General features: G+C 53.0%; 1 protein-coding gene and 20 non-coding genes across 22 annotated transcripts; 10 read left to right on the top strand and 11 right to left on the bottom strand.

The window, feature by feature from the left end:
* Nucleotides 1-2842: 2842 nt before the first annotated feature.
* On the bottom strand, nucleotides 2843-2924 carry TRNAS-GCU (transfer RNA serine (anticodon GCU)). Its single transcript has one exon. It is a non-coding gene; the product is annotated as a tRNA-Ser (tRNA).
* A 13875-nt stretch (nucleotides 2925-16799) lies between these two features.
* Nucleotides 16800-16872, bottom strand: TRNAF-GAA (transfer RNA phenylalanine (anticodon GAA)). The gene has a single exon. It is a non-coding gene; the product is annotated as a tRNA-Phe (tRNA).
* A 3040-nt stretch (nucleotides 16873-19912) lies between these two features.
* Nucleotides 19913-19994, top strand: TRNAL-UAG (transfer RNA leucine (anticodon UAG)). The gene has a single exon. It is a non-coding gene; the product is annotated as a tRNA-Leu (tRNA).
* A 6885-nt stretch (nucleotides 19995-26879) lies between these two features.
* LOC142005129 (C-signal-like) lies at nucleotides 26880-32709 on the top strand. Of its 2 annotated transcripts, XM_074982819.1 has the most exons (6): nucleotides 26880-27026; nucleotides 27873-27924; nucleotides 28626-28813; nucleotides 30651-30809; nucleotides 31621-31740; nucleotides 32572-32709. In XM_074982819.1, the coding sequence occupies exons 1-6, from the start codon at nucleotides 26880-26882 to the stop codon at nucleotides 32683-32685; spliced, it is 780 nt and encodes a 259-aa protein (XP_074838920.1). In that variant the 3' UTR covers nucleotides 32686-32709. The 2 variants fall into 2 exon arrangements, 1 of the variants encoding a protein (XP_074838920.1); XR_012643079.1 differs by lacking the exons at nucleotides 26880-27026; nucleotides 27873-27924; nucleotides 28626-28813; nucleotides 30651-30809 and having other exon boundaries at nucleotides 31622-31740; nucleotides 32569-32624.
* A 7829-nt stretch (nucleotides 32710-40538) lies between these two features.
* TRNAP-AGG (transfer RNA proline (anticodon AGG)) lies at nucleotides 40539-40610 on the top strand. The gene has a single exon. It is a non-coding gene; the product is annotated as a tRNA-Pro (tRNA).
* An 8230-nt stretch (nucleotides 40611-48840) lies between these two features.
* Nucleotides 48841-48933, bottom strand: TRNAI-UAU (transfer RNA isoleucine (anticodon UAU)). The gene is given in 2 exon segments: nucleotides 48841-48876; nucleotides 48896-48933. It is a non-coding gene; the product is annotated as a tRNA-Ile (tRNA).
* A 10370-nt stretch (nucleotides 48934-59303) lies between these two features.
* TRNAV-AAC (transfer RNA valine (anticodon AAC)) lies at nucleotides 59304-59376 on the top strand. The gene has a single exon. It is a non-coding gene; the product is annotated as a tRNA-Val (tRNA).
* A 555-nt stretch (nucleotides 59377-59931) lies between these two features.
* TRNAP-AGG (transfer RNA proline (anticodon AGG)) lies at nucleotides 59932-60003 on the bottom strand. Its single transcript has one exon. It is a non-coding gene; the product is annotated as a tRNA-Pro (tRNA).
* Nucleotides 60004-62764: 2761 nt separating this feature from the next.
* TRNAI-AAU (transfer RNA isoleucine (anticodon AAU)) lies at nucleotides 62765-62838 on the top strand. Its single transcript has one exon. It is a non-coding gene; the product is annotated as a tRNA-Ile (tRNA).
* Nucleotides 62839-67270: 4432 nt separating this feature from the next.
* TRNAS-CGA (transfer RNA serine (anticodon CGA)) lies at nucleotides 67271-67352 on the bottom strand. Its single transcript has one exon. It is a non-coding gene; the product is annotated as a tRNA-Ser (tRNA).
* A 13435-nt stretch (nucleotides 67353-80787) lies between these two features.
* On the top strand, nucleotides 80788-80861 carry TRNAI-AAU (transfer RNA isoleucine (anticodon AAU)). Its single transcript has one exon. It is a non-coding gene; the product is annotated as a tRNA-Ile (tRNA).
* Nucleotides 80862-84901: 4040 nt separating this feature from the next.
* TRNAR-UCU (transfer RNA arginine (anticodon UCU)) lies at nucleotides 84902-84974 on the top strand. Its single transcript has one exon. It is a non-coding gene; the product is annotated as a tRNA-Arg (tRNA).
* An 11075-nt stretch (nucleotides 84975-96049) lies between these two features.
* Nucleotides 96050-96122, bottom strand: TRNAF-GAA (transfer RNA phenylalanine (anticodon GAA)). The gene has a single exon. It is a non-coding gene; the product is annotated as a tRNA-Phe (tRNA).
* A 4006-nt stretch (nucleotides 96123-100128) lies between these two features.
* TRNAI-UAU (transfer RNA isoleucine (anticodon UAU)) lies at nucleotides 100129-100221 on the top strand. The gene is given in 2 exon segments: nucleotides 100129-100166; nucleotides 100186-100221. It is a non-coding gene; the product is annotated as a tRNA-Ile (tRNA).
* A 4576-nt stretch (nucleotides 100222-104797) lies between these two features.
* Nucleotides 104798-104870, bottom strand: TRNAR-UCU (transfer RNA arginine (anticodon UCU)). The gene has a single exon. It is a non-coding gene; the product is annotated as a tRNA-Arg (tRNA).
* A 4195-nt stretch (nucleotides 104871-109065) lies between these two features.
* TRNAL-UAG (transfer RNA leucine (anticodon UAG)) lies at nucleotides 109066-109147 on the bottom strand. Its single transcript has one exon. It is a non-coding gene; the product is annotated as a tRNA-Leu (tRNA).
* Nucleotides 109148-118642: 9495 nt separating this feature from the next.
* TRNAT-UGU (transfer RNA threonine (anticodon UGU)) lies at nucleotides 118643-118716 on the top strand. Its single transcript has one exon. It is a non-coding gene; the product is annotated as a tRNA-Thr (tRNA).
* Nucleotides 118717-122220: 3504 nt separating this feature from the next.
* Nucleotides 122221-122313, bottom strand: TRNAI-UAU (transfer RNA isoleucine (anticodon UAU)). Its single transcript is given in 2 exon segments — nucleotides 122221-122256; nucleotides 122276-122313. It is a non-coding gene; the product is annotated as a tRNA-Ile (tRNA).
* Nucleotides 122314-127195: 4882 nt separating this feature from the next.
* Nucleotides 127196-127267, bottom strand: TRNAQ-CUG (transfer RNA glutamine (anticodon CUG)). The gene has a single exon. It is a non-coding gene; the product is annotated as a tRNA-Gln (tRNA).
* A 3049-nt stretch (nucleotides 127268-130316) lies between these two features.
* On the bottom strand, nucleotides 130317-130398 carry TRNAS-GCU (transfer RNA serine (anticodon GCU)). Its single transcript has one exon. It is a non-coding gene; the product is annotated as a tRNA-Ser (tRNA).
* Nucleotides 130399-137457: 7059 nt separating this feature from the next.
* On the top strand, nucleotides 137458-137530 carry TRNAA-CGC (transfer RNA alanine (anticodon CGC)). Its single transcript has one exon. It is a non-coding gene; the product is annotated as a tRNA-Ala (tRNA).
* The last annotated feature ends 1213 nt before the right edge of the window (nucleotides 137531-138743 follow it).

Genomic DNA, 138743 nt, shown 5'->3' on the forward strand with positions numbered 1-138743 from the left:
TGGAGAGAAGTAAGGGAGAAGCAGAGACAAGAAAGGCTGGTGGTGATTGTCGAGGAATATCTGGGTGAGGGAGGGTACAATAACCCTGGCTCTGAATTCACACACATTTAAAAGTGCGCAGATAGATGTGGCTGAATGGGATACATTTTATAGACTCTCAGTGAGCACCTCTCTGCTCATATCACTCTCTCTTGTCAGCTAAGGGAAGGGTTTCCTAGGGTTATATGCATTGGCGGTAGCAAATGTTGAGGGTTCATGTCCATATGAGAAATACACGTAGAATAGAAATCCAGAATGTGATGGGAAAAGGGAGGTCTTTAGATCTGACCAAAAAATCTCTAAAACTGTATTTAGACAGTCTACCACTGAACTGTACCACCACACAAAGAGTGCCCCTTGGATTCATTCACCTTCACCCTCCTTCAGGACAAACACAGTTTCCCCCAGCTTCTGTCCCTTCCCCAGCTCACAGTGGTTTTACAAATGAGGTTTGATTAAACTTTGTTTCTCGATGCACATATTACAGCTCATCCCCTGCTTCTCTGGCTTCTCCCACGAACAGAGCTACAGCCACTTAGGAAGACAGATTTCCACCATGTGTGGGGCACCTCTCTCTCATCTGCTTGGAGCATCATCTATCATTACAAAAAGAACCTGCTGAAGGACACCCACCAATCAATCAGATGCTGCTGAGTGCAGTCAGTGGCAGTAACTTCTTTATCTCGCACTTTTGATGATCCTGCAGCTTGCTTCCTGGGGATGGTTAGACTGCAGCTGCTATTTAGAGACACAGAGGTACAGACATTTCAGTGCTCTGTTCTGGTTCTGCTCCCCCTCCTGCAGAGAGGGCAAATGGAACCTTTGCAATTGGCCCACATTTCAAATAAGGTATTTCCAGATGAACCATGCAATTGGCAATGCACAAATTGCGCCAGTTATTTTGAGATACACCTGCAGTCTAACCATAGGTGCTCAGTGTCTTTCCTCTTCCTTTTTGGCTGCCACCCCCAAAAAAGCCATGCAGCGGTGAGGGTCTCTGAGCTGTTGATCCAGCCTTGGCAGTGATTGAGCTGAGCTCTGAGGTGTACATATCGGTGAGCTGCTCGTCTTTCAGTAGTGCAATGGCTTGGGGCAAATATTGCAAAGAAACGTTCTGAGTTCAAGTTTCTTCACCTGTACCAGATGCTGTTTGGGAAGAAGGGGCTTTTGAAATCCAGGGGAGTGTTTCGAAGGGTCCCCTATTACACTCACAGTGTGTATTCTGAAAGCAGCACTTTCAAAGCAAGAGTGGCTGCCATTATGTTAATGAGGTGCTGCACATTCACGGCAGTGCCTCGTTAGCATCAGGCGACGTGGCTCATTACCACAGCCCCTCTCAAACAAGAGGCTAGTGTGGCCAGAGCCTCTGTGAACTCCCAACCAAGGCTGTTGTGGCCTCCCTCAGCTAGATATTCCCTACCAATCACCACGGAGCTTGCCAATCTTTGCATCTCCATGACTTCTTTCCAGACTGGTAACTGGAAAAGCAAAGAAAAGAAAAATGAGCTCTGGGGGCTTCAGAGAAATGTTCCCCTCTGGCCAGTTGCCGCGAGTAGCAACAAGGGTTGGGAGCGATGTCTGGGAGTAGGCAGGGGGAGATGGGGCAGGAAGGAGCACTCAAGGTAAGTGACTCCCCTGGCATTTTACAGCCTTGCAGCACAACACAACCCCAGCTGCCCCAGCTCTGAGAGCAGTACCTGGATGTGCTGGTGGCTGAGTGCCCTGGGCTGGGGCTGGGAAGTAGCCGTGTCAGCGTCTCACTCAGGTCAATGCTGGAAGGGAGTTTAGCCCATGAAAACAGCCCAGGGGCAGGGAAGTGTTTCCGTGGACTCTCCGGCATTTCAGTGGGTCTGGCTGCTTTGGAGCCAGGACACTGACCAGTCCTGCTGCAATCGTTACCCCAAAGGGGCTTGGGGGTTCCAGTCTCAGACACAGCACACAAAGGTGGGCTCAGCAGCACTGCAAGAGCCACCCCACAGTGTGGCAGCCGCCATGTGCGGTTTGACCTGAAAGCCCAGAGCTGCTCCTTTCCCACAAGGACAGGAGTGTCCCAGGGGGCCTGGAGTACTGGCCTGTCACCAGCATGTGAATCTTCAGAACATCCATTGTGGGTTAGAACAAAGGTCCCTCCAGTCCCATGTCCTGTCAGGGCCAACACCTGGTGCTGCAGAAGGTAGCAGCCCGGCACCCCTGGGAGCTGAACCCAGCAGCTCCTGTGTGCTCGTTTCAGCTGTGGAGCAGGAGGTATGTCCCAAAGAGGCTTTTCCCCAGCTGCTGAGAAGCACAGAAGAATTCAGGGCTTGCTCAGGGTGAGACAGTTGAATGGAGACCTGCCCCAGGCCCTGTGGCTGGATCTATTGCTGTCAGGGGCAGAGAAACATTCCTTCCCCCTGGGCAATATCTGCTCTTTTCCCAGATGTGCACTGCCCAGCCCAGGAGCTGGGAGAGACTAGAGCACTGCATCAAGCCTTGGGGAACCAGCCCTTCACTCAGAGGCAGCTGCACCTGTGCCTGACCTCAGCTGAGTCAGGGCTGCCCCCTCCTTGCCAGGGAACTACACCCCTGGCTGTGTTTGGGGCCCTGCTTAACTCCAGGCAGCAGCACTGCAGGGGGCAGAGGTGAGTGGAGCTGACACTGGAGTCAGGCTTGGCACTTTCAGGGTAAATGAAATCATCCCACCCCCACCTCTGGCAGCCAGAGCTCAGCTCAGCCTCACAGAGGTGTCCTGTGCTTGGAGGCAGCAGGCTCAGCTGTGGTGGAAGTAGCATCCCAATATAAGGCTGGAAATCAACAAAGAAAGTTGTGATGAGGATGGGATTTGAACCCATGCGTGCAGAGCACAATGGAGTAGCAGTCCATCGCCTTAACCACTCAGCCACCTCACCTTCTCCTGTTGCATGTTTTTCATAAGTCCCAAAATCAACCCTACCAGGAACCTTTCTACAACTCACTAGTTGGCCAGGGACACAGGATGGGCAGATTTGGCCCGGCAGTGCTACTCTCACTCCTGTTCCCTGCAGTGTGGATTCCTGGTGTGAGCAGGGCCCCAAATACAGCCGGGGTGCAGCACCCCAGCCAGACATGGGGACAAAGTTGGGGGCAGCCCTGGCTCAGCTGCAGCCACTGACATGGGCAGCTACCTCTGAGAGAAGGGCCTGTCCCTCAGGCTGGCTCAGGGGCTCTGGTCTCTCCCAGCAGCTGGGATGAGCTGGGCTGTGCACAGCTGGGAAAGGGGCAGACACTTGCCTGTGGGGTTGAATGTCACACTCCCCTCTCTCTGACACTGAGAGCAATAGACCAGTCTACAGCACCAGCCACAGGGCCTGAAGCAGATGTCCATGTGGCTGTCCCACCCTGGAGCCCCTGGGGTCCCTGCTCAGCAGTGCCCTCATAAAGGCTGTTTAGAAATAGCATAAGAACATAGCTGCCCTTACCCAGTCTATAAGGTGAACATAAGAACGGCCATACTGGGTCAGAGCAAAGGTCCATCTCGCCCACTATCCTGTCTGCTGACAGTAGCCAGTGCCGGGTGCCCCAGAGGAGGTGAACCGAAGACAACGGTCAAGCGATTTGTCTCCTGCCATCCGTCTCCCGCCTTCAACAAAAGGCTCAGCACCATCCCTTACCCCTTGCTAACAGCCACCTATGGACCTAACCTCCAAATATTTATCGAGCTCTTTTTTAAACTCTGTTCGAGTCCTGGCATTCACAGCCTCCTCTGGAAAGGAGTTCCACAGGTTGACTGTGCCCTGTGTGAAGAAAAACTTTCTTTTTTTAGTTTTGAACCTGCTACCCATTAATTTCATTTGGTGTCCTCTACTTCTTTTAGTATGGGAACAAGTAAATAACTTTTCTGTATCCACTTTCTCCACTCCATTCATGATTGCATCTTCCTCTATCATATCGCCCCTCACTCTCCTCTTTTCTAGACTGAAAAGTCCCAGTCTCTGTTGCCTCTCCTCATGTGGGACCCCTTCCAAACCCTTTATCATTTTAGTTGCCCTTTTCTGAACCTTTTCTAATGCCAATATATCTTTTCTGAGGTGAGGAGACCACATCTGCACACAGTACTCAAGAAGTGGGGATACCATAGCTTTATAAAGGGGAAGTATGATAGTCTTATTTCACCCACTGCCATTTTCTCCCTCCCCTGCGTACAACACCACTTACAGCTGTGGAAGCTCACAGCTTTAGATCAGAGTTCCCATCCGGTGAGGAACTTTCTCTTGTGCCTGTCTCCCGCCAGAGAAATCCCCATGCAGTGATGGGCCGGGTGCAGCTCAGCGCCAGTCGAGCCAGTGTTAGCTCAGGGAAGGGTCACTGAGGAGCTGTTAATTCTACCCCTTTCTAAGGGTGGGCATACCCCATTTACAGACCATCCCCAGTTCAACTGAAGGGGCGCCAGATCCTCACTGCATCTGGAAAACTTATGGGAAAACCAAAAGGAGCATCAATGTCACATTTCCACTTTTCCCTAACCAACCAGACCCTGCATAACCGAGAGCAGCCTCAGCACGGCTCTCAGGTGTGCTCACCTGTCATAGCTCACTGGAGGCCTCAGCATCAGTGGCTTATCAAAGGGCAGCTATACTCGCATCTCTGTGGGTTGCTGTCATCATTGAGAGCATGAGAGAGTGCAGCCCACAGGAGTGTTTTGTTCTTACGAGTGCTTCCCAGAAGCTGAGTGCTGGAGTGGCCATCCAGGAGAAATTCAAATGCTGCCCAGCTGATTAGAAGAGCACCCACAGCCGGCAGCATGTGTTTTTATTGGCGGTGCCCCTCCACACATGTCTCAGTGGACATAACATTTGTTCTGCACATGGAAAGACAAAATTAAAATTAATGCCGCCTCACTTCCTTGTCAGCCTTTCCCGTCCCTCCCCTCGGAAGGGCAAGTCATTTCCTACAGGGCTCATTCCCTCCCCCACACTCTGCTGTCTCTGCTCATGGCATCTCGCCCACAGGCTGCTCTGAACATGCTCACCAAGTGCCAGGCCTTGGGGTACAGCGGAGACGGGATCCTGATTGTCGCTGTCCGCCCTGGTGCTGTGCAGACACACATGGGGAATTCCGGCTCTGACCAGTTAGCGATCTCGCTGGGAGAGGCCAGTGGTAGCCACATGTTGGGGCAGATGTTCATTGTAGGGGTAATGGTTACGCTGGAACCCACCCTGCCCTCCACCTCTGCCCTACATGGAGGGATCGCGTCCCACTCAGATGCCCTCAGGGATTCAGTGCTGTGCCCTGGGCTTCCAACCTCCTGCTGCCACTTGCTTGGATCCTCAAGCTGCTGGCATCCCAGAGTGAAGGTGAGCGGAGCTGCTGCTGTGAGGATCTGGAGAGGGGGAGCTGGACGTCATGCGCACCAGCTCACAGGTACTTCCATGGGGGTGATATCTGTGATCTCCACCCAGTATCCTCATGTACCCAAAAGCCCAACTCCCAGCCATGACCCTGGACCCCTTCTACACCCCACTCCCAACCCGGAGCCTAAACCCACTCCAGCACCCCAGCTCAGAGCCTGGACCCCCATCCTCACACCCACCCCAGTCCTGAGCATCTTCCACACTCAGAGCTCCCCTCCGGCAGCCCAAATCCCTAATTTCTGGAAACTCCCTAAAGCCCAAACTCCCAGCCAGAGCCCTCACACTTCTGTACCCCAACCCTCTGTCCCAGCCCGGAGCCCCTCCCCCACTCAGACCCCTTGGCCGCACTCCCACCACATGAATTGTGTTATGTGCACCAGGGTGAAGGGGAGGAGTCACACGTCAGCTGCGTGTTGCACCCCCTCACCTCGACACACATGAGAAAATTCATGCCACTCAGGTGTGGGACAATTCAAGGGAATGCCAGCTGGACCCTGCCTGTGGGCCCCTGGTGTCCTGAGTCAGTCCCAGGGCAGGCTCCCCCCTAACTCTGCTTCCCCCCGCAGGCTCTACTGACGGCGGAGGCGAGTGTCCGAGGGATGCTGCACGTGCTCTCCACGCTCTGCGAGAAGGACAATGGGGCCTTTGGGAACTGGGAAGGGGAAGTTCTTCCCTGGTGAGACGCTCCCAGCCCTGCACCAGGAGCTCTGGGCCAGGCTGTTCCAGTGACCCTGCTGTCAGCTGTGCCTGTGTCCTCAATAAACCCACTGAGCTAACGCAGCAGCACTGCCTGAGCCGGGCCTGCTCTGTCCTGTCCTGGGAGACACTGGCTGCGCCCGGGTGGAGCTGCCATGTGACCATTGGTTCCTCCCCGCACAGCCAAAGCACAGAGCTGGCCTGTGAACGAGGAGCTTTGGGTGGGTGGCTGTCTGGGAGGGGGTGGCTGAGGGTGGCAGCCGGGGTGAGGAGGACACCCAGGACCTCACTGTTGCAGAGAAGAGGGCCCAGGGAGAGCCCACGTGCAATGATACCACCTTTCCTGGACTCATGCAGTGTGTTGAATTAGCTACGCCGAGATATCCCAGCCGACACTCCCTAACCTGGGCCGAGAAGCACCTGTCCCCAAGGCAGGCAGGGGTCACTGGGATAGGGGGGCCAGGAACCTCTCCATACACTGGATCTCTCTCTCTCTTCATGTGTCTGGAAGACAGGAGGATACTCTGGGCACAGCTGAGAGAGCCAAACCAGGGCAAATTGCTTCAAACTGGGTGTAGAGGTTGGGTCAGGCATGTGCGCCCCCTCTGGGGTGGAGCAGGCCACAAGACCTCTCCAAATCAAGGCACTGCCTGGTTCTGGGCAGACAACAGTCTCCATGGGCCCCAGTCCCATTTAACAGGGCTGCAGGTGGGCAGTCAAGATAGAAGCCCTAGCACTAGGGCAGTCCCTTAGTCAGACTCAGCCTCTACACACTCAGTGTGTGGAGAAGCCCTGGGCCTGGGGCAGGGCTGGGCGGCGTTTAATCAGCCTCAGCAGCTTGTTCGCAGGGCGGGGCAGTCCAAACAATATAAGAGCCCTGGGCCAGGGGCAGGGCGGAGCTGTTCAAACAGTTTGCCAGTGGGTTTTCCCTGAAGCAGGGTACAGCCCCAAGCACACCACCAAGGCACTCTGGGTTGGGAGAGGTAAAGGAGATGGGGAGGGGGCACAGGCACACCAGCTCTGGTCAGTGGGGATCCCCCAAAACACATCGACATGGGCTCTGATGGGGCGTTCCCCCGGCTGCTTCCGACCTCCACCTCCCTTGTCTCAAGGTCCCACGCCGTGTTATCTGGGAGGTTGGGCAGTTCTTTGTCGTCTGGGTAAGTCGCCGCCATCAGGTCTGGAAAGTCGGGCATGCCTACGTCAGTGGGCTAGTGCAGTGACTAGAGCTGTCGGCTCAGGCCGGTCCTGGAGCCCTGGGTAGGTCTGGGATGCACAGGTAGCTGGCAGCCAGCAGATCAGGACCTTCCCTGGAGTGACTTCATAGAGGGGCACAGAGCTCAGGTCAGTCCAGGACCTCTGAGTAGCAGGTAAGCAGGAGGGTCATCTACACCTCTGGGGTCATGTCAAAGCAGCAGGTGGGCCCTTCTGGCCAATCAGCCACCTGGGTGTATGGTCTTTGTCTCCTGATTCCAGGACCTCAGCCAGACTCCTCTGCTTGGCGTAGAGGCCACCCTTTTAGTGAGCCCTGGGTCCTGTCATGAGCATGTCCTGTCTCCTGTGTCAGTCTCTGTGGGGCTGGGCACAGGTGTTCTGGGCTCACCCACTGAGGCCTCCAGCAGGCGTCCCCTTCTTCTGGGGATGGGGGTGCAACACCCCTTTGCTACACAGGGCTACTTCCATCCCAGCACTGGGTGTTCTCCCCACATGGCACCAAATCAGTCACAAAGAGCACATCTGTTGCCAGCGTGACCAGCAAGAAGTCAAACAAGCAGTTTTCTTGCACACCCAGCTTCCCCTGTGCCACAGTCCGTATCCTCCTCACACAGACGTAAACCAATCTCACCAAATCCACCCAGGTTCTTCCAGTTCCAAAAGACCTGCCACAGCCCCAGGTCAAGGTACCCAGAAGGTCTTACCCAAAAGAGCCCACTGGGCCAATCCTTTTGTGTTTATTAATAAGAAGAAAGACGAGGTGGAGGGTAAAATTGCCGAAACAATCAAATTGTAGACCCCAGTCACAAAGTTTTTGATGCAGACTTGCAGCAGAAGTGGGTCAGGCTGCTGTCTTCAAAGTCTCTACAGCTGGCAGAGAACTATTTTCATCCCTTGACCACTGGGTTCTGGGCACAGCACACTTCTGCTACGCCACACCACTCAGCTGTGAAGGCTTTACCCAGCATGCAGTCTGGTGAGTATCCTGCACTGACGCTGGCAGAGGGCGAGTATTCTGCTGGCGAGTGGCTTTGCAGCTCATGTGGTGGTCCTGTGGCTGTTAACTGGAAAGACGGTGATTCAAGCGCACCCAGGAATGGTGCTGTTAAGAGTCTGCTACTGACTACCTTTGTGTGAGTTTCTTAATTACTGGAAGCAGCCTTCCCTCTCAGCTTCTTTCCCAAAAGAGCAGACTGTGCCAATACCGCACAATCTAAATTCAAAAGCTTTCTTCAGAAATAAGAAAGGGAGAAAATGTTGACAGTCAAATGGTGAGAGCCACCAAATTACCGACCCCAATTGCAAAAAATTTGTTGCAGGCTTTTAGAGCAGCAGAGTAAACTGCCAGCTGGCTGAAACAAGACTCTTACCGCCACCTCCTCCTCTCTGAGCGTGGCTCAGAAGGCCTTTTGGGCTCACTTCTTAGTACATAGGTTCCACAAGAGAGGAGTTGGAATGAAGACCAAAGTGGAGGCGCCCACCTGCACTCTGGGGGCTCTTGTTCCCACAGGGGAGTGCACTAGGCTGAATAAATAAGTTTCCCAACCTTGGCCAGAAAAATCACATGAATATCTGAGAGGTGTCAGGCAAAAGGAGTAGCATTGTCCCCTCAGTGGTGTAACATGGAAGATTCCTCACCTTCCTCCTCCCATTCAATTCCAGGGTACGGAGAAAAGGTTTCTGCAGAACTATCTAGAATAACAGCTTCTGTACTGCATCCGTCCAGTGGTCTGGCCATTGTGGGAGGGCAGCAGCCAATGAGCCTCAACCTCTGCAGCCCTCATCCCTTCCTTTGTCAGCCACCAGAGAACCAAGGCCACATCCGTGTTCCCTCAGACATTGCCCATCCTTGGGCTGGAGGAATTTCCTTTTGGGCGGAATGAATTTTTCATAGGTGACACCAATGCTGGTGTCGTGTAGATTTGCCTCATGGGTACAAATAAATATCTTTGTTGTAAATACATATTTGGAACAGCTCATAGGTAGGGAAGACAATCAGATTTAAGCAGCTGATAACTGACAAGGAGCAATGAGTCTGATGATTATTTCATATGACGTCATTCTAAAAAGAATATTAACTCCCCATTTCAGAACCTCTATTTGATCACCCATTCTAACAGCTCCAGCTGTTAAACACACCCAGATGGGACACTCTGAAAATGGCTTGAGAAATAAATCACAGACATGGCTATCCAGTAAAAGCTTAAAAATATGCCCCAGTGGAAATCCCTCCTCCCACAGACCACTCACTCTCCACTGCAGCTGCTCTCAGAAATGAAGCATCTGCCAAAGCACCGCATGCTACAGACCTCTGCAGTTCACAGAGTCACCCGTTACATGTACCTCACCTGCCCACGGAGCTTAATCAAGCTGAGTCCAGGGAGGGGACACAGCCCCCAGAACATGTGCAGAGGACACCAGGCACTACAAAGCCACAGGAACCTCCCTGTCCAGAGCAGCCAGGCCACTAAGTCAAGATGCCCCAAGGGCTCACCTAGAGCTGGAAACCGTCATTTTGGCATTATAAGCAGCACTGTCTGAACAGCTCAGCCAGCCAGCTGGTAGGAACGGGTCTTACAAGTGGCGTCTTAGGAAAGGAGCCGGGGACCTGCAGGGACGTGTGGACTCAACAGTGAGGTGGCTGGGGCACAAACTTTGCCCACAGCCAGGGGAATTAGCTCAAATGGTAGAGTGCTTGCTTCGCATGCAAGAGGTAGCGGGATCGATACCCACTTTCTCCAATGACTACTCCATTTTCCACACTTTTCTTCCAAGGCAATGTGAGAGCAGTGCCTCCTTTCTCCTCCTTCTCGGTGACCCCCCAGAAAGCTCTCAATGTACAGGGGGGGATCTGTAGCTGGCTGAGCTGAGCTGTGTGCAAGGGCTCAAGAGAGCACTTTGAGCATCTTCTCTCCCACCTGGTGGGAACAGACACACGTTTGATGTGGAGGCTGGATATGAAAGAGGAGGCCGTGGCCATGGACTGCCTCTGCTGAGAGAAAGTGGTGATGCACACGTGAGCCATTTACCTCATAGGGAGATACCCCTGCAGCAGGTAGGAACGAGTTGCGGGTGTGTCATTTGGTGGGCAGGCTTAGTGCTGCATACGCAGAGGTTCTGGAGTTGGGGTGACAGCTGTGGGCTCTGTGTCTGTGGTAGGAGAGCAGACAGGGCAGCTGCTGGTCTAAGGCCCTGTGCTCTGGGTGAGCTGGGAGCAGCTGAGCTCAGCAGCAGGCAGCAGGCTGGGGTACCTCCGTTGGAAGCACGTTGCAGCAGGTGGTGATGCTGTGACCCCTCTTGCAGGGAACATGGGCCTTGTTAGTGTTGTTCTCATGGCAGTGGGGGTAGGGGATAGGCAGGGTCTGAGGAAACACCCGGCAGGGGCCTAGGACAGCGGGTGAGGGGCAGCAGGGTCTGAGGGAATTCCTAGCCAGGGCTCAGGGCAGTGGGGAATGGGAGACACAGACTGGGGCGGGGGCGGGGCGGGGGAGCCAGGTTGGGGCTCAGGATGGTGGGGGGAGGGGGTTTGGGAATGCGCAGGTGGGATGCTGAGCTGGGGGGGAGGGACAGCGATCTCACTGCAGGGGTAATACTGTCCTTGCAACTGCCAGTTGCTCCTTTCTGAAAGCACCTCGGAGAACCCTGGTCCTCTGTGGGTTGGCTGGCTTGTTTGGTTAACACTGAGCCCTTTGCTACCTCGGAGACAGCTTCAGGGTGCTGGTCTGTTCCCCTTTGCTTAACTGCTAGAGACAGCAAGGGCCAAAGATCAAGGAAAGGCGTTGAGTGGCTTGTAGGGAGCAGGCCAGAGTCCTGCTGAGAGGAGGTGGCAGGATGCCGATGCTTTGCTGGGTGTGGGGGAGGCTCTGCCTCTATTCCCCTCACTCAGTTACCATTCCAAATCCCCTGTCCCTGGGATGCTGGTGAGTGACAACCTGACTTGCAGTGCTGGGTGTCTTCTGAGCAGCTGCTGCTCTGCCTGTCACAGCCCTGGGTTCATAAGGGGGTTCTACACAGCAAAGCTATTTCAAAATAACTCTCCCAGCGTCTACACAAGGCAACCGCTGCTTTGAAATAATTCAGAAATAAATCACGGTTGGCTTATTTTGAAAGACGTAAACCTCCTTGTACGAGAAAGAGCAGCTCTTGGGAAGAGGGGCTGCTAAGACAGGGACTGGAGCCCATTTTGAAATCAACCATAGCGTGTCCAATGGCTGCATCTGAAATAGGCTTCCTGTGTGTAGACGCTGTATTTGGAAATCTTGATCTTGCCACTCACTGGTGCTGCAGCTCTCCCAAACACTTCCTACACCTCCCGCAATATCGACACAACAAATTAAGGCTGACAAAATTGACCTCAGCGCGGAGCCAGTGCAGTCGGTAGAACAGGTCTCTTTTTCATGTACAGCTGCACTGCACATTACAAGAGACTTTTCTGTGGCAGATGGCCTGGCAGCCCTGCTCCAGAGAAAAAGGCATTAGTGGCTCCCAGACTGTTGCGCTTTCCAGCTCTGAGCCAAGGGAGCTGGAAGGAGAATCCTGATTCATTTACTGTGCGGTTCCATTGGGGATTGCAGAACCTTAAGCTGTTGTTTTCCTCCCTTCGATTTGCCCAGCACCAGCCGGATCAGACTCGACCTTCCCCACAGGGACGTCTGCCATCCAGCGCAGTTAGTGGTGGGGAAGGAGAACACGCCAAAGAGGCTTCTCCTCACGCTCATCTTCCTCACCCTGAATTCTCTCCCCAGACTCCAGGGCAGAGCTCTCAAGAAAAAGACTCCCTGCAGCAAAGCCCTGGGGGGGACTCTGAGATGGCCCCTGTCCTGCAGCCTGTCCCACCTGGCCATTGTTCTGCACTGTCTGTGAGGTCACCACTTCCCACCTCCTTGAACCAATCAGTGACTGCTCTGCAAAAAGCCCTTGTGATGTCACTGCCACACCCACCCCTTGAATTCTGGGGCCCAGAGGTGTGTCACTGTGGAGTGAAGGGCACAACTCTGTCCCAGTACATAAAGGGAGAGGGACATGGATGGTTCTTAGCCAGGAGAGTTAGAGAGGGGAGCTCATATGCTGGGTGCCCCTAGTCTCTGTGTGCCAGAGGTGTGTGGTGCAATGGAAAACGTTCTGGCCTTCTAAGCTGTCGTGATCACCTTGAGCTGAAGCTCATTACCAAAGAGATTGTCTTGTTAGTCTTTAAAGTGCTGCATTTGTGCGGTTTTGTGCTGTGTGGTTACCTTGAGTTAAGGCCAATCATCCAAAGCGTGTGAGTTCAAATGCTGCCAGACTCACTTTGGTGTGCATTACCCGTTGGGAGGGCTGGTGAAGGTGGCAGAGCAGGGACTTCAGACAGCCGGGACCTACACTTCAGAGACCTCAGATCTGTTTTCTCTTGTCTTATGCCACAACTGAGTGAGGCAGCTTCTGCTGCAGGGAATCTCCTCCATGGGACAGCTGCCCCTTTCCCCAGCATGGCAGCCCCACTGCCAGGAACCCCTGCTGCATTTCCTGACCCCCCGCCCCCGGTGAGAGCTTTCACAGTCCCTTTTCTCAGCACACACCCCCACCAGGAGATTCTGGGGCTCCCTCTCCTTTGCTGCCCCTCATCTCTGCTGTTGCACCTCCACCTGTGGTGTCTCTCCATGGGGCACAGCCCCCCATCACCATGGAGCCCTGACACAGGAGAGCAGCTCCCCTATATCTGGAGATGGGTGTCCAGTATTTGCCACAGAGCATTTGACGAAGGCTTTTGACTTGGTCAGCAGGGATGGTCTGTTCAAACTGCTGCACAAGACAGGCTGTCCTCCACGGTTACTCCAGATGATCCAGTCGTTCCACGAAAACATGAGAGGAACCATCCAATATGACGGCGCATTATCGGATGCTTTCAGAATCAGGAGCGGTGTCAAACAAGGATGCGTGCTTGCTCTGACATTGTTCGGGATCTTCTTCACACTCCTTCTGAAGCATGCCTTTGGATCTTCAACAGAGGGCATCTTGCTGCACACAGGATCTGATGGGAAACTGTTTAACCTTGCAAGGCTGAGAGCTAAGACTAAGGTGCGAGAAGTCCTCATCAGAGACATGCTGTTCGCAGACGATGCTGCTGTAGTGTCTCACACAGAAGACCAGCTTCAAAAACTGCTGGATCGGTTTTCCAAAGCGTGCAAGGACTTTGGGCTTACCATCAGCCTAAAGAAGACAAATGTACTTGGTCAAGATGTTGCTGAATCCCCATCAATCAGCATTGACAAGTATACGTTAGAGGTTGTCCACGAGTACGTTTACCTCGGGTCCACCATCACTAACACCCTGTCGTTGGACACTGAGCTGAACAGGAGGATCGGAAAAGCGGCCACAACTCTGTCCAGACTCAGCAAGAGAGTGTGGAATAACAACAAGCTGTACACTCACACCAAAATGCAAGTCTACAGAGCCTGCATCCTCATCACCCTCCTTTATGGCAGCAAGACTTGGACCCTGTATGACCGCCAGGAAAAGAGGCTGAACTTCTTCCACTTGCGCTGCCTCAGGCGCATCCTTGGAATATCATGGAAGGACAGAGTGACCAACACTGCCGTCCTCGAGCAAGCTGGAATCCCAACCATGCACACCCCCCTCAAGCAGCGTCGGCTCCGCTGGCTTGGCCACGTCCACAGGATGAACGATGGAAGGATTCCAAAAGACATGCTGTATGGTGAGCTAGCCTCTGGCAAAAGAGCCCCCGGACGCCCCCAGTTGTGCTACAAAGATGTCTGCAAGAGAGACCTCAAAGAGGTAGACATCGAGCTGGACAACTGGGAAGAACTAGCAGATGACCGCGGCAGATGGAGGCAGGGGTTACACAAGGGCCTTCAGAAGGGCGAGTTGAAGATCAGACAGCTAGCGAAGGAGAAGCGAGCACACAGAAAGCACAATAAGGACTTGCCAGACACCCACTACATCTGCAAGAGATGCAGCAAGGACTGTCACTCTCGTGTGGGTCTTTATAGTCACAATAGATGCTGTAAATGAAGTCTTACATTGAAACTTTAAAGGGCGCGATCCATAGTCTGTGCAGACTGAAGGATGCCTACTGCTGCTGCTGCTTGGGCCAATGCATGGGGCTCTGCTGCTGGGAACTGTCAGTGACTTTTCTGAGATGTGTTGGTCCTTTCTGTAGCCCCCACTGTGGGAGGGCTTTGCCTGGTCCTGGGCTGGGTTCTTTTCTGGGGCTTCCAGAAGCTCTGCCCCTGCCAGTTGAATGTTTCTTGGTCACAGACACAGGCTTCGTCCTGTGCCTGGGGTGGGCCCTGACACTGCTGGACGAGTGTGATGAAGCCAAAGTGCTGTGAGCTCAGTCTGAACCAAGTGGCCTTTGTGTGTTAGATTCCTGAGCCCCCTGGCTTTGGGCCTGGTTCTCCTGCCCAGCACAGGCCACTGTGAGCAGGGCCCTGCATATCTGTGATGTACAGTACCCTTGTGTGTTCAATGGGAACAGAACCCTGAGCTTTGCAGGCTGGGAACTGATCTCCGCTGAAGGATCGGTTTGCTCAGTGCTGGTACATTGGCAGAGGAAAATGATAAGTGTTTAAATCTATTTCAAACATCCAGGGAAAACCCCAAATGGACTGGAGATGAAGATCTATTTCCCTTAAGACAACCATCTGTGAAGGAGCACCTGGGACTTTTTCAGCTGCAGTCAAATGCTCCACCACGAACCTGTACTCTATACCAGTGGAAAACGGAGAAAGTTTGGTTATGCTGTAGAGGCAAGTGTGATGGAGTGGGAGGAGTGCATGTGTGAGACTCAGGCTGGATGTGTGTGAGAGAAGCAGAGCAGCTCCCAGCAACTAAGGATGACCCTGGGGCTATAACCTAGGCTGGCAGGTAACACCTCTGCCCTGAACAAAGAGGAGGGAAGAGCTGATCTGGCTTTGAATCGGAGGGGGCAGTTAGAAGCTGGAGGGGAGAGGGAGCTTGAAGCCAGCCAGCCGGGCAAGGGGGAAGCTACACCTCAGAGAGGAACCCCTCAGGCTTCTTTCCCTAGGATGAGATGGAATGACTTTCTCTGATTGCTGCACTGACTCTTCTGTGAGAAACTGGACCTCTGTCACCTAATAAACTTCCTACTCTACCTGCTGAGTGAGAGTCACTCCTGCCTACGGCCAGGGTGCAGTGCATGGGGACCCCTGAACCCCATCACAGCAACTCTACGTTTCTCAGAAGGAATGCATGTATGCCAGTATCAATAGCCAAGGTAAGCAGGGTGCCAACCTCCAAAGAATCACAGGTGCCCAGAAATTGTTTATCTGCAGGTCCCATGGCGTAATGGCAGTGTTCAGAGCTCTGCATTCTGCAATCTGATTTCAAATCTGTGGGTTTTGCTATAAATCTCTGTCCCTCCAAGGCCTTTCTTCTCCACAGGTACACCTGAGTTGGAGCTTTTTCCTCCTAGTGGATGAGTGAGGCCCTCTGGAGCTCCATCAACAGTATTTTAACTTTAGGGGAACCTCACAGAAAATGGCCTACATTCCCTAACTGCTTCAAAGCCCTCCCTGTGGACCAAGCACAAATCTCGTGCTGCATTTTGTTGGCTGGAAAAATATGCAAGGGGTTGTGGACTTTGTTGTCACTCCACCATTTCCTGTTTGTCAGACCTCTTTCCCTTTTTCAGCCACCCACTTGCCTGGCCACTCTTTCCTCATCCAGCAGCTTAAAGCTGGAAACTAAGAAAAGCGAGTCCTTAAAGGCTTCTCGGCCCACCACCTCAAAGGGTGTCTCAAGTGGGGAGAGGCAATCTCACATCTCAGGGAAGATGAGCGAGCTCAGCAACTTCTGAGTTGGCTGCTTCTTATTGCCTCAAAGAGAAGAAATCAACAGCATACAGGCACCTAAGTGCAGCAAAGGGGACAGCTACTGTTGGTGGATGTTTTTTGTTTCACTAATTACAAAAGTGTTCCCATGTCTCATTGAAAGGTACTGCAGGCTGTCTGATTGCTGGCAGTCGCAGGGGCAGGGAATGCCCGGCTCCAGGCCAGCCATAGAAGCAGGAACACATGCCAGGACACAAATGACATACTGTGTTTTTTGCTGATTTCAGCTTGGAAAGTTCTGTGATTACCAGTGCACCAGAGAATCTCGGCTGTGTTCCTCTGAGCCTCCCCTGCAATGCCATCCACCAGTGTGGCATTTGCTGCGACACCTGGATTGGCCAACCTGGAGAAAGTGGTGGTGAGAGGGCCTCAGAGCTGCCTTTCACTCGCTCGGCGGGTTGAGCAGTGGACTTTTGGGAACACTCAGCAAGATCTGTGAAGTTGCCTGGATCATAATGGGCACAATGGGGTCTTTTTTCCTCCCCTTGTTGAGGAAGAGCAAGAGAAGAAAGGAAGAGCACGCTAGCGCCTTGGTGTCCCAGAAGGGCTGACAACATCCTTTCCAGGAGCATTTGCCAGCAGTAAGGCACCAAGCAGTCAGTAATTGCTCTCTGGCCAAAGTTCAGAAAAGCTCTGCTGAAGCTTGGGATTGAACCAAGGACCTTTAGATCTTCAGTCTAACGCTCTCCCAACTGAGCTACTTCAGCAGCTGTTCATGAGGTTTTCAGGTCATCACCTCAATATTGGAGATGTTTTTCTCAGCTATTGCTGTGATAGCAAGTGTCCTTGGGAGGCAGGAGGAACGTTGGCAGCTTCCTGAGTCAGAAGATTCTGTAGGTGTTTGTCTCTGTCGGAGGGGTTGGAGCAAATGCGGTTATATCTTAATGCTGGGCTGTAGACAATGGATTGTGTGGTGTGTCTGGGATGGAAGCTGGAGGTATGAAGGTAGGCGTATTGGAGATGTTTTTCTCCAATCACAAGGCCTTTTACAGAAGATACTTTACCTACAGCCTGAGTCTCACACATGCACCCACCCGCCCCCACACTATCACAATCTGTTTCATTTTTTCACCCCCCCATGTGTTACCTGTGGGGGCGCTGAGTGGGTGGGGGAGGGGGCAATGTGTGTGTGTGATGGGAGGCAAGGTCAGGAGCATGGACTTGAAGGCTTTGCCCTCACTGATGTCACTGGCTGGGAATCACAGAGCTATCTTTGCCCCTCAGCCAAAAGAAGCTGTGCCAGGCAAGTGCCCCTGCCCTATCCCACATGTTCAGTCCCAGCCAGACCCAGCCAAAGCCTGCTCCTGAACCTGCCTCCCATCGGTCCCTCACAGACTGACCTGGCAGAGAAGGGGCCAATCCAGCTGGAGCTGCTGTGCTAACAGAGCAGCTGGAAAGGAGCAGAGCATGACAGGAGGAGACACAAAGGCTGCAGACCCTGCCCATGGCCCTGCTCTGGACCCACCCAGCAGGGACACATGGGCTGAGCTGTGCTGCTCCCAGGGCAGGGCACCACAGTCCCCTGCTCACCCCAGGAAGCAGCTCTGCAGGGGACATGAGTGATCATAGCCCTGTTGGGCCAAACCTGCCCATCCCGTGTCCCCGGCCAGCCAGTGAGTGGCAGAAAGGTTCCTGGCAGGGTTGAAGTTGGGACATATGAAAAAGTTCCAGGCACGTTGGGTGAGGTGCCGAGTGGTGAAGGGGATGGACGGCTAATCCATTGTGCTCTGCAGGGTTTGAATTAGTGTGATGGGGTTCTGGGGTCCCCCAAGCTCTGCACCCTGTCCGCAGGCAGGAGAGTCTCTCACTTAGCAGGAGAACAGCGGGTTTATTAGCCGACAGGACACAGCATTGTACAGAGGAGTCAGTGCAGCAGGCAGAGACAGCCAGTCCCATCCATGTTGGGGAGAGGAGGCCCCGAGGGGCCCCCAGAGCCAGGGCCTTGCCCCCTCCTTTGTGTCTCTCTCCCTCAGCCCAGACTCACTGCTTCCAAGTCCCAGTTCCAATTCAAACCCCTCAGGTTCCACCTTCTCCTTTGTCTGCAGTACAAAGGTGTTACCTGGTTGTCAGGGTTACGCTCAGCAGGAGCCCCCCACACCCTCTCTGAGCCACACACACACACAGGTATCCCCCACTCCATCACAGTTGGGTGAGGTGCCGAGTGGTGAAGGTGATGGACGGCTAATCCATTGTGCTCTGCAGGGCTTGAATCCCATCCTCACTGAACCTTTATAGGCACCATCCTGCTGAGCTTTGTTGAGTTCCAGTCCTATTGTGTGATGCTATTTCTAGCACAGCTGAGCCTGCTGCCTCCCAGCGCCTGTGCTGGGCAGACTCCAAGCACAGGCCAACACTGTTGTTCACTAGTGTGGGGTGTCTCTGCAGAGGCAGGTCTGGGGCAGGAGAGGGCCAGGAGACAATACACACTGTGAATGGGATTCCCCAGTGCTCAGTGGCCCAGGCCTTAATGCTGAGCCCTTGGCTGCATAGACCTGTGGGTCCGGTCTCAGCGTCTCACTCAGGTCTATGCTGGAAGGGAGTTTAGCCCATGAAAACAGCCCAAGGGCAGGGAAGTGTTTCCCTGGACTCTCTGGCATATCAGTGGGTCTGGCTGCGTTGGAGCCCGGGGGCTCAGGAGCCTCACACAGAAATGCCCTTGGTGCAGGCTGACACACCTAGGCCGTGTCACACTCAGCCAGCAGCAACAGGGACTGACCCAGGCCCAGGAACAAGCCTGTGGCTCTGAGCAGTAAATAGTCACCAGGCAGGGGGCAGAGCTGGGCAGAGGGCCAGGCAGAGTCCTACCACAGAGGGAGGTGCAGAAAGGACCAATGCAGCAGAGAAACAAAGAAACATAACTGCCGAGTCTCACACATTGGCTCAGAGCTACCGAAGCAAGATACGAGTGAGCCAGGCTGATGCCAGCCCCACAGCCATGGGTCAGCAATTCGCCCTGAGACTGAAGGGGAGAGAGGTCCCGGGAGTGACTCCTTCCCCCAAAAGGCTCATTTGTGAGTTTACCTCTGGGCATCCAGAGGGAACAGACCCCTTGGGGCACAGCCCATGCACAGCACAGTTTAGTAAGCATGAAAGGAAGCACAAAAATCTACCCCACGAGCCCCAGTTTGAACTCTTATTGCCAGAGACAACGACATCTCCACTGCGGCTGCTCTCAGAAAATGGAGCATCCACCAAAATGCTCGCAAGTGGCAGAGTTGTGCAGTTGACGCAACCAGCCCTGTTGCATGTATCTCACCTGCATGGGGCTTTAAACCAAGTACATTGCACGTGTGAAGCAAATATAACAGCCACAAAGCTACAGAAGTTCTATGTGGGTTGGGTTCCCCTCCCATTACGTCCATCCACAAGTCACTGCTTACCCTGGCCCACGTGGGGAGCCCTTCAAAGGCTCAGCTGCCAGAGCAGAGGATGGCAGCTGCACCCAGGAACTGTGACTCCAGCTTTAAGAGTATCATGACCAGTAATCCCTATCACCTTCCTCTGTGTGTCAGTGTGATCTGGGATAAAAAGCAGCCGAGAGAGACGGCAGGGGAAGGTTAGGATGTGCTAAAAGCCATCTTTTTGGAATACTGTGTCACAGCCCCCTTTTATTGAAAACATGCTGACATTTTCACTAGGTATGACATATGAGGCTTTTTAAAACTTCCTATGTACTCTTGGTGTAAACTGTTCTGAAACTCAGGAAATGTCAAGAGAGGTTGATGCTCGCGTAAGGTGCCTTTTGTAGGTAGTGTGGCCGAGCGGTCTAAGGCGCTGGATTTAGGCTCCAGTCTCATTGGAGGTGTGGGTTCAAATCCCACCACTGTCATCTCTTTATGAACTGGAAGATGGATAGAAAGCTGCATTGATGGCCAGACCCCAACTGTTGCAACTGACATCTCTGTTTGGAGATGGGTTTCAAGTATCATGTCCTCATGATCAGTTCTCTGTCTTGCAAGGTTCAACATCTTTATTGAAAAGCTGGATGAGGGGCAGGACTACACCCTTAGCAAATTTGCAGATGACCCTAAACGAGGGGAAGAGGTAGATCTGCTGGAGGGTAGGGATAGGCTCCTGAGTGACTTGGATAAATTGCAGGGTGGGGTCAAAAGAAATGTGATGAGGATCAATAAGGACAAATGGGCTGTGGCCACATTTGGCCAAAACCTCAAAATAGCCATGCTAATGGCCAGCTACTCTGCTGATAGGAATAGGGGGATTTCAAAGTCTGCGGGGTCCTTTGGAAACCTGCCTGTGCACCAAAAGGAGATGATGCCAACACCCAACCCCATTGGATGACTTCACCGTAGTTGCCAACACAACAAGATATTGCATCAGGAACTGGATTTGAGAGAAGGTCTGCCAGATCCAAACGACCACCTGTCGAGACTAGAGACCATGTTATGTCGTATTTACAGTGTTTTCGATGTAGGATTTCTGCCAACAGTATAGTGGCTTATTCCATATTTGTTGCTGTAGTTAGATCAGTTTTATTTTAAAATGAAGAGGGCTTCTCAAGAGGGGAGGGAATGTGGTGCTTTAGGTGTAAGACTGCTTGTAACTACTAGAACTGCGAATCCAGGCTGCTGGCAGTCTGGAAACACAGAGAACATGAAGAAGAAGTTAGAAGATTCGCAGGGGCCTTACAGAGAGCTACAAAATGGTGCAGCAGCTTTGTCAAGAGGTCTCACTTTTGGAAATAAAGTGTGTGGAAGTTTGTTAGCGCCTTGCTTGTACGGTACCACAGGCTGGTGGGAGCAGGTCCCTCACAATCCTGGGTGTCCCTGAGGAGCGTCACACTCAGCTTAGAAGATTGAAAAGCTGAGTTCCCTTGTCCCTGCTCTGCCCTGTTCGTGTGCAAAAGGACACTTGCCTCCTCTGTCTGCCTCCACATCAGCTCCAGTAGCTCCGCACCACAGCAGTGGTTCACAATCCGTGACCTGTTTGCAGCTCATTCAGCACCCACTTGTGACATCCTCACAAACACACAGGTAGTATTGGACACAGCCCACATTATGCACTGTGGTTTCATATGCAGCCTACAGTAGTGAACAAGTTGAGAACCATTGTGCTCGAGATGCTCAGAAGAGCCAAGTTTGGGTTAAAATTCCCCTCTGGCTGGTTCACCACCCATTCAGCCCAGCCCAGACTCTGGGAATGGGAAAGAAAGTAACTTCTGGAGGACATGAAATACCCTCAACAAGTTCAGCAGCTCCAGATCAACCAAGAGATTATCAGAGTGAGAATCGGGTGCCAGATAGAGGGGTCTGTAACTGTACCCGCTGAGCCCCAGGGGAGGGAAACCAGCATTCGTTGCTTCTGTGAACTCCAGCACAGACAGAGAACTGCTGCCTGGTTCTTCTTTCCCCTGCAAGTTGTGTAGGGACAGAGGTCATCAATGGCCTTGGAAAGAAGCTGTAACATTTGTAAGTTCTCCTTGGTTGTTTACACAGCTTTTCATTCCTGTGCTGGCTAAAGTAGGGCCAGCCAGCCAGTCAGCTGCTCTGGGACTGTCATTAGGGCTGCAGGGAGTTGCCTCATCAGAGACCGAGGCTTCATTACTTGCTTGCCAGAGGGTGGTCTGGAGGGTTGTTACTCATTTAAACCCTGACAGTCTGACATTGGGATTTCTGAGTGCCCCAGAACACACCTTACTGTCTCCTCTTCACTAGCAAGTAGCCCCTTTTTGCTTTTTTGTCACATGGCTGGCAGTGTGAAGAGGCACAGCTAGTAGAAGTGCATGTACGGTCCCCCGCCCCGCTCATGAACTCTCTGCAGGGAGACACCAGCTAATCTCCTGCTTCTCAGAAATTTTCTTCTTCCTGTAAAGAATGTGCCAACAGGAGCTTTGTACTGCTGAAGGATTTGGGGAATGTGTCCTCAAATGTAAAGGTGCGCCCATGTAATGCCTTGAAAACAAAGCCTGATGGGAGCAAGTGAAGCAAAGCGTTTTCCTCTCTTGTAAATAGCTTGTTGTTGGAAAGTCACATTTTATGACTTTACCCAATGTAAGAACTGAGGAATCTCACCAGTGCTTGAAGTTGTTGTGGGCTACAGGGCGCTCATGACTGCTGTGTAAGATATGGATTACAGAGGGATCCCTTCATGGAAACATTATGAAGTGAGAAAGGGTAGGACTAGTGGTTGATTCAGCTTGCTGGAAGCCTTTGGGCTATACAGCGGTAAAACTGGTTTGACTATTTCTTCCTCCCGCTGTTAGAAGGTTGACCTAAAAATGGGTCAATAACTATTCTGCTAGAATTCATCCTGGTGAATACGGAGATGCTGTACCTCGATGCAGAGCTGAATGCCACTGTGAACTGAAATCCCCTATGAGCTGGTAGCTGAAGCCCTGGAGTGCTTCAAACACAGGGTTCTGTCTATTGCAAAACCCACAAGACAGGAGAGGGACATCTGGTGTGAGAAGCAGCCAGCAGGTGTGAGCGGCGGGTGGGCAGCTGGCAGGGGAAGCAGAACACCAGTCCAGCACAAAGGTTGCATTACCTCCAGTTCAGTGAGGGAATGCAGCAAGGGCCACGTCTACACTAGCCTGTTCCTTTCGGAAGGGGCATGGTAATGAGTGAGGTCGGAAGATGATAATGAGGTGATGCCATCAACGTGCAGTGCCTCATAAGCATAATGGAGCACAAGGAGATTGAAAAGTGCCACTTTCGAATCTTGTACCATTTGTTTGGGGGGGCGGGGCCTGTCGAAAGAACCACCTATTATTCAAATGTCCCTTCTTCCTGTTTCGTTTTATGAAGGGGCGAGTGTAGACAAGTCGAAAGTGATGTGTCAGGGAGTGCAGGGACTGGGAAGACTTGGAAGTGGGGCATTTGAAGTGGATAGGGAGAAAGCTTGGGTGTGTGGATTGGCTCTTTCCAGTATAGGACGGCTGAGCCTGAGAGGCAAAGGGCACGGCTCCATCTACTTGAGCTGGGATACTTACTTGAGGCTTGGTTGTGAACTCTGGGTGTGGTATTTTCCCCAGCTTATGCCATATGACTTTTCTGCCTCTTTCATTAAAAGCTTATTTTCTACACTCAGACTCTGTGCTTGTGAGTGGGGAAGCATTGCCCCTGCGAGGCACCCAGGGCTGTGCAAATTTCCCAGGCTTCTGGGTGGGGGCTCCAGCCGGTTCTATGTGAAATGGATGAAAAGGGACCCCTCAATGTTGAAACAGACCCTGGTTGCTGCCGACTCATTCTGACAAAAGGCTTACATTACACAGCTGTAGACCCTCTTATCAGACTGAGCTCCTTCATGAGTCCCTCAGTAAATCAAAGGGGTGACTATCCTCCAGTCTCTTTCATAGAGTACTAGAAGTGGAAGGGACCTCACGAGGTCAACAAGCCCAGTTCCCTGCACGTTTCCTCGCACAGAGTCCCCAAATGTCAATCAAAACTCCAGTAGCTGAGATTTATTCCCCACAAAAAGATCAGTTGCATGTGTTTCGAGGTGATATTGGTGCAGGAGTCCAGAACTGTTACAAGAGAAAGAAAAGAGAAATTCCGGTCTAATTCCTAAAAGTGCTCATGCTGAGCCAGATTGGAAGGTTTCCCTTCCTCACAACTTCTAGCAGTTTGTGCTTCCTGGGATGCTTTTCTGATTAGGCCACGTCAAAGGCTTCTTTGTCTTTCCAATATTGTTGCTGCCTTCATTGTAGGTACAGGAGGAGAGGAGAAATGATCATGACAATGTCCCTTTCTTTACACGCTCCTCTGGGTGCCAGAAAGATCCTCGGTGTGTCTCAGAGCCAAGCAGCTCATGGTGTCCAGCCCATTGAGCAGCTGCCTTTCATGGCCATTGTGAACCTGTCACCTACATGTCCCTCCCTAGTGAATGACCAGGGATGGTAACTTAACATCTAGCTGGGTGTGGGTCACTGCTTTGTTGCTACTGCAGAGTTAGTCTCTGGGCGTTTCTCAGATTCTGAACAAAGAAAGAACAAACACAAAGAAAGAGCAAATGTTTTGTCTTCCAAGGTAAGAAACATACGTTTTTGAGAGAGAAATTTATCCCTTATTGCTTCTACCTACCTGAGTGGCCTAATGGATAAGGCGTGGGCCTCTGAAGCCAAGGATTCTGCGTGCAAATCCTAGCTGGGGTAAAGCCCTTTTTCCTGACTGTCAATCTCAAGATAAATGAAAATGTGGGCTTTTAAAATCAGACAGGGTCACTTCAGCAATTGTGCATCACTGGTGCTCTTGAAGTGCCTGAGGTTGACTTCATGTGAATGAGTTGCTGTATATTCATATCACTGCCTCATTTGTATCTGTCATGGGGTTCAGGCTTCCTCAAGCTCTGCACCCCATCTGCAGGCAGGAGTGACTCTTACTCAGCAGGAGAACAGCAGGTTTATTAGCTGACAGGACACAGCATCTTACAGAAGAGTCAGTACAGCAGGCAGAGGCAGCCAGTCCAATCCATGCTGGTGAGAGGAGGCCCTGAGGGCCCCCAGAACTGGGGCCTTGCCCCCTCCTTTGTCTCTCTCCCTCCCAGCCCAGACTAACTGCTTCCCACCTCCCAGTTTCAATTTAAACTCCTTGGGCCCGACCTCCCCCTTTGTCTGCAGTACAAAGGTGTTACCTGGTTGCCAACTTACCCCCAGCAGGAGCCCCACACCCTCTGTGAGCCACTCACATAAACACACACACATACCCGCCACATCACAGCATCTTCTGAAGTGGCGCACTCCCACAGCCCCTGCAAAAGAGAGGCTAAAGTGGCCCCACATCCTGCATGTATCAGACAGAAGTTGGGCTGTGGAGAAGGAGAAAGGGGTTGCTTGAGAAGAAGCAGATCCTGAAAATAGGCCACTGTGGGAAAGGAAGAGACTCAAAGCTGTGGGTACCCAAAAGGCTCCTGTTACCACCTGCCTTCAGCCTGAGGAGACTGATGGAGTGAGCTCTCTCCTGCTGGCAGCACAAACACTCTCCTGTTCCTTCCCTGGGCTTTGCCGTTCCTCTGCATGCAAGTGACAGACACTCTCTTTTGAGTCATTGATCTTCAGACCCCTGCAGGACAAACCCGGCTTCCCCAGCTCCTTTTCCTCCCCACGTCCAGAGTGGTTTTACAAATGGAGTTTAATTAAACTTTCTCTCTCTGGAACAAAAAAAGCAGTAAAGTAGCACTTTAAAGACTAACAAAATAATTTATTAGGTGAGCTTTCGTGGGACAGACCCACTTCTTCAGACCAGAGCCATAGCAGAACTCACTCAATATTTAAGGCACAGAGAACCAAAAATAGTCATCAAGGTTGACAAATCAGAAAAAAATCATTATCAACGTCGGCAAATCAGAGAGAAGGTGGCGGAACGAGGGGGGAGTCAAGAATTAGATGAAGCCAAGTATGCAAAAGAGCCCCTAGAGTATCTCAGAAAATTTGCATCCTGAGTCAAACCACATGTTAATGTGTCGAATTTGAATATGAAAGAGTTCATCACGAGCATGGAAATTCTTTCCCAGAACAACCATTCCCATTGCATGGAGCACCAGTGCTCCACAGAGCAGCCTGGGAATGACTGGCTGAGAATCAGCACACGGGATCATTTCCAGGGCAGAAGGCAATATGCCGCCTCTGTGATAGACCCAACCTGGAAAGCAGCGTATGGAAACTGGAAACACAGAAATGATCCAGGCGCACGGACAGTACAGACAGAATGCCTGTCCACACTGGAGCTGGGGACAGGAGCTGGCTGGCTTATGTCGGTGCACAGCAGCAGCCTGGAGCTGTTTGCTGCCTTTTGACTCTGTGCAGATGAGAAAGGACAACTTGTTTCCAGCCTCAGCGGAGGGTGGGGAGAAAAGAAGAGCTCTGCAAAGACAAGGGCCAAGTTATCCCTCCCACCCACCCCATATGCTGTGGCTGGAAGCAGCTCCTGTCCCTTTCCTCCCACACACATTACAAAAATTGCTGCTGGGCACATTCTGATGGGAACCCTGACAAAAATCTGGGCTGGGCGTGTGACCCTGCAGGCTGCGTTCTGCTGGAATCCAACTGAACTTGCTCAAACTTGAGGAATTTTACAGGTGTCCCGTATTCAGCAAACGGAAACATGGTCACTCTCGGGAAAGTGCTGCCTTGGATTGTGGAAGAGACTCCTTGACAAGAACCCAACCTTGTCTCTTGCAACCGTGTAAGATCTTCTCCAGCTGTAGCGGGGCTGGGTACAGGCACCTGACCCATTGTCATTGCCTCTACAAATACACGTCTACATCCTTAGCCGTGCACAGCTTTGCCCTCCACTTTGGAGCCAAAATCAACAACCCACAGAACTCTACTGCAAAGTCCTGGCCTCCATCTACATAATCTTACAGTCCTTCACCCAGTCCCACTTTCTCCCTCTTCTGCGTACAGCACCTCAGACAGCTGTGGAAAGTGGATCATCATTGCAGTGACTCCTCGGTCAGGGCATGGTCACCACAGCGGTGTTGCCCTTCTGCACAGGAAGGCAGCCAGAACTTGATTGGCCCTGCACCAAAACATGAGGAAGTAACAAACCAAACCAAACCGACCAACCTGCTCACCAGAGAGGAGGAGTAACAAATACACAAATAAGGTCTGGCTTACTGGAGGGCTTTCTGTTTTGTCACCTGATAGCAGCAGAGTTATATCCCCGGATGCATCATTCCATAACCCCAGCTGTGAGCAGGCAGGGAACTCAGGGCTCTGACTAGTGAAGCTCTCACAGAGCAGAGGCAGGGAGGGACCATGGCTGCCTTGAATCTCTGCAGCGTTCTGGTGACTGGGGCCAATCAAGGAATTGGCCTGGAACTTGTCAAGCAGCTTCTGGGGAACTCCAACTCACCGGAGTGCGTCTTTGCCACCTGTCAGGACCCAGCAGGGGAGCGAATGCAGGTGAGATTACGGGGAGAGGGGGTGGAGTTAGCAGTAGCTGGAGGGGGAAGCAGAAGCTGCCCAAGGGGCTTCCAGTGTTGCAGCACTTGGGGCTGAGACCCACACAATGGAGCAGCCAATGACTGCAGACCCTGATCCAGCTCGAGGATGCGGAGCTGCACCCCAAACCCTCTACACCTGACAGCTCAGGTCCCAGAGCAGTGAGGATGTGGCAGCACTGGCTGAGCCTGGGGCAACTACCCAGGGGCTGTGGACCGGCTCACCCAGCATAGGTGAATAATGACTATAGCACAACTATACCCAGTCCCACCAGCCTCCAGGGAGCCCAATTCATGAGTCTGACACCTCCCTTGTCTGCCACTGCCTCAGGCCCTCTGTCTTCTCAGCTCTGCTCCCACACCCAGCCTGGGGAACTGCAGGTTCTGAGTAACTTCAGGGTCAGGGCACCTGCTCCTTCCACAGCTGACAAAATCCTTGCTCACAACCAGCTCATGAGAGCTTGTGACACTGTCAACCCCCAGCTGCTGGGAGGGGACTTCCCTTACCTCCCCTGGGGGAACTGCCCTCCAACCCCTTCCTCCCACTCCCCATTAGTGATGGGGAAGTGATTTGTGTCCCAGACTCCATCGCACTCAGTTAGACAATGGCACTGGAAATGCTCAGGGGCAATTAGAAGCCTCCTACTGCTGCAGAACCCAGGGCAGGTTGTTGCACAAGGAGGCTTGGTGGAGAAAAGCAGTTAAGACATTGACTTGGTTCCCAGGGTCAGTGGGGATCTGGATTCTGCCCAGCCTGGCACTGGACGTGGGCCCAATGTCAATAACCATTTACTTTGTTCTTTTTCAGGAATTGCGGAAGCTGGAGGCCAAACATCCGAACCTGGTGATCATTGCGCTGGGTGGGTGCCCGGCTCCAGGCCCAGAGCTGATGTTCCATTTCCCTGCAGCATGTTCTTCCTGTTCCTATCCCCCTCTGCATCCCCCCTCCCAGGTTCACCCAATCCCAGTGAGGAGAACAGGACCAGAGTCATTAATTGCTGAGAGCCCATTGACACCTTCCCCAGCCCCACAGGAGGCAGGTGTGAGTGGAAATTCTGGCAGGGTTGGTTGGCTCTGGAGAGGCTGGAAAGCCCCAGGACCACCATGTGGCAGGTTCCTCCTGTGAGAGTCACACATGGGCAGCTCTGTCTGGCATTCCCACCTCTGGGATGGAGCCCTGCAAGTCCAGCTGGGGACTTCTCTCACCTACAATGCATCACAAGCAATTCTAAATCATCCACTTCCTTTGTCTAAGTGAGATCAATGCCACACGTATGAACTAATCACTAACTCCAGCACATTTCCATTTTCTGGGCTACTCAGATTGTCCAAGGAACTGATCATAATTGTCTCTCTGAACTAGCTTTTCCTCTTGTTGCTCCAGCACAACTCCCCATGCCTGGACCCAGCAGCACTCCCCACCCCCCAACTCCCTTCCCCAACCCCCCTCCCACCTCTGAGCCCAATGGAAGAAGCCCTCTGGCCCAGGGGGCCGTGCTGTGGTGGGGGTGACATCGGAGAGGGGGAATCATGCTCTTGACCCCCTGCTCTGTCGCTGTAGATGTCACAGACCCAGCCAGCATCAAGGCGGCGGCAGCCAGAGTTGAGACACACCTGAAAGGCTCCGGGCTGAATCTGCTGATAAACAACGCTGGGATAGTGAAGTTGAACACACTGGAGTCAGAGACACCAGAGGACATGGCCCTGGTGTACGCGACCAACGTGACGGGGCCCTTGCTGGTGAGCCAGGTAAGGGCCCTGACAGAGAGCACATGGACAAATGCACCAGGGTTTGACGGCGCTTGGGCCAGGAATCCTCCCTTCCCTGGGATTGGGTCACTGGATCAATATGGGGCCTTGGCTGCGAGCACAAAGGCTGCAGCTGCATCATGGAACTTGAACCTCTCAGAAAGAAAACCTCACCCCCAGATCCCTGCATGGCCCTGGCTCTGCACCCACAGAGCTTCAGTCCCTCACTTTTCAGCACCCAGAGCGTCAGAGCAAGGACAGTGCGATGCACGAGGCCCCAGTTTCCTCATACAAGAGACTCCCTGTCCCCCTCATCCCACCATTATGTGTCGGGTTAAGTGGCCTCTCCCCACACCCCTCAGATGGGGCCCTGGCAGCAGAGAGGCACCTGTCTCCTCCAGGGCCGAGGGTGACTGCAGCCTGCAGCTGCAAGATGCTCTCTGGATGCCTGGGCTGAGGCTCGTGGACACAGGGCCAGTCAGGAACTACGGCCCTTCGAACTGTGAGGACAGAAACGTGTCCTTTCTCCTGACAGACAGTCCCCAGTGGGATGAGCAGCAGGAAGGGGCTGTCAGGGCTGTTCTCCTCCTTTACCAAAGGCACCGAGTGCTTGTGAGCATCTCTCTGAAGCCCCTGGACCCCCTGGGCAGCCCATGAGGCTCACAAATGGGGGTCTGGGTCCGAGCGCTGGCAGGTGTCTGGGTGAAGGAGGGGCCACTGGTGCCTGCTGCACCCCATGCCCTGCCCCCACTCAGCCTCTTCCCCTGATGCCCCACCCACACTGCACCCACACTCAGCCCCACCCCCACTTCATCCCCAGCCTGAGGGAATTTTTGAGTCACTCGCACCAGGAACTGGCACTAACTCGACAGCCCAGAAAATGAGCTTCCCCGTGTGTTCACTGCAAACCCATCTCAGTGCTGGGTGCTCAGCAGAGTGATGGCCCCCGGCTGGGCTCACCTCGGCTGCCTTGCGAGCAGCAGCCCTGCTGACCCTGCGTGTGGGGGAGCACAAGGGGCTGGGGGGGGCAGGACAGGCTCGGAGGGCTCCAAGCTGGGTGGGTCTGTCACTGGCCTGTGTACAGAGACCAAGTGTGGCACAGACCGGGGAGTCAGGGCTTGTGTGGCCAGAGGCCGGGGGGTTCAGGCACCTGCTCCGGAGCCAGCACAGACCAGTTAGCTTCACGCCAAGGGCAGCTGGTGGGGAGATGCCTCAGAGCAGGGGAAAGAGATTCTTCCAACCCCGGCAGGGCTGTGGGGAGGCTCTGTGCCCTCCCTGGTCCTCATCCTTCCACTCCTCTCCCCACACGCCCTGGCTCCTGGCCAAGCCACAGGCTGTAGCCAAGCTGAGCATGTTGGAACTTCTTGAACTAAAGGATAGGCAGGTGGGGAAGCAGCATCTGGCCTGAGTCACTAACCCTCGGTGCTCCTGGCGAGGACACAGTGGGGGTCCCCACAGGTGTCCACATGACTCTTCCTCTGCCCTGGCTCTGGCTCTCAGCTTTGCCTTGGCAAAGCCTCTTTGCTGAATAGCCACAGCTGAGCCACAGTGAGACCCATGTGGGCAGCTGTGGGGAACTGCAGACCCCTCATCTGCCCTGGATGGGGACTCTGAAGGCAGGGACATGAGCTGGGGATCACTGTTGGCCCCTACAGGGCATGAGTAGGATCCACAGCTCTGCACAGCTGCCTGGGTGGGGCTCCTGCTTCTGACCTGGCTGGGGGACAGTCATCAGGGGGAATAGCGGAGACACATCCCGTTCTGGAGACCTGCCTCACGAGCATGATGCTGGTTCCTTTTCTGACCCAATGGCTGCTCTGCTCTCCCCTCTGCCCAGGCCTTCCTGCCCTTGCTGAAGCAGGCTGCCCAGGGAAGCCCCCAGACAGGGCTGAGCTGCAGCAAGGCGGCCATCATCAACATCTCCAGCGAGGGTGGCTCCATCCAGAATGTCTGTGGCTGGCGTACGGTCCAAATCATCTCCTATCGCTGCAGCAAGGTACAGGGCACACCCAGCAGGGCCTGACTGCTGCCTGGGTTTGCTACTTGGACAATTCCCTGTCAGTCGGTGTCTTCCACTTGTTCCCCATCCTACTGCCACCACTCCAGCCTCCAGCGCTGTGTTGGGCAGGGCTGGCAGTTGTTTGTCTGCCTGCAATTCACTTGGGCTTTAGATCAGAGTTCCCATCCGGTGAGGAACTTTCTGTTTTGCTTGTATCCCGCCAGAGAAATCCCCACGCAGTGATGCTCAGGTTGGACATATCCCATTTAGAGACCATCCCCAGTTGAGGTCCAGGGCACCAGATCGTCACTGTGCCTGCCAGCGTTGTGGAGGAACCCAAAGGAGCATCGATGTCCCGGTCCCACTTTCCCATATCGGCCCAGGCCTTGCATAACCAAGAGCAGCTTAAGCACAGCTCTCAGGTGTGCTCACCTGTCACATTGAGATGCCACCTGTCATCATTGAGAACATGAGAGAGAGCAGCTCAGAGTAGCATTTTCTTCTCATGAGTATGTCCTGAAAGCTGAGTGCTTGGGCAGCCATCCTGGAGAAACTGAAATGCTGCCCAGCTGGTTAGCAGAGCACCAGCAGCAGGCAGCTTGTGTTTTTGTTGGTGATGTCCATCCACACATAAATCAGGATACATAACATTTATTCTGCACATGGAAAGATGAAATTAAAAGGAGCGCTGCTCTCGCCCCTTTGTCCATGTGTCCCGTCCCTTCCTTCAGGAGTGTGGGTCATTTCCTACAGGGCTCATTCCCTCCCCCACACTCTGCTGTCTCTGCTCATGGCACCTCGTCCTCAGGCTGCTCTGAACATGCTCACCAAGTGCCAGGCCTTGGGGTACGGCGGAGACGGGATCCTGAGTGTCGCTGTCCATCCTGGCTGGGTGCAGACAGACATGGGGAATTCCAGCTCCGTCCAGGTTGGTTCCTCGCTGGGAGAGGCCAGTGGTAGCCATATGTTGGAACAGATGTTCGTTGTAGGGTTAATGGTTATGCTGGAACCTGTCCTGCCCTGCACGAAGGGATCGTGTCCCACTCAGATGCCCTCAGGGATTCAGTGCTGTGCCCCGGGCTTCCAGCCTCCTGCTGGTGCTTGCTTAGTTCCTCAAGCTGCTGGCATCCCAGAGTGAAGGTGAGCAGAGCTGCTGCTGTGGGGAGCCGGAGACGGGGAGTTGGTTGTCACGGGCACCAGCTCACAGGTACTTGTATTGGGGGTCATATCTGTGATCTCCATCCAGTACCCTCATGTACCCCAAAGCCCAAGTCCCAGCCTGGACCCTGGATCCCTTCTGCACGTCACTCCCAAACAAGAGCCTAAAGCCACTCCAGCACCCCAGCCCAGAGCCTGGACCCCCCATCCTCACACCCACCCCCGGTCCTGAGCACCTTCCACACCCACAGCTCCCTTCTGGCAACACAAATCCCTCATTTCTAGCACCTCCCTAAAGCCCGAACTCCCAGGCAGAGCCCTCACACTACTGCACCCCAACCCTCAGCCCCAGCCAGGAGCCCCCCCCCTGCCCCAGACCCCTTGGCCATGCTCCCACCGCAGGAATTGTGCTTTGTGCACCAGGGTGAAGGGAAGGTGTCACACAACAGCTGCGTGTTGCACGTCCCTCTGCCTTGGGACACATAAGAACATTTGTGCCACTCAGGGCAGGCAAAGGTCAAGGGGACTCCAGCTGGGCCCCTGGTGTCCTGGATCACTCCCAGAGCAGCTCCCCCGACTCACTCTGCTCTCCCCCCAGCAGGCCCCACTGGCGGTGGAGGCGAGTGTCCGAGGGATGCTGCACGTGCTCTCCACGCTCTGCGAGAAGCAGAACGGGGCCTTTGTGAACTGGGAAGGGGAAGTTCTTCCCTGGTGAGATGTTCCCAGCCCTGCTCCAGGAGCCCCAGGTCAGACTGTTCCAGTGACCACACCCTCAGCCCTGCCTGTGTCCTCAATAAACCCACTGAGCGAATGCAGCAGCCCTGACTAAGCCTGGCCTGCTCTGTCCTCTCCTGGAAGCCACCGGCTGCACCCAGGTGCAGCTGCCTTTGGTTCCTCTCCCCACAGCCAAAGCCTAGACTTGGCCTGGGTGGGAGGAGCTGGTGGTGGCAGTCAGGGGTGGGGAAAACAAGCAGGACCTCGCTGCTTCAGGGAAGAGGCCCAGGGAGACCCAATGGGCACTAACACCCCTTCTCCCACTCTCGTGCCGTGTATTGAATTAGCCACCCTGCGCTATCCCGGCTGATGCTACCTGACCTGAGCCAAGAAGCCCCTGCCCCCAAGGCAGCCCAGAAGGCGCTGGGATGGGGTGGCCATGAGCCTCTGGTTACACTGGGTCTCTCTCTTCATGTGTCTGTCACACAGGAGGATTCTCTGGGCACAGCTGAGAGAGCCAGACCAGGGCACGTTGCTAACACTAGGTGTGGAAGTGTGGGCCAGGGACATGTGCCCCCTCTGGGGTGGAGAAGGACACCAGACCCCTTCAACCCTCGGCACTGCCTGGTTCTGAGCAGGCAGCACTGTCCATAGGACTGAGGCCACTTTAACAAGGCTGCAGGTGGGCAGCATATGGGCCCAGGCCCAAGGGCAGGGTTGGCTGTAGCCCAAACAGGCAGTCAAGGTAGAAGCCCCGGCCCTAAGTCAGGGCAGGGCTGCAGTTCATTAGTCAGGCTCAGCTCCGACAGCTGGGCAGAGCACACACAGTCTGCGTAGGAGCCCTGGGGCAGGGCTGGGTCACCTTTCCTCAGGCTCAGCATCTTGTTAGCAGGGCTGAGCAGTCCAAACAATATACCGGCCCTGGCCCTGGGGCAGAGCGGGGCAGCAGGTAATGAGGCTCAGCGCTGAGTTGCTGGGCTGAGCCCATGAAGAGTATACGAGGTCGAACCGCGGGGCAGGGCTGAGGGGTTCACACAGTGTACCAGGGGGTTTCCCTGAAGCAGGGTAGAGCAGCAAGTGCACCCCAAAGGCACTGCAGGTTGGGAGAGTCAAAGCAGAGGGGGAGGGGGCGCAGGCACACCCACTCCTCTCTGCCCCAGCCCAAGGCCTGAACCACAGCTCACGCTACAGCTGATCTCTGGGGATCCCCCAAAACACACTGACATGGGCTCTGGGGGCACAGTCCCCAGGCTGCTTCCGACCTCCCCCTGCCTTGGCTCACAGCCCCACTCCAGCTTGTCTGGGAGATCGGGCAGCTCTATGTTCCCTGGGTAAGTAACCGCCAGCAGGTCCAGAAATTCGGGCATGTCCACATCATTGGGTAGTGGACTGACAGAAGGGCTGTAGGCTCAGGTTGGTCTGGGGCTCCTGGGTAGCTGGCAGCCAGCAGGCTCCCAAACTGGGGCAGGTCCAGGATGCCTATGGAGGTGGCAGCCGACAGGCTCCCAGACTGGGGCAGATCCAGGATGTGACCGTACCAAACACCGGGAGCTTTGGGGGTAATGGCCATGGATGCAGGCAGCACACGGATCCTCTAGCCCGTTCACTACGGAGCAGCTTGGAACCAGAGCAGGCAGGGAATCTGCTTTATGCCCGCTGTGCTGCTCAGTGGAAACCGCCTGACATATTCACCTCCAGGCTGTTTGTACCCCAAAAATGCAGGTTCCACAGCGACTCCCTGGAGAAGGGCTTAAGACCTTCTCCACACACTCCCAAGCCCCTCTCCAAGACCTGTCCCAATGTGCAAGGGGCTGCTTTGTCCCTTGCTGCTGAACCAGCTCTCTGGCTGAATCAGCTGAACCCCACCCACTCAGGTCCTCTGGGCCTTGGTGCACACTGCAGCCTTCGGTTTTAATGTCTGCCTGCCCACATTATAGCTGGGGACAGGAGGTGGCCGGCTTATGCTGGTGGCCAGCAGCAGCCTAGAAGTGTGAGCTGCCTTTTGACTCTGTGCGGGCAAGAAAGGACAACTTGTTTTCAGCCACAGAGGAGGATGGGGAGCAAAGAAGAGCTCTGCAAAGACATGGGCCAAGTCATCCCTCCCACACATCCCATTCGCTGTGGCTGGAAGCAGCTCCTGTCCCTTTCCTCCCACACACATTACAAAAACTGTGTCTGGGCACATTCTGATGGGAACCCTGACAGAAATCTGGGGTGGGCGTGTGACCCTGCAGGCTGCGTTCTGCTGGAATCCAACTGAACTTGCTCAAACTTGAGAAATTTTACAAGGTGTCCCGTATTCAGCAAATGGAAATATGGTCATTCTAAGGAAAGTGCTGCCTTGGATTTTGGAAAAGACCCCTTGCCGAGAACCCGACCTTGCCTCGTGCAACAGTGTAAGATCTTCTCCAGCTCTAGCAGGACTGGGTACAGGCACCTGACTGATTGTCATCACCTCTACAAATGCACATCTACATCCTTAGCCATTCAGAGGCTTGCCCTCTACTTTGGTGCCAAAATTAACAAGCCATAGAACTCTACAGCAAAATCCTGACCTCCAACCACACGCTGCTCCAGTCTTTCACCCACTCCCATTTTCTTCCGCCTCTTCATACTGCACCACTGACAGCTGTGGAATGGGGATCATGATTGCAGTGACTCCTCGCTCAGGGGATGATCAGTACAAGGGTGTTGCCCTCCTGCACAGTAAGGCAGCCAACACTTGAATGGTTCTGCACCAAAATTTTAGTAACTAGCAACCAAACCAACCCACCTGCTCAACAAGACAGGAGGGGTAACTTAGAGACAAATAAGGTCTGGCTTATTCCTTCTATTCCTTTCTAGTCACCTGATCGCAGCAGAGTTATTTCCCTGCAGATATCCTTACACTAACTAACTAACTAATCAGGGTGAAGGTCATGCATCACAACACAGCTGTGTTTTGCACACCCCGCTGCCTTGGGACACACAAGAAAATTCATGCCACTCAGGGGAGGGACAGTTGAAGGGAAGTCCAGCTTGGCCAAGGGCTCAACTTGATCCTGTCTCTGGGCCCCTGGGATGCTCCCAGAGCCAGCTCCCTCACGTCACTCTGCTTCCCCCCCCGCCCCGGCAGGCCCCAGTGATGGTGGAGGCGAGTGTCAGAGGGATGCTGCACGTGCTCTCCACACTCTGCAAGAAGGACAATGGAGGCTTTGTGAACTGGGAAGGGAAATTTCTTCCCTGGTGAGATGTTCCCAGCCCTCCGCCAAGATCCCTGCTGTCAGCTGTACCTCTGGCCTCAATAAACCCACTGAGCTAACACAGGAGCCCTGATTGAGCCTGGCCTGGTCTGTCCTGTCCTGGAAGCCACCGGCTGTGCCTGGGTGGAGCTGCCACGTGACCATTGGTTCCTCCCTCCACAGCCAAAGATCAGAGTTGGTCTGTGAGGCAGGAGCTTTGGGTGGCCAGCTGGGAGGGGGTGGCTGAGAGTGAGGAAAACACCCAGGACCTCACTGCTTCACGGAAGAAGCCAAGGGTGAGGTCACAGGCAATGACACCCCTTCTCCCACACTTGTGCAGTATATTGAATTAGCCACCCTGAGTTATACAGGCCAATGCTACCTAACCTGGGCCAAGAAGCCCCTGACCTAGAGGCAGCCCAGGGGGCACAGGGAGAGGGAAGCCAGGAGCCTCTGGATACACTGGGTGTCTCTCTTCATCAGTCTGTCATACAGGAGGATTGTCTGGGCACAGCTGAGAAAGCCAAACCAGGGCAAATTGCTAACTCAGTGTGTCCAGGTGTGGGCCAGGGTGTGCCCCAACTGGGGTGGAGCAGGCCACAAGACCTCTCCAACTCTCAGCCCTGCCTTGATCTGGGCAGGCAGCAGTCCCCAAAGGGCCCAGTCCTCCTTAACTGGGCTGCAGGTGGGCAGAATATGGGCCCTGGCCCTGAGGCAGGATTGTCCACATCTCACATAGGCAGTCAAGGTGTGAGCCCCAGCCCTAGGTAAGGTCTGGGCCGCAGTTCATTAGTCAGGCTCAGCCCCTACAGCAGGGCACGGCACACACAGTCTGTGTAGCAGCCCTGGCTCTGGGGCAGGGCTGGGCTGCCTTCAATCAGGCTCAGCACCTTGTTAGCAGCTTGTGTGTAGCCACGGCTAACCTGCCATTCCTTTGAAGTAGCCCAGGCACTTTGAAGTACCAGCGGGTTAGTCACTGCTAGAGACAAGCTGGCACTTCCAAGTTTACAGCTTCAAAGTTGCCCGGCGGGGGCGGGGGGGAGAGAATTAGCTTAATGAAGTTCTGCATTTGCATCACAGCGCTTCGTTAGTAATCTCCCAACACCCGATTTCCCATGCTCCCTTCCAAGATGGGAGCATGGTACGTAGGGTGTAGGGAGATTATTAAGGAAGTGCTGTGCTGCATAGGCAGCGCTTCGTTAAGCTAATTCCCCCCGCCCCCCCCAGCAACTCTTTAGTGTCGGCTTGTGTGTAGGTACGGGCAGGTGAACAGCAGTGTAATGGACCCTCGCAGCAGTGGGCAGAGGACTAGGTTCAATGACCTCCTGAGGTCCCTTCCAGTTCTATGACATGTGAATCCTCAGATATATATATATATATATATATATATAAACTCTGTAGTGTCAACACACCTGAAATAATCCCACACTATGACTGGTTGTAATAAGGAATTTGCCTTTACACATTGCCAGCTCACCACCGCTGTTGTTCCCCAGGGCAGAGGTTTTCCAGGTTTGTCTGCACTACAGAGATATTTCAGAACAGCTTATTTCAGAATTATCGCTCCCAAATAAGCCATTTGATAATAATGCTTTCACGCGACAAGGAAGCCCCAGAATAAACAAAACCTATTGGAAAACAGCACGTCCACACACAAGAGAGCCTAGTTCAGATTAGAGCCCTTGAAGCACACGGGCGCTATGGCGATACAGCAGCATTATTTCGGAATAAACTATTCTTTGAAAGAGCCCCAGTTACCTGTCCATACAGCCCCCATTCTCTCTCTTGGAATAGGCACTATTTCTAGTAGAATGAGGTTTAAAGACCTCGAAAAGGCCATCCACTATTTCTAAATTAGTTCAGTAACCTGCCTGGCTGTCTCAGGCTGTGTCTACACTAGCTCCCAGTGCAAAGTACGGGCAGGTGAGCCACAGCTACACACAAGCCTGCTCACCTGCCCGTACGACACACAAGCCACACACTACACACAAACAACACACACAAGCCACACACAGTGTCGCAAGCGAGTGTAGCCTGCTCACCTGCCCGTACTTTGCACTGCCTGGGGAACTCCAAAGTCCCTTGAGTCAACAAAGTTTGGAGGAGTTTAACACTTTGGAGTTGCCGGGGGCGGGGGAGAATTAGCTGAATGAGGTGCTGCGTATGCAGCACAGCACTTCATTGATGACGTCCTCACGCCCTGCTCACCAGCCTCCCTTTGAAGGAGGGCAGTGGTGTAGACAGACCCATTTGCCTCAGACCCCTAAATGGCTCCCCTCAAGGACTGAGCTCACCCCCCTGGGTTGAACAGGCCAATGCTCAAAGCACTGAGCTCGCCGGCCTGCAGAGCAGGACCTCCCAAGGGGCCTTTTTGGAAACGAGCAACAGGCAGCTGCAGGGCCCCTGGCCACTGAATGAGATTTCCTCCCCTCCCCCACCAGCCTGGCCTCCCCTTTCAGACTCTCTCACCCATCCCCCACTGCTCTGAGCCCAGCTGGGGGTTCCCGCAGCCCCGGCTGCCCCTTGCCAGCTGTCCTGGGCCCCAAAGTGGGTCCCTCAGATCCTGACTCTCCCACCCCTCCCCAGTGCTCTGATCCCCTTGTCCCCTCAGACCCTGCCAACCCCCCCACTGCCCTTTTCCCCTCCTCCCTCAGCCACAAGCCCTGCCCGGGTTCCCCTTCACACCTGCCACCCGTCCTCCCTGGCACCCGGCCTCCCCCTCCCTCTACACTGTTTGTCACCCACTGAGGTCTTGGGCCCTGCCACAGGCTGTGTCAGAACAGAGACAGCCCGTGGGTGCAGCCCCTGCCTGGGGGGATCCTGCGGCTCTGTCTTCACGTGCCGCTGCTTCCAGAAGTGGCGTAATAATGAGCTGTCCAGGAGATGCGAATGGGGCATGGATGGAAATGTTCTGTACCTCATTAGCACATGGGCGCATTATTTGGAGTCCAGAAGAAGCTCTTCCAGACTCCAGAACACACATTCAGACGCGCGGCCCACGGGGATCTTACAGAAGGAAACGCTCCCTCCAGAAGCCCCTTCTGCCTCAGTTTTAATTTCCTTTTTTATTCTTTAATTTTTAGTCACTTCATTTTTTAATTCCTCATGAGGCCGTTCAGTATTTTCACATCATTGATGCATTTGGGGACAAAATTCTTTGCAACAAGATTCCAACATTTTATCTCCTCCTCAAACTGCCATACCAAAGCTAATTATTTTCTCCAGGTCAGACTGGGTGAGGTCTCAGGGGGTGGCCAAGCTATTTTGTAGCATCACAAAACAAGCAGTTCTGTAGCACCTGAAAGACGAACACACTCCTGTATGAGGGAAAGAGCTAACTGGTAGTTTCATTCATGGTCCCAGTTAGATTATTGCTTTGGTAAGAGGGCTGATAATAGGAAGATGGGTCCTCGAGCCCAAAGGCGTGTGGCCACCACCAGAAGAACTGTGGGACATGCAGCAGAGCCAAGGGATGGGAGGGAAGCTGGAACATGCATGGAATCAACTGTGACCTTCCCTTTCCTTTCAGAGATGGGGGTTCGTGATGTCCTCATGCCACAATGCCTGGCTGTGTGTTTTCTTTTAACCATTCTCAGTTCTCCGTATTGCCTTTCACGCATTGCTGCTCAGCAAACTTTCTCTGCTATTAATCTCTGTGCCTATATATGCTGTATGGTACTTCTATCTTTCCCAAATCCCATGTGCTTGTCTGCTAGATGTTCCTTTAGCGGTGATCTCAATCTCTCCATCAGCACCTTGCCTTGATGACTCATTAGTGCAATCGTTCTGTGCACTTCCTTTCTTCTGGACTGTCACTACCACGGACCTTGTCCATTCCTTAGTGGCCTTTCCTTCTTTCCTTGCGATGCTACAGAGTTGGTGTATTTCCTGAATCATACTTTCTCTGTTGTATTTGATCATCTCTCCCATGAGCTTATCATTTGCAGGGCTCTTGTTTTTCTTTTGTCGTCTCACTGCTCTTTCTACTTCCTCCTTCGAAATACCAGATGAAACTCTGCTATCTGCACACACCTGACCCCTGCCAGCCCCAACTCCTGGTCCTGCCCAGGTTTGATGGTGTTTGGATCTTGTAATGCATGGGAGCAAGCTGAGCTTGTTCTGGTGGAGTCACATGGACCAGGCAGGTGAAGAGTGGTGAAGGACTGAGCCCAGCAGCTCCAGCACCCTGAGCTCATGAATCTCACACTAACCAGGAGGAAGTGTGGGGAAGTCCTTGGCAAGGTGAAGTCAGGTTCAGCTGGTGTGTGGGGCTGTTTGGTTTTACTTTTGTCTAAAATTGTTAGAAGTGAAGTTTGCTGTTTGTCAGAAGCCGGGTTTGTTTTGCAAGGCCAAGTGCTGCTCAGGGAGCAGGAAGTCTTGAGTTGAACTCCCTGATGTCCCCTCCCAAAGCGTGTGTTTGTTGCTCTCCCTGACTTTATGTTGCCTACATTTTTCTTACACACAGTGTGGTTTGTGAACTGTCCCGAATGTGTAGTTGCTTTCTTGCTTCAAAGCTGTGAGGAGAGCTTGGAAATGACCTTGGAAAGGTGAAGTTAGGTGGAGTGTTTATCAGAGCACTGGGGGTTTATTGAAACCTGATTCTGTGGAAAGCCCAGGGCTACTTTTACAAGAAGGCTTGTTGGTCTAGGGGTATGATTCTCCCTTAGGGTGGGAGAGGTCTTGGGTTCAAATCCCAGACAAGCCCTCTTTCTGCCATTGTCTGAGAGCTGACCCAGACAGCTCAGGGGCTCCTCTCCTCTGACATGATTTTCCTCTGTTCATTTGCTCAGAGTAATGGAACAGCCACTTGCTAATGGATGGCTCAGCTCAAGTATCACCTCTGTCAAGATATGGTCCTGCCAGTGATTCCGCCTCTCCTGTTCACTGTGGCAGCCGCTCTTGCTGAGAGAAGCTGCAACTGTCCAGCTTCTGACTCTCCCTCTTGTCTGGATGACTTGGCTGTTCTCCCTTCTGAGCTACAGTCCTTCATTTCTCTGGCACTCCCAGTCACCCAGACAATCCTCTCATTCCCTGCCACAAGCCTCATCTTTGCCCTCAGTGGAGTTGGTGGAACCCAGGTGCTCCCTCCCTCTGGTTGCAGCCCAGCAGGGACCCTACACTGAGCACTTCTGGGCTTTTTCCTCCCACTTCTCCCTGCTCCTTCCCTGGACTGCTTCCTAGAACTCCCACTTTACTGCTCTGTACTGGCTATGAACCCTCAGCCATTCCAGTGTAAGCAACGTGCCAGCAGGAACTCAGTGCTGCTGAAGGCTGGGAGGCATGTGTCTCCCAGAGATCATTTGCATGAGAGTGCAAAGGGGTGCATATGTGATACCTTGCAAACAAAGCCTGATGGGTAGCAAGGAAGCAATGAGCATTGTCTATTTTAAACACATTGTTGTAAAATCACAATTTATGCTCACACTCAGCATAAGAATTGTGAAATCTCACCAATGCTCCAAGTCATTGTGGGGGAAAGGGCAGTCATCCTAAATGCACAAGACATGAATTGCCCAGGGCTCCCCTACTTTAAAGCATTGTAGAACAAAAGGTAGAGAAGTAGGGTTGGAGCTAGTTATCTGAATGTTTTTGTCATATTGTTCTCAACGTGTTTTTTTTTTACTTTTCCCCAGCTGATAAAGTTAATCATGAAAACTAGTGTTTTAGTGGTAGCTAAGATCACCAAGAGCTGCTATCATAGGTCTTTGTCTCAGGAGAACACCCCAGCAAACACATAGAGAAGCAGTAGGTTATTAGCACCAGCAGTGGATCGGTGGGGCAGCGGAGAGGGAACAAACTGAATGCTGGAGCAGTGCAGAGGTGGCATTGGCTCAGGTTCAATGAGGGAATGCATCAGTGTGATGTGTGGAGTCTGCTTAAAATACAGACTTGATGGGTCACTTTTCAACCTTTGTCATCTGAATGCTAAAACCAAGATGCTTGAGAGGCGTGTCATGGAAGCCCTTTTGGCTGGCGACTGTGCACTTTTGGCACACAAGGAATCTGATCTCCAGCTCATCATCAACAAGGTTCCTGATGCCGCTTTGCCTCTTTGGTTTGTCCATCACCCTAGGAAAGACTGAGGTCCTGTTTCAACCTGCTCAAGGAACTGTGGGTCTTCCCTGCTTCAAACTTTATTTCAGGAAGAGAGTTAAAAACAGTCGAGGAGGTCAAGTACCTTGGCAGTGTGATAGCCAATGACGGCTCCCTCGTCAAATAAATAAAAGCCAGAATACCTGGGCATTAGGATGTCTTTGAGGAGGCTTTTCTACAGAGCTTAAGAAAGACTCAGCACCTGTAGTTTTACAGCCCTTCCACTTGGAGTTTTGCTGAAGTCTGGGATTGAGCCAGGGACCTTTACATCTTCAGTCTAATGCTCTCTTTACTGAGCGACTTCAACAGCTACTTGAGTGCTTCTGAGGACATCCGTTCTCAGCTGGGGATGATTTTGTCAGCCATCCCAAGCAAGAAATAAGTTATGGCAAGGGGCCATACCTGCTTCCCTCAGCTTGACTCACTTCATTGTCCTTTCTGACTTTTCCACATTGTCCCAGTGGTCACAGGGGACTGCAGCACATTGATGGTGGGGAAGCAGCTGAGATATGACATGACACCCTAGAGGCAAAATGATCCGACTGCCTCCTTCTAACAGGATCCTGGTGTGACCTGCTGTTGGCCAAGCTTTTGGGGAGGGGAAGGAGATAAGCAGGGCTACGCTTGTGTGAAAGGGCTAAGAGTTACAAAGATGAAGTGTGTGTTTGCCTATGAAAATTTATGCCCCACAATATCTCTGAGTCTGTCAGCTTCTTCAGAACTTCTTGTTGTTTTACTGAAACAAAGCACCGCCGAGATGATCCTTTGAAGAAGTGACCTGTAGGAAGGAAGGACCCTATTCTGCCCCTGCCTGAGGGACGTTGGGAGAGGATGAGATTTCTCCTTCCCTCTGGGAAATCAAACAATCAGCTGGTTTGATCTTCTGAAAGTGGAGGTCACTGCCCGATTCTCATCCTGTTTCCTTCACCTCTTTTGGCCTCCCTGACTTTTGCAGTCAGGTAACTAAAAGCAGAGAATCACCTAAAAATTGGATTCACCCTATCACTTTAGCACTGTGAGCACCATGTTCAAAGCAGCTGAGCTCGCTAACTGCCTCACAAGGAGGAGTTTTGTAAAGGAGCAAGCGGCAGCTGCAGGGATATTTTGGTCTCTGGAATGAGATTGCTGCCGCTCCCCAGTGCTCTGAATCCCATCCAGGCAGCCCGTCAGAGTGTCCCCCGCCATCTGAACACCCAAATGGCATCTCCTCAGACTCTGTCACCCATTACCCACTGCTCTGAGCCACTGCCCGGAGACCCCTTAGACCTGGATGCCCCCATCATGCTGTCCTGCTGGATACCCCTCAGACCCTGCCACATCTCAACCACCCACACGACCCTGGGCCAGACCTCACTATCCCCTCAGATCCTGCCACCTCTTTTCCACTGCCCTGGGCCCTGGCTGGGTGCCCCTCAGATGCTTCCTCTCCTCCTCACTGCCTTCATCCTTGAGCAGATATCACCACAGACTCTTCACCACACGGCTCAGCAATGGGACCCCCCCACAACTCTGCCCATGTGCTGGGAGCCAAGTTTGCTGTTGGAAGTCTGTGTTTCCATGATGGTAACCCTGGGCCCTGTGATTATTTCCAGTTTATCTGGTCTTGCAAAAGCATTGGCATCCTGGCTGAGTAGATAAAACTTTGGGGAAGACGTCCTATTGGATTTCTTTTCTCAAGTTCCAGGGAGTCTCCTTCTTGAGAGCTCTGCCCTGGAGGCTGGAGGGAGAATTCAGGATGAGGAACGTGAGCATGAGGAGGAGCCTTTTTGGCGTCTTCTCCTTTCCCACCACTAACTGCGCTGGATGGCAGACGTCTGTGTGGGGAAGGTCAGAGTCTGATCCAGCTGGTGCTGGGCAAAGCGAAGGCAGGGAAAACACTCGGTTAAGGTTCTGCAGTCCCCAAAGATACTAAATAGCGGAAGTGAATGAGGGTCCTCTTTCCAGCTCCCTTGGCCTAGTGCTGTTCAGTGCAACAGTCTGTGAGTCACTAATGTCCCTTGCTCTGGAGAGGAGCAAACAGGCCCAAACAGAACACACACCACACAAAACTCTCTTCAAAAGTGCAGTGTAGCTGTGTATGAAAAAGAAACGTGTTCTACTGACTGCACTGGCTGCACGCTGAGGTAAATTGTATCAGACTTAATTTGTTGGACCTACCTTGCTCTAGGTGCATGAATTGTTCGGAGAGCTAACAGCACCGATGAGTGGCAAGACCAACATTTTCAAATACAGCGTCTGCACACAGGAAGCCTATTTCAAATACAGCCATTAGATGCACTACAGTGGATTGCTTTGTGTAGATGCTGGGATAGTTATTTTGAAATAAATTTGCGGTGCAGAACCCCCTTATGAACCCAGGGCTGTGAAAGGTTCAGCAGCAGCTCCTCAGAAGACACCCAGAACTGCAGGTTAGGTTGTCACTCATCAGCACCCCAGTGAAGGGGCATTAGGAAGGGTAATAGAGTGAAGGGAATAAAGGGCAGAGACCCTGCCAGCAAAGCAGAGTGAAGCCTCCTGAGAAAGACTCTGGTATGGTCTCCAGAAGCCACTCAACTTCCTTCATGTCTCTGGACATTGCTGCCTATAGCAGTCCAGCGAAGGGTAACAGAGCAAAACCCTGCACTTGTCTTCTGGCTAGCAAGGGCTCACACCCTTGGTGTTGTGAGAACCATGCGCCACCCACCTAAACTATCCAAGCTACAGAGAAACAGCTCAGAACAGGCAGCTGCTGTATGGCTCCTGGAGTGAGACGGCTCTCCCTCCCTCCCTCTTCAGCACCCCAACCAGGCATCCACTCAGCCCCTCCCCCACCACCCTGAACCCCAACCTGGCATCTCCCACTCAGACTGCGTCTCCCATTCCCCACTGCCCTGAACCCTGGCTAGGAATTCCCTCAGACCCTGCTGCCCCGCTCTGTCTGAGCTAGTCCCCTGCCGGTGTCCCCTCACACCCTGCTTATTCCCTCCCTCCGCTGCCCTGAGCACGACATTAACACAGCCCGTGTTCCCTGGCAGAGGGGTAACACCATCACCACCTGCTGCAATGTGCTTCCTTTGGAGGGACCCCAGTCTGCTGCCTGCTCCTGAGCTCAGCTGCTCCCAGCTCACCCAGAGCACATGGCCTTGGAGCAGCAGCTGCCCTTTCTGCTCTCCTACCACAGACACAGAGCCCACAGGAGCAGACCCCACAGCTGTCACCCCAACTCCAGAACCTTCTGCAGGTGCAGTGTGAAACCTGCCCACCAAAATGACCCACCTGTAACTCGTTCCTACCTGCTCCAGGGGTATCTCCCTCATCAGGACATGGCTCACCTGTGCATCATCACTTTCTCTCACCTGAGGCAGCCCATGGCCCTGACTTCCTCTTTCAAATCCAGCCTGCACATGAGAGCACTTCCTCTTCCCACCAGGTGGGAGACAAGACATTGATAGTTCTCTCTTGTGGCCATTGCACAACACAGAGAGCCCCAAACCTCACTGTACATTGAGAGCTTCCAGGGGGGGGTGAAAGCAGCTCCCCTTGATTCCTTGGGCAGGAAGTTACAAGAATGTCAGTTTTATTGGAGAATGTGGGTATCGATCCCACTGCCTCTTACATGCTAAGCAAGCACTCTACCATTTGAGCTAATTCCCCACATCCTTGTTGACTTCATTTATCCCAGCAGCTCCCCTGGCCCCTTTCCAAAGATGACCCTTCTTAGCCCAGTTCCTACCAGCTGGCTGGCTGAGCTCTTTAGACACAGCTGCTAATAATGCCATGGTGACAGTTTCAAGCTCTGTGTGAGCCCTTGGGGCATCGTGATGAAGTGGCCTGGCTGCTGTGGATGAGGAGGTTCCAGCACGCACAGGGAGCTGTGCAACGCCAGCCTTGTGGGAGGGCTGTGTGGGGATCCCTGCCTGCATCACAATGCCACTGCCTGGGGGTGCTGGTGCCTGGCAGCCTGGCTTTGCAGTGCCTGGTGTCCTCTGACCAGGTTCCACTGGCTGTGTCACCTCCCTGGGCTCAGAGTTTCCCTGATCTACATGGGCAGGTGATATACACACAACAGGGGTGGCCCTGTGAACTGCAGAGGTCTGTAGCATATGGTGCTTTGGCAGATGCTTCATTTCCGAGAGCAGCTGCAGAGGAGATGATGGACAGTCAGTGTCTGTGGGAGGAGGGGTTCACATTGGGGCTCTGGAGCATATTTTTATGCTTTTAATTACTGGCCATGTGTGTGATTTATTTCTAGAGCTGTTTTCGGAGTGCTCCATCTGGGTGTGTTTACTAGCCAGAGCTGTTAGAAAGCACCACCAGCACCCCCAGGCAGTGGCATTGTGATGCAGGCAGGGATTCCCATAGAGCCCTCCCACAAGCCTGGACCTGCACAGCTCCCTGTGCATGATGGAACCTCCCCATCCATAGCAGCCAGGCCACTTCGTCAAGAGGCCCCAAGGAAATTAATACATCAGGGCACAGACTATCCAGTAAATTCTTGGATTAAATTGGAGACAATTTTTTTTCCAAAAGTTTCAAAAAGCTACCGGGGGGAGGCTGTTCTCGATTTGATTTTAACCAGTTGGAAAGAATTGGTAGAGAACTTGAAAGTGGAAAGCAGCTTGGATGAAAGTGATCATGGAATCATAGAGTTCACAATTTGAAGGAAAGGAGAAAGAGAAAACAGCAAAATAGAGATAATGGATTTGAGGAGGGCAGATTCAGGTAAACTCAGAGAGCTGGTAGGTAAGGTCCTGTGGGATGCAAAACTGAGGGGAAAAACAGCTGAAGAGAGTTGGCAGTTTTTCAAAGTGACTTTATTAAGGGCCCAAAAGCAAGCAATCCCGCTGTGTAGGAAAGATAGAAAATATGACAAAAGACTGGCTTGGCTTGACCAGCACATGTGGCATGATCTCTAAATAAAAAAGGAATCATATAAAAAATGGAAACAAGGACAAATTACCAAGGATGTATACGGGCAAATAGCACAAGAATGTCGGAGCAAGAAAAGCTAAGGCACAAAATGAGCTCAAACGAGCGACAGGAATAGAGGGAAACAAGAAGGCTTTTTATAAATATATTAGAAACAAGAGGAGGACCAGGGACAGGGTAGGGCCATTGCTCAGCGAAGAGGGAAAAACAGTAACAGGGAACTTGGAAATGGCAGAGATGCTTCATGACTTCTTTGTTTTGGTCTTCACTGACAAGTCCGATGGAGGAATGCCCAACAAAGTGAATGCTCGGGGGAAAGGGGTTGGGTTAGAAGTTGAAATAAAAAAAGAACAAGTTAAAAATCACTGAGGAAAAAGTAGATGTCTGCAAGTCACCAGAGCCTGATGAGATGCATCCTGGAATACTCAAGGAGCTGATTGAGGAGGTATCTGACCTTTAGCTATCATGTTTGGAAAATCATGGGAGACAGTTGAGATTCCAGAAGACTGGGAAAGGGCAAATCTAGTGCCCATCTATCAAAAGAGAAATAAGAATAACCCGGGAAACTACAGGCCAGTCAGCTTAACTTCTGTGCCAGGAAAAATAATGGAGCAGACAATTAAAGAAATCATCTGCAAGCACTTGGAAGGTGTTGAAGTGACAGGGAACAGCCAGCGTGGGTTTGTAAAGAACAAATTATGTCAAACCAATCTGATAGCTTTCTTTGATAGGATAACGAGCTTTGTGGATAGGGGAGAAGTGTTAGATGTTGGATACCTAGACTTGAGCAAAGCATTTAATATGGTCTCGCATGATATTCTTATAAAAAAAACCTAGGCAAATACAATTTAGATGAGGCTATGATAAGGTGGGTGCACAACTGGCTGGATAATTGTACTCAGAGAGTAGTTCTTAATGGTTCTCAATCCTGCTGGAAAAGTAGAACAAGTGGGGTTCCTCAGGCTCTGGTTTAGGACCGGTTCTGTTCAATATCTTCGTCAACGATTTAGATATTGGCATAGGAAGTTCGCTTCTTAAGTTTGCAGATGATACCAAGCTGGGAGGGGTTGCAACTGCTTTTGAGGATAACTCAAAATGATCTGGATAAATTGGAGAAATGCTCTGAGGTAAACAGGATGAAGTTAATAAGGACAAATGCAAAGTGCTCCACTTGGGAAGGAACAAGCAGTTTCACACACACAGAATGGGAAAGGACTGCCTAGGAATGAGTACAGCAGAAAGGGATCTAGGGGTTCTAGTGGACCACAAGCTAAATATGAGTCAACAGTGTGATGCTGTTGCAAAAAAAGCAAACATGATTCTGAGATGCATTAACAGGTGTGTTGTGAACAAGATACGAGACGTCATTCTCCCGCTCTACTCTGTGCTGGTTAGGCCTTGGCTGGAGTATTTTGTCCGGTTCTGGGCACTTCACTTCAAGAAAGATGTGGAGAAATTAGAGAGGGTCTAGAAAAGAGCGATTCAAGGGCTAGAGAATGTGACCTATGAAGACAGGCTGAAAGAACTGGGCTTGTTTAGTTTGGAAAAGAGAAGATTTGAGGAGGAATTTGATAGCGGTTTTCAGATATCTGAAGGCGAGTCGTAAGGAGGAGGGAGAAAACTTGTTCTTTTTGGCCTCTGAGGATAGAACAAGAGACAATGGACTTAAACCCCAGGAAGGAAGGTTTAGGTTGGACGTTAGGAAAAAGTTCCCAACTGTCAGGGTGGTCAAACAGTGGAATAAATTGGCGAGGGAGGTTGTGGAATCTCCACATCTGGAGATATTCAAGAACAGGTTACAGAAGTGTCTATCAGGGATGGTGTAGACAGTATTTGGTCCTGCCATGAGCTCGGCGGCCTGGACTCGCTGGCCTCTCGAGGTCCCTTCCAGTCAAAGTATTTGATGATTCAGAGCCAACCAGGTGAAAAAGCAATGCTCCAGGGGAGGTTTGAACTCACAACCTCAGCATGTCTAGGGCAGTACTGCTCTATAAGTACTGTGCGCTAACCCATTGCGCCACTGGAGCTGTGTTTTTAGGGGGGACCCAGGTGACTTAGGGGTCAGGTCATATTTCAGCAGCAGGACCTGTTTTGACAGGTCACAGCCCCTCACCTCCATTGCCTCCATGGTGCCAAATGCTGCTGTGGCCTTGGGACCCAGTGGGGGAGTCACAGAGCAGAACCTGTCTGGGGGGCCAGTGTGGGGCAGATCACAAACCCTCTCCAAGGCTGTGACATGGCATCAGGATCCTCCCCCTCTTTACACTGGGGCAGCAGCTTGGGGCCCATCCCCACTTACCCCCTCTCAGCCCCCTTGGCTGCCTCTCCTCCAACTCCAGCTTGTGCTTCTGCTATTCCACACAGCTGCTGTGGGTAAGGCACTAAAAGGGCTCCTCCACTGAGAGGAATAAGGGGATTTAGAAAGGAGTTGGGTCTTTTCCAAAAGGGCCCCCGTGTAGCCGTGCCGAGCCACGTGCTTTGGAAAGCAGCGCTGTCAAAGTACCTGTAGTGGGTCAGTCTGGCCTCCCGCAGACCCGGAGGCCGGGGAAGCTATGCCGAGGCCCTGGTGGGCGGGGCCGGAGTCAGGAGACCAGAGGCCCGCCCCTCAGAGGGCGGGGCCAAGGGCTAGAAGAGCCAAAGGCGGGACGCGGGAACCATTCGGGGCTGGGCCTCCGGGCAGGGAGGACGTGCCTGCACGAGCTCCCCGGGGACAAAGGGAGAGGGCCTGTGGCCGCCCGGCCAGGCCAGAGGAGCAGGCCCCCAGAGGCTCCACGCAACCCCGGGTCCGTATGCCCCAAGGAGACTACCCGGACTTACCAGACCTACCAGGACCTTCCCGCCGGTGGAGACCCCCCGCCATGGAAGAGGCCCCGGGAGCGGGTTGCCCCCAAGCCCCGGCGGACCCCTACAACGCTGAGACCCAGGACCGCCCTGCATCTCCTGTATTGCCACCGCCTGACTACCCTAACGACGTGGTCATGGACGATTGGCCGGGGCCCCCACAGGTGGATGACCCAGAGGAGACCGACCTAGGAGGACCCCCCGACCAGATGGACTGGGACCTGCTGCCAACAGAGGGTGAGGTAGGAAGTGGCCCGGGGAACGTCGCTCACGAACCAATGGCAGTGTGTTGCGGTCTGGATCCCCACTGCCGGGGTTGCATGTGAGCGACCCCCAGGGCCCCGGGCCGGGTCGCAGTGGAGTGGGAGGGCCTGCGACCCCCTACCCCCATCCCTGACAGGGCCAGCCCCCGCTGAGCCTGTCTGTAGACCCTTGTGTTGCTGCCCCGCCCCAAACTGAGGGCTGGGCCGGTGCTTAACTCTTGTGAACTGCTGCCCCACCCTGGACTGAGGGCTGGGGGCCTGTACGGGGGTAGCGGTGAGCCGCTGACTGCCCGAACTGAGTACGGGCTGGTGCCCTAACCCCCCTCTTTTGTTGCCGCCCGCCCTAGACCAAGGGGCTGGGCGTCACGGGACGTGTTACACGTGGTGGAGAATGTGGGTACCCGATCCCCACCCCTGACGTAAGGGGTGAGGAAGTGGGCGCAGACCCACGGAGGGGAAGGTCCCTGGACAGTGAGGGCAACTGTCCGCTATCTTTTTTTTTTTTTTCCTCTCTCTCTCTCTCTCCTCTTTCCCTCTGGTGCTTGTGTTGTGGGTTCTTGTCTTGCTGCTAACTCTGCTTCCCCAATGGAGGTGGACAGGTTACTGCAGTATTTGGCGGAGAGCCAGCAAAAGCAGCAAGCTGCCCAACTACAGCAGCAGCAGCAGTTACTCCAGCAGCTGGGAGCCCAGCAGCAGCGGCTCCTGACGGAACTGATGGCACAGAGCCAGGAGCACCAGCAACGATGTCTGCAGCAGCTGGCAGCCCTGGTGCCGTTACCCGCCGAGCCACGGCAAGAAGCTCCTGGGGAGGGCCCAGCGTCGGCCCCGCCGGTACGCCTGACGAAGATGGGCCCCGCGGATGACCCGGAGGCCTTCCTGGTCACCTTCGAGCGGGTAGCAGTGGTGGCCAGGTGGCCCCAGAGCCAGTGGGCCACATTACTGGCCCCTTATTTGACCGGGGGGGCCCAGAGAGCCTATCGGGCGTTGTCGGTGGAAGACGCCCGAGATTATGACCGGGTAAAGGCAGCCGTCCTAGACGCATTGGACGTCAGCCCGGAGACCTTTCGCCAGCGCTTCCGGTCCCTGACCTACCCCCCGGGAGCCCGGCCACGGTGCGTGGCACAGGAGTTGAGGGACGCGTGCCGGCGGTGGCTGCAGCCGGAGGTGAGAACCTCCGCAGAGGTCGTGGAGCAGGTTGTGCTTGAACAACTCCTCTGCATCCTCCCACCTCGAGGACGGGCTTGGGTGCGGCGCCACCGCCCTGCCACCGTGCAAGTTGCTGTGGGCCTTATGGAAGACTTCCTAGTGGCGGAGGAGCCAGAGGCACCCACGGGCCTGGTCCCATCGTCCTGGCCCCTGCGTCGGGGAGCTGGGAAGCCAGAGGAGCCCCTCTCCAAATCGTCCGGCCAGCTGCGGGACCCACCCAGTCCATGTCGGACGACGCCCCTGAAGCAGGACCCCGGTAAACCCCAGGGGCGGATGGAGGGGGCTACTAGCACGCGACCACCAGATCCTAAGGGGCGCCAAACCCGGGGGCGGGCCCAACCCGCGGTAGGACCCTGCTTCAGTTGCGGTCAATGGGGGCACCTCCAACGGGACTGCCCGGAAGGCATCTGTAGCTTTGGCCGAGTGTGAGCGGCTGAAAAGAGGGCGCGACCTCCTCAGGCACCCACAATTACAGTCCCAGTCCTCGTGGGAAACAAAGCCGTGATTGCTTTAGTGGACTCGGGGTGCAGCCAGACTCTAATACGCCAACGTGCCGGCCTGGAGGCTGACCCCGCTCTAGGGACTATCCGGCTCCAATGTATCCATGGCGATGTGCGCCCTTACCCCAGCGCACGAGTGCCCCTGACGGTGGCAGGGGTGACCCATTATCTGGTCGTCGGCCTAGCCCCCCAACTAGCGTACCCTGTGGTGTTGGGTCGGGACTGGCCAGGCTTCACAGACATCTTCCGGCCGGCCACGGGACCCCACGAAGAGGCAGCCCCTGTTCTAGAAGGGGACACGCCCAAGGACCCACCCGAGGAGAGTGTGGAGCCGAGCCTGGAGTCCCCAGAGGAAAGACCTGCTGAAGGCCCAAAAGGGACCAGCCCCGACGACTGGGCAACCTCAGACTTTTGTCGCGATCAAAAAGACGACCCCACACTAAGTCGGGCCTATTCTCAGGTGGCGGCCATCGACGGGGTGGCGACAAACCCCCAGCTCATGACGCAATGGCCCCACTTTGAGCTACGCCAGGATCGGCTCTACCGGGTGAATCGGGACCCCCAGACCCAGGGCCAATGGGCACAGCTTTTTGTGCCGAAGTGCCACCGACGGGCCGTGATGAAGCTGGCCCATGACATCCCTGCTGCAGGCCATCTGGGCCAAGAGAAAACCGTGGCCCGAATACTGTCCCGATTCTTCTGGCCCGGGGTCTACCAAGATGTGAAGGACTATTGTAGTTCTTGCCCCGCGTGCCAGCTTGCTGCGCCCCTGCGGGTCCCTAGGGCCCCTCTGGTTCCAATGCCAGTGGTGGGGACCCCGTTCGAGCGGGTGGCTATGGACCTAGTGGGCCCACTCCCTAAGAGCGTAGCCGGCTATAAGTTTGTGTTAGTCCTCGTGGACTATGCCACTCGCTTCCCGGAGGCAATCCCCCTGCACAATATCACGGCCCGCACCATCGCGGGGGAACTAATGAAGATCTTTGCCCGGGTAGGATTACCACGGGAACTGCTTATGGACCGGGGAACTAACTTCACATCACGCCTGATGAAACAGGTCTGTGCCCTCCTAGGGATCAAACAGTTACACACCTCCGTGTACCACCCTCAGACAGATGGCCTGGTCGAGCGATTCAACCGCACACTAAAAGAAATGATGCGCAAATTCCCCCCAGAAGACCTGCGACGGTGGGATCAGTTGTTGCCCCCCTTGCTTTTGGCCATCCGCGAGGTTCCCCAGTCCTCTACGCGGTTTTCGCCATTTGAACTGTTATACGGACGGCGTCCCCGGGGAGTCCTTGACCTGGTGCGAGAGGTCTGGGAACAAACCGCGTCCCCCTCAAAAGGACTGCTGCAATATGTTCTCCAGCTCCAGAAGCACCTGGAACGGGTAGGGACTCTCGCAGAGGAAAATCTGAGAACTGCGCAGGTGTCCCAGGCTCGATCGTACAATCAGGAGGCACGGAGCCGCAGCTTCGAGCCAGGTGACCGGGTCCTGGTCCTACTGCCGTCCAGCGAATCGAAGCTGTTGGCTAGGTGGCAGGGACCCTACGAGGTGGTTCGAGCCGTAGGGCCGGTCACCTACGAAGTCCGCCAACCCGACCGCCGCAAGAAGACACAGCGGTACCACATTAACCTTTTAAAACCATGGCGGGACCGGGAGGGCTTCATGATAAACCCCTGCCCCCCGGAACCCGAACTAGGACCCCAGGTGCCTCATGGGGAGGAACCTGTACAACCGGCCCGTGGGGCAACGCTAACGGGGGAGCAGCGGAAACAGGCCCAGTGCCTCCTCCAGGCGTTCCGAGAGAACTTCACGGCCCTCCCAGGACACACCTCCCTGGTCTGCCACGTCATCTGCACGGAGCCAGGGAAGGTGGTTCGCGACGCCACGCGTCCACTACCCTTTCGAATGCGTGACGTAGTAGAGGAGGAGGTACGGGCGATGCTGGCTCTGGGAGTTATAGAGCCATCCCAAAGCGAGTGGCGCAGCCCCGTGGTGCTCGTCCCGAAGCCCGACGGCACCCAGCGGTTCTGCATCGATTTTAGGCGGGTGAACGCAGTCTCCAAATTCGATGCGTACCCGATGCCCCGCGTCGATGAGCTGCTGGGACGTCTGGGGGCCGCCCGCTACTTTAGTACCCTGGATCTCAGCAAGGGGTACTGGCAGATCCCCCTGACACCTTCCTCACGAGAGAAGACCGCCTTCGCGACCCCATCAGGCCTATATCAGTTCACCCAGATGCCTTTTGGTCTCCATGGTGCCCCGGCGACTTTTCAGCGGCTTATGGACCATCTCCTTCAGCCCCACCGGGACTATGCCGCGGCCTACCTTGATGACATCATTATATATAGTCGTCACTGGGAGGAACATCTAGACCAGGTGGCCGCGGTCCTTAGGTCTCTGAGGGCCGCGGGCCTAACAATGAACCCAAAGAAGTGTCGGATTGGTTGGCAGGAGATGACCTACCTTGGGTATACCATAGGAGGGGGCCGGGTAAAGCCCCTCGTGGGCAAGGTACAGGCCTTAGCGGCCTGCCCTCCCCCCAGTACCAAGCGACAGGTACGACAGTTCCTGGGACTGGCAGGATATTACCGACGCTTCATCCCTGAATTCGCCTCAGTTGCAGCTCCCCTGACGCAGCTGTTAACGAAAACCCAGCCACAAAGGGTGGTGTGGACTGCGGCTGCCGACAAGGCATTCCGGGCACTAAAACAATGCCTAATACGGGAACCAGTCCTCTACAGCCCCGACTTCACTCGTCCGTTCATCCTGCAGACGGATGCCTCCGGTGTAGGCCTGGGAGCTGTCCTGTCCCAGGAGGTGGACGGAGAGGACCACCCTGTAGTTTACATCAGCCGGAAGCTCTTCCCCAGGGAACAGCGCTACACCGTTATAGAAAAGGAGGCCCTGGCGGTGAAGTGGGCCTGTGACGCCCTTAGGTACTACCTGCTGGGCGCCCCCTTCACCCTAGTTACAGACCATGCACCCTTACAGTGGCTGGCGCGAATGAGGGATACGAATGCCCGGACTATGCGGTGGTACTTGGCACTGCAACCATACGCCTTTGACGTACGTCATCGGGCAGGTAAGGACCACATAAATGCAGACTTCCTGTACCGCCTGGGGGAAATGGAAGAGCCCGCCCCCATGGCATGGGAGACGGACTTGAGGGGGGGGGAATGTAGCGGGTCAGTATGGCCTCCCGCAGACCCGGAGGCCGGGGAAGCTATGCAGAGGCCCTGGTGGGCGGGGCCAGAGTCAGGAGACCAGAGGCCCGCCCCTCAGGGGGCGGGGCCAAGGGCTAGAAGAGCCAAAGGAGGGACGCGGGAACCATTCAGGGCTGGGCCTCCGGGCAGGGAGGACGTGCCTGCACGAGCTCCCCGGGGCCAAAGGGAGAGGGCCTGCGGCTGCCCGGCCAGGCCAGAGGAGCAGGCCCCCAGAGGCTCCACGCAACCCCGGGTCCATATGCCCCAAGGAGACTACCCGCACTTCCCGGACCTACCAGAACCTTCCCGCCGGTGGAGACCCCCTGCTGTGGAAGAGGCCCCGGGGGCGGGCTGCCCCAGAGTCCCGGCGGATCCCTACAACACTCAGACCCAGGACCGCCCTGCGTCTCCTGTATTGCCGCCGCCTGACTACCCTAACGACGTGGTCATGGACAATTGGCTGGGGCCCCCACAGGTGGATGACCCAGAGGAGACCGACGTAGGAGGACCCCTCGACCAGATGGACTGGGACCTGCCGCCAACAGAGGGTGAGGTAGGAAGTGGCCCGGGGAACGACGCTCACGAACCAATGGCAGTGTGTTGCGGTCTGGATCCCCACTGCCGGGGTTGCACATGAGCGACCCCCAGGGCCGGGTCGCAGTGGAGTGGGAGGGCCTGCGACCCCCTACCCCCCTCCCTGACAGGGCCAGCCCCCGCTGAGCCTGTCTGTAGACCCTTGTGGTGCTGCCCCGCCCCAAACTGAGGGCTGGGCTGGTGCTTAACTCTTGTGAATTGCTGCCCCGCCCTGGACTGAGGGCTGGGGCCTGTACGGGGGTAGTGGTGAGCCGCTGACTGCCCGAACTGAGTGCGGGCTGGTGCCCTAACCCCCCTCTTTTGTTGCCGCCCGCCCTAGACCAAGGGGCTGGGCGTCACGGGACGTGTTACAGTACCGCAGCTGGAAGCATCCTAATGCTAATGAAGCGCTGAATATTCAATTCAGCACTTCATCAGTAATCTTCAAAATGGCCATTTCAAAGTTGTGGCCAAGTGTGGCACAGCCCAAGTGGATGGGAGAGCCGTCCCCCACTCACATGAAACCAGCCTCCCTGAGTGAGGGCAGCTCTGTGAGTGGGAGAAGCCAGGTCAGTAGGGGGAAGCTGTGGTGTGCACCGGGAGAGAGAAAGTTTAATAAAACCCCATTTGTAAAACCCCTGAGGGTGGGGACAGAAAAGGGAACCTGGGGAAGGAGGGTTTGTTCAAAGGGGCCGGAAGATCAGTGGCAGAAGCAAGAGTGAAATGTGGGGGTAGGTCAGGGTTTCGGTGTTTGACTGTAGATCAAGTGGTCTTGTTTCAAGTCCAAGCCCCTCCTTTAAAAGGCAGCTACTTGTGTGACTACAGCTGTCTCACCTTTCCCTACACACTCTGGATTTCTACTGCGTGGGGCGGGGGTTAAAATGGAGACCAGCCCTCAATGTTTGCCAGAGCCATGGCATATATACCTAGCAAATCCCTCCCTCAGTTCAAATCTGGCTAAACAGGGCAACTGACTGTTGACACCGATATGAGGAATTTTGGGTCTCATTTCTCTAAAGATCAGAGGGGTAGCCGTGTTATTCTGGATCTGTAGAGCAACGAAGGGTCCTGTGGCACCTTATAGACGAACAGAAAAGTTTAGAGCATGAGCTTTCGTGAGTTAACTCACTTCTTCAGATGCTTGTCAAGCATCTGAAGAAGTGAGTTAACTCACGAAAGCTCATGCTCTAAACTTTTCTGTTTGTCTATAAGGTGCCACAGGACCCTTCGTTGCTCTACATTTCTCTAAAGAGGTTCTCATTCAGAGTCCATCAAATGTATCACATTCAGCAATGAAGCAGCTGCACATTTTGTAAATGTGTGTGGACAGAGGATGTCAATTTTGTAGGAATTCACAGCCAGGGCCATTATGTGCTTCCTCACCTCCATATTCGTACACAAGCACCAACATCCCTCCCCATATCTGTATTTCTGTTAATTCTCTGCAGGCTGGTTATTATAAAGCTGTTTCAAAACTCTGGGGGTTTCAGAGAGTCACTCTCCAGCCAGGTGGAGGGGGCAGCGAGAAGGTACGGGCTCAATCTCTCAGGGAGAAGAGGGGTAGAGATGGGGTAGGAAGGAGTGTCCTGAGAGGTGAAACAGCTGGAGGGTGGCATAGAGTGCAGGGTGCCAGCTCACAAAAAGTCTCAGCGCTGCCCAAAAGAGCTAAAATTTGCCAATCGCATTGTGTAAGTGGCACCACACAGGATTCTGAAATCTGAATTCAAATGTCTGTGAGACCTGCTGGAGCTGTGGTGGTTTGTCCTCAATCTCTCTCCCTCCACGGGCTGGGCTTTTTTGCACACAGGTGTATCCGAGTTAGAGCTCCTCATCCTGCTAAATGAGTGAGGCCCACTGGAGCTCGGCCTCTGGTTGGGCTGACTCACCCACATGCCTGTAACAGGTTGGGGCTCTAGAACTCATCAGTCTGTGTTGAGATGTCTGAGGTTGTGTTTCCCATAGCTTCTCCTTCGCCTGCATGATTGGTGGCGGTGCCTGTACCTGGAGCAGCCAGGCTATTTCCATTGCAGGCATGGCACTTAAAGGAAGGAGCATGAAGATCAGGCTAAAACATCAGGGAACTGAAGGTGAGAGAAAGAGTCCCTGAGTGGGACGTTTGAATGGAGACCTGCCCCAGGCCCAAGCTGTAGCTGCATCTCTTGCTGTTAAGGGCAGAGAAACATTCATTCCCCCTGAGCAAGTCTCCTTTCCCAGATGGGCACTGCCCAGCCCACTGCTGGGAGGCACCAGAGACCCTGAGGCAGCCTTGGGGACAGGCCCTTCCCTCAGAGGCAGCTGCCCATTTCACAGGCTGCCCCCTCCTTGCCAAGGCACCACACCCCTGGCTGAGTTTGGGGCCCTGCTGAGCCCCAGGGAGCAGCACACAATTCGGCTGCCTTTGCAGACAGGTTGGGCCCTGTCAGGGTAAATGAAATCATCTCACCCCTCCACTGGCAGCCTCCCCTTGGGGCTGGGGCTCAACAAAAGCAGTTCCAACCCTGAAGATGGGATTTGAACCCATTCATGCCAAATACAAGGGATTAGCAAACCATCACCTTCACCACTCAGCTAAATAAGCCCACCTGCATGGTGGGTTTTCATATCCACCAAAATCAGTCCTGCCAGGAACCTTCCTGCCACTTGCTGGCTGGCTGGGCACATAGGATGGGCTGGTTTGGCCCACCAATGCTTTGCTCACTCCTGTCCCCTGCAGTGCGGCTTCCTGGGGTGAGCAGGGCCCCAGACACAACCAGGGTGCATTGCTGCAGCCAGACATGGGGACAAGGTGGGGGCAGCCCTGTCTCAGCTGCAGCCAGTGACATGGGCAGCTGCCTCTGAGGGAAGGGCCCATTCCCAAGGCTGGCTCAGAGGCTCTGGTCTCTCCCAGCTGCTGGGCTGGGCTGGGCTGTGCAGCGCGCAGCTGGGAAAGGTGTAGACACTTGCCCAGGGGGGATGAATGTCACATTCCCCTCTCTCTGACACTGGGGGCAAGAGATCAGCCTGCAGCACCAGCCACAGGGCCCAAAGCAGGTCTCCATGTGGATGAGTCACCCTGGGGCCCCTGCTCAGCGAGGCCCAGAGAAAGTCTCTTCAACGCACTGTTTTCTCCTGCTGCCTGGTTAGCTGCTGTTTACCTCAGACCTTGTCTCCACTTGGTGCAGCTTATTATGAATTCTGAGCCTATCCTCCAAAACAGTTGCAAACCCTCCCAGCTTGATCTCATCTGCAAACTCCACGTGTGCTTGGAGAACACAAGGCCAGGCACATCTGGGGGCATTGTAAAGTCTCCAGGCAAAGTTAAGCCATTCTGCTGGGCTGGGCTCATGCAGGTGAGTTGTGGCTCCCCTGTTTAACAATCGTAATGTCTGTTCAGCAACACCCACCAGGTGTTGCTCACCTCCCTTGTCTCTGGCTCTGTCCAGCTCACAGCTGCTGCCTCACAACCCACAGCTTAGTTCATTTCTTAACGTTTCCTGTGCATTGAGGATTGTCGTATGTCGAGATGAAAATGACTTTCAGCAGCTCCTGACTTTTTGCTGCTCTCTCTCTGGGCTGCTTTCTGTGCCAGATCCCCCTGACACACACAGCAGGGAGATGGGAGTTACTGGTTGCTCTTCCCAGCTCTAGTATGTCACACTCCCCTTGAAGCCCAAGGCATAATTCCTGGGTGCAGCTGCAACCCTCTGCTGGAGCAGCTGAGTGTGTGAGGGGCTCCCCCCATTTCTCGAAGGTTCTCCAGCCATGTGTGCCAGGGCAAGTGGTGCCTTGTGGATCGAATTGTGGGGATGGGAAAGGTCCTTGATAAGGGCTTCTGTAGTGTAGTGGTTATCACGTTTGCCTAACACGCAAAAGGTCCCTGGGTCAAAACCAGGCAGAAGCATCAAAGTTTCAATTACTGTGTTTCCCCCTTATGCTGGATGGCTCATCTCCTTGTGCCCAGGCCAAACACTCTAATAAGTCTGACTCTGGGGTGACATCAGCTGAGCATCCCCTTTGCTATTGGTGTAGGGTCCCTGCTGGGCTGCAACCAGAGGGAGGGAGCGAGGGAGCACCTGGTTTCCACCAACTCCACTGAGGGCATAGATCTGGCTTGTGGCAGGGAATGAGAAGATGGTCTGGGTGACTGGGAGTGACAGAGAAATGAAGGACTGTAGCTCAGAAGGGAGAACAGCCAAGTCATCCAGACAAAAGGGGGAGGGGGAGTCAGAAGCTGGACAGTTGTGGTGTCTACCAGCAAGAGGGGCTGCCACAGTGAACAGGAGGGGTGTAGTCAGTCAGTGGCAGGACCATATCTTGACAGAGCTGATGCTTGAGCGGAGCCATCCAGTAGCAAGTGCCTGTTCCATTGCACTGAGCAAATGAAGAGAGGAAAATCACATAAGAGGACATGAGCCACTGACCTGTTGGGATCAGCTATTGGACAATGGTTGAACAAGGGCTTGTCTGGGATTTGAACCCAGGACCTCTCCCACCCTAAGGGAGAATCATACCCCTAGACCAACAAGCCCCTAGTTCAAGAAGGATGTACTGGGCTTTCTGCAGAATCAGGTTTCAATAAACCCCCAGTGCTCTGATCAACACTACACCTAACTTCACCTTTCCAAGGTCATTTCCAAGCTCCCCTCACAGCTTTGAAGCAAGAAACCAACTACACACTCAGGACAGATTACAAACCACATTCTGTGTCAGAAAAATGTCGGCAACACCAAGTCAGAGAGAGCAACAAACACAATCTTTGGGGGGAGCATCAGGGAGTTCAACTCAAGACTTCCTGCTCCCTGAGCAACACTTGGCCTTGCGAAACAAACCCGGCTTCTGAGAAAAAGCAAACGTCACTTCTCACAGTTTTAGACAAAAGTAAACCAAACAGCCCCACACACCAGCTGCACCTGACTTCACCTTGCCAAGGACTTCCCCACACTCCCTCCTGGTTGGAGTGAGATTCACGAGCTCAGGGGGCTAGTGCGTCTGGGCTCAGTCCTCACCACTCTTTACCTGCCTGGTCCATGTGACTCCACCCAGAACAAGCTCAGCTTGCTCCCATGCATTACAAGATCCAAACACCATCAAAGCTGGGCAGGCCCAGGAGTTGGGGCTGGCAGGGAGTCAGGTGTGTGCAGATAGCAGAGCTTCATCTGGTATTTCGAAGGAGGAAGCAGAAAGAGCAGTGAGACGACTAAAGAAAAACAAAAGCCCTGGAAATGATAAGCTCATGGAAGAGATGATCAAATACAGCAGAGAAAGTATGATTCAGTATGACTCAGGAAACACACCAACTCTGTAGCGTCGCAAGGAAAGAAGGAAAGGCCACTAAGGAATGGACAAGGTCCGTGCTAGTGACAGTCCAGAAGATAGGAAGTGCACAGAAGGATTGCACTAATGAGTCATCTGGGCAAGGTGCTGATGATGATACTGGTGGAGAGACTGAGGTCACTGCTCAAAGAACATCTAGCAGACGAGCAAGCAGGATTTGGGAAAGATAGAAGTACCATACAGCATAGATAGGCACAGAGATTAATAGCGGAGAAAGTTTGCTGACCAGCAATGCGTGTAAGGCAATACGGAGAACTGAGAATGGTTAAAAGAAAACACACAGCCAGGCACTGTGGCATGAGGAGATCATGAACCCCCATCTCTGAAAGGAAAGGGAAGGTCACAGTTCGTTCCATGCATGTTCCAGCTTCCCTCCCATCCCTTGGCTCTGCTGCATGTCCCACAGTTCTTCTGGTGGTGGCCACACGCCTTCGGGCTCAAGGACCCATCTTCCTATTATCAGCCCTCTTACCAAAGCAATAATCTAACTGTGACAGTGAACGAAACTACCAATTAGCTCTTTCCCTCATACAGGAATGTGTTCGTCTTTAAGGTGGTACAGAACTGCTCGTTTTGTGATGCTCCAACGAGCTCGGCCACCCCCTGAGACCTCCCCCAGTCTGACCTGGGGAAAATAATTAGCTTTGGTTTGGCATTATGAGGAGGAGATTAAATGTTGGAATCTTGTTGCAAATAATTTTGTCCCCAAATGTATCTGTAACCAACCAGGCTCGGGTTCCCTAGAAACGAGGCTGCACCCAGAAGGCGAGTGCTATATTTGGTTTATTGAAAGCGCGTGACACCCGCGGCGGGAGCCCCGGAGATGCCGCAGTCACCAGTGGGGGAAAACCCGACGCGTCGGAGCTTCGCTCGGGGACAGGCTCTGTAACAGGCCTCCTAACTCTAGCTGATAAGGCTGAACTCATTAACATAAGATTGCCTAAAATTGCCGATGCATTCCTGATCACTACCTCTTGTGGCCGACTGCCGGCGTAGCCTTGAAGTCTTGGCAAGCGCGCCTTGTTTTGGGCAGGATGAGTTGTTTTGCAGCGTGTAGCCTTGAAGTATTGGCTGCATGCATCTGTTTAGGATTCCTCGAAGGGTTCACAGAGGGGTCGGACTGCTCTTATGAGACCGTTACAAACTCTTCTCGCACCCCACAGCACCAATAATGTGACAATACTGAGCGGCCTCGTGAGGAATTAAAAAATAAAATAAATAAAAATTAAAGACTAAAAAAGGAAAGCAAAACTGAGGCAGAAGGGGCTTCTGGAGGGAGCGTTTCCTTCTGTAAGATCCCCGTGGGCCGCGCGTCTGAACGTGTATTGTGGAGTCTGGAAGAGCTTCTTCTGGGCTCCAAATCATGCGCCCATGTGCTAATGAGGTACAGAACATTTCCATCCATGCCCCATTCGCATCTCCTGGACAGCTCATTATTACGCCACTTCTGGAAGCAGCGGCACGTGAAGACAGAGCCGCAGGATCCCCCCAGGCAGGGGCTGCACCCACGGGCTGTCTCTGTTCTGACACAGCCCCTGGGCAGGGCCCAAGGTTTCAGCTGGTGACTGTGCAGTGCAGAGGGAGGAGGAGTTCGGCTGTCAGGGGGGACGGGTGGCAGGTCTGAAGGGGAACCCGACCAGGGCTTGTGGCTGAGGGAGGAGGGGAAAAGGGCAGTGGGGGGGTCCGCAGGGTCTGAGGGGACAAGGGGATCAGGGCACTGGGGAGGGGTGGGAGAGACAGGATCTGAGGGACCCACTGCAGGGCCCAGGACAGCTGGCAAGGGGCAGCCGGGGCTGAGGGAACCCCCAGCTGGGCTCAGAGCAGTGGGGGATGGGTGAGAGAGTGTGAAAGGGGAGGCCAGGCTGGTGGGGGAGGGGAGGAAACCTCCATCCAGTGGCCCTGCAGCTGCCTGTTGCTCATTTCCAAAAAGGCCCCTTGTGAGACTTTTTGCAGCTGGCCGGCTAGCTCAGTTGGTCAGAGTGTGGTGCTAATAACGCCAAGGTCGTGGGTTCAAGCCCCATGCTGGCCATGGGCAGGTCTTTTCTGCTTTCCTTCTTGTGGCTGCTTTGGGCAGGAGGCCCAAAGAGCTGAAGGAACCAGGCTGAGAGGCTGGCAGGGAGCAAGTCAGAGTCACCACCCCAGGCAGAGGGAAGGGCTGCAGAGTGGGTCTGGGGTTGGTGAGGTTCTGCAGCTCTGCACCACACACCTCCCGCAGGAAGGAGCAGCAGGAGCCCCCTGCCAAGGGCACCAGCCCCTACAGCAGCTCCATTGGCTTTCTCTGCTCCCCCCACCTAAGGCCTTCTGGCCTCACAGGCTCCCTCCCTGGACACCTGCTTCTGCAGCACCACAGGCCCAGGTAACTCACCAGTGGTGCCAGTCCCTGCCTGCCCTGCTCCTCTTCCTGCCTGAGTTCTGCTTCTTCACTCAGGTCCCCCAGCCGCTGCTCTGGTGGGCAGAGGGCTGGGGAAGGCACAGGAAGGGCCCTTGGGGGTGGGGTGCAGAAGCACAAGGAGCAGGCCCTGGAGGAAGTCCATGATGAGCAGCTTTGCCCACGGGAGCTCAGGAGAGGGGCAGAGAGGTACAGGTGACAGGATGGGTGGGTGGGTCTCTGCAGAGGTGGGGTTGGCTGGCAGCCCTTGGGGAACGGGGAGAGGCCTGTGGGGAGGGGAGGAGAGAGCAGCAGGCAGCTGGGGGCAGAGCTCAGGGGAAGAGGCAGAGCTGGGATAGGAAGAGGTGAAATGGGAGGAGGAGCACAGGTGGCCTCAGAGGGAGAAGGCCAAGCAAACCAGATCCCCTCCCTCTCCTCGGGAGCTTCCAGCCCTGGCACCAGCATCCCCAGTGCAGCTGTCACAGGCCACAATGGACATTCTGGTGCTTTACGTGATGCTGACAGGCCCTGACCAGAGAGGTGCAGAGTTATTTCAGAAGAGTTTATTCCAGAATTATTCCTCCAAAATAATCTAGTTCACAATGACGCCTTCACGCTGCAAGGCAGCCCCAGAACAAACAAAACATGTTTCATCAGGGCAGGTCCATGCACAGCAGAGCCTGTCTGTGAATAGAGACCCTGGGGCCATGCTGGGGCTATCGCTGCACAGCAGCGTTGGTTTGGAATACACTGTTCTTCAATAACTTACCCATCTCCACCTGGCTGTAAGGCAACATTTCTTTCAAGCCCCCGGAAAGATTAAAAGGGTTAATTTTTCTTTGACAATAAGCAGCCTGCAGAGAATGAAGAGAAATGCAGGGACTGGGGAGCTTGGTGGTGCGTGTGTATGAATATCGAGCTGAGGGAGGACGTAATGGCCTTCGCTGTGAATTCCCAGAGTAATTGACATCCTCTCAACACACACATTTACAAAGTGTGCAGAGACCTTTCCTGCTGGAAGTGACGTATTGGATAGACTCTGAACGAGCATCTCTTTATGGAAATGAGACCCAAAATCCCTCATGTCAGTGTCAAATGTCAGTTTCCCTGTGGAGCCAGATTTCAGCAGAGGGAGGGATTTGCTAAGTTTGTCTGCATGGGCACTGACAAATGTTAAGGGTTCATTTCCATTTTCAGGATCCCCGTACTATAGAAATCCAGAGCATGTTGGTTAACGTGAGACAACTCTTGTCATACAAGTGGCTGCCTTTGAAAAGGGGAGCATGGATTAGAAAGAAGATCACTTCATCTGAAATCAAACACTCTGCCACTGGCCTACACCCACATTTCACTCTTGCTTGAATCACTCATCTTCAGGTCCCTGTCGGACAAACTCTTTTTCCCCAGGCTCCTTTTTCTGTCCCAGCCCAGAGTAGTTTTTCAAATGGGGGTTGATGAAACTTTCTCTCCCCAGGTGCACACCACAGCTTCCCCACTGACCTAGCTTCTCCCACTCAGAAAGCTACTATCACTCAGGGGCCGTGTCTACACTAGCCCCAAACTTCGAAACGGGCATGCAAATGGCCACTTCGAAGTTTACTTATGAAGCGCTGAAATGCATATTCAGTGCTTCATTAGCATGCGGGTGGCCGCGGCACTTCGAAATTGACGCGCCTCACCGCCGCGCGGCTTGTCCTGATGGGGCTCCTTTTCGAAAGGGCCCCGCCTACTTCGAAGTCCCCTTATTCCCATCAGCTGAGTGATCTAAAGCAAATGAAACCAGAACATGGGGTTGAAGACACATGCTCCGTGATTCATATTTCTGGTTGTTGCCCACTCTCCTCAAGCAGGTGTTGGTGGTGTAGTGACTAGCACAGCTGCTTTCCGAGCAGTTGGTCTGGGTTCAATTCTCAGGTTTAGTTCTTCTTTTCTTTCAATTTCTCTGTTGGAAGTGGAGAGAGGAGATGTCCTGCTCCTTGGTGAAATGGGAAGTGTCTTGGCTTTCTAAGCTGTGATGCTTGGTGTGAGCCGAGTTCTGTCAGCTAAAGGTTGCGGATAGCTTGTGTGCAACCCGCCCCACTGCCTTGTGGTTTATCCTGGGAAGGAGCAAGGCTGAGGGAGTAAACCCTGACAGAAAATCCCGAGGGGAGTCCTAAGGCGGTTCTGTGCCAACTTCTGGCATTGACCTGGCAGTTCCTGCAGCTGAGCTGGTACCAGACGTAGAGGTTATCCTCTCCTTTGGACGATATCAGTAAAGCCGAGAGGGGGACGCTGGCGTCTGGGCAGCCCAGCGTCCCAAAAATTGCCCAGGCTCGCGCCTGGCGACGTTCTCCAGCATCTGCAGTAGCTTTGTTGATTTTCAAAAGGCATTTGACATGATAGAGCAGACAGTGACTTGGGCGCTGTTGGAGTCACAGGGAGTGAATAGCAGACTGATCGGTTGTTGATAGGTATCAACAACAATGCTCAGGCAGTGGTAAGAATGGTAAGTGGTGAGGCAGTGGTAAGCCAGCTCCTCAGCAGCTCTCTCACTGCTTCCACCTATGGGACTCAGTGTGGCAGTGGAGCAGGGGATGTGGCCTCAAGAGGTTTCTCGCCTTCGAATGAGAAGCAGAGAAACCCCCAGTACTGCAAAGGGGCTATTAAATGAGCTCCCTGCAGCACAAGGATGAGCACCATTTGGAAGAGGGAAACTGCTCCACACACAAGCCTGATTTACCCCCCACCTTCTTTGGCAAGTCCAGAAAGGTAATGGCTCAGTGGGAGCAGCCAAGGCTCATGCCTGCCCAGCGACTGCTTCCCAGAGTCCAGTTGGAGCCAGACCATTGCTCAGAGCAGCCAAGGAGAAGGTTGCAATCTGTGGGCAAAGGCTGCACAGAGTGAGTGTAGAGCAAGTAGGAGCACATAGGAACTCAGACCACCAATGGTCTCATCCGAAGTCCAACACTGTGTCCAACTGGCCACACAGAAAAGCGGCACCTGAGCCCTCCTTTCTGGCAGGCAGATGTTCTGCTTCTTATGCCGTTTTGCAATGAGCAGAGACTCTCTGGGCTCCCATCAGTAAGTGGTGAGGACAGCGGCTCGGCGTTAGAGGAACCTCCTGGAAATCAGCCTGCATCCCCCACTGGTACACAGCCCTCCCATGGACCAAACCCAAAGGGGCCTTGCTGTTGTGTTCACCTCAGCTGCTCTGAGGGAGGCCACTGCTGTGGCCCAAACCTTCCTGCCCTCACACCCCACTGTGCCAGACCCTGAATGGCAAGTCCGACCTGGTATGGGAGTGGAGAGGCTGTGTTAATAAAGGTGGGGGGGTCCTTGTAATCTGTGCTACCTTCCCCCACCAGCAGCCCCCAACCCTGGCACTGCACCAAGTGGGATGGAAAACTTTAGTCAACTATGAACCTCCTTGTCACCCCAATATTTTCCACTGGGCTGGCCTGCCCCTGCCTCAGCCACTCACTGGCCTGGCCCACACCCCTCCCCATCCAGCAGCTGGAACTCCCATCTCCAGAGACGGCTGTGACCAGAAGACACCATCTTAGATGGGTCAGCCAACCACACCCCAGCTTTTACCCTCTTCACCCCACAACCCCCTCTGTCCACTTTGCACCTGCCTCTCCCTGCTGTCAGGCTCTCCCCTAGAGGTTCCTCTGCCCCACTTCAGGCTACCCCCAGCCCTACAATGTCAGTGGGGCAATGAGGGCCATGGGCCAGGCCCTTGCCACTATTTCCTGCCTGAGTGCAGCAGGAGGTGACCCCGGGGCAGAAGGTGGGGCAGGGACGGGTGGAGGCAGACACCAGCAGACACTGGGGGATGAGGCAGATGGGTGCAGGCAGAGACAGAGCAGGACAGCATTGCAGAAGCAGAGCAGAGTGGGGCACGGGAGAGACGCCTACTTGTCTGGAGCTTTGCTCACAGCAGGTGGCAGCAGCCAGCTTGTGCTGGAGCAGCGACCACATCACAACTGTGGCATTTCTCCCCCGAAGCAGCCAGCCTTTGTGCAGCAGGATTAGGGACCCAGCCTCTTGCATTTGCCACGCACACAGGGTGCGTGTGGATGAATTGCCCTGGGTGGGGGTAAAAGGGAGGCTTCGCTGTGAGCAGGATTTGAACCCGCGCAGGGAAACCCTATTGGATTTCGAGTCCAACACCTTAACCACTCGGTCATCACAGCTCTGAGTCCTTTAGTGTTTTGTTATTATGGATACTGGACAATAATGAGACAATGTCATTGGCAACACAGAATTCAAACAGCAACCTGGCTCCCAGCAGAGCAGGGATTTGGGGCTCTCTGTGCTCAGCCAGGTGCAATGGCACAAGAGAGCACCTTGACCATCCCCCAGCCCTCTGGAGGGAACGGGAACAGCTCTGACCTGGAGGCTGGATTATAAGGGGAAGTCAGGACCATGGACAAAGTACATGGCTGGGATGCAGCGCTCAGGATCCCTTCCCCAAATACACGTATCTACTCCTCATCTGACACTGTGTTCTGCTAAATCTGCCCGGCTCCCTCCAGCATGGGCTGAGCTCAGGGACATGTGGTTAACCTGCCCTACAGATGTGAGGTCAGCAGGTCCCTCCCACCAGTTGGCTCCCGCACTCAGTGCATCCCAGGGAATGAGCCCTTGTGCCCTGGGGTGACCCAAAGCAGGTCTGGGCTGGGTGGGATTCTGTGTCTCTGGCTGTGTTCCCTGTCACATGCTGGAGTCACTTTCCATCAGACTTTAGTTTGCTCCCTACAAGCTGTGATGGGGTTCTGGGGTCCCCTAAGCTCTGCACCCTGTCCACAGGCAGGAGAGTCTCTCACTCAGCAGGAAAACAGCAGGTTTATTAGCCGACAGGACACAGCATCGTACAGAGGAATCAGTACAGCCGGCAGAGACAGCCAGTTCAATCCATGTTGGGGAGAGGAGGCCCCGAGGGGGCCCCAGAGCTGGGGCCTGGCCCCCTCCTTTGTCTCTCTCTCCCAGCTCAGACTAACTGCTTCCAACTCCCAGTTCCAATTTAAACCCCTCAGGCTCCACCTCCTCCTTTGTTTGCAGTACAAAGGTGTTACCTGGTCGTCAGGGTTACCCTCAGCAGGAGCCCCACACCCTCTGTGAGCCACTCACACACACACACAGGTATCCCCCACTTCATCACATTTCTCCCCCCTTTCAGACCGAACTGAGCGGGGTCACTCAACTGGTGACCTGGGGAAGTTCGGGGCTCTCCCCTTGTGACAGGGCATTGGCTGTACCCTTTGTTCTCCCCTCGATGTGCACCACCTCCACATCATAGTCCTGCTGGGGGAGGCTCCAAGTCAGGAGCTTGGTTTTGGCCCTTTTCATGTGATGCAGCCGGGCAAGTTTCTTTAGTTTCCTTGGGTTGGTTGGTCTCGCTGCAGCACCAACAGATCAAACAGGTCTTTTGTGGTCTGGGTCCTGCCCCATCTGACCACCAGTCCATACAGCTGCTCCAGCCAATGTTTGGAATTCAGTTACAGTCCAGTAAAGGAGGGTACAAATGCTTCCATCCTTGGCATTTAGCCAGACCACCACAATGGCTGTGTGCCTTAGTTTTCCCTTCCATGCCACACAATAGGTTTGGAATGTTCCTCCTTACGTGAGAGGTTGCAAGACTAGTTACAGGGAACAATGGTGACATTTCAGAGTTACACACTCCTTTAACATACAATTTATGCTTTTACATTAATGTTATCATGTCACACGGCTCTTTTCAAACCTTTAGTACATGGTACAATTTTACAGCTTTTGGTAGCAGCACCCCTTGGTTACAACAGTCAGCGTGAGTAACAGAACAACCCCATTGCAACTGTACATTTACGTTGCTCTTTGGTAGACCACAACCTTTGTGCAACATCCTTGAGAATCTGGTATTTTGGGGATAAAGGGCTGAGGCCTTTCTTAGCACCATCAAGTTTTAATCTTCTCTCTTGCCCCCTGGGGTGGAAATTTGATCTCTCTGGCTGTGCCCTCCCTTCTAACAAGAGCTGGGCCATTGATGATCTCAGGGAGACGGCCCCCTTCCAGCCAGTCTGGAAATTTGCAAACCAAACTGCTTTCTGAGAGGAGTTTTGTGAGTCCCAGACGCAGAATCCACATGAAGGAATCCCTGTTTATCCCTTACTGGCCCACCAGGCCCAAAGCTCCTTTGTCCTTCCACCTCCAACTACTGCCTCCCCATGGAATTAGAATTGGAGTCCAGTGTGAGAATATAAGTGTTTTCACCATCTGGAGATGGGGAATTGCTGGCGCTCTCCTGCATCCTACAGAGGCTGACTGTGCAGCTGTTTTATTTGGTTCTTACAGGGCTGCTTACATTTCCTGATAGTTTTTACTTTACTTGCACCAACTTCCAATTCCTGAGAAACTTTTACTCTGCCTGCTTTGGACCCTTCCAGAGCACAGCCAGTGGTTTCATACTCAGGCAGGTCCTGGCCATCAGGAGCTGAAACAAACTTCTCCCCAGGCAAAGGGCTGCTCTGGCTCTTACAGACAGACAAGCACCTTTCCTGTTCACTCTCCTTCACCTCACTTCCATTTTCTGCAGTCCCCACAGACGGGTCAGGAAAAGTTTCAGGGAAATTCTCTTCCTTAAGAGCTTCCCCAAACAATAACTCACCCCTGTCTGGCTCCACGGGGGCACTGTTCCCTTGAGCCACAACCAGCTCCTGGGGTTCACCTACACCCAGGATCACTTCTGGCCCATTAGGCAGATTCCCATGTAATCCTCCTCCAGGCAGACAGCCAGTACCACCGGACAGAAGGTTAGGGTCCCTTTCCTCCCTTCTGCTACCAGCTCCTTTATCTTCATTAGTCAGCATAACTCCATTGCCCGTCTGTTCTTGTGTCCTGGCGAGAGGATGACTCTGGTAGGACAGAGTCCTCTCACCCCCTCCCAATAACACCTCAGTATCAGGCAAAGAACAAGTACCAGAATCGTTTGGTCTCTGGGATTCCCTGATGATACTAACTGGATCAGACCGAGTTAAAGCATCATCCCCCCTGAGAGACACAGAGGTAGGCCCACTTCCCATCTGGGCTTCAGCTGCCCTCAGATCCAGCTCTGGGATCTTGGCTCCATCTTGAGCCCCCACAGGCTCAGGCAAAGGATTCACTTCCCCAGAAGAAGAAGCACTTTTCTTGCACCAAGGACCAGCGTCCTTAGCAGGGATACCACTGCCCATCCCAGAGCCATTCCCTCTGCTCCAGCCCCCATGGCTGGATTCAGAGACACACCTGGAATGCTCTTTTCTGGTGGATCCTTCTCCAGCCACCCCAGGCTGGTGAATCTTCCTCAGACAATGGGCTAGTTTCCTCATTGGCACCTTTTCCAAACGCAGGCTCTGCTCTCTCCCCAGGCTGCTGCTGCTGTTGTTCAACACAGACAGACAATGGGAGACACTCTCTCCTTTGTCCCAGCCCCCTGGCTGGTCTCCACACACACACAGAAGGTGGAGCAGCTTCTCTCACAGACAACTTGCCATTCCCAGTGGACAAGCTGCTTTCCTGCACAGACACACAGGCACCTTCCTCGGCCCAGGCCTGGAAAACGCTTCGCAGGTCTGTCTTGGCCACTAGTAGATGATGGGTTGGAATCGCTCCTTCCCTCCTTGAGCTGTGGCAGGCCACTCGGTTCAGAGCTCCAGGCAGTCCAGGGTTCCCTGCCCCGATCCGGGCTCACCTCTGCAGGATTCTCCTTAACCCTCAGCTCTGCCACTGCACATCCACGCTGCCTTGTCCAGCTTCTTTAATCTCGATTCGGTTTCCAGGTGCTGCCACTTCACAGCAGAGTTGCTGACCGTGGTTGCAGGCTCTTAGGCTGATGCCCTCTGCACCCCACGATTCCTGGAAGAATCCCTTCAGTGTGCCAGGCTTCTTGCGGGTCACAAGCTGCCCGGGGTTAGGCCGTAGGCCCCTCCGCCCTCTGGGACCGACTCCAACAGACTCTCAGAGGAACCCCTTCTTCAGTGTGACACCCGCTCTCAAGGACCATGAGCACACTGTCTTGGGAAGAACTCATTCAGCGTGTCAGCCTCCTCGTGGGTCACTTGTTCCTGGGGGTTGGGCCCTCGGCCCCTCCACCTTCTGGGGCCGACTCCAACGGACTCCCAGGAGTAACCCCTCCTCGGGTGTGACACCCCCTCTCGAGGACCACGACCGCAGTTGCTTGGGTTCGGCCGCAGACCCCTCCGCCTTGGGGAACTGCACCTCACTGCCCTTCAGCACACCTGGGTCTCGCAGGCCCCACTTCTTCCAGGGCCCCGGTCACTTACTGCTGGATGCTCCATCCTCGGGGTGCAGAACATCCCACTTCTGACACCAGTGTGATGGGGTTCTGGGGTCCCCTAAGCTCTGCACCCTGTCCACAGGCAGGAGAGTCTCTCACTCAGCAGGAAAACAGCAGGTTTATTAGCCGACAGGACACAGCATCGTACAGAGGAATCAGTACAGCAGGCAGAGACAGCCAGTTCAATCCATGTTGGGGAGAGGAGGCCCCGAGGGGGCCCCAGAGCTGGGGCCTTGCCCCCTCCTTTGTCTCTCTCTCTCTCCCAGCCCAGACTCACTGCTTCCAACTCCCAGTTCCAATTTAAACCCCTCAGGCTCCACCTCCTCCTTTGTTTGCAGTACAAAGGTGTTACCTGGTCGTCAGGGTTACCCTCAGCAGGAGCCCCACACCCTCTGTGAGCCACTCACACACACACACAGGTATCCCCCACTTCATCACACAAGCCATTTGGTCTGTTTCTCTTTGAGCCTCTCTGTCCATTGCAGCCAGTGCACAGAGCACAGTCAAGCTGGCCAGGGCTGTTGGCAGATGTTTTTGGTTCATTAATTACAAAACTGCTCCGTCTTGCCAAAAGGTATTGCAGGTTCTCACTTTCAGGAACTCATAGGAGCAGGGAATGCTCAGTCACAGACTAGCCATAGAAGCAGAAATCCCTGCCAGGAGAGAAATGAGTTGCTGTGTTTGTTGCTGAGTTCACTGGGGGAACTTGTGTGATATCCAGTGTCCCACAGAATCTCACCTGGATTCTTCTTCCTCTCTGCTGAAATGCCATCACCTGGGTGGCACTTGTCATAACACGTGGGTGGGTTGAACTAGCTACAGGAGCGGGCAGAGGGGTAAGTGCTGCATTTCAATAGCTCAGCTGGTAGAACGGAGGACAATAGGGAGTATTCAGCAAGTTCTCCTCAGTTGTTTACTTCATGTCCAGTGCAAGTGGGCTCTTCTTTTTCCTCCCCTTGCTGAGAAAGACAAAGAGAAGAAAGGAGCAGGACGCTGTGTGATGGAGTGGGGGATACCTGTGTGTGTGTGTGTGGCTCACAGAGGGTGTGGGGCTCCTGCTGAGGGTAACCCTGACAACCAGGTAACACCTTTGTACTGCAAACAAAGGAGAAGGTGGAGCCTGAGGGGTTTGAATTGGAACTGGGAGTTGGAAGCAGTTAGTCTGGGCTGGAAGACAGAGACAAAGGAGGGGGCCAGGCCCCGGCTCTGGGGGGCCCTCGGGGCCTCCTCTCCCCAACATGGATGGGACTGGCTGTCTCTGCCTGCTGTACTGACTCCTCTGTACAATGCTGTGTCCTATCGGCTAATAAACCTGCTGTTTTCCTGCTGAGTAAGAGACTCTCCTGCCTGCAGACAGGGTGCAGAGCTTGGGGGACCCCAAAACCCCATCACACTGGTGTCAGAAGTGGGATGTTCTGCACCCCGAGGATGGAGCATCCAGCAGTAAGTGACCGGGGCCCTGGAAGAAGTGGGGCCTGCGAGACCCAGGTGTGCTGAAGGGCAGTGAGGTGCAGTTCCCCAAGGCGGAGGGGCCTGCGGCCAAACCCAAGCAACTGCGGTCGTGGTCCTCGAGAGGGGGTGTCACACCCGAGGAGGGGTTACTCCTGGGAGTCTGTTGGAGTCGGTCCCAGAAGGTGGAGGGGCCGAGAGCCCAACCCCCAGGAACAAGTGACCCCTGAGGAGGCTGACGCTGAATGAGTCCTTCCCAAGACAGGGTGCTCATGGTCCCTGAGAGCGGGTGTCACACTGAAGAAGGGGTTCCGCTGGGAGCCTGTTGGAGTCGGTCCCAGAGGGCAGAGGGGCCTACTGCCTAACCCCGGGCAGCTTGTGACCCGCAAGGAGCCTGGCACACTGAAGGGATTCTTCCAGGAATCGTGGGGTGCAGAGGGCATCAGCCTGAGAGCCTGCAACCACGCTGAGCAACTCCGCTGTGAAGTGGCAGCACCTGGAAACCGAATCGAGATTAAAGAAGCTGGACAAGGCAGCGTGGATGTGCGGTGGCGGAGCTGAGGGCTGGGGAGAATCCTGCAGAGGTGAGCCCGGATCGGGGCAGGGAACCCTGGACTGCCTGGAGCTCTGAACCGAGTGGCCTGCCACAGCTCAAGGAGGGAAGCAGCGATTCCAACCCATCATCTACTAGTGGCCAAGACAGACCTGCGAAGAGTTTTCCAGGCCTGGGCCGAGGAAGGTCCCTGTGTGTCTGTGCAGGAAAGCAGCTGATCCACTGGCAATGGCAAGTTGTCTGTGAGAGAAGCTGCTTCACCTTCTCTGTGTGTGTGTGGAGACCAGCCGGGGGGCTGGGACAAAGGAGAGAGTGTCTCCCATTGTCTGTCTGTGTTGAACAGCAGCAGCAGCCTGGGAAGAGAGCAGAGCCTGCGTTTGGAAAAGGTGCCAATGAGGAAACTAGCCCATTGTCTGAGGAAGATTCACCAGCCTGGGGTGGCTGGAGAAGAAACCACCAGAAAAGAGCATTCCAGGTGTGACTCTGAATCCTGCCATGGGGGCTGGAGCAGAGGGAATGGCTCTGGGATGGGCAGTGGTGTCCCTGCTAAGGACACTGGTCCTTGGTGCAAGAAAAGTGCTTCTGCTTCTGAGGAAGTGAATCCTTTGCCTGAGCCTGGGGGGCTCCAGATGGAGCCAAGATCCCAGAGCTGGATCTGAGGGCAGCTGAAGCCCAGATGGGAAGTGGGCCTACCTCTGTGTCTCTCAGGGGAGATGATGCTTTAACTTGGTCTAATCCAGTTAGTATCATCAGGGAATCCCAGAGACCAGACGATTCTGGTACTTGTTCTTTGCCTGATGCTGAGGTGTTACTGGGAGGGGGTTAGAGGACTCTGTCCTACCAGAGTCATCCTCTCACCAGGACACAAGAACAGACGGGCAATGGAGTTACGCTGACTGATGAAGATAAAGAAGCTGGTAGCAGAAGGGAGGAAAGGGATCCTAACCTTCTGTCCGGTGGTACTGGCTGTCTGCCTGGAGGGGGATTACATGGGAATCTGCCTAATGGGCCAGAAGTGATCTGGGGTGTAGGTGAAACCCAGGAGCTGGTTGTGGCTCAAGGGAGCAGTGCCCCCATGGAGGCAGACAGGGGTGAGTTGTTGTTTGCGGGAGCTCTTGAGGAAAAGAATTTCCCTGAAACTTTTCCTGACCCGTCTGTGGGGACTGAAGAAAATGGGAGTGAGGTAAAGGTGAGTGAACAGGAAAGGTGCTTGTCTGTAAGAGCCAGAGCAGCCCTTTGCCTGGGGAGAAGTTTGTTTCAGCTCCTGATGGCCAGGACCTGCCTAAGTATGAAACCACTGGCTGTGCTCTGGAAGGGTCCAAAGCAGGCAGGGTAAAAGTTTCTCAGGAACTGGAAGTTGGTGCAAGTAAAGTGAAAACTATCAGGGAATGTGAGCAGCCCTGTAAGAACCAAGTAAAACAGCTGCACAGTCAGTCTCTGTAGGATGCAGGAGAGGTTCAGCAATTCCCCATCTCCAGATGGTGAAAACACTTATATTCTTATACTGGACTCCACTTCTGATTCCATGGGGAGGCAGTAGTTGGAGGTGGAAGGACAAAGAAGCTTTGGGCCTGGTGGGCCAGTAAGGGATAAACAGGGATTCCTTCATGTGGATTCTGCGTCTGGGACTCACAAAACAACTCTCAAAAAGCAGTTTGGTTTGCAAATTTCCAGACTGGTAGGGAGGGGGCCGTCTCCCTGAGATCATCAATGGCCCAGCTCTTGTTAGAAGGGAGGGCACAGCCAGAGAGATCAAATTTCCACCCCAGGGGGCAAGGGAGAAGATTAGAACTTGATGGTGCTAAGAAAGGCCTCAGCCATTTATCCCCAAAAATCCAAATTCTCAAGGATGTTGCACAAAGGTTGTGGTCTACCAAAGAGCAACGTAAATGTACAGTTGCAATGGGTTTGTTCTGTTACTCACACTGACTGCTGTAACCAAGGGGTGCTGCTACCAAAAGCTGTAGAATTGTACCATGCACTGAATGTTTGGAAAGAGCCATTTGACATGATGACATTGATGTAGAAGCATGAGTTGTATGTTAAAGGAGTCTGTAACTCTAAAATGTCACCATTGTTCCCTGTAACTAGTTTTGCAACCTCTCACGTGAGAAGGAACATTCCAAACCTATTGTGTGGCATGGAAGGGGAAACTGAGGCACACAACCATTGTGGCGGTCTGGCTAAATGCCAAGGGTGGAAGCATTTGTACCTTCCTTTACTGGACTGTAACTGAATTCCAAACATTGGCCGGAGCAGCTGTATGGACTGGTGGGCAGACAGGGCAGGGCCCAGACCAAAAAAAAACTATTTAATCCTTTGGTGCTGCAGCAGCTGTATGGGCTCTGCCTGCCTGACTTGAGAACGTGGCTGATGGACCAGAGACAGAAGCAGGGAGACCAACCAACCTGAGGGAACTAAAGGGACTTGCCCGGCTGCATCACATGAAAAGGGCCAATACCAAGCTCCTAAGTTGGAGCCTCCCCCAGGAGAATTATGACATGGAGGTGGTGCACATCAAGGGGAGCACTAAGGGTGCAGCCGATGCCCAATCACGAGGGGAGGGCCCCAAACTTCCCCAGGTCACTGGCTGAGTGACCCCGCTCAGTTCGGTCTGGAAGGGGGGAGAGATGTGATGGAGTGGGGGATACCTGTGTGTGTGTGGATCACAGAGGGTGTGGGGCTCCTGCTGAGGGTAACCCTGACAACCAGGTAACACCTTTGTACTGCAAACAAAGGAGAAGGTGGAGCCTGAGGGGTTTGAATTGAAACTGGGAGCTGGAAGCAGTTAGTCTGGGCTGAGGGAGAGAGAGACCAAGGAGGGGGCCAGGCCCCAGCTCTGGGGGCCCCTCGGGGCCTCCTCTCCCCAACATGGATTGGACTGGCTGTCTCTGCCGGCTGCACTGACAACTCTGTACGATGCTGTGTCCTGTCGGCTAATAAACCCGCTGTTTTCCTGCTGAGTGAGAGACTCTCCTGCCTGCGGACGGGGTGCAGAGCTTGGGGGACCCCAGACCCCCATCACACTCTGCTAATCAGCTCGGAGGCATTTGAATTTCTCCTGGATGGACGCCAAAGTGCACAGATTGTAGGAAACACTAGTGAAGTGAATTGTCCTGGTTAGGGGTTTTTCCAAAGCTTTGGCCTCTCTGCAAGCGAGATTTGAACTTGAGAAAAGAAATCCAATAGGGTGTCTGCCCCACAGTTTTATCTACTCAGCCAGGACGCCAATGCTTTTGCAAGACCAGATAAACTGGAAATAATCACAGGGCCCAGGGTTACCATCATAGAAACACAGACTTGCAACAGCAAACTTGGCTCCCAGCGCGTGGGCGAAGTTGGGTGGGGGGGTCCCACTGCTGAGCCGCGTGTCTAACAGTCTGTGGTGATACCTGCTCAGGGATCAAGGCAGTGAGGAGGAGCGGCAGCATCTGAGGGGCACCCAGCCAGGGCCCAGGGCAGTGGAAGACAGGTGGCAGGATCTGAGGGGATACTGAGGTCTGGCCCAGGGTCGTGTGGGTGGTTGAGATGTGGGAGGGTCTGAGTGGTATCCAGCAGGACAGCATGATGGGGGCATCCAGGTCTGAGGGGTCTCCGGGCAGTGGCTCAGAGCAGTGGGTAATGGGTGACAGAGTCTGAGGAGATGCCATTTGGGTGTTCAGATGGCGGGGGACACTCTGACGGGATGCCTGGATGGGATTCAGAGCAGTGGGGAGCAGCAGCAATCTCATTCCAGAGGCAACAATATCCCTGCAGCTGCCTCTTGCTCCTTTACAAAACTCCTCCTTGTGAGTCACTCAGCTACCTCAGCTGCTTTGAACATGGTGCTCACAGTGTTAAAGTCATGGGGTGAAGCCAATTTCCAGGTGATTCCCTGCTTTTAGTTACCTGACTGCAAAAGTCAGGGAGGCCAAAAGAGGTGAAGGAAACAGGCTGAGAGTCTGGCAGAGACCTTCACTTTTAGAAGATCAAACCAGCTTGTTGTTTGAGATTTCACCTTCCTCTGGGAAATCAACCTCTCCCAACTTCCCTCAGGCAGTCGCAGAATTGGGTCCTTCATTCCTACAGGTCACTTCTTCAAAGGATCATCTCGGGGGTGCTTTGTTTCAGTAAAACAACCAGAAGTCCTGAAGCAGCTGACAGACTGAGAGATATTGTGGGGCATAAACTTTTGTGGGCAAACACCCGCTTCATCTTTGTACCTCATAGCCCTTTCACACAAGAGTAGCCCTGCCTATCTCCTTCCCCTCCCCAAAAGCTTGGCCACCTGCAGGTCACACCAGGATCCTGTTAGAAGGAGGCAGTCGGATCCTTTTTCCTGTCGGTTGTCATGTCACAGCCCATCTGCTTCCCCACCATCAATGTGCTGCAGTCCCCTGTGACCACTGGGTCAATGTGAGAAATAAAGTAGGAAAGGACAATGAAGTGAGTCAAGCTGAGGGGAGCAGGCATGGCCACTTGCCATCACTTATTTCTTGCTTGGGATGGCTGACAGAATCATCTCCAAGTGAGAAAGGATGTCCTCAGAAGGGCTTGGGCAGATGCTGAAGTAGCTTGGTAGGGAGAAAGTTAGATAGAAAATCCAAAGGTCCCTGGTTCAAACTCAGGTTTTAGCAAAACTCCAAGTGGACGGGCTGTAAAACTAGAGGTACTGCTTCTGCCTGATGCTCTGTAGGAAAGTCTCCTAAAAGACATCCTAGTGCTCAGCTTTCATTTCTTTGACAGGGGAGCCATCACTGGCAATCACACTGCCAAGGTAATTGAACTCCTCTACTGTTTTTAACTCTCTCCCTTTAAAAAAGTTTGAAGCAGGGAAAAGCCACAGATCCTGGAGCAGGTTGAAACAGGACCTCAGTCTTTCCTAGGTTCATGGTAAACCAAAGAGGCAAGCGGCATCAGGAACCTTGTTGACGATGAGCTGGAGATCAGATTCCTTGTGTGCCAAAAGTGCACAGTCGTCAGCAAAAAGGGCTTCCATGACGCGCCTCCCAAGCATTTTGGTTTTAGCATTCAGATGACAAAGGATGAAAAGTGACCCATCAAGTCTGTATTTTATGCAGACTCCACACATCACACTGATGCATTCCCTCATTGAACCTGAGCCAAGGCCACCTATGCGTTGGTCCAGCATTCAGTTTGTTCCCTCTCAGCTGCCCCACCCATCCACTGCTGGTGCTAATAACCAACTGCTTGTCAATCTATTTGCTGGGGTGTTCCCCTGCGACAAAAACCTATGATAGCAGCTCTTGGGGACCATAACTACCACTAAAACACTGGCTCTCACTATTAACTTTATCAGGTATGGAGAAGTAATAAAACCAAGTTCAGAACAATATTACACAAGCATTCAGATAACTAGCTCAATCCATACTTCTGTACCTTTTCTTTCACAATGTTTTAAAGCAGGGGAGCCCTGTGCAATCCATGTCTTGTGCAGTTACGATGACTGCCCTGTCCCGCACTACAGCTTGGAGCATTCGTGAGATTTTACAATTCTTATGCTGAGTGTGAGCATAAATTTTGATTTTACAACAATGTGTTTAAAATAGACAATACTCATTGCTTCCTTGCTACTGATCAGGTTTTGTTTGCAAGGTGTCACACATGCACCCCTTTGCACTGATGGAAATGATCTGTGGGAGACACATTCCTCCCAGCCTTCAGCAGCATTGAGTGCCTGCTGGCACGTTCCTTACACTGGAATGGCTGAGGGTTCATAGCCAGTTCAGAGAAGTGAAGTGGGAGTTCTAGGAAGCAGTCTAGGGAAGGAGCAGGGAGAGGTGGGAGGAAAAAGCCCAGAAGTGCTCAGTGTAGGGTCCCTGCTGGGCTGCAACCAGAGGGAGGGAGCACCTGGGTTCCACCAACTCCACTGAGGGCACAGGCCAGGCTTGTGGCAGGGAATGAGAGGATTGTCTGGGTGACTGGGAGTGCCAGAGAAATGAAGGACTGTAGCTCAGAAGGGAGAACAGCCAAGTCATCCAGACAAAAGGGGGAGTCAGAAGCTGGACAGTTGCAGCTTCTCCCAGCAAGAGGGGCTGCCACAGTGAACAGGAGAGGTGGAATCACTGACAGGACCATATCTTGACAGAGCTGATGCTTGAGCTGAGCCATCCATTAGCAAGTGGCTTTTCCATTACTCTTAGCAAATGAACAGAGGAAAATCATGTCAGAGGATAGGAGCCCATGATCTGTCTGGATCAGGTATTAGACAACAGTAGAACAAGGGCTTGTTTGGGATTTGAACCCAGGATCGCTCCCACCCAAAGGGAGAATCATACCCCTTGACCAACAAGCCCTACCTGAAAAATGAAGCACTGGGCTTTCCACAGAATCAGGTTTCAATAAACCCCCAGTGCTCTAATAAATCCTACACTTAACTTCACCTTTCCAAGGTCATTTCCAAGCTCTCCTCACAGCTTTGGACCAAGAAACCAACTGCACACTCAGGACAGATCACAAACCACACTGTGTGTAAGAAAAATATAGGCAACGCGAGGTCAGGGAGAGAAACAAACACACTCTTTGGGGGGAGCATCAGGGAGTTCAACTCAAGACGACAAAAGAAAAACAAAAGCCCTGGAAATGATAAGCTCATGGGAGAGATGATCAAATACAGCAGGGGCTTCTGGAGGGAGCGTTTCCTTCTGTAAGATCCCCGTGGGACGCGCGTCTGAACGTGTGTTTTGGAGTCTGGAAGAGCTTCTTCTGGGCTCCCAATAATGTGCCCATGTGCTAATGAGGAACAGAACATTTCCATCCATGCCCCATTCGCACCTCCTGGACAGCTCATTATTACGCCACTTCTGGAAGAAGCAGCGGCACGTGAAGACAGAGACGCAGGATCCCCCCAGGCAGTGGCCGCACCCACGGGCTGTCTCTGTTCTGACACAGCCTGTGGCAGGGCCCAAGACCTCAGTGGGTGACAAACAGTGCAGAGGGAGGGGGAATTCGGGTGCCGGGGGGACGGGTGGCAGGTGTGAAGGGGAACCCGGGCAGGGCTTGTGGCTGAGGGAGGAGGGGAAAAGGGCAGTGGGCGGGGGGTCGGCAGGGTCTGAGGGGACAAGGGGATCAGGGCAGTGGGGAGGGGTGGGAGAGACAGGATCTGAGGGGACCCACTGCAGGGCCCAGGACAGCTGGCAAGGGGCAGCCGGGGCTGAGGGAACCCCCAGCTGGGCTCTGAGCAGTGGGGGATGGGTGAGAGAGTCTGAAAGGGGAGGCCAGGCTGGTGGGGGAGGGGAGGAAATCTCCGTCCAGTGGCCCTGCAGCTGCCTGTTGCTCCGTTCCAAAAAGGTCCCTTGTGAGACTTTTCGCAGCTGGCCGGCTAGCTCAGTTGGTCAGAGTGTGGTTCTAATAACGCCAAGGTCATGGGTTCAAGCCCCATGCTGGCCATGGGCAGGTCTTTTCTGCTTTCCTTCTTGTGGCTGCTCTGGGCAGGAGGCCAAAAGAGCTGAAGGAACCAGGCTGAGAGGCTGGCAGGGAGCAAGTGGGAGTCACCACCCCAGGCAGAGGGAAGGGCTGCAGAGTGGGCCTGGGGGAGGTGAGGTTCCCCAGATTCCCAGCTCTGCAACACACACCTCCCACAGGAAGGGGCAGCAGGAGCCCTCTGCCAAGGGCACCAGCCCCTAACAGCAGCTCCATTGGCTTTCTCTGCTCCCCATCTCCCCACAAAGGACTTCTGGCTCCCTCCCTGGACACCTGCTACTGCAGCACCACAGGCCCAGGTAACTCACCAGTGGTGCCAGTCCCTGCCTGCCCTGCTCCTCTTCCTGCCTGAGTTCTGCTTCTTCACCCAGGTCCCCCAGCTGCTGCTCTGGTGGGCAGAGGGCTGGGGAAGGCGCAGGAAGGGCCCTTGGAGGTGGGGTGCAGAAGCACAAGGAGCAGGCCCTGGAGGAAGTCCATGATGAGCAGCTTTGGCCACGGGAGCTCAGGAGAGGGGCAGAGAGGTAGAGGTGACAGGGTGGGTGGGTGGGTCTCTGCAGAGGTGGGGTTGGCTGGCAGCCCTTGGGGAACGGGGAGAGGCCTGTGGGGAGGAGAGGAGAGAGCAGCAGGCTGCTAGGGGCAGAGCTCAGGGGAAGAGGCAGAGCTGGGATAGGAAGAGGTGAAATGGGAGGAGGAGCACAGGTGGCCTCAGAGGGAACAGGCCAAGCAAACCTGATCCCCTCCCACTCCTCGGGAGCTTCCAGCACTGGCACCAGCCTCCCCAGTGCAGCTGTCACAGGCCAGAGTGGACATTCTGGTGCTTTACATGATGCTGACAGGCACTGACCAGAGAGGTGCAGAGTTATTTCAGAAGAGTTTATTCCAGAATTATTCCTCCAAAATAATCTAGTTCACAATGACGCCTTCACGCAACACGGCAGCCCCAGAATAAAGAAAACATATTTCAAAATGGCTCCTCCATGCACAAACAGAGCCTGTCTGTGAATAGAGACGCTGGAGGCCATGCTGGGGATATCACTGCACAGCAGAGTAGTTTTGGAATACGCTATTCTTGAATAACTTATTTTTAATAGCCCCAATTACCTGCCTATACAGCCCAATTCCAAAATCTCTGTTTTGGAATTGGCACTGTTGCAGGAGAATGAGGTTTACTGCCTTGCAAAAAGCTGTCTGTTATTTCTATATTATTTCAGTGACCTGCCCGGCTCTATCAGGGTTAGGACCTTATTTGGAGGTTTCAGGGTTTGAGTCCCAGGCTGGGAAAGCTGCATTCACCTTGCCTTGTGCATCAGGAACCCAAGAAACCTGCCCATGCCTGGGGCCACATGCTGGGTCCCAGACTGTCAGGTGAAACCTGAGAAAGTTAAAGAAAGCACCATCCTGGCCTTCTGTAGCCTGCTGTGATCGAACAGGGGTTTGTACTCTGCATTGTGGCTGCAGCAACCTGGTTTCAAATGCAGGTCACAGCAGTAATAGTCCAGTATTTGAGTAGTGCTGCTTTTATTTCACCAGGAGGATGATGAAATACTGCAATGCTTTACCTAGACAGGTGTTGCAATCTTCATCCCTAGAGGTTTTCCAGTCCTGGCTTGAACAGACCCTGGCTGGGATGATTTAGTTGGGGCGCTGTGCTGCTTCCCTCTCTGATCCAATGCGAGAGAGAAAGCGAGGTGACTCATGATGCCTGCTGGATCTAGGTCTTTGGCTGAGCTGGATGGAGGGGTTGGGGCAATTGGTTGGTGCCGAAGAACTAGGTGGTGTGCCCAGAGATCCCTAGAGGGCTCATGCTGGTGTGATCTGGTGAGACTGCCCATGTAGCTCAGCAAAACTCTGGATGCAGGGAGGTGACCCAGCCAGCAGCAGCTGTTCAGAGGTCAGCAGGCACTGCAAAGCCAGGCTGCCAGACCCCAGCAGCACCAGGCAGTGGCATTGTGATGCAGGCAGTGATGCCCATAGAGCCCTCCCACAAGGCTGGGCTGCCTCTGGTGAGAGAACGTGGTGATGCACATGTGACCCATGCACCTGACAGGGAGACACCCCTGAAGGGGACAGGGGTGAGTTGTGTCTGCATCACTTTCGGTGGGCAGGTTTAGCAGGCAGAAGGTTCTGGAGTTGGGGTGACTCCTGTGGGCTCTGTGTCTGTGGGTAGGAGAGCAGACAGGGCAGCTGCTGCTCCAAGGCCATGTGCTCTGGGTGAGCTGGGAGCAGCTGAGCTCAGGAGCAGGCAGCAGACTGGGGTCCCTCCGTCAGAAGCAAGTTGCAGAATGTGGAGATGGTGTTACCCCCTGCCAGGGAACATGGGCCGTGTGCCCTGCTCACAGCTGAAGAGGGAGGGGATAGGCAGGGTCTGAGGTGAAACCTAGCAGGAGGCTTCACTCTGCTTTGCTGGGAGGGTCTCTGCCCTTTATTCCCTTCACTCTATTACCATTCCTAATACCCCTTCACTGCGGTGCTGATGAGTGACCGCCTGACCTGCAGTGCTGGGTGTCTTCTGAGCAGCTGCTGCTCTGCCTGTCTTGTTTTGAACTACATATTCAGCACCTCATTAGCATGCGGGCTTCTGTGGCACTTCGACAATGACGCGGCTCGCGGCTGCGCGACTCATCCAGACAGGGATCCTTTTCCAAAGGACCCCGGCTACTTCGAAGTCCCCTTATTCCTGTCTGCTCATATGCCCAAGTTTTATGAAGGGGTGAGTGTAGACAAGTCTGAAGTGATGTGTCAGGGCCTGCACAGACTGGGAAGACTTGTAAGTGGGGCTTTTGAAGGGGTTAGGGAGAACGTTTGGGTGTGTGGATTGGCTCTTTCCAGTATAGGACAGCTAAGCCTGAGAGGCAAAGGGCACTGCTCCATCTGCTTGAGCGGGGACACTGACTTGAGGCTTGGTTGTGAACTCTGGGTGTGGTATTTTCCCAAGCTTATGCCATATGACTTTTCTGCCTCTTTCATGAAAAGCTCATTTTCTCCACTCAGACTCTGTGCTTGTGAGTGTGGAAGCATTGCCCCTGCGAGGCACCCAGGGCTGTGCGAATTTCCCAGGCTTCTGGGTGGGGGCTTGAGCCAGTTCTATGTGAGATAAATGAAAAAGGGACCACTAGATTTTGAAACAGGCCCTGGTTGCTGCTGTTTCATTCAGATGAAAGGCTTACATTACACAGCTGTAGACCCTCTTGTGAGACTGAGCTCCTTCATGAGTTCCTCAGTAAATCAAAGGGGTGACTATCCTCCAGTCTCTTTCATAGAGTACTAGAAGTGGAAGGGACCTGATGAGGTCAACAGGCCCAGTTTCCTGCACGTTTCCTTTCATAGACTCCCCAAACGTCAATCAAAACTGCAGCAGCTTCGATGAAACATTAAAAAGCATTTATTCCCCACAAAAAGATCAGTTGCATGTGTTTCCAGGTGGTATTGGTGCAGGAGTCCAGAACTGTTACAAGAGAAAGAAAAGAGAAATTCCAGTCTAATTCCTAAATGTGCTCACGCTGAGCCAGATTGGAAGGTTTCCCTTCCCCATAACTTCTAGCAGTTTGTGCTTCCTGGGATGCTTTTCCAGTTAGGCCACATCAAAAGTTTCTTTGTCCTTCCAACATTGTTGCTGCCTTCAGTGTAGGTACAGGAGGAGAGGAGAAATGATCATGTCAATGTCCCTTTATTTACACGCTCATCTGGGTGCCAGAAAGATCCTCGGTGTGTGTCAGAGCCAAACAGCTCATGGTGTCAAGCCCATTGATCAGCTGCCTTTCATGGCCATTGTGAACCTGTTGCCCACGTGTCCCTTCCTGGTGAATGGCCAGGGATGGTAACTGAACATCTAGCTGGGTGCGGGTCACTGCTTTGTTGCTACTGCAGAGTTAGTGCGTGGGCATTTCTCAGATTCAGAACAAAGAAAGAACAAAGACAAAGAAAGAGCAAATGTTTTGTCTTCCTTGGTGAGAAATGTACATTTTTGAGAGAGAATTTTATCCCTCATTGCTTCCCTTTGCTTCTGTACCCCAGTGGCCTAATGGATAAGGCGTTGGCCTTCTAAGCCAAGGATTGTGGGTTCAAATCCCACCTGGGGTGAAGTATGTGTAGTAAGTACAGGCCCAGCCTTAGGCCTGAACCAAAATAATGGTCAAAACTCTGCTAACAGAAAGCAAAGTGCATCTGTAAGCAAAAGGAATGCAGTGCTCTCAGAAGTTGGCAAGAAGAGGGTTGATGTTGAAGAAACCTGTCTGGTTTGTGTGTTCAAACAGGAACATAGTACTAGAACACCTGACCCTGGAGCATTCCACAGATCAGAAAGAACAGTCTGACCCGTCCCAATGACAGGGGCAAAAGGGTAATATGATGGATAGGGTTTTGTTCAAACCACCATGTACAAGGTGAGAGGCGGCACCTGACTATGTAGAAGGGCTGTACCTCAATACGTCAGGAGTGATGAGTAAGCTGTTTCTACCTGTGTATAAGAATGTAATCGTGGGATGTGGTCTGGGTCCGGCCGAGGGGGCAGTGGAAAGTCCCGCCACTGACCGAGCCGAGTCCATTGACTGTGGGTGCATATTTGTAGTATGCCCTGACTTTGACTAAGAAATCTACAGGGAACTACTACTGTTTCCAATACGGCAATAAACCTGGCCGACGTGCCTCTTGTAGCTTCCTTTTGCTTCCTCCCCAACATTTCCTAACCTTGCTGGGAAGCAAACCCCCTGCCGTGGACATGAATTGTGCAGGTGGGAGACGTTCTGACACAGCCCCTGGGCAGGGCCCAAGGTTTCAGCTGGTGACTGTGCAGTGCAGAGGGAGGAGGAGTTTGGCTGCCAGGGGGGAGAGGTGGCAGGTGTGAAGGGGAACCCGGGCAGGGCTTGTGGCTGAGGGAGGAGGGGAAAAGGGCAGTTGGGGGGTCGGCAGGGTCTAAGGGGACAAGGGGATCAGGGCAGTGGGGAGGGGTGGGAGAGACAGGATCTGAGGGACCCACTGCAGGACCCAGGAGAGCTGGCAAGGGGCAGCCGGGGTTGAGGGAACCCCCAGCTGGGCTCAGAGCAGTGGGGGATGGGTGAGAGAGTCTGAAAGGGGAGGCCAGGCTGGTGGGGGAGGGGAGAAAATCCCTGTTCAGTGGCCCTGCAGCTGCCTGTTGCTCATTTCCAAAAAGGCCCCTTGTGAGAGCCTTTTTGCAAGTGGCCGGCTAGCTCAGTTGGTCAGAGCGTGGTGCTAATAATGCCAAGGTCATGGGCAGGTCTTTTCTGCTTTCCTTCTTGCGGCTGCTCTGGGCAGGAGGCCCAAAGAGCTGAAGGAACCAGGCTCAGAGGCTGGCAGGGAGCAAGTGGGAGTCACCACCCGAGGCAGAGGGAAGGGCTGCAGAGTGGTCCTGGGGGAGGTGAGGATCCCCAGATTCCCAACTCTGCAGCACACACCTCCCACAGGAAGGAGCAGCAGGAGCCCTCTGCAAAGGGCACCAGCCCCTGACAGCAGCTCCATTGGCTTTCTCTGCTCCCCATCTCCCCCCAAAGGACTTCTGGCCTCACAGGCTCCCTCCCTGGACACCTGCTTCTGCAGCACCACAGGCCCAGGTAACTCACCAGTGGTGCCAGTCCCTGCCTGCCCTGCTCCTCTTCCTGCCTGAGTTCTGCTTCTTCACTCAGGTCCCCCAGCTGCTGCTCTGGTGGGCAGAGGGCTGGGGAAGGCACAGGAAGGGCCCTTGGGGGTGGGGTGCAGAAGCACAAGGAGCAGGCCCTGGAGGAAGTCCATGATGAGCAGCTTTGCCCATGGGAGCTCAGGAGAGGGGCAGAGAGGTACAGGTGACAGGGTGGGTCTCTGCAGAGGTGGGGTTGGCTGGCAGTCCTGGGGGAACGCACCCCCCCGGATGCTGTTTCCCTGCTGCCTCCATGTCTGGGCAGCCCTGATGCTGTTCCATCTATGTGGTGCTGAGTGCCGCTCATCATGCCCCTGAGAGCCTGGGGAACAGAGCTGTCCAGGGTCCACATGCACCTGGACTGGTGGCCCTGTGGGATGCCTGTGGCCTCCCCGAGTGGGACCTGACACTCCCTCCCTGAGCACTAGGGAGGCTGGTGTTCATGGCACCTACCTAGTGGTCCCTCCAGGAAGGCAGGTGAGGCACAGTCGGACCGGACCCAGCTGGATGGCCTGGATGGGAGATCAATGACAAGAGCCCCTTTGCTTGAGCCCTTGTCATCGCTGGTGGGGTCGAGTGGCTGTGCTGTCCGTGGTCACCTGTGCTGGTGAACGACCCCGGATGCTCCTCGCCCTCGGTCGCTGTCTCTGGCTCAGTGTCCCTGACGGATGTGTTGAGGAAGATGGTGGGAGGTCCGGCCTCCTTCAGCCCCAGGAGGCAGTGGAGCTCTTTGTAGTATGGGCAGCTTGTGGAGGCTGCCCCCGCCCTCACGGCTGCGTCCCAGGCCCTGCAATACCCCTGCCGCAGTTCTTTTACCTTTGACCGGACCTGGTCCAGTGTGCAGGTGGGGTGGCCGTGGCCGAGCGGCCCCTTTGCCAGCCGCTGAAAGGTGACCGCATTGCGGCAAAGGACCCCCCCTTTGTTAGAGGACCCCCTCATCCTTCCAGAGGGAGAGGAGGTCCGGGATCTCGGCTTCTGTCCAGGAGGGGGTTCGATGATTCAGGGCCTGGGCCGCCTCCTGGGACAACTCCCCGCTGTCTTCGGAGGGCCCCTGGGGTGGGCGGGGATCTGGGTGGCTGGCCATAGGTCTGGGTGGTGTGGGGGACTGGCTGTCGGTCGTGGTGGCTGGTGAGCTGGAGAGCAGTGTCGCCTCACTGCCGACTCCACGCTCTCAGCTTCCTGCCTGAGGGTTTCTGGGAGCCTGCATCCTCTTAAGCGTGGTCGGACACTAGAACCATAGAGCTCCGTCTGTGCTCTGAGCGGTGCTGCCGCCTGCCGGCTGATTGCCGCCGTGGAGGACTCTCCCTTTCGAATGAGCGGGCCGCGGAGCGTCTACACTTGATCTCTTTTGAAATTGTCTTTCTAAGGAGTGTGCTCTTCCCATCCTGGGAACGGAGGACCGACTTCGAAAGAACACGGGAGTTCTTTCAAACTTACTTTCGAAAGGGCACAGGGTGAGTGTGGACGCTCCGCGAGTTCTTTTGAAAGAGCTCGGTCTTCCAGTTCTAATTTCGAATGTACTTGCTAGTGTAGACGCGACCTTAGGGGCAGCGTGGAGCGAGAGCAGGCAGGGAGCCTCTTTTATGCCCGTTGTGCTGCTGAGTGGGAACTGTCTCGAGATATTCACCTCCAGGCTGTTTGCACCACAAACATGTAGGATCCACAGCAACCCCTGGACAAGAGCTTAAGACCTTCTGCACACACTCCCAAGCCCCTCTCCAACACCTGTCCCTTTGTGCAAGGGGCTGCTCTATGGATTGTCTGTTAAGCCCCCTCTCTGGCTGAGTCATCTGAACCCCACCCACTCAGGCCCTCTGGACCCTGCTGAACACTGCAGCCTTCGGTTTCAATCCCTGCCTGCCCTCACTGTGTCTGGGAACAGGAGGTGGCTGGCTAATGTTGGTGGCCAGCAACAGCCTGCAGCTGTTAGCTGTCTTTTATTCTGGGCAGGCAACAAAAAACTACTTATTTCCAGCTACAGAGGAGGGTGAGGAGAAAAGAAATCCCTGCCTGACCTTTTGCTTCCTTGAGCAGCCTTCCCCTGTGTGACTCATAGGGGGAGGGCCTGAGAGAGGCTAGCAGGCTTTAAGAGCCAGAGGCAGGAGCGACCAGGGGAGCAAAGCGGACAGGGAGCTGCTGACAGGGGGAGATTAGGAGGGGGTGGAGGATTGTCTGACCCTCAGACTACTATCCCATGCTTCTCATCCATGTGGGCACTCATGATACTGTGAGGTGCAATGCTGAGCAGGTCAAGAGTGACTACAAGGCTCTGGGGGCACGGGTGAAGGGGTTTCAGGTGCAGGTGGTATTCTCTTCAATCCTTCCTGTTGTGGGTAGGGGCCCGGGCAGAGACAGGTGCATCCTAGAGGTGAATGCCTGGCTGCGTGGATGGTGTCGCCAGGAAGGCTTCGGTTTCTTCGACCATGGGATGCTATTTCAGGAAGGACTGCTAGGCCCAGGTGGCGTTCACCTTTCGAGGAGGGGAAAGACTATATTCGGACACAGACTTGCTAACCTGGTGAGGAGGGCTTTAAACTAGGTTTGCTGGGGACAGGGGAGCAAAGCCCGCAGGTAAGTGGAGAACATGGAAACCTGGGAGATGGGTCGGAAGTAGGAGGCAGCATGGGCAACAACGTCAGAGTAAAAAGAGGGCCAGGAAAAAACTGGGGAGCAAGTTGAAATCAATATCTGAGATGCCTATATACCAATGCAAGAAGTATGGGTAATAAGCAGGAAGAACTGGAAGTGCTAATAAATAAATACAACTATGACATCGTTGGCATCACAGAAACTTGGTGGGATAATACACATGATTGGAATGTTGGTATTGAAGGATACTGCCTGGTTAGGAAAGATAGACAGGGAAAAAAGGGGGGAGGTGTTGCCTTATATATAAACTTGGTGGGATAATACACATGATTGGAATGTTGGTATTGAAGGCTACAGCCTGGTTAGGAAAGACAGACAGGGAAAAAATGGGGGAGGTGTTGCCTTACATATAAAAAATGTACACACTTGGACTGAGGTCGAGATCGACATAGGAGATGGATGTGTTGAGAGTCTGTGGGTTAGTTTAAGAGGGGTAAAAAACAAGGGTGATGTCCTGTTAGGAGTCTACTACAGGCCACCTAACCAGGTGGAAGAGGTGGATGATGCTTTTTTTAAGCAACTAACAAAATCATCCAGAGCCCAGGATTTGGTGGTGATGGGGGACTTTAACTATCCAGATATATGCCGGGACACTAATACAGCGGGGCACAGACTATCCAATAAGTTCTTTGACTGCACTGGAGACAATTTTTTATTCCAAAAAGTTGAAAAAGCCACCAGGGGAGAAACTGTTCTGGATTTGATTTTGACAAATAAGGAGGACTTGGTTGAGAATTTGAAGGTGGGAGGCTGCTTGGGTGAAAGTGATCATGAACTCATAGAATTCACAATTCTAAGGACTGGTAGGGGAGAAAATAGCAAAATAGAGATGATGGATTTCAGGAAGGCAGATTTTGGTAAACTCAGAGAGCTGGTAGGTAAGATCCCATGGGAGGAAAAACTGAGGGGAAAAACAACTGAGGAGAGTTGGCAGTTTTTCAAAGAGACATTATTAAGGGCCCAAAAACAAGCTATTCCCCTATGTAGGAAAGATAGTAAATATGGGCAAAGACCGCCTTGGCTTAACAAAGAGATCCTGCATGATCTCAAACTAAAAAAGGAATCCTATAAAAAATGGAAACTGGGACAAATTACAAAGAATGAACACAGGCAAATAACACAGGAATGCAGGAGTAAAATTAGAAGGGCTAAGGCACAAAATGAGCTCCAACTAGCTACAGGCATAAAGGGTAACAAGAAGGCCTTTTACAAATATATTAGAAACAAGAGGAAGACCAAGGACAGGGGAGGGCCATTGCTCAGTGAGGAGGGAGAAACAGTAATGGGGAACTTGGAAATGCAGAGATGCTTAATGACTTCTTCGTTTCGGTCTTCACAGAGAAATCTGAAGGAATGCCTGACATAGTGAATGCTGGTGGAAAAGGGGTAGAGTTAGTTTTTGAAATAAAAAAAGAACAAGTTAAAAACCATTTGGAAAAATTAGATGTCTGCAAGTCACCAGGGCCTGATGAAATGCATCCTAGAATCCTCAAGGAGCTGATAGAAGAGGGAGCTGAGCCATTAGCTCTCATTTTTGGAAAGTCATGGGAGACAGGAGAGATTCCAGAAGACTGGAAGAGGGCAAATATAGTGCCCATCTACAAAAAGGGGAATAAGAACAACCCAGGAAATTACAGGCCAGTAAGCTTAACTTTTGTGCCAGGAAAGAAAATGGAGCAGGTAGTTAAGGAAGTCATCTGCAAGCACTTGGAAGGTAGTAAAGTGATAGGGAACAGCCAGCATGGTTTTGTAAAAAACAAAGCATGTCGAACCAACCTGACAGCTTTTTTTGACACGATAACGAGACTCGTAGATAAGGGAGAAGCAGTGGATGTGGTATACCTAGACTTTAGTAAAGCATTTGATACGGTCTCGCATAATATTCTTATCGACAAACTAGGCAAGTCCAACTTAAATCATGCTGCAGTAAGGTGGGTGCATAACTGGCTGGTAATCACACCCAGAGAGTAGTTGTTAAAGGTGCTCAATCCTGCTGGAAAAGCATAACAAGTGGGGTTCCGCAGGGGTCTGTTTTGGGACCAGTTCTGTTCAATATCTTCATTAATTATTTGGATATTGGCATAGAAAGTACGCTTATTAAGTCTGCAGATGATACCAAGCTGGGAGGGGTTGCAACTACCTTGGAGGATAGGGTCATAATTCAGAATGATCTAGATAAATTAGAGAAATGGTCTGAAGTAAAAAGGATGAAGTTTAATCAAGATAAATGTAAGGTGCTGCACTTAGGAAGGAATAATCTGTTTCACACATACAGAATGGGAAAAGACTGTCTAGGAAGGAGTACAGCAGAAAGGGACCTAGGGGTTCTAGTAGATCACAAGTTAAATATGAGTCAACAGTGTGATGCTGTTGCAAAAAAAAAAAGCAAACATGATTCTGGGATGCATTAGCAGGTGTGTTGTGAACAAGACACGAGAAATCATTCTTCCGCTCTACTCTGCGCTGGTTAGACCTCAGCTGGAATATTGTGTCCAGTTCTGGGCACCCCAATTCAAGAAAGATGTGGAGAAATTAGAGAAGGTCCAGAGAAGAGCAACTAGAATGATAAAAGGTCTGGAGAACATGACTTATGAAGAAAGGCTGAAAGAATTGGGCTTGTTTAGCTTGGACAAAAGAAGATTGAGGGGGGACATGATAGCGGTTTTCAGATATCTTAAAGGGTGTCATAAGGAGGAGGGAGAAAACTTGTTCTTCTTGGCCTCTGAGGAGAGAACAAGAGGCAATGGACTTAAACTGCAGCAAGGGAAGTTTAGGCTGGACATTAGGAAAAAGTTCCTAACTGTCAGGGTGGTCAAGTACTGGAATAAGTTGCCAAGGGAGGTTGTGGAATCTCCCTCGCTGGAGATATTTAAGAACGGATTAGATAGATGTCTATCAGGGATGGTGTAGATAGTGGTCGGTCCTGCCGTCGGGGCAGGGGACTGGACTCGATGGCCTCTCGAGGCCCCTTCCGGTCCGAGTGTTCTATGATTCTATGATTCTATGAAAAGCTCTGCAAAGACATAGGCCAAGTCATCCCTCCAACCCACCCCATATGCTTTGGCCTGAAGCAGCTCCCGTCATTTCCTCCCACACAAATTACAAAATTTGCTGCTGGGCACATTCTGTTGGGAACCCTGACAGATATCTGGGGTGGGCGTGTGACCCTGCAGCCTGCGGTCTGCTGGATTGCTCGTGAGCTTGCTCAGACCTGAGTAATTTTACCATGTGTCCTGCATGCAGCAAATGGAAATAAGGTCATGCAAGGGAAAGTGCTGCCTTGCATTGTGTAAGAGACCCCTTGTGGAGAACTTGACCTTGCGTCTTCTAACAGTGTAGGAACCTCTCCAGCTGCAGCACGGCTGGGTACAGGCTTCTGACTGATTCTCACTACCTCGACAATCGCACATCTACATCCTTAGCTGTGCAGAGTTTTGCCCTCCGCTTTGGTGCCAAAATTAACAAGCCATAGAACTCTACAGGAAAATCCTGACCTCCTGATCTCTGAGTGTGTTTTGTGGCTCTGAGTGTTCAGCTCTTGATCTAGGATCTTTTTCGTGGCCAGTCTGAGCAGCCGGGGACATGTCAGGCCTCAGTTCCAGGTAAGAAACCCCTCATCCTCCAGACTCTGGCCTCTGTGGGAGCCCCAAGGTTAACTCGTAAATGAGCCTTTTGGGGCAGAAGTCACTCCATGGACCTCTCATCCTTTCATTCTCAAGGCAAGTTGTTATGATCATGAGGGTTAGCTAGCAGCCTGGGAGTAAAAGGTTAACCTCCTGGGCCAGGTGGGGTTGGCCTATAGGAATGTCGGTAAGAATTAAATTTTGGCTCCTCCTTCTCTGTTCTCTGTCTTTTTCCTTCTTCTTCTTTCCAGCCATGAGGGAGAGAGACACAGAATGTCTCCCTCCAAGAACAGGCCCTCCAATCTTCTGTGAGTCGGGTAAAGTTTACATAGATCCATTGGGCTTTATTGCTTTATGGTTTGGGAAGTGGGGTCTGATGTCTGTGCACTTTTTAGAAATGTTCTTTTCCTCTCCTTGTAACTAAGTTCTAGGCCCATGGTGGAGACTCCCCATGTGTTTTACTCTGTGACTCTTCCATCTCGTCATGAGACTTGCAGCACAAATATTGTTGTAATAATAAAAGTTCTTCCTTTTTCTTTTTATTAACCTGGTATTGGTTAATGTTTGTGTCCTGGTTTTTACTTTTGGGGCTGAGATTTCCCACGTCGTCTCTCCCCAGTTTCCTTATTATTCTTGGCTGGTGGCAGTGAATTTTATCCCCAAAGTCTAAGGTTTTTGGATTTTTGGGGGGAAGTTTATACCAAAACCTGGTAGATAAGGTCTTGGAGGTACTTTTGCTGGGCCCCACTTCTGCATTTCTCTTGCTAGAGTGGGGAAGAAGCCATGAGAGAAGTTTCTAACCCCTGGCTGTGGGGTTGGTGTTAGCGTGGCTCACTCATGTCTCACTTTGGGGGCTTTGGGCCAAGGCCTGGGGCTCTGCAGCTGGGAACTGTCAGTGACTTTTCTGAGATGTTTTGGCCCTTTCTGCAGCCCCCACTGTGGGAGGGCTTTGCCTGGTCCTGGGCTGGGTTCTTTTCTGGGGCTTCCAGCAGCTCTGCCCCTGCCATTTGAATGTTTCTTGGTCAGAGACACAGGCTTCTTCCTGTGCCTGCGGTGGGCCCTGATGCTGCTGGACGAGCATGATGAAGCCAAAGTGCTGTGAGCTAAATCTGAACCAAGTGGTCTTTGTGTGTTAGATTCCTGAGCCCCCTGGCTTTGGGCCTGGTTCTCCTGCCCAGCACAGGCCACTGTGAGCAGGGCCCTGCATATCTGTGATATACAGTACCCTCGTGTGTTCAATGGGAACAGAACCCTGAGCTTTGCAGGCTGGGAACTGATCTCAGCTGAAGGATAGGTTTGCTCAGTGCTGGTACATTGGCAGAGGAAAATGATAAGTGTTTAAATCTATTTCAAACATCCAGGGAAAACCCCAAATGGACTGGAGATGAAGATCTATTTCCCTTAAGACAACCATCTGTGAAGGAGCACCTGGGACTTCTTCAGCTGCAGTCAAATGCTCCACCACGGAGCTGTACTCTATACCAGTGGAAAATGGTGAAAGTTTGGTTATGCTGTAGAGGCAAGTGTGATGGAGTGGGAGGAGTGTATGTGTGAGACTCAGGCTGGATGTGTGTGAGACAAGCAGAGCAACTCCCAACAGCTAAGGATGACCCTGGGGCTATAACCTAGGCTGGCAGGTAACACCTCTGCCCTAAACAAAGAGGACGGAAGAGCTGATCTGGCTTTGAGTCGGAGGGGGCAGTTAGAAGCTGGAGGGGAGAGGGAGCTTGAAGCCAGCCAGCCGGGCAAGGGGGAAGCTGCACCTCAGAGAGGAACCCCTCAGGCTTCTTTCCCTAGGATGAGATGGAATGACTTTCTCTGATTGCTGCACTGACTCTTCTGTGAGAAACTGGACCTCTGTCACCTAACAAACTTCCTACTCTACCTGCTGAGTGAGAGTCACTCCTGCCTACGGCCAGGGTGCAGTGCATGGGGACCCCTGAACCCCACCACAGCAACTCTACCTTTCTCAGAAGGAATGCACGTATGCCAGTATCAATAGCCAAGGTAAGCAGGGTGCCAACCTCCAAAGAGTCACAGGTGCCCAGAAATTGTTTATCTGCAGGTCCCATGGCGTAATGGCAGTGTTCAGAGCTCTGCAATCTGATTTCAAATCTGTGGGGTTTGCTCTAAATCTCTGTCTCTCCAAGGCCTTTCTTCTCCACAGGTACACCTGAGTTGGGGCTTTTTACCCCTAGTGGATGAGTGAGGCCCTCTGGAGCTCCATCAACAGTATTTTACCTTAAGGGGAACCTCCCAGAAAATGGCCTACGTTCGCTACTGCTTCAAATCCCTCCCTGTGGACCAAGCACAAATCTGGTGCTGCACTTAGTTGGCTGGAAAAATATGCAAGGGGTTGTGGACTTTGTTGTCACTCCACCATTTCCTGTTTGTCAGACCTCCTTCCCTTTTTCAGCCACCCACTTGCCTGGCCAGTCTTTCCTCTTCCAGCAGCTTAAAGCTGGAAACCAAGGAAAGCGAGTCCTTAAAGGCTTCTCGGCCCACCACCTCAAAGGGTGTCTCAAGTGTGGAGAGGCAATCTCACATCTCAAGGAAGATGGGCGAGCTCAGCAGCTTCTGAGCCAGCTGCTTCTTATCTCCTCAAAGAGAAGAAATCAACAGCATACAGGCACCTAAGTGCAGCAAAGGGGACAACTACTGTTGGTGGATGTTTTTTGTTTCACCAATTACAAAAGTGTTCCCATGTCTCATTGAAAGGTACCGCAGGCTGTTTGATTGCTGGCACTCAGAGGGGCAGGGAATGCCCGGCTCCAGGCCAGCCATAGAAGCAGGAAAACATGCCAGGACACAAATGACATACTGTGTTTTTTGCTGATTTCAGCTTGGAAAGTTCTGTGATTACCAGTGCACCACAGAATCTCGGCTGTGTTCCTCTGACCCTCCCCTGCAATGCCATCCACCAGTGTGGCATTTGCCGTGACACCTGGATGGGCCAACCTGGAGAAAGTGGTGGTGAGAGGGCCCAAGAGCTGCCTTTCACTCCCTCATCAGGTTGAGTACTGGACTTTTGGGAACACTCAGCAAGATCTGTGAAGTTGCCTGGATCATACTAGGCACAATGGGGTCTTTTTTTTTTCCCTCCCCTTGCTGAGGAAGAGCAAGAGAAGAAAGGAGGAGCATGCTTGCGCCTTGGTGTCCCACTAATGCTGACAATATCCTTTCCAGGAGCATTTGCCAGCAGCAAGGCCCCAAGCAGTCACTAATTGCTCTCTGGCCAAAGTTCAGAAGAGCTCTACTGAAGCTTGGGATTGAACCAAGGACCTTTAGATCTTCAGTCTAACATTCTCCCAACTGAGCTACTTCAGCAGCTGTTTAATGAGGTTTTCAGGCCATCACCTCAATATTGGAGATGTTTTTCTCAGCTATTGCTGTGATCGCAAGTGTCCTTGGGAGGCAGGAGCAATGTTGGCAGCTTCCTTCAGCTTGAGTTCCTCTTTTGCCCCATTTCTGCCTTACTTCCTGGGTTCACCCAGTGACTGCAGGGGACTGCAGGATACTGATGGCAAGGAAGGAGATGGGATTTGACTCTTTTGCCACAAGAGTCTCTTTCCACACCCTAGCCACTTGGCCCCAGGATCATTGTGTAACTGGATGGTGCCCAAGCTTTTGGTGAGGGGCAAGAAGTAGGCAGGACCACTCATTTGTAAAGACCAAGAGTTACAAAGACAAAGCAACCCCAGGAAGAGACTTTGAAGAAGTGATCCCGACGGATGAAGCATCTAGAGGTCCTCGGGTGCTCTTGGCCATACTCCTTGTTGAAGGAAAAGGTCCAGGACCATTGGAGATAAATGTGTGGTTTTGCAGAGAGCTATGTTTTCTTCAACCATGGGATTCTGTTCTGGGCACACACATTGCTAGGCTGAGATGGGGTAACTTAAAAAAGAGAAGATTCTGTGTTTCTATGACCCTCTTGTGTAACTATATAAGGGGAGTTGGGAGAGGGTTAAAAGACTATTTAAGAACAAGCCACAGACCTGGTCTTGAGATCCAACAGCACCTCAGCTCAAGAGAGTTTCTCTTGAAAAGAGAACTGGCTCCACAACCCTCAAGTTTTTATACCATTTTAACCCTTTGTTCAAAAAAGGTCTGTAATTATCAGGGTGATTAACCCACCACCCCTCCCTATTGTTCTCCTTTTCTGAAGGGAAGGGGAGTGGGGCGTGGGGGTAGGTAAGATGCCTGCACAACTGGGTTTTTTTCTTTGGTCTATTTTTTTCTTTTTGGCTTAAAGTCCATTTATTTCCTGTTTCATTGGAAATTAGAGCCCTGAATGACCTTCTTATAGGATTATAAAGTAAATCACTACACTTAACAGTCCTTATAATGTTGTGTCCATAACTGAGATGCTTTTGGGGTTTTAGCCTGTTAGTTTAAAATACATTCTGTTTTCTGTGTTTCAGTGGGAACCAGAGCCTTGTAGGACTTTCTTAGAGTATTAAACAGTGAATCATCATGCATAATAATGTTAATGTGACCTTGTCCGAAATGAGGGCCCTTTGCAAATATCAAAGCTTTTTTTTTAAAAAAAAAAAAGATGCTTCTTTCATATTTTGAAATAAATCTATTGCAAGCAGAGGGTGCACTCGACAAATACCTCTACGTTTGTAATATCTGTTAATTTTAACAGCAATTGCTTGTTCTGAAGTAAGGTAGAAAAATTGGGAATCCTTGAAACATTTCAGTTTGGGTTAAATTTGGGCCTTTTTTCCCTCGAATGTTCCTGAGTTACTAAAAAGGGTGACTCATAGGCTGTTTCTACACAGGCCACTTCCTTCAGAAGTGCCATGCTAATACACGGAGCAAAAGAGGCTAATGAGGTATGGATGCAAATTCCCTGTGCCTCATTAGCATTACATCACATGATTTGGAGTCCAGAAGACCATTCTTCCGGACTCCAAAATGCCATGTACAAGCGTGGCCCAGGGGGCCCTTCCAGAGGCCCCTTCTTCTCAAAAATTTTCAGGGGCCCAGCTTCTACATGATGTTCAGGAGTCTTGGAGAGCATCTTCTGGACTCCAAATCATGTGACCTTATGCTAATGAGGTGTAGGAAATTTGTAGGAAACCCTTGCTGGGTTCTGGGCAGTCTCAGACCAACCCTGGACCAGCCTGGCAGCCCTGTTTACCCTGATTCATGTTAGACAGTGACAGGGTCAAGTTTCCACCTTTGGCTCTTTGTGAGCCCCTTGAGGTTATTGCCACTCACACCACAGTTCCCATCCCCTGTGTGAGCGGTCTGGGGCAGGACTGAGCATCTTTCCCTTTCTCCTACTCGGGTACCACAAGTACCACAGACAGGTGTGTGGCTCCCTCCCTCTCGCATGGCATCGTTCTGGCCACAGGCTGAGACTAAACAGCAATCCCAGGGCACAACCGCTAGGTGGGGAAGTGACAAAGGGCTTTGAGATTCCTCCCATGCTGCCCACACCCACTCTGCAGCCACCTCAGCTGTCCACCTGTCAGTGTTTGTTACTTCTTCCTCCAGAATCATGGCAGCCACCTCCTGCAGCTCTCTGAACGCTCCAGCACAGCCGAGAGGTGCTGCAAAGCAGGTGAGAGGCAGCCAGAAAGATTTGTCCAGGCACCACTGGGTGCTGCTTTCCTAATCTCCACTTACCTGGGAGGTCCATGGCCAGGGCAGCCACAGAGCCTCTCTGGGACTTTTCTCCTAACTTGTTTGCGTTTTGTCAGTGACAAACAAAGGGATGTGACAGGAGAGTAACTCTCCCTCTCCTGTCCTGCTGCACCTGCAGACAGCCCCAGAGAACCACAGGGCTGGGAGGATCAGCCTCTGTTCTTGCATCCAGAGGAGCCACCTTCCCAACACCTCTTACACCTGCCTTTGACTGAACTCTTGTCTGTGACTGGATTCTTCCCAATGCTCCTCTCCCATCCACCTTTGCCTTCTCTGCCAATGATTGCGATTGCCAAGGGAAGGCTCTGTGGTTCCCCACACACATGAAGGAAAACATTGCTCATGATGTGCAACAAGGCACCACTGGGAGTTGAACCCAGGATCTCTTGTTTACAAAGCAGGTGCGTTACCCAGTTAAGCCTGGGTGCCCCCCCTTGTTTCACTGGTGGGTCCTGACATGCAGGTACCTGTATTAGTCTGTGTCATCAGCCAAAGAGCAGTCCTGGAGCACTTTAAAGACAACCAACCTAATTTATCAAGTGATGAGCTTTTGTGGGGCCGACCCACTCTGCTGGACTGCCCACAACAACCCCTTCCCGTTCCCCAGCACAGACATTGTGCCTGAGGGAAGCTGGATTTGCCGCTGAGAGGACATTGAGGATGAGAGGAACGAAAAACCCCCTTTCACTTCCTGTCCCCTCTGCCGTGTGCAGATCAGACTCCACCAATCTACCCTCCTCCCACCTCACTTGCCCCAGTGCTGTGCATTCTGTCTGGACTGTCCGTGTGCCTGGATCATAAGAAATAACATAAGCTGTTTGTGACCCTGACCTACCCCCACATTTCACTCTTGCTTGTGCCACTGATCTTCCGGCCCCTTTGGACAAACCTTTGTTCCCCAGGTTCCCTTTACTGTCCCAGCCCTCAGGGGTTTTACAAATGGGGTTTTATTAAACTTTCTCTCCCCAGGTGAACACCACAGCTTCCCCCTACTGACCTGGCTTCTCCCACTCACAGAGCTGCCCTCACTCAGGGAGGCTGGTTTCACGTGAGTGGGGAACAGCTCTCCCATCCACTTGGGCTTTAGCCACACTTGGCCACAACTTTGAAATGCCCATGCAAATGGCCATTTTGAAGATTACTGATGAAGTGCTGAGTTGAATATTCAGCACTTCATTAGCATTAGGACGCTTCCAGCTGCGGTACTTTGACAGCGCTGCTTTCCAAAGCACGTGGCTCAGCACGGCTACACGGGGGTCCTTTTGGAAAGGACCCAACTCCTTTCTAAATCCCCTTATTCCTCTCAGCGGAGGAGCCCTTTTAGTGCCTTACCCACAGCAGCTGTGTGGAATAGCAGAAGCACAAGCTGGAGTTGGAGGAGAGGCAGCCAAGGGGGCTGAGCGGGGGTAAGTGGGGATGGGCCCCAAGCTGCTGCCCCAGTGTAAAGAGGGGGAAGGATCCTGATGCCATGTCACAGCCTGGGAGAGGGTTTGTGATCTGCCCCACACTGGCCCCCCAGACAGATTCTGCTCTGTGACTCCCCCACTGGGTCCCAAGGCCATAGCGGCATTTGGCAACATGGATGCGATGGAGGTGAGGGGCTGTGACCTGTCCAAACAGGTCCTGCTGCTGAAATATGACCTCACCCCTAAGGCACATTGGTCCTTTCAAAAACACAGCTCCAGTGGCGCAATGGGTTAGCGCACAGTACTTATAGAGCAGTACTGCCCTAGACATGCTGAGGTTGTGAGTTCAAACCTCACCTGGAGCATTGCTTTTTCACCTGGTTGGCTCTGAATCATCAAATACTTTGACTGGAAGGGACCTCGAGAGGCCAGCGAGTCCAGGCCGCTGCGCTCATGGCAGGACCAAATACTGTCTAGACCATCCCTAATAGACGCTTCTGTAACCTGTTCTTAAATATCTCCAGAGATAGAGATTCCACAACCTCCCTTGGTAATTTATTACACTGTTTGACCACCCTGACAGTTGGGAACTTTTTCCTAATGTCCAACCTAGACCTTCCTTTCTGCAGTTTAAGTCCATTGTCTCTTGTTCTATCCTCAGAGGCCAAAAAGAACAAGTTTTCTCCCTCCTCCTTGTGACACACCTTCCGATATCTGAAAACCGCTTTCAAATTCCCCCTCAATCTTCTCTTTTCCAAACTAAACAAGCCCAGTTCTTTCAGCCTGTCTTCATAGGTCACATTCTAAGAACATAAGAACGGCCATACTGGGTCAGACCAAAGGTCCATCCAGCCCAGTATCCTGCCTGCCAACAGTGGCCAGGGCCAGGTGCCCCAAAGGAGGTGAACTGAAGACAATGATCAAGCGATTTGTCTCCTGCCATCTGTCTCCAGCCTTTGACTAAAGGCTAGGGGCACCAAACTTTACGATTGGCTAACAGCCATTTATGGACCTAACCTCCAAAAATGTATCAAGCTGTTTTTTAAATTCTGTTAGAGTGCTGGCCTTCACAGCCTCCTCCAGCAAGGAGTTCCACAGGTTAACTGTGCACTCTGTGAAGAAAAATTTTCTTTTATTAGTTTTGAACCTACTACCCATTAATTACATTTGGTGTCCTCTAGTTCTTATATTATGGGAACAAGAAAATAACTTTTCAATATTCACCTTCTCCACACCATTCATGATTTTCTCTAGACCTTTAATCATTCTTGTGTCTCTTTTCTGGACCCTCTCTGATTTCTCCACATCTTTCTTGAAGTGAAGTGCCCAGAACCGGACACAATACTCCAGCTGAGGCTGATTCAGCGCACAGTACAGCAGAAGAATGACTTCTTGTGTCTTGTTCACAACAGACCTGTGAATGCATCCCACAATCATGTTTGGTTTTTTTGGAACAGCATCACACTGTTGGCTCATATTTAGATTTTGGTCCACTATTTCCCCTAGATCCCTTTCTGCTGTTGTCATTCCAAAACAGTCTCCCCCCATTTTGGGCTGGTACATTTGCAGAGGAAAATGTTAAATGTTTAAATCCAGTTCAAACATCTAGTGTAACCCCCCACATACTGGAGAGGGAGATGAAAAGATATTTCTTTTCAGGAAACCCTGTGAAAAGGAGCTTTTGGGACCTCTTCAGCTGCAGCCAAGTGCTCCACCACTTTGCTGTTTACCAGTGGAAAATTGTGAGACATTTGTGGAAGCAACTTGACCTTTCTCTGAAGGAATGTGCACATGACAGTCTGGCTAGCCAAGGAGTACATGGTACCGGCCTCCCAAGACTGTCCAGAAAAGGCTTAAGTTGCAGGTTGCCTGGTGTAATGGGCAACACTCAGCAATCTTAACTGTGTAATCTGAGTTGAAATTTCAGTGGGACCTCCTGGTACAGTGAGTGTTGGCTGTAAATCTCTGTCTGTTCAAGGACTGGGCCTTTTTTATCCACAGGGACACCTGAGTGTGGGACTTTGCCTCACGCTGAATGAATGAGGCCATCTGGAACTTCACAAAGAGTATCTCACCTTCAGAGGAACCGTCTGGAAATTGGCCCATGTCCCCCACTGGTTCAAAGCCCTCCCCACGGACCCAACCAAAGGGGAATTTTTTGCTGTGTTTAGCTCAGCTGCTCTGAGGGAGGCTGTGGCTGAAACCCTCCTGCAATCTCCTGCCACTCAGCCAGCCACTGTTTTCCTGAGAGAGGGGCCCCTCCTAATCTCCACTATCTCCCCTCCACCAGCAGCCACCACAAACCTGGCACTGCACTTAGTTAGCTGGAGTAAATGCAAGTCGTTGTCATGCCACCATTTCCCACTGGTGTGGTCTGTCCCCTGGCTCAGCCACCCACCAGCCTGGCCCACTTTCCTCCTCTGCCAGCACTGGAAAGCTGAAAACCAGCAAAGCAGACCCCACAAACCAACATGCTCTTTCTTGTTCCTTCCACTGTACCAACTGATCTGTTAACAGAAGGGAAGGAAGAAACTCTGGCATTGAACGCAGACCACCTGCTCGGAAGACAACCAGGCTAACACTTACACCACACCCTCTTTGCCCTCCTTGTAACACCCAGAAATAGGGATCACTGAGAACCTGTCTTCATCCCCGGTGCAGCCACAGCACCTCTGGTGCAGTTCAGTCGTCTTCTCCGCTGGATATTAACTTTCTCTGAGAGGCGCGGGGGCTGGCTCCAAGCATAGTGCTCTGGTTTGGCTGCCACTTGCTGCATGGACAGTCTCAGGTGGGACTTTGACAGGGACTCTGCACCAGTCACACCTAACGTAGGTGTCATACGGCCAGCTGCGTTCTGCTCTGTAGGGGCTATTTTGGGATTGGCAACAAACAAGGAAGAGGAAAGGCCCGGAAAGGCTGAGCGGTTGTAACTGAGAGAAAGGCTGCAGGTGGATCTCAAAATAACTTACACATTTTGCATATTTGGAGATACGTTATTTTGAACTTGGGGGATTGGAGGATTTGGAGGATTCCATTGGCCCTCTTGTGATGAGGGGAAGTGGAACTGGAATACCACATTGAACATCTCTGTATCTCGGTCTGATGAGCTAGCTGCTGCAGCCTACTGTTGGGAGTAAGGGACCTTGGATGTTTGGCAGGTACTTCGAAGCACCTGCTGCTACACTGCCTGTCAGTGCCTCAAGGTCAGCAGCTTTGAAGTTCCCAAGGTGGCCATTATGCTTATGAAGTGCTACATATGCATCACAGCACCTCATTTGTCTCCTCCGACATGCCTGCTTAGCACACCCCATTGGATGGAGGGGGCTTGTATGGAAGCACCCAGAGAGGAGTTACTGACACTGAACGCAAACCCAGCAATACCTGTTGGATAACGTGGTATCCGTCACTAGGTTCTCCCCTACTTCTTTGTAATCACTGCTGAGGCTCCAGGCAGATGGGAGAAAGCTGCCCTTCATGCACAAATCATCTGCCTCCCTAAGCTGCGGTAGCTCTGTGGGTGGGAGAAGCCAGGTCAGTGGGGGGGCAGCTGTAGGGTGCCCCTGGAGAGAGAAAGTAACAGAGAGAAAGCCGTGCTAGTCTGTATACTATCCAAACAAAAAAGCAGTGAAGTAGAACTTTGAAGACTAACAAAATAATTTATCAGATGAGCTTTCGTGGGACAGACCCACTTCTTCAGACCAGAGCCAGACCAGAACAGACTCAATGTATAAGGCACAGAGAACCAAAAACAACAATCAGAGTTGACAACTTCAGACTCTCTCAGACAAAGAAGAATGTTCAGTCTGCTTTGGAAAACGAGACTGCTGAACTCTCTTTCGTATTCAAATTCAACACATTAACATGCGGTTTGAATCAGGATGCAAATTTTCTGAGATACTGTGGGGCGCTTTTGCATACTTGGCTTCATCTAATACTTGACTCCCAACCCCCAACTCCACCCCTCTGCTCTCTGATTTGCTGACCTTGATAATAATTTTTTTCTGATTTGTCAACCATGATGACTATTTTTGGTTTGCCTTGCCTTAAATATTGAGTGTGTTCTGCTATGGCTCTGGTCTGAAGAAGTGGGTCTGTCCCACGAAAGCTCACCTAATAAATTTTTTTTTTTGTCTTTAAAGTGCGACTTTACTGTGTTTTTGTTCCAGAGAGAGAAAGTTTAATTAAACTCCATTTGTAAAACCACTCTGGACATGGGGAGGAAAAGGAGCTGGGGAAGCCAGGTTTGTCCTGCAGGGGCCTGAAGATCAATGACTCAAAAGAGAGTGTCTGTCACTTGCGTACAGAGGAACGGCAAAGCCCAGGGCAGGAAGAGGAAAGTGCTTGTGCTGCCAGCGGGAGAGAGCTCACTCCATCAGTCTCCTCAGGCTGAAGGCAGGTGGTAACAGGAGCCTCTTGGGTACCCACAGCTTTGAGTCTCTTCCTTTCCCACAGTGGCCCATTTTCACCAGGTAACACCTTTGTACTGCAGACAAAGGGGGAGGTGGAGCCCAAGGAGTTTAGATTGAAACTGGGAGTTGGGAAGCAGTTAGTCTGGGCTGGGAGGAAGAAAGACAAAGGAGTGGGCAAGGCCTCAGCTCTGGGGGCCCTCAGGGCCTCCTCTCCCCAACATGGATTGGACTGGCTGTCTCCGCCTGCTGTACTGACTCTTCTGTAAGATGCTGTGTCCTGTCAGCTAATAAACCTGCTCTTCTCATGCTGAGTAAGAGTCACTCCTGCCTGCAGATGGGGTGCAGAGCTTGGGGAAGACTGAACCCCATCACAGATGCAAACAAGGAAGTGATATGAATATGCAACAACTCATTTGCATAAAGGCAACCACATGCATTTCTAGAAGTACCCCTTATGCACCATTGCTCCTCTCTGGTTTTCAAAGCCCCCATTTTTATTTACCTTGAGACTGACAGTAGGGTCAGAGAGCTTCCCCCCAGGTGGGATTTGAACCCACAATCCTTGGCTTAGAAAGCCAAGGCCTTAACCATTAGGCCACTGAAGTAAGAAAAAACAATGAGGGATAAAATTCTCTCTCAAACATGTACATTTCTTACTTTGGAAGACAAGAAGTTGCTCTTTCTTTGTGTTTGTTCTTTCTTTGTTGTGAATCTGAGAAACACCCAGGGACTAATTCTGCAGTAGCAACAAAGGAGTGACCCACACCCAGCTAGATGTTTAGTTACCATCCCTGGCCATTCACCAGGAAGGGACATGTAGGAGACAGGTTCACAATTGCCATGAAAGGCAGCTGCTCAATAGGCTGTTCGCCCTGAGGTGCCTGGCTCTGAGACACACCGAGGATCTTTCTGGCACCCAGTGGAGCATGTAAAGTAAGGGACATTGACATGATCATTTCTCCTCTCCTCCTGTACCTATACTGAAGGCAGCAACAATGTTGGAAAGACAAAGAAATCTTTGACTTGGCCTAATTGGAAAAGCATCCCAGGAAGCACAAACTGCTCGAAGTTATGGGGAAGGGAAACCTTCCAATCTGGCTCAGCATGAGCACATTTAGGAATTAGACTGGAATTTCTCTTGTAACAGTTCTGGACTCCTGCACCAATTCCACCTCGAAACACATACAACTGATCTTTTTGTGGGGAATAAATCTCAGCTACTGAAGTTTTGATTGACATTTGGGGAGTGTGAGCAAGGAAATGTGCAGGGAACTGGGCTTGTTGACCTCGTGAGGTCCCTTCCACTTCTAGTACTCTATGAAAGAGACTGGAGGATAGTCAGCCCTTTGATTTACTGAGGGACTCATGAAGGAGCTCAGTCTGATAAGAGGGTCTACAGCTGTGAAATGTAAGCCTTTTGTCAGAATGAGTCGGGAGCAACCAGGGTCTGTTTCAACATCGAGGGGTCCCTTTTCATCCATTTCATATAGAACCGGCTGCAGCCCCCACCCAGAAGCCTGGGAAATTTGCAGAGCCCTGGGTGCCTCGCAGGGGCAATGCTTCCCCACTCACAAGCACAGAGTCTGAGTGTAGAAAATGAGCTTTTAATGAAAGAAGCAGAAAAGTCATATGGCATAAGCTTGGGAAAATACCACACCCAGAGTTCACAACCAAGCCTCAAGTAAGTATCCCAGCTCAAGCAGATGGAGCAGTGCCCTTTGCCTCTCAGGCTCAGCAGTCCTATACTGGAAAGAGCCAATCCACACACCCAAGCTTTCTCCGTACCCACTTCAAATGCCCCACTTCCAAGTCTTCCCAGTCCCTGCACTCCCTGACACATCACTTTCGACTTGTCTACACTCGCCCCTTCATAAAACTGAACAGGAAGAGGGGACATTTGAAGAATAGGTGGTCCTTTCGACAGGCCCCCCCCACACACAGATGGTACAAGATTCGAAAGTGGCACTTTTCAATCGCCCTGTGCTCCATTATGCTTACGAGGCACTGCACGTTGATGGCAGCACCTCATCGTCATCTTCCGACCTCACTCATCACCATGCCCCTTCCGAAAGGAACAGGCTAGTGTGGACATGGCCCTTGCTGCATTCCCTCTCTGAACTGGAGGTAATGCAACCTTTGTGCTGGACCGGCGTTCCGCTTCCCCTGCCAGCTGCCCACCCGCCGCTCACACCTGCTGGCTGCTTCTCACACCAGATGTCCCTCTCCTGTCTTGTGGGTTTTGCAATAGGCAGAACCCTGTGTTTGAAGCACTCCAGGGCCTCAGCTACCAGCTCATAGGGGATTTCAGTTCACACTGGTATTCAGCTCTGCATCGAGGTGCAGCATCTCGATATTCACCAGGATGAATTCTAGCAGAATAGTTATTGACCCATTTTTAGGTCCACCTTCTAACAGCGGGGGGAAGAAATAGTCAAACCAGTTTTACCGCTGTATAGCCCAAAGGCTTCCAGCAAGCTGAATCAACCACTAGTCCTACCCTTTTTCACTTCATAAGGCTTCCATGAAGGGATCCCTCTGTAATCCATATCTTACACAGCAGTCATGAGTGCCCTGTAGCCCACAACAACTTCAAGCACTGGTGAGATTCCACAATTCTCACATTGGGGAAAGTCATAAAATGTGACTTTCCAACAGCAAGCTATTTACAAGAGATGAAAACGCTTTGCTTCACTTGCTCCCATCAGGCTTTGTTTTCAAGGCATTACATGGGCTCACCTTTACATTTGAGGACACATTCCCCAAATCCTTCAGCAGTACAAAGCTCCTGTTGGCACATTCTTTACAGGAAGAAGAAAATTTCTGAGAAGCAGGAGATTAGCTGGTGTCTCCCTGCAGAGAGTTCATGAGCAGGGCGGGGGACCGTACATGCACTTCACCGAGCTGTGCCTCTACACATTGACAGCCATGTGACAAAAATGCAAAAAGGGGCTACTTGCTAGTGAAGAGGAGACAGTAAGGTGTGTTCTGGGGCACTCAGAAATCCCAAAGTCAGACTGTCAGGGTTTAAAGGAGAAACAACCCTCCAGACCACACTCTGGCAAGCAAGTAATGAAGCCTCGGTCTCTGATGAGACAGCTCCCTGCAGCCCTTTTGACAGTCCCAGAGCAGCTGACTGGCTGGCTGGCCCTACTTTAGCCAGCACAGGAATCAAAAGCTGTGGAAACAACCAGTGAGAACTCACAAATGTTACAGCTTCTTACCAAGGCCATTGATGACCTCTGTCCCTACACAACTTGCAGGGGAAAGAAGAACCAGGCAGAAGTTCTCTGACTGTGCTGGAGTTCACAAAAGCAATGAATGATGGTTTCCCTCCCCTGGGACTCGGCAGGTACAGTTACAGTCCTCCCTATCTGGCACCCGATTCTCAGTCTGATAATCTCTTGGTTGATCTGGAGCTGCTGGACTTGTGGAGGGTATTTCATCTCCTCCAGCAGTTACTTTCTTTCCCATTCTCAGAGTCTGGGCTGGGCTGAATGGGTGGGGAACCAGCCAGAGGGGAATTTTAACCCAAACTTGGCTCTTCTGAGCATCTCTAGCACAATGGTTCTCAACTTGTTCACTACTGTAGGCTGCATCTGAAACAACAGCGTGTAATGTGGGCTGTGTCCAATACTACCTGTGTGTTTGTGAGGATGTCACAAGTGGGTGCTGACTGAGCTGCAAACAGGTCACAGACTGTGAACCACTGCTGTGGTGTGGAGCTACTGGAGCTGATGTGGAGCCAGCCAGAGGAGGCAAGTGTCCTTTTGCACACAAAGAGGGCAGAGCAGGGACAAGGGAACTCAGCTTTTCAATCTTCTAAGCTGAGTGTGACGCTCCTCAGGGACACCCAGGATTGTGAGGGACCTGCTCCCACCAGCCTGTGGTACCGTACAAGCAAGGCGCTAACAAACTTCCACACACTTTATTTCCACAAGTGAGACCTCTTGACAAAGCTGCTGCACTATTTTGTAGCTCTCTGTAAGGCCCCTGCTAATCTTCTAACTTCTTCTTCATGTTTTCTGTGTTTCCAGACTGCCAGCAGCCTGGATTCACAGTTCTGGTAATTACAAGCAGTCTTCCACCTAAAGCACCACATTCCCTCCCCTCTTGAGAAGCCCTCTTCATTTTAAAATAAAACTGATTCTAACTACAGCAACAAATATGGAATAAGCCACTATACTGTTGGCAGAAATCCTACATCGAAAACACCGGAAATACTACACACCATGGTCTCTAGTCTAGACAGGCGGTCGTTTGGATCTGGCAGACCTTCTCTCAAATCCAGTTCCTGGTGCAATATCTTCTTGTGTTGGCAACTACGGTGAAGTCATCCAATGGCGTTGGGTGTTGGCATCATCTCCTTTTGGTGCACAGGCAGGTTTCCAAAGGACTCCGCAGACTTTGAAATCCCCCTATTCCTATCAGCAGAGCAGCTGGCCATTAGCATGGCTATTTTGAAGTTTTGGCCAAATGTGGCCACAGCCCATTTGTCCTTATTGATCCTCATCACATTTCTTTTGACCCCACCCTGCAATTTATCCAAGTCACTCAGGAGCCTATCCCTACCCTCCAGCAGATCTACCTCTTCCCCTAGTTTAGGGTCAACTGCAAATTTGCTAAGGGTGTAGTATTCCCCCTCATCCAGCTTTTCAATAAAGATGTTAAACCTTGCAAGACAGAGAACTGATCATGAGGACATTATACTTGAAACCCATCTCCAAACAGAGATGTCAGTTCCAACACTTGGGGTCTGGCCATCAATGCAGCTTTCTACCCATCTTCCAGTTCATAAAGAGATGGCAGTGGTGGCATTTGAACCCACGTCTCCACTGAGACTGGACCCTAAATCCAGCGCCTTAGACCACTCGGCCACACTACCTACAAAAGGCACCTCCCGCGAGCATCAACTTCTCTTGACATTTCCTGAGTTTCAGAACAGTTTACACCAAGAGTACATAGGAAGTTTTAAAAAGCCTCATATGTCATACCTAGTGAAAATGTCAGCATGTTTTCAATAAAAGGGGGCTGTGACACAGTATTCCAAAAAGATGGCTTTTAGCACACCCTAACCTTCCCCTGCCGTCTCTCTCGGCTGCTTTTTATCCCAGATCACACTGACACACAGAGGAAGGTGATAGGGATTACTGGTCATGATACTCTTAAAGCTGGAGTCACAGTTCCTGAGTGCAGCTGCCATCCTCTGCTCTGGCAGCTGAGCCTTTGAAGGGCTCCCCACGTGGGCCAGGGTAAGCAGTGACTTGTGGATGGACGTGATGGGAGGGGAACCCAACCCAGATAGAACTTCTGTAGCTTTGTGGTTGTTACATTTGCTTTACATGTGCAATGTACTTGTTTAAAGCCCCATGAAAACAGCAGTGCTTTGGTTGCTTTGCTCCCCTTTGGGGCTGAGAAGAGCTGGTCTCATTCTGTCTCCGGGGTAAACCCAACTGCTGTGTGAAAAAGGGTAGAGGTATCAGCAGAGCATATACGTCACTCTCAGACTGTGGAAGTTACACAAGTTCGGCCGGTCTTTTTCAGGAGGCTTGTGTCTTGGCCTCCTCTGCCCTTGAGGATTGACCTACTGAGGCCGGCTCTCCTGCTGGCCTCCTTTGCGTGACTTGCTAAAGGAAGAAGTGAGGCTGGAACGGGGCAGAAGAAGGAAGTAAAGCTGAGGCAGGCAGGAGAGCAGCTTAGCACCTCAGTGCAGTTAATGGAGCACCACTCTTTCTCCTGCCAAAGCCTGTGCAGGTGAGGCTGGCTGCAGGGAGGCAGAATCCTGTGCCTGTCCAATGGTGCTCCAGGAATGGCCCCTGGTACCCCAGGAAGAGAAGTGGGATTCTGGGTGGAAGGAAAACAAGCAAAGCTCTGTCTGAGTGAGTAAGGAGCAGGTCCTGGGTGGACTGGGCAGTGGTGGTCTTGAGGGACTCTCTGTCAGCCTTGGGGCAGCAGGGACCACTGTCCCTTTGTGACTGAGCCAGGCTGGTGGTTCATGGCTTTGGATGTGTCCGGTTGTGAGCAACTGGGACCACAAACCCTCCACCTGCCTGTGTGATGGGCAGATGTGCTTAATATGACATTTGAGGGAAATGGTTTAGCTGTCAAATATCAGAACCTCTTTTCTGTGTGTGAACAGCCTTTGTAGCTGGGTGCAGGATGTGTCTGTCCGTCTTTCTGTCTGTGCTACAGAGTGTGTGGTAGGTTTCTGGGTCACACTCACAGACGATTGGGCAATACACTGCCTAGCCTGCTTAATGGCCCATCCTGTACCACCTGCTGTCTTGTTGGCTCATTGGGAAAGCGAGGGGTACAGCTGAAGGCGCAGCAGCTCGGCTTTGCTCTGCCCATGCACATAACCCTGAGGCTTCCAAGCTACATGCTGGGTAGTTTGTGGCTGGGACAGAGGAAACACAAGCCACATGGCACCAGGAAGATCAGAGGCAGCTGCATCTTTCCCAGTTTCCGGCTCCTCCCCTCTGGGGTCCCCTCTCTACAAGCAGAGCTCTGAGAAAAGCACTGAATGACCCACCCCAGCTGGGGGTGTTTTGCAGAAGGACTTTCATGCCTGCAAACTCCCCAGCACTGCTTGGAAGAAGGGTTCTGCCGGCTTTGTGCGCCTGTGATCTGCCATGGAACACCTCCTGTCCTGTTCATTTGTTTGCTCTTGGTCATCAACTTTTGTCTGACACACTGAAGGGATGGGTGGCAGGTGGCCTATTGGGGTGAGAAGAGCACTGTGTACATGCGAGTGGGTAGATTAAATCACTTCTTGCTGTACCAGTGCCTTGAGCAGGAGAGACATGGCATTTCCAGGGTGGGCTGCCCCAGGCTCACAGAATCACAGACTCATAGGGCTGGTAGGGACCTCAGGAGGTGCTCAAGTCCAGCCCCCTGCTTAAAGCAGGATCCACCCCCACTAAGTCATCCCAGCCAGCCGGGATTTGAAAACGTTGAGAGATGGAGAATCCACCACCTCTCTAGGCAACACATTCCAATGCTTCAGTCCCCCCGCTGGTGAAGTCGTTTATCCAAATATCTAACCTACACCTCTCCCTCTTCAACCTCAGACCATTACTCCTCGTTCTGCCATCTGACACCACTGAGAACAGTTTCTCACCCTCCTCTTCAGAGCTCCGCTTCAGGAAGTTGAAGGCTGCTATTAAATCACCCCTCAGTCTTCTCTTCTGTAAACTAAAAAAGCTCAAATCCCTCAGCCTCTCTCATAGGTCTTGTGCTCCAGACCCTTCATCATTTTTTTTCCCCTCCGCTGAACCTGCTCCAGCAAATCCACATCCTTTTTATACTGGGGGGCCCCACCTGCGCCTTGGTGCCAGTGAACTTCCACACATGCTCTGAGTCAGAGCCAGGGAGGCCACAGCCGGTGAAGATTCTCCCCATCAGCAACCACCCTGGGGGAGTCGCGCTACTCAGAGTCCTGATTGAATTCACACAGTGCTGTCGTAGAGCACACGATCTGTGCATCCCTGGCACTGTGTGTGTCAGTCCTGGCTGCTAGGGGCTGCACAGACGCAGACAGGAAGCTTCCAGGCCAAGGCGAAGGACTGCAGCTGCAAGCAGAGAGGCAGAGGGGGAGCAAGGGAAGAAGGAGGTGGGAGCTGGATTGGGGTAGCAGGTGTGTGTGACAGGGTCACTTGTGAAGGGCCTGGTGAGTGCAGAGCTGCAACCTGTGTTTGAGGGGGTGGAGAAGGGGGAGGCTGTGAAGGTTACAAAGACAGGGGAGCTGTGTGAGCAGCAGGCCAGGGGAAGGCCCATCGCAGTCACCTCCTGAATGGGTGGGGGTGGGGGTGGGGGAGATGGCACTTGGCCAGGCCAGGGAGGTGGCTGTGGCCAGGAGGGAGAGGCTGGTGGGGAGGGTTTTACCTGGGGTGAGTCAGAGCAGCTGGTTCTCAGAGGTGTTAGGCAAACAGCTGCAGCAAAAGAGACAGTTCCCTTCACTCCTAGCCGGTGTGGGCGAGATGTGCTGCTCACGTCCCTCTGTTACAGGCTGTGTGCTCCCCACGCACTCCAGGCCTGGAAGCTTTTCCCTCCGCGGCATTTCCAGGGAGCAGCTCTGGTGAACTCTGACACTCAGTACCATGGGCCATGGGAGAAGGGGGCTGTACGCTCCCCAGCTGCAGCGCCAGGGAGGCAGAGCAGGGCAAGTCCCTCACCCACTCTGGCTTCCCGGTTGCAACATTGGGTTGAGTCGGGGACCCCAACTGTGGTCCCCAGCTGCAACCCCACGTGGGTGAATAAGCCCAGCTCCAGTCCCCAGCTGCAGCCCCAGGTGGGCCGAGCCTCCCAACCCTGCTCTGCGGCAGGACTGCCCAGCAGATGCGTCACTGAGAGTGCACAGAAGCTGTGTCCCTGCACTTACTTGCAGGCTTTTCCCTCACTGACACCCCTGCTCAGGATTCTCAGCCAATGGGAGGGCTGGGGTCGGTGACGGCATGGGCAGTGCAGTGCAGAGCCTTCACAGCCTGGCCGGCAGAGAAGGGACCAATCCAGCTGGGGTCGTTATGGTAACAGAGCAGATGGAAAGGAGCAGAGAGTGTCGGGGGAGACACAAAGGCTGCAAACCCTGCCCATGACTGGCCATAACCACAGTCTGTACCTGCCCAGCAGGGGCACACGCACAGATCCAGGCTGGGGCCAGCCCCACACCAAACCCTGCCTATGGCCAGCCATAGCCCTGGTCTGCCCCCATCGAGCAGGGACACACTGACAGAGCTGGGGCAGGGCCCAGCCCTAGAGCAGAGCATGGCCATGCATGGGCTGTGCTGTGCCCAGGGCAGGACACTGCAGCAGGGGAAGAGGGAGCTTTGCTCCAGACCTTGCCCCAGGTCCGTCTATCAGCATTTTCCGTTCCACTGTGCAGAGGCAACGGGTGAAGGGGGTTCAGGGTTAGCACTGGTCATGTGCTCCACAGCCCTGGGAAGGGCTGGAACAGCTCCCCTCTGTCCCAAGCCCTGTCCCTTCCCCCTTGGTTTACCCCTTCCCTGTCCCTGTCTCTGCCCCGCCTCTTCCTCCGGCAGCATTGATGGTGAGTGCAGTGGGAGTGGGTGCTGCACCCACACATATCCCCCTGCCCTGCAGGTGAGGGAGGCCCTGGGACTGGCCATGGGCAGGAGGTCAGAGCAGGGCACCAGCGGGGGCTGCCTGGCCTGACAGTGTGTGGGTCTGACAGGGAGAGATGAGTCCAGGGGACAATCAGTAACCCCTGGGCTACAGGCAGTGAGGGAGTGGGGAGGGACCCACCACACTTCAGACTGGTTGTTCCCACCCATGGGGAGGGAGGGCTCGGGTGTGCACAGACCCACTGCCAGAGGAAGGCGGATTGCTGGACGTTCAGGCTATTACAGCCCCAAAAGCTGCAGCTGCCGCTCTGGTCCAGTCCCTGGGAGCAGTAGGAGCGAGTGTGGAAAAGCTTTCGGCTGCCAGCCCTGTGTGTGTCTCTGCACCCCCAGCACTTTCTCCCACCCGTGGGGTTTGTCCCCTCACTCTCTGTGCACAGCCCCATGTGCTCCCCACTGGTACTTTCTCAGGAGCTCCCCACACTGCATTTAGTGCAGCCAGGGGCCATATTCTGCCTGCGCTGTTGTGCCAGGGGGAAGTGCCCAGCTCCCAGGGCAGCAGGAGAAAACAGCACTTTCAACAACCTTTCTCTGGGCACTGCTGAGCAGGGACCTGTTAGCCGATGGCCGGGTAATGAGTGGTCTGTGAGCCTTATCACATGTGAGTCTTTAACTGCTAGGACAGGCAGTTCCTTCACAGTGGGCAGCCAGGGCGGCTGACGGGTGCCCCAAGAGTCTGCTCTGTGGAGGCAGCATGACTAGCTCAGCTTTTATTTCACCTTACCACTGACCAGGCTGATATAGCCAAACGGTTGAGGTTCTTTGTTTGTGTTCGGCTGAGTTACAGGAGCTGGAAGGAGTCAGGCTGAAAGGTTAAGTGGTTGCTATTTATTAAAAGCAGAAACAAGAATCTTAATGGTTACACGGTTATTGCTCTATCTTCTTAACTACTGGTAGGATGAGACATATGACATGCCAATTAGATTACAAGTGAAAAGTTACCCATTTGAGGACCAGATGCCTCAGTCTAAAGAGCTCTTCCCATTAAATGTGCACAAAAGTACATTGCAGGTATAATTCTCACCCCTGCGTCCTGCATGGGTTCAAATCCCATCCTCATTGCATCTTTCTTTGTTGATTTCCAGCCCTATTGTGGGATGCTACTTCTGCCACAGGTGAGCCTGATGCCTCCCAACTCCTGTGTTGGGCAGACTCCAAGCACAGGTCACCTCTGTGAGGCTGAGCTGAGCTCTGGCTGCCAGAGGTGGGGGGTGGGATGATTTCATTTGCCCTGAAAGTGCCAAGCCTGACTCCAGTGTCAGCTCCACTCACCTCTGCCCCCTGCAGTGCTGCTGCCTGGAGCTAAGCAGGGCCCCAAACACAGCCAGGGGTGTAGCTCCCTGGCAAGGAGGGGGCAGCCCTGACTCAGCTGAGGTCAGGCACAGGTGCAGCTGCCTCTGAGTGAAGGGCTGGTTCCCCAAGGCTTGATGCAGTGCTCTGGTCTCTCCCAGCTCCTGGGCTGGGCAGTGCACATCTGGGAAAAGAGCAGATACTTGCCCGGGGGAAGGAATGTTTCTCTGCCCCTGACAGCAATAGATCCAGCCACAGGGCCTGGGGCAGGTCTCCATTCAACTGTGCCACCCTGGGCAAGTAATGAGTTCTTCTGTGCTTCTCAGCAGCTGGGGAAAAGCCTCTTTGGGACATATCTCCTGCTCCACAGCTGAAAGGAGCACACAGGAGCTGCTGGGTTCAGCTCCCAGGGGTGCCGGGCTGCTACCTTCTGCAGCATCTGGTGTTGGCCCTGAGAGGACATGGGGCTGGAGGGACCTTTGTTCTAACCCACAATGGATGTTCTGAAGGTTCACATGCTGGTGACAGGCCAGTGCTCCAGGCCCCCCTGGGACACTCCTGTCCTTGTGGGAAAGGAGCAGCTCTGGGCTTTCAGGTCAAACTGCACATGGCGGCTGCCACACTGTGGGGTGGCTCTTGCAGTGCTGCTGAGCCCAGCTTTGTGTGCTGTGTCTGAGACTGGAAACCCCAAGCCCCTCTGGGGTAACGACTGCAGCAGGACAGGTCAGTGTCCCGGCCCCAAAGCAGCCAGACCCACTGAAATGCCGGAGAGTCCAGGGAAACACTTCCCTGCCCCGGGCTGTTTTCATGGGCCAAACTCCCGTCCAGCGTTGACCTGAGTGAGACACTGACATGGCCACTTCCCAGCCCCAGCCCTGGGCACTCAGCCACGAGCACTAGTAAATGTTCTACCCCTGGAGCGCATGACCCACAGAATAAGCAAATGTCCTGACCCGCACAGCTCATTCCAGAGACCACAAACTCTCTGCAGCTGCCCATGGCTCCTTTCCACCGAGGCTGGCGAGATGAACTGGTTATTGGGAGTCTCCTAATGCTCCCATGAGGGGTTCAAGTCCTGCAGTACCTTTTAGCTCACCTTTGCTTGTTGTCCTGGCTGCAATGGACAAATAGGCTCTACGATGCCCAGGGGGCTGTGCAGGGGTCAGCCTGGAGGGTGGGGGGTTGCTGGGTGTCACTGTTGTCATCACCAAAAGAATTCCAAATGCCTCTGTCCAGGGGTGCTGGTGACTGGCAGGAACCTGCTGTTACTGTTCTTGGCATCCTCTGTGTTTCTGTGCCTGTCACCTGCCTGGTCACACAGATTTGCTGAGCTACTTGGGCAGGTCAGATACATGCAACAGGGCTGGTTGTGTCAACCGCACAAGTCTGAAACTTGCGAGCATTTTGGTGGATGCTCCATTTTCTGAGAGCAGCCCCAGTGGAGATGTCGTTGTCTCCGGCAATAAGAGTTCAAACTGGGGCTCGTGGGGTAGATTTTTGTGCTTCCTTTCATGCTTACTAAACTGTGCTGTGCATGGGCTGTGCCCCAAGGGGTCTGTTCCCTCTGGGTCCCTAGAGGTTACCTCATAAATGAGCCTTTGGGGGAAGGAGTCACTCACTGGACCTCTCACCCCTTCAGTCTCAGGGCGAATTACTGACCCATGGCTGTGGGGCTGGCATCAGCCTGGCTCACTCGTATCTTGCTTCGGTAGCTCTGAGCCAATGTGTGAGACTCGGCAGTTATGTTTCTTTGTTTCTCTGCTGCATTGGTCCTTTCTGCAGCTCCCTCTGTGGGAGGGCTCTGCCTGGCCCTCTGCCCAGCTCTGCCCCCTGCCTGGTGACTATTTACTGCTCAGAGCCACAGGCTTGTTCCTGGGCCTGGGTCAGTCTCTGTTGCTGCTGGCTGAGTGTGACACGGCCTAGGTGTGTCAGCCTGCACCAAGGGCATTTCTGTGTCAGACTCCTGAGCCCCCTGGCTGTGGGTCCGGTTCTCCTGCCCAGTGCAGCCCATGGCAAGCAGAGCCCTGCGCATGTGCATCACACTGCACCTTTGTGTGATCGATGGGAACAGAAACCTGAGCCTCGGAGGCTGGGAACTGAGGCAGCTGAGGGACGGGTTCGCTCAGTTTTTGTACGTTTGTAGAGGAAAGCGTGAAGTGTTTAAATCCATGTCAAGCATCCAGTGCAACCCCAAAACATACTGGAGCCAGAGGTGAAAATGGATTTCCATTAAGAAAACCATCCAAACAGGGGCATCTGGTATAGCTTCATCTGCAGTCAAGTGTTCCACCACTGAGCCAGGCTCTCTATCACTGGAAAATGGTGAGAGGTTTGTCCCCAGCCCATCTCAGCGTGGGGATTTCTCCGGCGGGATACAGGCACAACAGAAAGTTCCTTACCGGATGGGAAGTCTGATCTAAAGCCCAAGTGAATTGCAGGCAGACAAAATCTGACGGCCCTGCCCAGCACAGCGTTGGAGGCTGGAATGATGACAGCAGGATGGGGAACAAGGGGAATACACCGAGTGACAGGGATTTGTGCAAGTAGCAAACCCAGGCAGGAGTCAGGCCCTGCTGGGTGTGCCCTGTACCTTGCTGCAGCGATAGGAGATGATTTGGACCATTTCCCAGCCACAGACATTCTGGATGGAGCCAGCCATGCTGGACATGTTGACGATGGCCGCCTTGCTGCAGCTCAGCCCTCTCTGGGGGCTTCCCTGGGCAGCCTGCTTCAGCAAGGGCAGGAAGGCCTGGGCAGAGGGGAGAGCAGAGCAGCCGTGGGGTCAGAAAAGGAACCAGAGTTCTGCTCGTGAGGCTGGGCACCAGAATGGAGGGTGGGTCTCTGCTCTTCCCACTGATGCCCAGCCCCCAGCCAGCCCAGAAGCAGGAGCCTCACCCAGGAAGGTGTGCAGAGCCATGGATCCTACTCATATCCTGTAGAGGCCAACAATGATCCCCAACTCATGTCCCTGCATTCACAGTCTTCATCCAGGGCAGATTGGGGGGGTCTGTGGCTCCCCACTGATGCCCACTTGGGTCTTGCCATGGTCCACCTGCAGCTGTTCAGCAAGGAGGATTTGCCCACGCAAGGGTACCCCCACCTGAGGCAGTGGACGGTCAGGTACGTACCCCACACGACACACACACCTCTGTGACATGGGGCGGGGGCACCAGACATGACTGGGAGCCCCACACCCCCAGCGGACCCCGACCTGAAACTGCACAGTAACAGCCCCAGGCCCTGCTCAAAGGTTTCACACAGGGAAAGCTGGGAAGTCAGCCCCACCCCCAGGGCACAGTGATTTGCACTGGGCTGGTAATAAAGCAAAGGGGTTGTGTGGAGGGTCACAAGTGGGACTGAAGGGCAGAAGGAGACAGAAAGGCAAAATATTCTTCTCGTTACACCGCAGCAAATGCTCACCCTGAAAAGCTCCAGCCGGGGCAGCACAGCCCATCCCCCACTCCGTGAGAGACAGGTGATAACTCTGCCCCACAGCTGGGCCCTCCTCGCCCTACCCCTGGGGTGTGAAGAGGGAGAAAGGAGGGTGTGGGGAGCACAGAGTGAAAGTCAGGCTGAGGGAGCAAAGGGGGGCAGGACTCCAGGCTCTGCTGGTGGGATCCTGGCACTGGGGCAGGTGGGGTGGGAGGAGGGTAGATTGGTGGAGTCTGATCTGCACACGGCAGAGGTGACAGGAAGTGAAAGGGGGTTTTTCCTTCCTCTCATCCGCAATGTCCTCTCGGCGGCAACTCCAGCTTCCGTCGGGCACAATGTCTGTGCTGGGCAATGGGAAGGGGTTGTTGTGGGCAGCCCACCAGAGTGGGTCGGCCCCACAAAAGCTCATCACTTGATAAATTCGTTTGGTTGTCGTTAAAGTGCTGCAGGACGGCTTTTTGGCTGAAGACACAGACGAACACAGATACCTCCCTGTCAGGACCCACAGCTCAAGCAAGGGGGGCACCAAGGCTTAACTGGTAAAAGCGCCTGCTTTGTAAACAGGAGATCCTGGGTTCAACTCCCAGTGGTGCCTTCAACCCTGCCAGGAACCTTTCTGCCACTCACTGGCTGGCCGGGGACACAGGAAGGGCAGGTTTGGCCCAACAGGGCTATGATCACTCATGTCCCCTGCAGAGCTGCTTCCTGGGGTGAGCAGGGGACTGTGGTGCCCTGCCCTGGGAGCAGCACAGCTCAGCCCATGTGTCCCTGCTGGGTGGGTCCAGAGCAGGGCCATGGGCAGGGTCTGCAGCCTTTGTGTCTCCTCCTGTCACGCTCTGCTCCTTTCCAGCTGCTCTGTTAGCACAGCAGCTCCAGCTGGATTGGCCCCTTCTCTGCCAGGTCAGTCTGTGAGGGGCTGATGGGAGGCAGAGGCAGGTTCTGGAGCAGGCTTTGGCTGGGACTGAGCATGTGGGATCAGGCAGGGGCACTTGCCTGGCACAGCCTCTTTTGGCTGAGGGGCAAAGATAGCTCTGTGATTCCCAGCCAGTGACATCAGTGAGGGAAAAGCCTTCAAGTACATGCTGGGACAGAGTTTCTGTGCACGAGCAGCAACGCATCTGCTGGGCTCTCCTGCTGTACAACAGGGTCTGGTTCAACATCTTCTGTCACATGGGTGCTGGGCTTATCTGTAAGAGAGGTTAGAGGAGAAAGAGATGAGCCCTTCTGGGCATAAGGGTGAGCCCCACAAACAGAGGCACTCATGCTTCTGCCTCATTTTGAACCAGAGACCTTTTGCATGTTAGGCACATGTGATAACCACTACACTACAGAAGCTCTACCTTCTCATGTCTTGCCCTCCCCTAAATTGCATCCTCAAGCCACTGCTTGCCCTGCCATGTGTGGATGGGGGACCTTATAGAAATTGAGGGAAGTATTTTACTGGCTCAGCTGCTCGAGGAGAGGGAAGCAACTGCACTCACAACTGGGACTTTCAATATCAGCTCTTCCAGAATTGAGGTACTGACCGGTTATGCAAATAGGACATGGAATATTTAAGTCTGCACCTCATTTGCATTTCCTATCGGCCACATTTCCACGCCACTTCCAAAAGGGCTGGGCAGTGTAGCCACAGCCTTGCTGTGTAGCTGCTCCACAGAACTTTTTGAAAGAACTGTGGCTTTTTTGAAATAAAACTCTCTAGTACAGACATAGCCATGGGGAAAGAAGTAGTAAAGGAGAGCCAGGCTGCAGCCAAAACAATTGCAACAGCTTATAACAAAGAAATGTGTGTGTGCGTAACAGAACACAACAATTCTTTTAACAACTACAGAACAAACAAATGTTCAAACACCAGTTTTACTCTGAATTTGTGTTATTCACTTACACAGGGACAAGGATTTGAGTGCTCTGCCACTTGAACTAACACCTCTACCTAGGAGCAACTCTTAACCCACTCACCTTGTTCCTGAACCCCTAATGGGCCTTTCTCTGCCCTCTGAATCATTTCTGAAAGGGCCACTTCCAAGGCATTTTTCAGGTGGGCTGGCTAGCTTAGCTGTTTGGCTGCTTGTTGTAACAACAACAAGTTGGTGGGTTTAAGTTTACTTGGTATACTTGGTAGACTAAGAGTTCTATGTTCTTACTTAGCTCACAGCTGTAAGCGGGGAAGAGAAGCTGGTGGGAAAATCCATTTCAAAGTTTTGTGTAAGTGTAGACACGGCCCATCAGAGCTCCCATCAACCCCCTATTTAGCAAATATTTGAATGGAAGAATTCCAGCCCTGAGTTCTGCAAGCCGGCAGTTCCCACTTTGTCCAAAACTTTTTAGCTAATGACAAAGCACCTCCAAATGTTAGGTGAGGGTGATTCTTTATGAAAACCAGCTGTGCTGGAGAACACCAGTTTGGTGTTGAAAAAGACGTGCTACTGTGGTGTGCCTGAGCAATTCATCAAACATTAAAGATAGCTAGGACTGAGAGTTCCCCTTTTTCACCACTGCCCAAGTGGTCTATGATTCCAAACTCAAGGTTCTGTCTGTCCCTTATTTCGGTATTCTAGTCTCCAAAGGGGGGTGTGGGTTCAAATCCCACTCCTAACATCAATTCTATTCTCTGCATGCTCAGCTGGCCTCGTTTCAATGTCTCTGCTAACATTGCGCCAGCCCTTGCTATGGGTTTCTGTTAGACAAGTGGTACAACTGAGGTATAATTCAGACAGGAACTTCATGGGAAAGTGATGTAGAAACTCCCACTCCTGCACTGCAGCCGCACAGTCATGTAGCCAGCACCTGTACCAGTCACCTATTTTCTGCTCTGAGAACTACAAGAATGCCAGGTTTGTAATACACCAAAGGAGATTTTGCCCCTGTGCGTCACTTCCCCACCTTGCGGTTGTGCCCTAAGATAGCTGTTTGGTCTCAGCCTGTGGCCAGAACAATGCCATGAGAGAGGGAGGGAGCCCCACACCTGTCTGTGGTGCTTGTGGTGCCCTCATGTGAGAATGGGCCAGCCCTCCCCTTGTGGCCTTGTGGGACAAGGGAAACAGAAGGGCCCACTCCTCGGGACCTTCCAGCACTGCCACCAGCCTCCCCAGCGCAGCTGTCACAGGCCACAGTGGACATCTTGAGTACCGGTTCTGTTCAATATCTTTGTCAATGATTTAGATATTGACATAGGAAGTTCGCTTCTTAAGTGTGCAGATGATACCAAGCTGGGAGGGTTGCAACTGCTTTTGAGGAGAGGATCGTAATTCAAAATGATCTAGATAAATTGGAGAAATGCTCTGAGGGAAACAGGATGAAGTTAATGAGGACAAATGCAAAGTGCCCCACTTAGGAAGGAACAAGCAGTTTCACACACACAGAATGGGGAGAGACTGTCTAGGAATGACTACAGCAGAAAGGGATCTAGCAGTCCCAGTGGACCACAAGCTAAATAGGAGTCAACAGCGTGATGCTGTTCCAAAAAAAGCAAACGTGACTGTGGGATGCGTTCACAGCTGTGTTGTGAACAAGACAGAGAAGTCATTCTCCTGCTCTGCTCTGCGCTGGTTAGGCCTCAGCTGGAGTATTGTGTCCGGTTCTGGGCACTTCACTTCAAGAAAGATGTGGAGAAATTAGAGAGTTCCAGAAAAGAGCGACAAGAATGATTACAGGGTTAGAGATTGTGACCTATGAAGACAGGCTGAAAGAATTGGGCTTGTTTAGTTTGGAAAAGAGAAGACTGAGGGGGAATTTGAAAGCGGTTTTCAGATATCTGAAGGCGTATCATAAGGAGGAGGGAGAAAACTTGTTCTTTTTGGCCTCTGAGGATAGAACAAGAGGCAATGGACTTAAACTGCAGGAAGGAAGGTTTAGGTTGGACATTAGGAAAAAGATCCCAACTGTCAGGGTGGTCAAACAGTGGAATAAATTGCCAAGGGAGGTTGTGGAATCTCTATCTCTGGAGATATTTAAGAACAGGTTAGAGAAATGTCTATCAGGGATGGTCTAGACAGTATTTGGTCCTGCCATGAGCGCAGCAGCCTGGACTCGCTGGCCTCTTGAGGTCCCTTCCAGTCAAAGTATTTGATGATTCAGAGCCAACCAGGTGAAAAAGCAATGCTCCAGGTGAGGTTTGAACTCACAACCTCAGCATGTCTAGGGCAGTACTGCTCTATAAGTACTGCGCGCTAACCCATTGCGCCACTGGAGCTCTGTTTTTAGAGGGGACCCAGGTGACTTAGGGGTCAGGTCATATTTCAGCAGCAGAACCTGTTTCGACAGGTCACAGCCCCTCACCTCCATCGCATCCATGTTGCCAAATGCCGCTATGGCCTTGGGACCCACTGGGGGAGTCACAGAGCAGAACCTGTCTGGGGGACCAGTGTGAGGCAGATCACAAACCCTCTCCAAGGCTGTGACATGGCATCAGGATCCTCCCCTCTTTACACTGGGGCAGCAGCTTGGGGCCCATCCCCACTTACCCCCCCTCAGCCCCCTTGGCTGCCTCTCTTCCAACTCCAGCTTGTGCTTCTGCTATTCCACACAGCTGCTGTGGTTAAGGCACTAAAAGGGCTCCTCCGCTGAGAGGAATAAGGGGATTTTGAAAGGAGTTGGGTCCTTTCCAAAAGGACCCCCGTGTAGCCGTGCCGAGCCACGTGCTTCCGAAAGCAGTGCTGTCAAAGTACCGCAGCTGGAAGCGTCCTAATGCTAATGAAGTGCTGAATATTCAACTCAGCACTTCATCAGTAATCTTCAAAATGGCCATCTGCATGGGCATTTCAAAGTTTTGGCCAAGTGTGGCCGCAGCCCAAGTGGATGGGAGAGCTGTCCCCCACTCACGTGAAACCAGCCTTCCTGAGTGATGGCAGCTCTGTGAGTGGGAGAAGCCAGGTCAGTAGGGGGAAGCTGTGGTGTGCACCGGGAGAGAGAAAGTTTAATAAAACCCCATTTGTAAAACCCCTGAGGGTTGGGACAGAAAAGGGAAGCTGGGGAAGAAGGGTTTGTTCAAAGGGGCCGGAAGATCACTGGCACAAGCTAGAGTGAAATGTGGGGGTAGGTCAGGGTTACGGTGTTTGACTGTAGATCAAGTGGTCTTGTTTCAAGTCCGAGCCTCTCCTTTAAAAGGCAGCTACTTGTATGACTACAGCTGTCTCACCTTTCCCTACACACTCTGGATTTGTATTATATGGGGCGGGGGTTAAAATGGAGATCAGCCCTCATTGTTTGCCAGAGCCATTGCATATATACCTAGCAAATCCCTCCCTCAGTTGAAATCTGGCTAAACAGGGCAACTGAAAGTTGACACCGATATGAATAATTTTGGGTCTCATTTCTCTAAAGAGGTTCTCATTCAGAGTCTATCAAATGGATCACATTCAGCAATGAAGTAGCTGCACATTTTGTAAATGTGTGTGGACAGAGGATGTCAATTTTGTAGGAATTCACAGCCAGAGCCATTATGTGCTTCCTCAGCTCAATATTCATACACAAGCACCAACATCCTTCCCCATATCTGTATTTCTGTTAATTTTCTGCAGGCTGGTTATTATAAAAGAAAAATGAATCTGTTTCAAAACTCTGGGGGTTTCAGAGAAAGTCAGTCTCCAGCCAAGTGGAGTGGGCAGCAAGACGGTACGGGCTCAATGTCTCAGGGAGAAGAGGGGTAGAGATGGGGTAGGAAGGAGTGTCCTGAGAAGTGAAACAGCTGGAGGGTGGCATAGAGTGCAGGGTGCCAGCTTACAAAAATCTCAGAGGTGCCCAAAAGAGCCAAAATTTGCCAATCACATTGTGTAAAAGACAGCACACAGGATTCTGAAATCTGAATTCAAATGTCTGTGGTTTGTTCTAAATCTCCCTCCCTGCAAGGGCTGGGCTTTTTTGCACACAGGTGTATCTGAGTTACAGCTCCTCATCCTGCTTAATGAGTGAGGCCCACTGGAGCTAAGCCTCTGGTTGGGCTGACTCACTGTAGACAGACAGACAGCCCCCTCTCAGACCAGCATTGCTGGGAACACAAGGGAGCCAAAACAACAGGGCACTTAACATAAATTCCAGCACAGCCTTTGAAGCTGTGAGAAAGCACAGGTGTGCTGCTACAATGTGCCTCTGGGAACATATACAAGGATTAGGCTCACAGCAGACAGAGAAGCTGTGACAGACATGGCTCTTAGCCCCTACTAAATAACGTGATGCACACACACCAACATCCTAGGTGGGAAAATATTTACCCTAATAAAAGGAGTGTCCAGTAGTCGGAACTTATTGTTTCTCTCCCTTGCAAGTGTAAACTACTCTTGCGAGAGCTGGCATCGCCCAGACAGACCAGCCCCAATTTGGCATAAGAAAGGAGAAAGAGAATAAAGGAGTACAGAGGTATAAGTATGGGACCTACAGCACCATGATTTTTGAGTGCTTTTCACTATCTATCTGCTGGTCAGATAAGTGACAGCCTCCCAAGGCTTCTGCAGCTAAAAGGGTCCCTGAGCCTTGTCCCTTATTCGTCTTTCCGCGGAATTGAGTGACCGATCCTGGCTTGGCACCGCTGGAATCGAGAGATGCAAGGAGGGTAAGAAGCACCCACACCTGATCTCCTATCTGTAGTGTACACATATTTTGAAATAGAGCTCTATACTTTGTTTTCTTTCTTTGGGATTGTGGCTTCAGCTTTGTAACTTGTTTGTGTGTGTAACATCTATACATTTAAATAAGTAGGCACTAGCAATTTTGTAACCACATGATTAGAATCTAGTTTAATAAATTTTGGTAACCATTTGTGCATAAGCCTGACTTGTTTCTCTGGTTTACTGTAAAGCAGCCAACACAATTAAAGAACCTCAGCCGTTTTGGCTATAAAGCCTGGCCATTAGGTGAGAGTACTAAGAGCCTAGCGTTGAGTTGTGCCGCCTCCACGGGGCAAACTCTTGGGGCGCCTGTCAGTCAATCCTGACTGCCCACTGCGAAGGGGCTCTGAGCTCTAGCAGTTAAAGTCACGGGTGTTTAGGACCTTGTGGCATCCGTCAGCCTAGCCCGGGCTGCCCGCCGCAAAGGGACAGTGCGTCCTAGCGGTTAAAGTCACGGATGGTATAAAACGGGCATAGCTGGCACCTCACCAAACATCCTTGGCCATCGGCTAACAGGCGCCAAAGGACTTCTTGTTGTTTTTATCAGCTACTGGCTCTTTGCTGAAACATGGTCCTGAAGAGCACCCAGAGCTTCTTTTCTGAGGGTGGTCTCAGGGTGCGCTTCTTGCTCAGGATGAGAAAGCTCCAGGGTTCCAAAGCCCAAACTAGCCCTTCTTCTGCCTTTCTCTGACAGTGTGTCAGGACAAGTGGGGGCTGGTGTCCTTGTGTGTGTTTTTCTTCCCTTCAATTGCTCAAGATGTGGCCCCTGCTGTGACGACACCTGTCCCATTTGCTGTGGCAGCACCTCTCACTGGCAGAAGCTGCAAAGGTCCAGCTTTTGACTCAGCATTTGTCTGGATAACTTGGCATTTCCCCCCTCCTGGGACCAAGTCCTTCAATTCTCTGTCTCTCCCACAGTGGCCCTGCAGTCTTCTCATTCCCTGCCACAGGCCTGGTCTACACCATGACCTCAGTGGCTGGTGGGGGAAGCTAGGCCCATCCTCCTTCTGGTTCCAGCCCCAGAGGGACCCTACTCCCAGCACAACTGGGCTTTCCCCTCCCAGCTCTCACAGCTCCTCCCTGGACTCCTTCCTACACCTCCCCCTTCAGTTGGCTGCACTGGCTCTGAACCCTCAGCCTCTCAAGTGTCACTCTGTGAATGTCTTGTCTCTTTACTCACAGGGCCACCTTCTGACCCATGGCAGTGGTGCTGGTGTTAGCCTGCCTCACTCATGTCTTGATTTAGGGGGCTCTGGGCCAATGCATGCAGCCAAGGCAAGCCCAGCTTCCCCGGCACACTCACTGCCCTGTGGTGTGTGTGCGCCCAGGGACAGGATTGGAGTCTGCGGTGTTAATGATACGACTGTAAATTGTTGTAGAGAGACAGTGGAGCTGCACAGGCCAGAGCCCAGATGAGGCCAATTCTCTCTCTCTCTAGTCGGTTGCCCTACAGCACCCGAGGCAGAGGCCCAGGCCAGGCAGCTGCAGGGACATTAGCTCAGCACAGGTGCCCACTGAGTGTGTTTCTACAGGACAAGGTGAGCCCAGGGGAGGAGCAAACAAGTGCACAATAGCACAGGGGGCCTCTTTAAACAGCCACACGTGCCCCTCCTGTGTCCCCAGCCAGCCAGGGAGTGGCAGAAAGGCTCCTGGCAGTGCTCACCTTGGGATGTTTCAAAAGCCCAGGCACCACTCAGGTGAGGTGGCTGAGGGGAAAAGGAAAAGGATTGCTAAGGTGTTGTACTCTGCACACTGCATTCAAATCCCATTATTGTTTGGCCTTTCTGCTGTCTTTCCTACTGACATCTCTTGTGTGTCTCCTGCTTTCTGCACACCCCATCCCTGACCCTGCGGGCTTCCAGCTCCTCTGCTGGGCAGACTCCAAGCACAAGGTAACTGCATGAGGCTGGAGGGGGATGCTTTAATTTTCCATGGCAGGGCCCAACCTATCTCTGATGTCAGCTCAAAAGTGCCGCACTCCCCCCTGCTAAGCAGGGCCCCAAACACACCTGGGGAATGTGATGCCTCAGTCAGGCAGAGGGGAAAGGACAGCTGTGACTCAGCTGCATACAGGGGCATGGGAACCTGCCCGGGAGGGAAGGTCCTTTCCCCAAGGCTGACTCAGGGGCTCTGGTTTCTCCCAGCTGCTGGGCTGGGCTGGGCTGGGCTGTGCAGAGCTGGGAAAGGGGCAGACATTTGCCCTGGGGAAATGAATGTGGCACTCCCCTCTCTCTGGCCTTGACAGCAATCCATCTATTTGCATCACCTGCCACAGGTCCTCCTGAATTCCCAAAAGGGCTGCTGTGTTCCAGAGACCCAACTTATTGCAGGTATATTAGTGAACCACCCCAACAAGAGACCTTGCCCCAGTGGGCCTTATTCATCAACCAGGAGAGAGAAGTCCTCACTCACATGCGCAAAGAATCCCCCTTGATTTACAGACAGGGAAGAGGTTTTCAGTGAACAACCAGAAGGTCCCACTGAGATTTGAACTCAGATCACAGGATTCAGAGTCCTGAGTGCTGCCCATTACACCATAGGACCTGTCACTTTGTTTTTTTCTCAGCTCCTATAACTCTTTTTAGGCTGGCACCTTGCATTGCTTGCCACCCTCGAGGCATTTTGTGACTCAGGACACTGCTTCCTGCCCCATCTCTGCTGCTGTCCTCCCTCAGACATCAATCCCTGCTCTTCTTTCTTCAAATTCCAGAGAGACTAGACAGGTTCATTATTCTTTTAAAGTAACCAGCCTGGAGAGAACTAATGGAGAGGCAGAGGCTGGAAAGGCTGGTGGTGATTGTAGAGGAATATCTGGGTGAGGGAGGGTACAATAACCCTGGCTCTGAATTCACACACATTTAAAAGTGCGCAGATAGATGTGGCTGAATGTGATACATTTTATAGACTCTCAGTGAGCACCTCTTTGTTCATATCACTCTCTCTTGTCAGCTGACGGAAGGGTTTGCTAGGGTTATATGCATTGGCAGTTGCAAATGTTGAGGGTTCATGTCCATATGAGAAATACACGTGGAAAAGAAATGCAGAATGTGATGGGAAAGGGAGGTCTTTAGATCTGAACAAAAAATCTCTTAAACTGTATTTAGACAGTCTACCACTGAACTATACCACCACACAAAGAGTGCCCCTTGGATTCCTTCATCTTCACCCTCCTGCAGGACAAACACTGTTTCCCCCAGCTTCTGTCCCTTCCCCAGCTCACAGTGGTTTTACAAATGGGGTTTGATTAAACTTTGTTTCTTGATGCACATATTACAGCTCATCCCCTGCTTCTCTGGCTTCTCCCACTAACAGAGCTACAGCCACTTAGGGAGACAGATTACCAGCATGTGTGGGGCACCTCTCTCTCATCTGCTTGGAGCATCATCAATCACTGCAAAAAGAACCTGCTGAAGGACATGCACAAATCAATCAGATGCTGCTGAGTTTGCAGTCAGTGGCAGTAACTTCTCTATCTGGCACTTTTGATGATCCTGCAGCTTGCTTCCTGGGGATGGTTAGACTGCAGCTGCTATTTAGGGACACAGAGGTACAGACATTTCAGTGCTCTACTCTGGTTCTGCTCCCCCTCCTGCAGAGAGGGCGAATGGAACCTTTGCAATTGGCCCACATTTCAAATAAGGTATTTCCAGATGAACCATGCAATTGGCAATGCACAAACTGCGCCAGTTACTTTGAGATACACCTGCAGTCTAACCATAGGTGCTCAGTGTCTTTCCTCTTCCTTTTTGGCTGCCACCCCCAAAAAAGCCATGCAGCGGTGAGGGCCTCTCAGCTGTTGATCCAGCCTTGGCTATGATTGAGCTGAGCTCTGAGGTGTACAAAGCGGTGAGCTGCTCGTGTTTCAGTAGTGGAATGGTTTGGGGCCAAGATTGCAAAGAAACGTTCTGAGTTCAAGTTTCCTCTACTGTACCAGATGCTGTTTGGGAAGAAGGGGCTTTTGAAATCCAGGGGAGTGTTTCGAAGGGTCCCCTATTACACTCACAGCATGTATTCTGAAACCAGCACATTAAAAGCAAGAGTGGCTGCCATTATGTTAATGAGGTGCTGCACATTCATGGCAGTGCCTCGTTAGCATCTGGCAACGTGGCTGATTACCACAGCCCCTCTCAAACAAGAGGCTAGTGTGGCCAGAGCCTCTGTGAACTCCCAACCAAGGCTGTTGTGGCCTCCCTCAGCCAGATATTCCCACCCAATCACCACCGAGCTTGCCAATCTTTGCATCTCCATGACTTCTTTCCAGACTGGTAACTGGAAAAGCAAAGAAAAGAAAAATGAGCTCTGGGGGCTTCAGAGAAATGTTCCCCTCTGGCCAGTTGGCGCGAGTAGCAACAAGGGTTGGGAGCGATGGCTGGGAGTGGGCAGGGGGAGATATGGCAGGAAGGAGCACTCAAGGAAAGTGACTCCCCTGGCATTTTACAGCCCTGCAGCACAAGCCAAACCCAGCCGTCCCAGCTCTGAGAGCAGCACCTGGATGTGCTGGTGGCTGAGTGCCCTGGGCTGGGGCTGGGAAGTGGCCGTGTCAGCGTCTCACTCAGGTCAATGCTGGAAGGGAGTTTAGCCCATGAAAACAGCCCAGGGGCAGGGAAGTGTTTCCCTGGACCCTCTGGCATTTCAGTGGGTCTGGCTGCTTTGGAGCCCGGACACTGACCAGTCGTGCTGCAGTCGTTACCCCAAAGGGGCTTGGGGGTTCCAGTCTCAGACACAGCACACAAAGCCGGGCTCAGCAGCACTGCAAGAGCCACCCCACAGTGTGGTAGTCGCTATGTGCAGTTTGACGTGAAAGCCCAGAGCTGCTCCTTCCCCACAAGGACAGGAGTGTCCAGGGGGCCTGGAGTACTGGCCTGTCACCAGCATGTGAATCTTCAGAACATCCATTGTGGGTCAGAACAAAGGTCCCCCCAGTCCCATGTCCTGTCAGGGCCAACACCTGATGCTGCAGAAGGTAGCAGTCCGGTACCCCTGGGAGCTGAACCCAGCAGCTCCTGTGTGCTCCTTTCAGCTGTGGAGCAGGAGATATGTCCCAAAGAGGCTTTTCCCAGCTGCTGAGAAGCACAGAAGAATTCAGGGCTTGCTCAGGGTGAGACAGTTGAATGGAGACCTGCCCCAGGCCCTGTGGCTGGATCTATTGCTGTCAGGGGCAGAGAAACATTCCTTCCCCCTGGGCAATATCTGCTCTTTTCCCAGATGTGCACTGCCCAGCCCAGGAGCTGGGAGAGACCAGAGCACTGCATCAAGCCTTGGGGAACCAGCCCTTCACTCAGAGGCAGCTGCACCTGTGCCTGACCTCAGCTGAGTCAGGGCTGCCCCCTCCTTGCCAGGGAACTACACCCCTGGCTGTGTTTGGGGCCTTGCTTAGCTCCAGGCAGCAGCACTGCAGGGGGCAGAGGTGAGTGGAGCTGACACTGGAGTCAGGGCTTGGCACTTTCAGGGCAAATGAAATCATCCCACCCCCCCCTCTGGCAGCCAGAGCTCAGCTCAGCCTCACAGAGGTGTCCTGTGCTTGCAGGCAGCAGGCTCAGCTGTGGTGGAAGTAGCATCCCAATATAAGGCTGGAAATCAACAAAGAAAGATGCGATGAGGATGGGATTTGAACCCATGCGTGCAGAGCACAATGGATTAGCAGTCCATCGCCTTAACCACTCGGCCACCTCATCTTCTTCTGCTGCATGTTTTTCATATGTCCCAAAGTCAACCCTGCCAGGAACCTTTCTGCAACTCACTGGTGTGCCAGGGACACAGGATGGGCAGATTTGGCCCGGCAGTGCTACTCTCACTCCTGTTCCCTGCAGTGCGGCTTCCTGGGGTGATCAGGGCCCCAAACACAGCCGGGGTGCAGCACCCCAGCCAAACATGGGGACAAGGTTGGGGGCAGCCCTGGCTCAGCTGCAGCCACTCACATGGGCAGCTGTCTCTGAGAGAAGGGCCTGTCCCCAACGCTGTCTCAGGGGCTCTGGTCTCTCCCAGCAGCTGGGATGAGCTGGGCTGTGCACAGCTGGCAAAGGGGCAGACACTTGCCTGTGGGGTTGAATGTCACACTCCCCTCTCTCTGACACTGAGAGCAATAGATCAGTCTGCAGCACCAGCCACAGGGCCTGAGGCAGGTGTCCATGTGGCTGTCCCACCCTGGAGCCCCTGGGGTCCCTGCTCAGCAGTGCCCACAGAAAGGCTGTTAAGAAATAACATAAGAACATCGCTGCCCTTACCCAGTCGATAAGGTGAACATAAGAACGGCCATACTGGGTCAGAGCAAAGGTCCATCTAGCCCAGTATCCTGTCTGCCGACAGTAGCCAGTGCCGGCTGCCCCAGAGGTGAACCGAAGACAACGGTCAAGCGATTTGTCTCTTGCCATCCGTCTCCCGCCTTCCACAAAAGGCCAGGGGCACCATCCCTTACCCCTTCCTGATAGCCATCTATGGACCTAACCTCCAAATATTTATCAAGCTCTTTTTTAAACTCTGTTCAAGTCCTGGCCTTCACAGCCTCCTCTGGAAAGGAGTTCCACAGGTTGACTGTGCCCTGTGTGAAGAAAAACTTTCTTTTATTAGTTTTGAACTTGCTACCCATTAATTTCATTTGGTGTCCTCTCCTTCTTTTAGTATGGGAACAAGTAAATAACTTTTCAGTGTCCACTTTCTCCCCTCCATTCATGATTGTATCTACCTCTATCATATCACCCCTCACTCTCCTCTTTTCTAGACTGAAAAGTCCCAGTCTCTGTCGCCTCTCCTCATGTGGGACCCCTTCCAAACCCTTTATCATTTAGTTGCCCTTTTCTGAACCTTTTCTAATGCCAATATATCTTTTCTGAGGTGAGGAGACCACATCTGCACACAGTACTCAAGACGTGGGGATACCATAGCTTTATAAAGGGGAAGTATGATAGTCTTATTTCACCCACTGCCATTTTCTCCCTCCCCTGCGTACAACACCACTTACAGCCGTGGAAGCTCACAGCTTTAGATCAGAGTTCGCATCCGGTGAGGAACTTTCTGTTGTGCCTGTCTCCCGCCAGAGAAATCCCCATGCAGCGATGGGCCGGGTGCAGCTCAGCGCCAGTCGAGCCAGTGTTAGCTCAGGGAAGGGTCACTGAGGAGCTGTTAATTCTACCCCTTTCTAAGGGTGGACATACCCCATTTAGAGACCATCCCCAGTTCAACTGAAGGGGCGCCAGATGCTCACTGCATCTGGAAAAGTTATGGGAAAACCAAAAGGAGCATCCATGTCACTTTTCCACTTTTCCCTAACCAACCAGACCCTGCATAACCGAGAGCAGCCTCAGCACGGCTCTCAGGTGTGCTCACCTGTCACAGCTCACTGGAGGCCTCAGCATCAGTGGCTTATCAAAGGGCAGCTATACCTGCATCTGTGTGGGTTGCTGTCATCATTGAGAGCATGAGAGAGTGCAGCCCACAGGAGTGTTTTGTTCTCACGAGTGCTTCCCAGAAGCTGAGTGCTTGAGTGGCCATCCAGGAGAAATTCAAATGCTGCCCAGCTGATTAGCAGAGCACCCACAGCCGGCAGCATGTGTTTTTCTTGGCGGTGCCCGTCCACACATGTCTCAGTGGACATAAAATTTGTTCTGCACATGGAAAGACAAAATTAAAATTAATGCCACCTCACTTCCTTGTCAGCCTTTCCCGTCCCTCCCCTCGGAAGGGCAAGTCATTTCCTACAGGGCTCATTCCCTCCCCCACACTCTGCTGTCTCTGCTCATGGCATCTCGCCCACAGGCTGCTCTGAACATGCTCACCAAGTGCCAGGCCTTGGGGTACGGCGGAGACGGGATCCTGAGTGTCGCTGTCCATCCTGATGCCGTGCAGACACACATGGGGAATTCTGGCTCTGACCAATTAGCGATCTCGCTGGGAGAGGCCAGTGGTAGCCACATGTTGGGGCAGATGTTCATTGTATGGGTAATGGTTATGTTGGAACCCATCCTGCCCTCCACCTCTGCCCTGCACGGAGGGATCGTGTCCCACTCAGAAGCCCTCAGGGATTCAGTGCTGTGCCCTGGGCTTCCAACCTCCTGCTGCCGCTTGCTTGGTTCCTCAAGCTGCTGGCATCCCAGAGTGAAGGTGAGCAGAGCTGCTGCTGTGAGGAGCAGGAGAGGGGGAGCTGGTCGTCATGCGCACCAGCGCGCAGGTACTTCCATGGGGGTGATATCTGTGATCTCCACCCAGTATCCTCATGTACCCAAAACCCAACTCCCAGCCGGGACCCTGGACCCCTTCTACAGCCCACTCCCTACCCAGAGCCTAAACCCACTCCAGCACCCCAGCTCAGAGCCTGGACCCCCATCCTCACACCCACCCCAGTCCTGAGCATCTTCCACACCCAGAGCTCCCTTCTGGCTGCCCAAATCCCTAATTTCCAGAACCTCCCTAAAGCCCAAACTCCCAGCCAGAGCCCTCACACTTCTGTACCCCAACCCTCTGTCCCAGCCCAGAGCCCTTCCCCCACTCAGACCCCTTGGCCGCACTCCCACCACATGAATTGTGTTATGTGCACCAGGGTGAAGGGGAGGAGTCACACGTCAGCTGCGTGTTGCACCCCCTCACCTCGACACACATAAGAAAATTCATGCCACTCAGGTGTGGGACAATTCAAGGGAATGCCAGCTGGACCCTGCCTGTGGGCCCCTGGTGTCCTGAGTCAGTCCCAGGGCAGGCTCCCCCCTAACTCTGCTTCCCCCCCGCAGGCTCTACTGACGGCGGAGGCGAGTGTCCGAGGGATGCTGCACGTGCTCTCCACGCTCTGCGAGAAGGACAATGGGGCCTTTGGGAACTGGGAAGGGGAAGTTCTTCCCTGGTGAGACGCTCCCAGCCCTGCTCCAGGAGCTCTGGGCCAGGCTGTTCCAGTGACCCTGCTGTCAGCTGTGCCTGTGTCCTCAATAAACCCACTGAGCTAACGCAGCAGCCCTGCCTGAGCCGGGCCTGCTCTGTCCTGTCCTGGGAGACACAGGCTGCGCCTGGGTGGAGCTGCCATGTGACCATTGGTTCCTCCCCGCACAGCCAAGGCGCAGAGCTGGCCTGTGAAGGAGGAGCTTTGGGTGGGTGGGTGTCTGGGAGGGGGTGGCTGAGGGTGGCAGCCGGGGTGAGGAGGACACCCAGGACCTCATTGTTGCAGAGAAGAGGGCCCAGGGAGAGCCCACGTGCAATGATACCACCTTTCCTGGACTCATGCAGTGTGTTGAATTAGCTGTGCCGACATATCCCAGCCGACACTCCCTAACCTGGGCCGAGAAGCACCTGTCCCCAAGGCAGGCAGGGGTCACTGGGACAGGGTGGCCAGGAACCTCTCCATACACTGGATCTCTCTCTCTCTTTATGTGTCTGTAAGAAAGGAGGATACTCTGGGCACAGCTGAGAGAGCCAAACCAGGGCAAATTGCTTCAAACTGGGTGTAGAGGTTGGGTCAGGCATGTGCGCTCCCTCTGGGGTGGAGCAGGCCACAAGACCTCTCCAAATCAAGGTACTGCCTGGTTCTGGGCAGACAGCAGTCTCCATGGGCCCCAGTCCCATTTAACAGGGCTGCAGGTGGGCAGTCAAGATAGAAGCCCCAGCCCTAGGGCAGTCCCTTAGTCAGACTCAGCCTCTACACAGCCAGTCTGTGTAGAAGCCCTGGGCCTGGGGCAGGGCTGGGCGGCGTTTAATCAGCCTCAGCAGCTTGTTAGCAGGGCGGGGCAGTCCAAACAATATAAGAGCCCTGGGGCAGGGGCAGGGCGGAGCGGTTCAAACAGTTTGCCAGTGGGTTTCCCCTGAAGCAGGGTACAGCACCAAGCACACCACCAAGGCACTCTGGGTTGGGAGAGGCAAAGGAGATGGGGAGGGGGCACAGGCACACCAGCTCTGGTCAGCGGGGATCCCCCAAAACACATCGACATGGGCTCTGATGGGGCGTTCCCCCGGCTGCTTCCTACCTCCACCTCCCTTGTCTCAAGGTCCCACGCCGTGTTATCTGGGAGGTTGGGCAGTTCTTTGTCGTCTGGGTAAGTCGCCGCCATCGGGTCTGGAAAGTCGGGCATGCCTACGTCATTGGGCTAGTGCAGTGACAGTAGAGCTGTAGGCTCAGGATGGTTCTGGACCCCTGGGTCGGTCTGGGATGCACAGGTAGCTGGCAGCCAGCAGATCAGGACCTTCCCTGGAGTGACTTCACAGAGGGGCAGAGAGCTCAGGTCAGTCCAGGACCTCTGAGTAGCAGGTAAGCAGGAGGGTCATCTCCACCTCTGGGGTCATGTCAAAGCAGCAGGTGGGCCCTTCTGGCCAATCAGCCACCTGGGTGTATGGTCTTTGTCTCCTGATTCCAGGACCTCAGCCAGACTCCTCTGCTTGGCGTAGAGGCCACCCTTTTAGTGAGCCCTGGGTCCTGTCATGAGCATGTCCTGTCTCCTGTGTCAGTCTCTGTGGGGCTGGGCGCAGGTGTTCTGGGCTCACCCACTGAGGCCTCCAGCAGGCGTCCCCTTCTGCTGGGGATGGGGGTGCAACACCCCTTTGCTACACAGGGCTACTTCCATCCCAGCACTGGGTGTTCTCCCCACATGGCACCAAATCAGTCACAAAGAGCACATCTGTTGCCAGCCTGGCCAGCAAGAAGTCACACAAGCAGTTTTCTTGCACACCCACCTTCCCTTGTGCCACAGCCCGTATCCTCCTCACCCAGACGTAAACCAATCTCACCAAATCCACCCAGGTTCTTCCAGTTCCAAAGGACCTGCCACAGCCCCAGGTCAAGGTACCCAGAAGGTCTTTCCCAAAAGAGCCCACTGGGCCAATCCTTTTGTGTTTATTAAGAAGAAGAAAGACGAGGTGGAGGGTAAAATTGCCAAAACAATCAAATTGCAGACCCCAGTCACAAAGTTTTTGACGCAGACTTGCAGCAGAAGTGGGGCAGGCTGCTGTCTTCAAAGTCTCTACAGCTGGCAGAGAACTATTTTCATCCCTTGACCACTGGGTTCTGGGCACAGCACACCTGTGCTATGCCGCTCCACTCAGCTGTGAAGGCTTTACCCAGCATGCAATCTGGTGAGTATCCTGCACTGACGCTGGCAGAGGGCAAGTATTCTGCTGGCGAGTGGCTTTGCAGCCATGTGGTGGTCCTGTGGCTGTTAACTGGAAAGACGGTGATTCAAGCGCACCCAGGAATGGTGCTATTAAGAGTCTGCTACTGACTACCTTTGTGTGAGTTTCCTTACAACTGGAAGCAGCCTTCCCTCTCAGCTTCTTACCCAAAAGAGCAGACTGTGCGAATACCGCACAATCTAAATTCGAAAGCTTTCTTCAGAAATAAGAAAGGGAGAAAATGTTGACAGTCAAATGGTGAGAGCCACCCAATTACCGACCCCAATTGCAAAAAATTTGTTGCAGGCTTGTAGAGCAGCAGAGTAAACTGCCAGCTGGCTGAAACAAGACTCTTACCACCACCTCCTCCTGTCTGAGCGTGGCTCAGAAGGCCTTTTGGACTCACTTTTAGTACATAGGTTCCACAAGAGAGGAGTTGAAATGAAGACCAAAGTGGAGGCGCCCACCTGCATTCTGGGGGCTCTTGTTCCCACAGGGGAGTGCACTAGGCTGAATAAATCAGTTTCCCAACCTTGGCCAGAAAAATCACATGAATATCTGAGAGGTGTCAGGCAAAAGGAGTAGCATTGTCCCCTTCAGTGGTGTAACATGGAAGATTCCTCACCTTCCTCCCCACATTCACTTCCAGGGGACGGAGAAAAGGTTTCTGCAGAACTATCTAGAATAAGAGCTTCTGTACTGCTTCCATCCAGTGGTCTAGCCATTGTGGGAGGGTAGCAGCCAATGAGCCTCAACCTCTGCAGCCCTCATCCCTTCCTTTCTCAGCCACCAGAGAACCAAGGCCACATCCGTGTTCCCTCGGACATTGCCCATCCTCGGGCTGGAGGAATTTCCTTTTGGGCGGAATGAATTTTTCATGGGTGACAGCAATGATGGTGTTGTGTAGATTTGCCTCATGGGTACAAATAAATATCTTTGTTGTAAATACATATTTGGAACAGCTCATAGGTAGGGAAGACAATCAGATTTAAGCAGCTGATAACTGACAAGGAGCAATGAGTCTGATGATTATTTCATATGATGTCATTCTAAAAAGAATATTAACGCCCCATTTCAGGACCTCTGTTTAATCACCCATTCTAACAGCTCCAGCTGTTAAACACACCCAGATGGGACACTCTGAAAATGGCTTGAGAAATAAATGACAGACTTGGCTATTCAGTAAAAGGTTAAAAATATGCCCCAGAGGAAACCCCTCCTCCCACAGACCACTAACTCTCCACTGCAGCTGCTCTCAGAAATGAAGCATCTGCCAAAGCACCGCATGCTACAGACCTCTGCAGTTCACAGAGTCACCCGTTACATGTACCTCACCTGCCCACGGAGCTTAACCAAGCTGAGTCCAGGGAGGGGACACAGCCCCCAGAACATGTGCAGAGGACACCAGGCACTACAAAGCCACAGGAACCTCCCTGTCCAGAGCAGCCAGGCCACTTAGTCAAGATGCCCCAAGGGCTCACCTAGAGCTGGAAACTGTCATTTTGGCATTATTAGCAGCACTGTCTGAACAGCTCAGCCAGCCAGCTGGTAGGAACGGGTCTTACAAGTGTCATCTTAGGAAAGGAGCCAGGGAGCTGCAGGGACATAGGGACTCAACAGTGAGGGGGCTGGGGCACAAATTTGGCATATAGTCAGGGGAATTAGCTCAAATGGTAGAGCGCTTGCTTCGCATGCAAGAGGTAGTGGGATCGATACCCACATTCTCCAATGACTACTCCATTTTCCACACTTTTCTTCCAAGGCAGTGTTAGAGCAGTGCCTCCTTCCTCCTCCTTCTCGGTGACCCCCCAGAAAGCTCTCAATGTACAGGGGGGGGATCTGTAGCTCGCTGAGCTGAGCTGTGTGCAAGGGCTCAAGAGAGCACTTTGAGCATCTCCTCTCCCACCTGGTGGGAACAGACACACGTTTGATGTGGAGGCTGGATATGAAAGAGGAGGCCGTGGCCATGGACTGCCTCTGCTGAGAGAAAGTGGTGATGCACACGTGAGCCATTTACCTCATAGGGAGATACCCCTGCAGTAGGTAGGAACAAGTTGCAGGTGTGTCATTTGGTGGGCAGGCTGAGTGCTGCATACACAGAGGTTCTGGAGTTGGGGTGGCAGCTGTGGGGTCTGCTCCTGTGGGCTCTGTGTCTGTGGGTAGGAGAGCAGACAGGGCAGCTGCTGGTCTAGGGCCCTGTGCTCTGGGTGAGCTGGGAGCAGCTGAGCTCAGCAGCAGGCAGCAGGCTGGGGTCCCTCCAGAGGAAGCACTTTGCAGCAGGTGGTGATGCTGTGACCCCTCTGGCAGGGAACATGGGCCTTGTTAGTGTCATTCTCAGGGCAGTGGGGGTAGGGGATAGGCAGGGTCTGAGGAAACACCCGGCAGGGGCCTAGGACAGGGGGTGAGGGGCAGCAGGGTCTGAGGGAATTCCTAGCCAGGGCTCAGGGCAGTGGGGAATGGGAGACACAGTCTGGGGCGGGGGGGGGGGAGCCAGGTTGGGGCTCAGGATGGTGGGGGGAGGGGGTTTGGGAATGCCCAGGTGGGATGCTGAGCTGTGGGGGAGGGACAGCGATCTCACTGCAGGGGTAATACTGTCCTTGCAACTGCCAGTTGCTCCTTTCTGAAAGCACCTCGGAGAAGCCTGGTCCTCTGTGGGTTGGCTGGCTTGTTTGGTTAACACTCAGCCCTTTGCTACCTCGGAGACAGCTTCAGGGTGCTGGTCTGTTCCCCTTTGCTTGACTGCTAGAGACAGCAAGGGCCAAAGATCAAGGAAAGAGGTTGAGTGGCTTGTAGGGAGCAGGCCAGAGTCCTGCTGAGAGGAGCTGGCAGGATGCAGATGCTTTGCTGGGTGTGGGGGAGGCTCTGCCCTTTACTCCCCTCACTCATTTACCATTCCAAATCCCCTGTCACTGGGGTGCTGGTGAGTGACAACCTGACTTGC

The sequence above is a fragment of the Carettochelys insculpta genome, chromosome 33, assembly GCF_033958435.1.
Source record: "Carettochelys insculpta isolate YL-2023 chromosome 33, ASM3395843v1, whole genome shotgun sequence".
Lineage (NCBI taxonomy): Eukaryota > Metazoa > Chordata > Testudines > Carettochelyidae > Carettochelys > Carettochelys insculpta.

Excerpts from the sequence above, each read along its gene's own strand:
- LOC142005129 (XM_074982819.1), top strand. The coding sequence starts at position 26,880 with ATGGCTGCCTTGAATCTCTGCAGCGTTCTGGTGACTGGGGCCAATCAA. Across the intron at positions 28,814-30,650 it reads GGCCCTTGCTGGTGAGCCAG|GCCTTCCTGCCCTTGCTGAA; the intron begins GTAAGGGCCCTG and ends CCCTCTGCCCAG. Across the intron at positions 31,741-32,571 it reads GGAATTCCAGCTCCGTCCAG|GCCCCACTGGCGGTGGAGGC; the intron begins GTTGGTTCCTCG and ends TCCCCCCAGCAG.